Genomic DNA, 142,345 nt, shown 5'->3' with positions numbered 1-142,345 from the left:
GCAAATATATGCAAATTAAATATTTAATGATTTTTTTTGTCTGTTTTCAAAAAAAAAAATTATTAGAATTTTCTGGAAATTGTTTCATGGTTAAGTCTTAAAGATTTAATACCAGGTAAGAAAAAAACTAAATCGCGTTAAAGCAGTTTATCCTGTTATAAGAGAGCTAAATGGCACTCAAAAAAAATCCTGATTGAAATTTGCAACATCTGCAGATGTTGCAGGGATGTTTGTGGTAAAACTAACTCCACCACCATTGGGGTAGAAAAAAACATCTTGTTTTAGCAGCAGACTTTTTAAGCAGACTCAGATCTGACTGGTGGTTTTATTTGTGCAGTTTTTATGTCTCAGTGATGACTGAAGACAAGGTTAATTCAGACAATGCCTTCAAATATCTGCCAGAGTAAGTGCCAGGATGTAGTTTGAGATGGTGCGTGTCGAGATTTGTTTTTAGAATGTTAGTTTTTTGGTTTATAAAGACAAATATGCTAGGCTTCATGCTAGCAGCAGTTTGAGGCTGTGGTCAGGTACAGAGATGCATTTTGCACAGCTGATGGAAACTGAAGATGTATTTGGTCATAAAAACAAACAAATGAACTGGATATTAAGATTTTTGGCCCGGTGGTGACAGTAAATGAAAAACACTGTGTGGTAACCAGAAATGTCCATTTAGAGTAATAGTCTGACTTCCTGGTTGTGTTGACAAGTCTCAGTGATATCTTCAGTCACCCACTGTGCTCCATGAATATGATCTGAACTTTCATCTCTTTGATAGATGGTGAGATGGTTCAGTTTGGGTCAGAGTGGCAGCCTGGGCAAAGGACATTATCATCCTCAGTGTCACATTGTTTGATGCTCATAATGAAAGACAAACAAGAAGGGGACAGGCAGGATGTGCCTGAGGAATGTTTATGAAATATTATTGCAGTCCTTTTCACCCATCATCCTCTGCCTCTCTCTCCTTTTTCTCCATTTGCAGCATTATGCTGAACCTGCCACGGACCGACCTCTGTGGAGATGTTCACCAGTTCAGAAAAGTCCCTCTCCCTCTCCCTTACACCCAGCTCTCCAACCATCGGCGGTCGGCGTGGACAAACACACGTCCAGTCTTCCCTGTCCCTCCCTGAGCCCGAAGCCTGGAGGCGGTCTAGCCCCGCGGCCCGGCCCGGGCTGGCGCAGGGAGCTCGCTCTTGCTCCCTGCAGGTCCCTCACGAGGTCCCCGAGTGTCTGGGGCTGCCCCCTCGAGCGGCCAGCTTCGATGTGCCATGCGGACAGGAGGATGGCTCGTCCGATCAGGGCTCGGGGTCTCTGAGCCCTCACGGCATGCTGCGGCGGCGCGGGGGACTCGTGGAGCAGAAGGACATCATCATGGCCCACCAGGCTCATAAAATACAGAGCACGCCGCAAGCCCGCAGGAAGGAGTGGGAGTAAGTATAAAAGAGATTCAGAGTCAAAGGATTCCTTTTAAACTGTACGTGTAAAGATGATAAATCTCCATGGAGGAGGATGAAAGTGCCAACGTGAAAGAACCTCCATTCTGGATATGAAGTGTAACTTTTCAAACCGCACATCATTAGATCCCTCAAGGTTTACAGGATATGGATGAGGATACAGATTTGATTTCAATATTTTAGTAAACATGTCTTTTTAAAAATTTTATAGCAGCAGATACTTGTCAAGGCAAGACAAGCCCAGGCGTAATTAAGAGCCTTAAATCATGGCCTCATTTCATTCAAGGATCCAAAAAAGCCATGCGTGAGAGGAAGCATGCATAATTGCATGGCTGTTGAACTGGAAGTGGAATGTAGCTGACACTGATGGTAGTAATTACACCTGGTGCTTTTCCTGTTGAGATGCATCAAAGTCTGTGTGACAGCGAGACATACTGTAGCTTCAACCAGCGAACACACGGGCTAAAGAAAAAGAAAATCCAATTTTCCTTGTGACTATCAAAGAGTGTTTTAGCTGTTCCATAGTTTAGCTTCATTTTCAGCATTTCTAGTTCAGAGCTACAACAGGCAGCATGAAAGACACCAACAGAGGATTTAGCAGTTTAGGAGATGGTGAAGGCAAACACGGGGCTTCATCAGGTGGTCATAAATACGACTGCAAATGCATGATATCATCAAAATTGATGGTTTGTGTTGTTTTACAAGGCGATAGTCTTTATATTCAGCTAGCCCCTTTGCCGTGGAGTGACAAAAAATCTATTGGGCAAAGGGGAAAGTAGCAACCATCATGAAAATCCAAAAAATTTGATGTAAACAAGTGGTTGGTGGGGATGGCTGGACATTATGCAAGCCACACACCTTCAGATCTGCTCTTTTGTATATGTACTGTTTAAACAAAGAATACTGAGTCTTTGTATTTAGTCATAATAACTGATTAATCTGTAATAGTCAGACTTAAAGTTTGTATTCCTCCTGCTCACTAAAAGCTGCATAATTCAACCTCAAGGGAACATTTAGAGTTAACCCATGGTATTAGCTGTTAACAGGAAGGTGTTTTGTTTGTTGGCGATTTCCTATGAAGGACTGAAACAATTCAAAATTACATTCCCTGATCATGCAAAAGATCCTCCGCCTGAGACCGGGAGGAGATACAAACCCAGCCTCAGGAGGTCACGAGCTAGTGTACTCCCAGTGCCGGCCCCAAGCCCAGATAAATGGGAGGGATGCATCATGAAGGGCATCTGGTATGAAATCTGTGCCAAATCAAATATGTGGATCCATCCGCTGTGGCGAACCCTCTGGGAAATAAAGGAGCGAAAGAACCAGCACCAGATTAAATGCACCGAAAATTGATATCAAAAACAGCAGGCCAAGCCTGGACTGCCATATGCACACTTACTTTGTAGTACATTTGCACAAAAACTGTAAACACTCCTGGCTGATGGTATTTTCAGAAAGATTATTGCAGCAAATCAGTTTTCTATTGATCTTCTGGCTGGATGCAAACCATTTCTGTGTTGAGACTGGTGCAGATAAACCAGCAGGCAAAAAGCTGACCCCGTGACACACTTTAATGACAGCTCATGTTTGTAAAATGAAGCAAAAATTCATAAAGAGACGGACAGATAGACAGACAAGCTTGGGAAAATACACAGGGAACATGCAGAGAGAAAAATGAAAAACACAAATATGAACTTAAATGAGATTTTTTTGAATTAATGAGAGCTAAATGTATTTTTAGTGTTATTTGCAGAGCATTTAAAGGTAAATTATCTTTATTTGTTGAGCTATTTAGCTGTATTTTTAATTTCATTTTTATTTTCTGGCAGTTTTTGCTCTCCATGCTTTCACTAAAATGTGATATGTGGATTATTGAGGCTTAATAACAACGAGGAAGAAAATTTTCAAGACAAATCGTGAAAGACCTTGTAACCAGCAGCCTTCTTCTTCTTTGCCTTTGTTTGCACGTTGCTTCAGCAGTGAAATGATGTAATACCATCAGCAGGGCTTGTGTAGTCATGGCAAATATTCCACAGGAGATCTTGCAGGGTAAATACCAAAAACATAGTGTGGAAATTATTAGCCATTAGAGTATAAAGTGCAATGCTTCTTATTGTTACCACTTATCCTTGTTTTGTTGCTCAGATACAAAGTGCTCCTTTCAAAAGGTGCTCCATTGCTGCGCTACATACAGCACGCAGACGCCTTTGTTGTGCATTGTTCCACCAATGAATCACTCGATCAGTTTCCACCTCTTTCCTCAGCTGATTTGATTTTTTTCTCCTCCTGCTTGTGCAGCACGGCCGGCTGCGGTTTACTGTAATCAGATGCGGTACAGTGTTATTAATGGCAGGGCTCAGGGTACTTGCTTGTGAACTTCTGAACTCTGGAGCCACATCGCTCTGATTATCCGCTTCCAGCCACTTGAATGTGGAGTGCCATTCCATCAGCGTGACCTCTAACCTTACAGTGAGTCCCCTCCACCTCCTCCTCCTCCCTCCATCCTCTGATGTACCCTTACAACCCACTGCATGTCCACTTTACAGGTGTGCTGTCATGCTCTCTCTTTTGTTTCTTCTTCCATTTTTTTCTCTCACATGTACAGACACAAAAATAAATTAATGCTTTTGATCACAGGCATGAACATGTTCTATCTATGTTACCTGCAACTTTAGGATATTCCCATCCATCCATGCTCTTTAACCCTTATCCATTCAAGCCTATTTATCATTCATGCTCACATCTGCTCAATCAAACACAGGGAAAACATACAAACACCACACAGAACCCCTCCTCCCCCCAAGCGGGTTCAAACCCAGTTGTAAGGCATCAGCATTAACCCCTGCACCAAGAAGCAGGACCTAATATTAGGGATGGACTGCTGCTGTATGTGTATTGTGCATATTTGTCCATTAGGGGATGCTAGGGAATCAAAGTAGAGAAGCAGCAGGGAAGCAGCACATGATGCCTTCTGAGTTTATCAGTAGAGTTTGGACATTATGGAGCTTAACCTCGAAGTGCTGACAGCTTTTCTGAAGACAAAATTAACATTAATGACATACATTGAATGATTTGGCATTTCAGTGCAACTTCTGTCTTCTCGTGAAACTTTTATTTATTCATTTTTGTATAGATGACCAACACACCTCTTTTTTTCTTTTTCTTTTTTTTAGCTGTTTTAGGGGTTTATGTAAACATCTGTACCATTGTTCTGAACCCACAGGCGCGATTTAAATATGCTTCAGCATCACCAAATCTGTGGTGATACGAGAAGCAGTTATTGGTCGACTCAAACTGACATAACTCAGTACTAGAGGATGTCTGTTGCTAGGGAACAGAGAGAAAAATAAAATGCTATAACCACTCCAGTCAATGTTGGGTGAAAGCCTGTCTGCAATTATATAAAAGCTCTTCAGAGTTCTGGCACAAAGTACCTCCCATTAACGTTTTCACTCTCTGTGCATGTCACCTGCAGGCTCACTTCATCTGTCTTCCCCTCTATGTGGTTCCTGTCACGTGTGCTTCAAGCATCTTGTAAAACGAGGCCCGTTTCTGTTAAGTTCGGTTTAGGCCCAGGCAGGCCGATAAAACCTTTTCCTCCTCTGTGGCTGGCGGCTATTTTTGGAAGTAGGTTGCAAGCAAGAGCAGAAAAAAAAGTCAAAGAGTGTAAAGACAGACTACACCTGACTAGTCACCTGTAGAGTATTTTTCAGTCATCAACAGTAAAGCGATGGTACTGTACAGAAATCGGTCAGTTTCCTCTGTCAGGATGACCCCGTGTGTGTGTGTGTGTGTGTGTGTGTGTGTGTGTGTGTGTGTGTGTGTGTGTGTTGGGATAAACAGATTTCTGTAGGAAGAGGTTGCGCTATTGTGCAACATGGCTTTTGTTGGCAGAAATGAAAAGAACGGAGCAGGAATTCAAGAGAGCTATGTCGCTATGGAAACAACAGCAAAGAGAGAGAGAGAGAGAGAGAGAGAGAGAGCTGGAGACACACACACACACACACACACACACACACACAAACATGCGCTGTTTGCAGAGATGGACAAATATTTTTGTTGCTAAACATACAAATAGATAATTTTTTAATTTAGTTTTTGTAATGAGCGCTTTTAACATTAAAATAAGAAAGTGGAGCTGAATGCAGGAGACGTTAACACGTCATCAGGTACATGTTGATATTCATTGTCCGCTGATTTTTACACCCTGCACTCGGTAGGTCAGTTCAGCCTTTTGTTGCTGCCCTGCTTTGCACGACACGCCCGCCTGCTCCATGCAGATGAAGCAGAGGAGGAGGCAGGGCTCAGTGTTTGGAGCTCAGTTAGGAACTTATTTGCAGATCCCCCTTCTCTCCCCCAGATCTCGGCTTGTTTGCCAACCATTCGTCACTCTCTCTCGGCTTGCTTTCGGTGGCCGTCTGCGAAATTGCGATACCTGCACTGAGTCGAGTCTGTCAGTCAGCAGCCGATGTGCGATATTTCTTGTCAGGGTATCGGCGCTGTGGTTGATTTTAATTGTGACAAGCCTCGGGCATGAAATAAGCCTCGGCTGAATAATATTGCGTCTGTGGGGGCTGAAGTGGTCATCTTCGGGAAACAGTGGGGAGGGGGAGGAGAGCAGCAGATGGAGCGAGAGAGCCCGGTTGCCTAATGAGGTCTCACTTGTGGCACTGAGCGTGAAAGAGACCCTGCTTTCTTTTGCTTTCCCTCAAAAAAGGGAGCAGCCCTAAGATCTATTTCATGCTCTATTTTTACTCCTGACTTTTACTCCAGTATTAGCACAATGGCCTAGTTTTTAAATGTTTTAATAGTGCAAGTCTGTCTCCATTAAGGGGGGAAAATATGACAATGCTGTCTGATTGTCAAATGGTGAACGTGCTTGAATAGGAGAAGCTCGCACATATATATATATATATATATATATATATATATATATATATATATATATATATATATATATATATATATATATATATATATGTATATATATATATATATACATATACATATATATATATGATGTATGTATGTAAGAGCAACGTCTTTACTTGCTTGCTCGTTCCATGTACCCACACACCTGTTGTCTTTTCTGTGCATTGTCTAGTATTTGGTTTTATTTAGCTTTAACACCCCTCTCTTTTCCCACAGCACCCACAAACATCTTTACATAATGGATTCTGAACCACATACCCACACAGCCTGCTGAATATAGTCTTCTGCTTTTTTTTTTTTTTTTTTTTTTTTTTTTTTTTTTTTAAGGAAAATGTTTTTGTTCATCCTCAACAAACTCTAATTGCTATGGTAACAAAATATATGTCCCTCCTCTCCACCAGCCTTCATTCAGATGGAATTTGCAGTGAAATAGTACTGTGGGAGGGGGCTGCTGCTGCTTATGCGCTCTTGGCTGATAATTTTCCAGCAGGTGATAAGACTGACTGATCCGTCTAGTCAGGCGAGCCTTGCTGCTGCACGCAGGAGTTTCGGGTTTAGTAGCGTTAAACGGGCTTCCTTTCGCACGAAAGCTTCCTTTCGTCAAGTTCGGGAAGATGCGCAAAGTTTGGAAAGACTTTCCTCGGATGTCTCCGTCTGATGAGCTCAGAGTAGTTTGTGATCGTGTAGCTGCTCCCGGTTTGTCAGATCAAAACGAGCTTGGACGTTGATAGAAAATAAAAGGTCTTAACTCAGTGGATTTTTTTTTACCCCTCCTCCGCTGCATGAGTTTACAGTAGAGACGCGCGCGTTAAAAGTTGCTCAGAGCGGACTGTTGGCGCGGTTAAACAGATGGGATAGCGGAGGTTTTGTTTGTTTGTTTTTTTGCAGCTTGTGCAGCTGAATCTTTATTAAGTGCATGGAAGATTTTCCTGACCCATAAGCCAACTGAATGATATCCCCCCCTTTTTTACCCTCTTGTGGATATGGAGTGATAGGAATCTAACTTTCTGGGGAATCTTGGCGCTCGAAAAGCTGTCAGTGGATTGAAGGTGGATCTTTTTTTCCCCTTTCTTTTTCTTTTAGCTCCACTTCACATTTCCCCTCTCCTCTTTTTATCTTATTTGAAATCGCACTTTAGTAAAACACTCTAAGCCGATCGTCTCCTCCTCATCTCTCTGTAGAATGGCTCGTTTTGGAGACGAGTCGGTTCCCACTGCGGTGGACTCCGGGGATGGGGACTTGGAGCGAGGCGGTGGCGACGGGCAGGACCCGGCGGCGGCGGGACTGACTGCTTCCATGAAACAAGCCAAGGCGCAGCGGGCCCGGACCATGGCTCTGTACAACCCCGTCCCCCACCGGCAGAACTGCCTCACAGTCAACAGGTCGCTCTTCATTTTTGCAGAGGACAACATAATTAGGAAATACGCGAGGCGAATCATTGAATGGCCATATCCTTCCTTAAAGCATCAGAGTTCTGTTTAAAGCTGTCTGATGAGTTCTGTTGTGAGTTCAGCACCATGGACAGCGAGAGCCAGCATGTGAGCAAGCTTAGAAAAAAATCTAACTCCTCTTAAAGTCCACCTTCTAAATCTCAGTCCCGTCTCTGTGTTGTGCTTGCTGCCATTTACCCTACATCTCTGTTTAGCGTCTCCATAACCCACTTTATGATTTCCAGCTGCTCCTGAAAGCATCAAACACAATTCTGATTTCTAACCTGTTCATAATTCTGCTAACTAACTTAAATTCATCTGTGGGCTCCTTTTTTTTGTTGGCAGAAGCCAGAAAGTTAGCATGTGGTGATCATTAGAAGCAGCTCTGCTCACTGTGGGGGTGGCATGTAGGCACATCTCTGATGCCTTAGTGCTCATTGGAATATGAACCTGGCCATGAGTAGGTGTCAGTTCAAACCTACCAGGCAGCATTTCTGCGCTTCCTGCTGCAGAACTGGCCAACAGATTCTCTCTTCTGAACTAGTGCAAATCTAACAAAGCTTATCTGGGAAGTTATCCCATAGATACAGCAGCCATGCACAACCGTGCACAATCACTTTTGCAAATTAGTATTATTTAATTTTATTTATTTATTTTTGTATTTTATCTGTTCAAGTTTGGCTTGTTTTCCTGCTTCAGTGTTTTGATACCAAAATCAGTTTGGCAGCACCACTGAGTTGCCATATCTGCCCACTGCTCCTCCTGTCTTACACCCCCTCCAGTGCCGCGTGCCAGTCTCCCACTGTTACCTAACCACAGGCTCTGTGGGTGTGTGGGAGTGGGGCTAGTGGTCAAGACTAGCTGGCCACTGACAGCATGGTAATGTGACTGTCGGTATCACCGAGGCAGAGGTATGTGGGAGAGAGCTGGCCAGTAGTACTGCCGTGGATCGTGGGCTGTGAGAGCATCACTGTCATTAGTGTTGACAGAGTGAATAAAGTTTCGAGATTTGAGGTTCAAAATTTACAGGAACGAGCTACACTGATTGGCGGTGCACTGATAGAGTGTATGCTGCTGCAAATGTATACCAGAATATTAGAATTTGCACAACATTATCAATGACTGGGACATTTGTAGGTAAAAAATAATCACGTTAAATAAGCTGCACCATCCCAGCCTCCTGCATGTTATTTAGTCTTTATAACTACAGTAATCAATCGATTTAATTGATCTAAAAAAAGTGATTTAGTACATAAAAATCAGTGCCAGCTGTTTTTTTTTCAATATTACAATCTTTATCTCTCGGAGGGACAAATCACGACTGCTGACATGTTTCGCTTGCATTATATCCTGTAGATTATAAATACATCATTCTGCCTTGCAGACAGCCATTTGTTTCCATTTACTTGCATGCAACATTAAGATCCTCTAGCAGACTCCTGACACTCTCTTTAGTCCCGTTATCCATCACATTAATTATTGTCAAACGTCTTTAATGTAGCTTTGACAAAACAAGCTGTGAACTGCCTGCCTATAATTGATTGCAGTGTAAAGAGTTAGCTTCAAATATGTTTTTACTGCCTGCTTACTTCGTATTCAGTGAATCAAATCAATCACTGCATCATCATTTAAGTCATTTCATTAAATTTTTCATGTCCTTTGTGTTTGTAGACCAGCATGTTTGGGTTGACTGCTGTTGGCTGTGTAAACTCATTTGGGCTTTAGACAGTAGAAATTGCGGCAGAGGAAGAGCAATAGGCCGTTCAAATAACTGTTACTTTGAGTGCTACACTGATTTGGTTGTTGCTCAGTTTTACATATCATTATTATTATTATTATATGGTTGGTTTGATTTATTTTTTGTAATTAATATTTTATTAAATTTTTATTGGAAAAACACAACCAGTCCAGTGTAAATACAAACCACATGAGGCAGAAATTGCATCAGCACGACAGTAGAGCAGTGGGGAGATCTGAACCAAAGTAAAGAAGAGAGAAAGGGAGAAAAAAAAAAGGGTGGTGGTGGTGGGGGTTTATCTATGTGGGACTTAAGGATAGGATCCCAGTGTCCATCTAACTCTAAGTTTTAATTTGATCATTTTATTTTGAAAAGGTATGGATCCCACTTCAGGTGAAATCTTTCCACTTTATTTAGTAGCCTGTATGAGGGGTGATGGATTACCTAGAATGAATAATCTCGGCAAAAGGGAATATCTTGTCGTGTAACCGAGCTCAGTCCAAAAATATGGGGTTTTAGGACAACTCCAAATCATTTGTGCCCACCCCAATCTGACATCCCTGTATATAATCTATGTGCTAAGCGGTAAATTCGGTGTAGTAATTTGAATTGGGTTAGTCTTGTTCTAAGGTCCCTGGACATGGATTTGATTTGATACAACACATGCAGAAGAGCTGCTTCTTGGACAGAGTGATGTTCTGGCTATAAGCAGTGAGCGTGATTCGTGTAACTGGGCTAAAACTTGCATAATGACTGATACTTAACAGGTAACAGTTAACAGTTAGCAACAGAGTGGGCCCATTAAGTATTTCCCACTTTAGCTATTTTCATCCACTTTCAATGGCAACAATGCGGACTTGTCAATGTGAGTCAGTGTGGGTCCCAGAGGTCCTCATCTCAGCGCTCCCTTGTGAGTCAGTGACCCCATTTCACTCATGGCAGGAAAATTAATAATGAGGAGCTGCGACCTCATGGGAACTCTGAGAGACTGAAAGTCACAAGTGTTGGGGTGCATACAGTCACACGCAGCGTATGCCACTGCTCATGTCCATATTGTGCACCCCTTGGGTCCATGCATGTATACAGGTGCAGACAGATGTTTCACTCGCAAGAAAACTGGCAATGATCCGCTCAGGTTTTTAATTTAAGTTGTGTTAGTTTAAGTTATGTTAATATTCTGCGTTTAAACCACTAAGTTTAAAATCACTGATTTGTAGGAAAAAATAGTTTAATATTAATATTTTAGAGCCAACTACACACTGTTTTTACAGTTGGTACATCTGTGATTTTTCTTATTTCTTTTTAACTTATCAGTTCTATTGATAACAAATCAAGCTGACTGATAGTGGATTTTTGAAACAGTATCTATTACAAAGCATGTTTGCTGCAACATGTGCAGCAAAGTGTATCTCTCATAGGATGTATTATTATACGGTCTTTACCTTACAATAAAAAAAGCATGTGCCAACTTTAGTCTGACTCTAAAAAAAATCTCATGACAAATTTCATAACTCTTTTTTTGTCCAACTAAGACTTCAAAAATAAAGTATTTAATGTCACAAGAGACAAAAAAAAACCCAGCAAATCATCCAAATAGAGAACGTGTTTGCTTGTGCGTGTAAAGAATTTCTATTTTGCTGTTGATCTGCTAATTTCTTTTAAATAAGTTCAGTTTGAAAAAACCTTCAAACACGGGATTTAAGCCTTCAGTACCTTCCCTTATCATTTATTTGTACATTTATCCTCTAAGTATAAAGGTGAAATTCATAATGGATGAGAGTGACTTAAATGTAACATGATTTTCATATTAGATACATATCACCTCTTATCAGAGCTGACGTTAATGATCATTTAGAAACTGATTGCCTTCTGAAGTTCAACGTGATAACCTCACAGGGGTCTGCATTGGTCCAAAACTGCTTTGCAGTCAAATAAAACAGAAAATTCAAACTTTAGAAAAGCAGGAAGCACAGAATGAGTGACCTACTTTCTTGAAGAATGTCCTGAATGATTAAGCGATTATCAAACTTGATGTTGAGTCATTTTCTGTTGATTGCTTCTGGCTTCATTTGGAAAAGCTCACTCATTTAAACCTCACAATGAATTGAATTAGCCTAAAACTGAGCAGTCTGAGGAGCAACCTTTCTTTAGTTGCTACCAGATGATGTTTGAACATGCGTGTTTGTCATACAAAGACAATGTGTAATGCGTGCTGTGTCGTCCGCTGCGGCGTCGGCTGTTGTTGGCAGTGAAAGGAGCCACGGGAACTGCTGCCTGTAGTTTGTGCAGTAGACCACTCAGGCCAAGGTGACTTCACAGTGCTCTCATTCCCTCCCTAACCCGATCGCTTTCTCTTCATGAAAAGCACTTTTAAAAGCAGGTTGCCATGGTTACCGCAATCTCTCTAACAGATTGCTTCCAATACCAGAGAATATGAACCATGCCATTATTCATCTGTCATTTAATCATCCTCATGCATCCGTCTAGATTTTTTATTTATTTATTTATTTTACCTTCCACTAAACTGCTGAACCTTTAAAATATTCGCTACGATGTTTCCAATAATTGCTGCGTGTATGAAAAACTGTGATTGCCGTCAGTGTATTTAAGCTGTAAACTCCAGGAGAACTTAACTTGTCTTGTGTCATCAGCTTTATCTGTTTTTATGCGGCGTCTTTGTCCTTGCACTGTGAAGAAAAAAACTTTCCTTAACTTGGCGGCCTTTACACCATTTGAGTACATGATCCTGGCCACCATCACCGCTAACTGTGTTGTCCTGGCCTTGGAGCAGCACCTCCCCGGAGAGGATAAGACCCCCATGGCAAAGAGACTGGTGAGGACAAAATCTGCTGTCATGACACACACACACACACACACACACACACACACACACACACACACACACACACACACACACACACACACACACACACAAGGGTGTACAAAATGTAGACTGTATATAAAAGATGTACACAGCCATCATGCTCTCACCCACTAGCTTGTAAAATCCCATTTTATGCCTTAAGCTGAACATTTCTGGCTGTTGCCGTTTGGGTGTTTTGACACCATACATCATAAACACAGGCAGCTCTGAAAAACTTCAAAATTACAAGTTAGCCATGTTCTAAAGCTCTAAATTATGTTGGCCTTGTTTAGGACTGCCACATTGATTGTGTAGCCAGCTAGCTGTGATTATACTGTGTAGACTGGTGCTAAGGGCGCTGCAGTAATCTCCTGAATAACAAGGGTCACTATATTGCCAAACCCTCCACATGGGCTCTGGTATAGGAGTAGAAGAAGTTGAAATCTGAAACAAAAAAACTGCAATTTTTCTTCCATAAAGTCCCATCTTTTCAAGCTTTTCCAGCATGTTTCTGTATAATCTTGAAGTCCCAGAGCCCATGTAGTGATATGTTATTGAAATGGAAGTACCAACTAGCATGATTGTGTCACCAACATGGACATGGTGGCTGTACTACCTTTGCCAGGTAAGAAAAGTTAATAACTGGAGCACCAGTTTAGCTTACAAGTTAACCAGGTGACCACATTTTGCAAGGATGAATACAGTGATGGAGTTCACTATATCTAATAATATAGGTTAAAAAAAAGTGATGTAGTAAATTAAATGAGATGTAAGGCCAATCACTTATAGACTTCTTTTTAGCAACCAGAGTTACCGCCCCCTGCTGGTCAGTAGCAATAAATACCAGTATAAGGAACTTCCACACTGACTTTACTTTTCAGGTGTCCATCTTTGATATACAGCTGAGTGACTGTCACCATGAGAAGTTGTTTAAGTTTCAATAATGATGTAAAGATTTATAATATCAATGAAAAGAACATCCCTTTGAGTTAAGAGCACACAATTAGCTGCTTGCAGATTAACCATTTGCCAGTTGAGATTATTAGATTTTAACAAGGAGGCGATTAGGAGTTACAGGGTGGCTAAAGTGACATAACTGAGTGAATTAGAATATGTGAGACCTTTACATAAAATTCTTTAGACATAATTGGATCTCTGAGAAGTGGGTGATGTTTTACTGTGCAGTATGAGCCGTAGAGCTTTTCCACTTCATCCACACCTTCATCACTGAGATTATTACTTTAGGAGCAGGAGGCGGAGGAAGAAAACAGTTTTTGGAAATGGTAATTAAGGTTTAACCAAACACACTTCCCCCACTTCATTCCCCTCTCCCACATTCTTTTTAAGTCAAGGAAGTTTTATTTCAGTTGTTTCCATTCACTCTAAGACATGAGGTATAAAAAAGCATTGTTAAATATCTTACTTATTGCTCATTCTTCTGTCTGTTTAAGCAAGTGCAGTCTGTATATTTGTCTATCTGAAAGTGTAAAATGACTTTTCTGAAGACCCTGCTGACCTATATATGCATGTCATTCCTGCAGGAGAAGACTGAGCCATACTTTATTGGGATATTCTGTTTCGAGGCAGGGATCAAGCTGGTGGCACTTGGTTTTGTTTTCCATAAAGGCTCCTATCTAAGGAATGGCTGGAACGTCATGGACTTCATAGTCGTGCTCAGTGGGTGAGTAACATCAGTTGGTCTCCTTGACGACCTGAATTTTCAACAAAGTGAGAAGTCTTTGTCTCAAACATTGTCAAGTTATTACTTGCCAAACATACTGGCGAAATCTGTTTTTGGAGGAGGAAGAAATATCACTTCTGAACATCGCCATAAACTCTCTGACTGGGAGCCAATCAGATCTGAGCAAAGCAGTGAATTTGAGAAGCAGCCGAAGTTTCTGCCTGTGTTCCCATCTTCTTTTGAAAATGGTTAAAACAGAATTTAACAATCCCATAGGTTTATGTAGTTAATGTAACCAGATTTCAGTATTTTAGCTTTTCTTTCTGTCATCTTGCCTTAAAATACTACATTACGCACAAGACTCTTCTGCTGCAGCTGTTGAGTAGGGATGGGTATCGTTTAGGTTTTATCTGATACCAGTACCAAACCGGTACTTATGAAACGGTGCCCGTGCTTAAACGGTGCTCGAACCGGTGCTCAAACCGGTGCTTAAAGAATGAAGAACACACACTTTGGCCAAAAACCTCTCATGTTTAGCTGTTTTTTTTTTGTAAAAAGATAACAATGTTAGCCTTTTCTGCAGCTATAGGGGGATATATGGTATCACTCTTGGCTGGAAGCAGTGCTTAATCAATGGGGGGAAAAAACCCCCCACCAACTTTGTCCAAAAACCTCTCATGTTTAGCTGTTTCCCACTTTTTCTTTGGTCATTTTAGCCTTTTTGGCCAGGGTGAAGGGAGTATCTGCCATCAAACAAGAAGACAGCCGCATGTAACTATGACGGTGTTTGCTAGTTCACCTTACATGCATTAATGTAATAATGTGGTTAGCCTACTCAACGTAAATTACACACGAACAACATTAAGCTACTCGCCCAGAGAAGAACGCCTGCTGCTGCCATCATCATCCGTCATCATTTCTGCTACACTGGCAGGGCTAGGGGCCAGGACTCTACTCTTCATATACTGCGGGCACCACACCCGCAGTAGATGTGCTCGGTGTGAGGTCTCGCAGCAAGCTATCAAATACAGTGCATTTCTCGGCTTTTAAAAAAATGCTATGCGTCGCCAGGTGTTTCATTAGATTCGAGGTGTTACCTCCTTTGACAGTATCACAGTATCACCTTAAAGCACTTGTTGCAGGCTGCTGGGTTTGCATCTTTTGCTGTGAAGTACAGCCAGACTTCTGACCGCTTCGCCCTGGGCATTTTTAATCTGTAGCTCTGCTCTAAAAGAACGTACCTACCTGGGCCCGCCTACTACGCTTGCAAAGGTAAAATGATTGGCTGGAATCCAAAGTGTATGACATCTCAGGGAAAAAAAGCACCGAAATAAAGCACCGAAATGTGCGCTGCTTTTCGGTCTGGTTACTACCGTTTATGACAGAACCGGTGCCATGATACCGGTACCCATCCCTACTGTTGAGAAGAGACCAATCATGGGGTAGCAAATGAATTATTTGTGATGGTACAGCTGCGATTGGACCGTGAAATTGAAAACATTTAATCCATAATATGACATTAAACTCACATTCAGTTTATGAACTGTAACAATAAGACCACCTTAATATGGCTCGTCCCTAAAAAAAAAACTGCTTCCATCTGTTGAGGCATAGACACTGGACTCTTATGGGTGTTCCCTGGTGTCTGGCACTAGCACACTGGCAACAGATAATTTGGGTGCATCCCAAACAGGCGCGATCAGATTGAAATTCTAAGATTTTGAAGGTTGGTTCAAAGTCATGGGCTCCTCGTCATGTTCATAGAGTCAGAACAGGTTTCTTGAGTAGGTTTTCCATGCTGGGGAACACTGTCCTGCTTGGAGGTGCTGAGAGCTGTAAGAGCTGTCTTGGTGCAGTTTTGGTAATATGTGCAAGGTTGTGATGACGTCCCCAAAAAACCTTCACTTCATAGTTGAATGATCGGTGTTATTCACCTTGTTAGCGCTTTCAATCTTGCAGCTGATTGGTGTAAAGACTGCAGATGGAGTTGTTTGGGGTTTTTTTTCAGCACTGTCGTGTTTAGTTTGCACCTGTCCTGATTTAATTCCACTTGGGGTTAACGATAAGGTTGTTTTTTATGTACACAGGCTTCTATCTTTTACTTTCTACGAAAAAACAGAGATTTTTGGCTATTTCTTTGCTATTTCTTGTAAGATTAACTGGAAAGTTTTATGTGATCGAAGTTGAAGAAGTGTAAGTCAGTGTGAGTTAAGATCTGCCTGTTAAAAGGGAGTTTTTCCTTCCCACTGTCGCCAAGTGCCTGCTCGTAGGAGGTTGTCTGATTGTTGAGTTTTTCTCTGTATTATTGTTGGGTCTTACAATAGAAAGCACCTTGAGGTGACTGTTGTTGTGATTTGGTGCTATTTAAATAAAACTGAATTGACCTTAAGTGTAAGAGTAAGTCGCATAACATTATAAAATAGATAAAGTAACATGGCTTTAACATCTGGAAACAGGGGTGCCTGATATGACTACTTTAGACTTCTTGATTTGATCAGTCTATTGAAAATAAAACCACAAAGTTTACAGCACACTGGCTCAATCAATTAAAAGACCACATAAGAACATTTTATGGAGATCTTTTTTGGGGTGGACTTCCCTTTAGTCTTTGGATTCATACTCCATTTTCAAGCTTCCTGCAGTTTTTTTCTTATCCTGTTTGTCTGTCTGGATACTTACCAATCTTTTTTCAAGTCTGCCATGAAGGACTCATGTAAATAATAACATTAATGAAGTTGCCAGTAAGTGATTTCATTGATCTAGTTTGAGTGTTTCTCCAGCACCTAGTTACATATGGACATTTTTTCAGGACCTCTTGATATCAGGATTATAATCTTACTATAATAAACCAACTCCTCCTACTTGATCAGGAGGTGAGCAACAAAAATTGGCACACAGGTACATCCAGTGGGAAAAATTATGGTTCACTGGGGGTAGCATGTTGTTAGTCCGTTAGCAGTCTGTGGGCAGCTTCGGACTTGCCTGTCTAACCACAGTGAGCGTCTTTTTTCAGGGGGCAAAGTCAAAAATATGTGGTACAATCTGTCTGTGTGCTACTTTTCCTTGTGTTATTGTTGATACATCAGGCAGCTGCGGAGAAGTTACAACAAACAAGGAGCTAAATGGATACCAGGTGTTAAAAGAAATGAAAAGTGCAGCCACTGTATGTACTGTTTTTCCCTTCCTGCTCTGGACCACTTGTCAGCAGATCAGCTTTTGACTGTCGCATAGCATCTTCCATGTCAAACAATTTGCAGTTGGGATTTTGGAGAACTAGTAGTTGAACAATAAATACCTCCCCAAATGGACACTACCGCTGTACTGTAAACTAATCATTAATTAATTGGTTCTTTTGCTTACCTTTAAAATCTAACTTTGGGAGCTGCTCTTTCCACATCGCCAGCTGTTACTTTAGCCATTGTTGATTGAAGTAGCTTAATGCCACTGAATCATCTATGGTCGCCACTGCCTGTGTGGACACCTGTTAAGAATAAAAACCACAACATAAATGCCATTTCAATTTACAATTGCATATTGACAAATGTGTTACTTACACCAGCTAAAGCCCTTTTCCTTACTAGGCTAAGCTAGGAGTTAACTAAACAGAGACTAAAATATTCTTTTGTTATCGTTCACATTGTCTAACAGTCCTAACTCTACATACTGTACATGCTAACTACCTGTTCCAATAGCTTTAGAAGGTATTATATTACCTTGCCATTAGCAATAGCTAAGAGTAGCAAAAGCTCTGACTTGTAGCGGGAATTAGATTTAATGTCCAGGAGTCGATGCCTTAGTAAGTACTCTAATGCCATGTTTGCATTTAACATGTATTGTGTTTAGCTAATTGACAGTGATTTAAAATCAGAAGTTGTGGTTATGTGCCTGATGATGGTTAGTTTAGCTAGTTCACTAGCTAAATGCTTACCAATGCTAATATAGTATTTATAGTATCTAGCCACTGCATCCACTTCTTCCACCTTTAACTTTACATTTTAAAATTTTGCTTGGCGCTACCAGGTTGGGACATTTTCTAATTTTTTCTGTGTGTGTTTCTATGTGTGCGTTTGACTAGGTTTTAATCACAAATCACACCTTTTAGTGAAGTAAGGGAATAAATACATTAATGAACAATGTTCAGCAATTAATTTTGACAGAGTTCATTTTTACTTACAGGCGCTGGCTGCTGAAGCAGAAGATTGATTTCAGACACCTATTGTCGAGTTACGTTGGCGCTTTCATGTAGTTGTTTCTGTTTATGTCAACATTTATTAATACCTTAAGCTGAAAGGCTTTAAATCCCACCATGCTGCGAGCCTGGGTGACATACAGTAAGGAATGGTCGACCGCTGGGCTGGTCTTCGATTGTTGTTGATATATTTGTTTTTCCTAAGCACGTACATCTTTATACTCCATAGATCCGCAGGAAAACATAACACAAAGAAAAGTGTGTGTTTCCACTGCACAGTCAGGCTCTGCAGTCAGCAATAGGTGGGTGGATAAGTGGATTGGCAGTTGTGTCTAAAACCTGCTTTGGTTCGCCCCCAGGACCTCTGTGAATTAAATGTGAATGTAGCGCCGGAGATGTTATGCAAAAGCAGAGAAGGAGTGGATGGATGGAGAAGAAAGGAGACAGAAAACAAGCGGTAGAAAAAGGAAGATAAAAAGAAGACAGACTGTAGAAAAACACCAAGAGTCTTAATTTGTTCCCTATAAGACTGGCTTTAGTGAATTAATCATGCGGGAGTTGCCCATTGTTATTGCTGGTATACTGTTTATGGTTAAGTGTACATTATTTTACATTCAGGGAAGATTGCTGTTGGCATGCTGACATCTCATTTCAATCTGACACCCACATATTTTTTTTCCTCTGTATTTCTTATTTCTCTCTCTCTGCCTCTTACATAAAAGGGAGATCAGCATCACGTTTACAGACCAGTTAAGGCCGGCATAAATGCTCAACAGCTGTGTTGCTGACTGAGTTTCACAGAATTTGCAAGGTCAAAGCGTTCACTCGGTTTAAATAATTCATCCTGAGCGGTACTGATTGCTTTCACATTCTCTCATTAGGCATCTGCAAGAGTTTGCAACAAATTATTTGCTTTAACTTTTTCATTAAGAGACTGTCTGGCTAAAAGAAACAAAGCGCTATCTGACTCAGGAGCTAAATGTCAGTTCAAAAACATTTTTCTGTTAGTGGAGTATGGCAGAACCAGGGATTATCTGTTATAGGACATCACAGGCATTCAGGATAGTCTAGAACTTAAACCTTAAAGCACTGAGCTAAACATGCTTGGACGAAGTCTAAAAAGGATGTAATTTTGTAGCTGCCAAGCAGGCTTCAGAACCTTCAAACAGCTACAGAAACCATACCAGCAGCACAATTCACGTCTCTGTTGTCTCTTCACATGTCTCTTCAGTATTTACCAGTTATCGTTGCAGCAGAAAAGGGTGACCACAGCTGCATTTTATTTTATTTTGTAGATTATCACTTGAATCTCCAGTGGTGGAGTTTGTGTACTGTTCAGAGAGGTTATCACTACCACACCCAACTATAGTCACCCTGTTCTGTACCTAATATCACAGAATTATTGTTTAACCCTGGAGAACCCATGGGGTCAAATTTGACCCCATGGTTTCCCTAGAAAACCAATGGGGTCGGATCTGACCCCATGGGTTCTCCAGGGTTAAATCTGAAAAGATGTGCCTTAAACACAGAGATTTCTGAAAAACAATTGGTGATTCATCTTTAACCTGTTGTACTTTTCCTTATTTTCTGTCAAAGATATACTGTTAAAGCCGTGGATGTTCATATAAACATGGCCAAAGTTTGAAGTATTGTAGTTAAGAAATCCTTCAGGCTTCAGAGTGCTTTAAATGTCCTGTTCAGTAAGTTTTTTTCTAATCTTGGCTCTGTATGATGTCACTGAGAGGAGATATTTCTAATATGGTCATCTCATGTACACAATTTTGACTGTGAACCCCAACCTGCGGTTCAAACCTTCTGTTTGTGTGGGGCGACCACTCAGAAGAAAGTTGGTTTAAACAGACAGTTTTCTGACAGTGGATGAACGCAGAGACTACCCAACACCCAGTCAATCGCACAAAGCAACTTTAATAGAATCCAAGAATAAAAATATGGAGCTGATAGAGTCCCCTTTTACTGTAAAGTATGAAATATGTAAAAAGTGTTTCCAGAACCTACTTTTATTTTATACAGTGATAATTATATAACTATAATTAATCAATCTGGATGAAACCTACTATAGAAACTGCCTGGGGTACCAGGATTATCAGTATCTATAATGCTCATTGGAATTATTTCTATGACACTGAAATTGTTACAAATTATATATATTATGTGTAATAGATGATTTCAAAACAAAAAGTGACATTACATGTATGTAGGGAAGGTTTATGCCAGTTTTTGTAATTCACTGAGCTGTTGTTTCATACCAGGTCTGAGCACTGCATGAATTTGAGCATACAAAAGATATTGGTGGGGTTAAAGGATTTATTTCATAGTGTTCTTATACGCCAAAGTGTAGTTTGCAGGGATTAGTGATTCGCCTGTTGCTTTGTATCTGTCAGTTGGTCAGTATCAAACAGTCCTGGCTGTGATTGTGTAGGTAAACTTTTCTTGTGTCTTTCCCTTCTCATTATGTGTTAACCAGAAATATCCTCTGTATCTGCTGGTTAAATGGTGTCAGTTCAAAGTTGAGGACGAGCAACGAGCAAATTTTTATTGCTAGTCATCACTACAAGTCCCTGGTGTTGCATGGTCTCTGGTTTCCCCCTTAGAGAGGACTAACGTATACGTGGGAAAAACTTGTCTCTCCAGAGGGAGCTGTATAACATGTTGAAAGTTTGAAAAATAAAATAAAATCAGGGGGAGTGGAGTGACAAGAAGCGATGTTGCCAGACTTTTGACTGACGTTAGGCACGGCTGGCACAACACACCAGAATCTCCGGCTGAACTGCGGGCTCTCAGCAGCATTGTGGGTAAAGTGAGTCAGACTAAATTATAGAAGCACAATGCTGAGTCAGTGGAGTTCTCATTTACTTAAGTACTGTACAATTTTGAAGGTAGTTGTATTTCACTTTCATTTTATGCTATTTATTAGCACTCATTCTTTTACTCCACTAGACTGCAATTCACAGAACTTTGTTGTTTTGGGGTTTTTTTCTGCTTGTTGGTCTCCCATTAATGGGCTTATAACCGTGCAGCCATATTGTGTGATGCCGCCAACTGCTAGGTTGAAAAATGCCAGCTCAACCTCGACCAGCACGTGCAATAAAATAATCAGAAACCAGTCACAGGGGTTCTTGTGCAGAACGAGACGTTTCCTTGTGATGCGTTTAGCAAATTTAGCTGAGTTTTAAAGAGGATCTGCATTCCTCCCCCGACACTGTTAAAGAGCAACAACAACAGACTGAGGAGTGATGTCTGGTTAAGAGTTTCTGTATGATCTCACCTGTGCAATCACTGATTGGACATGTCGAGTTACTTTTTAGAATGAGGCATTTTGTGTAGTTTTTGAGAACTTCCTGATTGAAGTTAAGCTTTCAAATCATGTCACATATAGTGTGCTCAAAGTTGTCAGTGTACTTTGTGCAGCTAACAGATCTTCTGTGTTACCAAATCCAGTTGTGGCTGGAATTGGTAACGGACGACCTGGTTTCCTGCCACCTATCTGACACATTTTCTGATGGCACATATGCCGCCCCCCTCTCCTCGCTCGCACACACTCCGACGCTCTGGCTCTGGTGCCACAGCACAAGTAAGTCAGACTTAAAAGAAAACACACATGTGTCATAGAGGCCCACTGGGAATATAATCGAGGCCACTGGGCCAGCGCTGGCGGCATTCATTTCATTTCATATTAATGCATTGCTAGAAGCAAATCTGCTGGGACACTGAGCTCAATTAAAATCCCTAATCTGAGCAAAGAGTGTGTAGCAAAAAAAGGACAACAGCTAGAATAACTTACCCACAATCCAATTTAAATCACTGGGATTCCTAAAATGGTCAATTATATCCTGCAGCAAACAGATTGGCACAGGTGGACGCGATGCTTTGATTAGCAGTGAAATGACTCTCAGATGAGTTAGGCGTGTGTGTGTGCATGTGTGTGCTTATTACTCTATTTCTGAGGTCACAGGTACAAATTGTTGCCAGTGAACCTGTTGCCCTCCTGTTGGTAGATTAGTTCTGACAACTCCCTCGTCAGTCGTAATGATATTGATCCCAGCTGTGCCTGCACTCATACCTCTGCGAGTGTGACACTTTGCTAAAATTGTTGCTCTTTAGACAGGATGAATAATACAGCTGGGTGGGAGTTGGGAGTGATTCATTATGCCATCTGGCACAGAGACAGACACACGGGAGTGAGACAAGTCATACATACATTTAGCGTCTCTCCCCCATCAACCATTTTCTGCACAGTATCGCTGCTCAACTCTCATCAAGCACAGTGAGCGCAGTGATGCGTGGAGCTAAAAGATTTTATAAGAAGCTCAAAAACCCATTTGCTAGTATTTGATTTATTTATTATTTGATTTACAGGAAAGTACCACAAAGGTAAAATAATAATCTGGAGGTAATGGTTAAAATGGGTTAGGCTGGTGTGAGCTGTGTCTAGAAATTTACGCCAAAGGATGCTCATTGCAAAGTGACATTACGAGAAGTACTGGAATAAAATTCACATATCTAACATCAAATTAATGAGGTTTTGAAGAACATTTCATAATGATACAGCAGTACTGTCCTGGTAAAATAGAGATGTGTGACCATAATGTACTTCATCATATTTATGAAAACCAAACACAGCACATCAGCACCAACACCTCATAGCAACTGCGAGGCACGGTGGTGAAGCGATGATGATTTGGGGTTGTTTTGCAGTCACAGGGTCTGGGCACCTTCACTGAGTCGACCATGAACTCTTCTGTGTACAAAGTATTCTAAAGTCAGATGTGTCTGACGGCTAAAGCTTGACCAAATAAGATCACGCAACAGGACAATGATCCCAAGCACAGCAGCAAATCTACAACAGAGCAGCTGAAGGAGCCAGCCCAGACCTCAATCTGAGTGAAACGCAGTGGTGGGACTTTAACAGACTGCACATGAACAAATAGCCACAAACCTCAATGAACTGAAGCTAAATGCCTCCACAGCCATGTGGGAGACCTATAAAGTCACACTTCAAGCAAAATGTGGTTCTACAAACTACTGAATCATGGGGGGGTACTTTTCACACACTATGTTGTTCACATGTTGTTCTTCACCTCAGGTTCTATTTACATTATTATTATTATTATTATTATTATTCTTATTATTATTATTATTATTAGGGAAAGTTTTATTACATCATATTATCTAAAATCTTAGAGCTAAAAGAGAGTATACTGTTTTTACTATCTTAATGTTTAAAAAAGGCAATCGGTGCATTTTTGCAAAAGTTTCAAATTGTGGCTCATTCACTGAAGGGGCCTCCTGGTGCTACAATGACTAGATGGGGCATTTGTTGTTCTCTAGAGTTGTGTTTGAGAGGTTTTTTTCGAGCAGGTTCGGTTTATTCACGCACTGTTATAAGGGTGTTATCCACTCTCTAAAGCACAGATTTGATTAGGCAGAAACATGATTGTTAACATTTGGTGACGTTTAGTCAAATCTCACTCTGGGCTGGTAATGAGGAAAAGGAGACTTATTGTCTGTTATCCTTTTGACCAAATCTGATGGTAGCTTTTCAAGTACAGTATCGAACAGTAGCTGAGGGATTAAGGGCTAAACTTACAAGTAGTAGACGTACCAATGACAGTCTAGTCCTGGACATCTGGTGCCGATTTGCTTGCTTGGTAATGTTGGTTGTGTGTGTGTCTGTGTTAAAGGTTTGGTGAAGTCTACCTTTGAAATTTTGGGGTAAATTTCAAATTGGGCACCTACTGTCATTGGCTCCAAGAAATAATTCAGGAATTATGAGCGTCCAAGATCCCTGACGGCATCACGTGACTTGTGGCGCCACGGTGTAAAAGAGCTGCTGCAGTGGTCTCAGCCTCTAATTTCACTGATAATTGAATCAAATAAACAATAGCTTACGGTCCCAGGTGGGTTTTCATTGGGAAAACATATACTCAACCATTTATTCTATGACTAATTATGAGTACACTTTATGTAATCATCCCATTTCAGCAGAAGAGTATTAACGCTGCCATTAGACACATAGTTTATGTTTCCCCAGATTTAATTCAAAGCCATTAATTTGCTGATGCATTATGTTAATGTTGATTCAGCTGCACATTGCCATCTGCGGAGCTGTGCCGAACTGGTAAGCAACGTGATGCTGCTGATTACTGTAGTTTTTGGTGGTGTTCTTCGTGTAGGTGGAGGTGTGTGGGAGAGGCTGCATTCTGTGCATGTAATGAATTCAGCCTCTCCAGAGCCAATGTGGTACAATACTGTGCAACAGTGCTTCACTTAAAGAGCCTCTGAGGAAGAGATTAGCCTCTCGGTGTGAGCACAAACCCACTTTTTATACTGTCACAGAGTCAGGTCTTTAGAGTGCATGTGTGCAGCTATTCCACCTCTTTTATTATCTTATTACATCACTGATAGCTTTGCTACATTGATGATATTTTTCCATTTCATTAATTCAGATGGGAATTTTCTGCTGTGTAAACAGGGCAAATTATCGATGTTTGAAACAATTCAACCAAGGACACTTGAAAAAAATGGAAACTTTAAGAAATTATAATTATTTATTAAAAAGAAGAATACTAAGAGGTGATTTAAAGCCTGTTTTCATTGTAAAAGTTAGAGTTGGGGTTGATCTTTACTATGTCTCCTTTCTCTTTGTCAGGAACCGGACACGACCGGCTCCTGACAAAGTTGCAAAGATGTAGTTTTTTTTTAGTTTTTTTAAAGAATTTTGAGTTGATCCAAAGATAAAAAACCAATTATATGCACCCTCAAGACATTTCATTAGGTACATCCTTCGAGTACTGGGATGGACCTCCTTCAGTACAACTTCGTGGCACAGATTCATCAAGGTGGTGAAAACATTCCTTGGATATTCCTCAGTATTCACAGCTGCTGCAGATTTGTTGGCCGCACCTCTTGGCCTCTGTATTTCTTATCTTCTGCTGTCCAATGTTGGTGAGCTGGTATAAACTGCAGCCTCAGTTTTCTTTTCTTAGGTGGCAAGAGTGGCACTCAGTGTGGTCTTCTGCTGCATTCAGAGATGGTCTTCTGCTTACCTCGGTTGTGATAAGTGATTATTTGGGTCATTGTTATGTCGCTATCAGCTAAAAGCAGTCTGGCCATTCTCCTTTGATGTCTAGCAACAACAGCCTAGAGAACTGCTGCTCACTGCATTTTTCTTTGTCTCATCATTGTCTGTAAATCGCAGAGACGGCCATGTGGGAAAATCCCTGCAGATTATCAGTTTCTTAAACAGTCAGACCAGCTTGTCTGGTACCAACCATGCCAAGTTCAAAGTCTCTAAAATCACCTTTTCTCCATTCTGATGCTCAGTTCGAACTTCAGCAGGTTTTCTTGACCACATCTACATACCTACATTCATTCATTTTCTGCCATGTGATTGGCTGATTAGTTACTTGTGTTAACAAACGGTTGTAAAGGTGTATTTAAAGCCATGACACTGAAAGCTGCATACTAAACAGTGGTGGGTTGCATGAGTTGTGATTGTTTTGGGAAATTCTATTTCTAACAAATATTTTCTAAACCAAACATATGAAAATGATCCCCTTTGTATGTGCAGGGATGATTCATGAGCTACCACTAGCAGATTGAATATTTGCTTTAATTTCGAGAGAGCCTGAATCGCTGTGCTCGAAACGCAGCCTTGAAGGTTCTGCACCCCTGCCTGCCTTTGTTCACTCTGTTTGGTTTGAAGGCTATTTCCACAGACTCCCACTTCTGTTCTCCCGCTCCGTCTCAGTGTCTCTCGCTGTGTCATCTCTTTGTCTGACACACTCACTTGCTTAGTATGAACATGCTCGCTATAAAATCCAATTACCACTAATAACTACGCCCTGTAATAGCGATTGTTTAGTATCCTCGTTAGCGCCACACGTTAATGGAAAGGAAATAGATGCTTTTTGTATCTTTTAGTTGTTGTTTTTAGTATTTACTATTTAATTTAATTTAAAATTCCACCTCTGCTGCCTCTTCATTGTTTCTATAAGGCTCAATAACGCTTCAGACAATTCAAAAGCATTACACGATGTCAGGCTTCTATACAATTTAGTGTATGGAGTAGTCTGACACACCTGTAATTATGTGCTATGTAGCCTCTAATGATCACAAAAGTGCCAAGCCACAAATGCTATTTCGGCCCATTTCTTCTGTTTGCTGTTTAGATGACACACAGGAATTCGAACTGCAATTTCTGTTTATTTTCTCCCAGGTTAAACGTATTCAGAGTGTTTTGTCCATGATTGTCCACGTCCAGATTAGTTCAGCCATTTTAAATTGTCTTAGTGGATCTGTTAATGTCCTTGTGATGGCACGACCACAGTGATAGTGCCACAGTGCTGATGATAAGCAGGTATCATGTTTACCATCTTTGTTCGCGTACATAGAACCTCAGCTATCGTTGTATATATTGTATTATCTTGTTTATTTTGTATTTCTTGACTTTATATTCTGGTATACTCTTTTTAATCTTCTGCTATCTGTACCTGAGTTGTGGTAACGCACAAATTTCCCTACCGTGGGATCAATAAAGTCTTATCTTGTAAAAATGCTAAACAATCTGAAGGAAATGTAGTTTTTTATTGTTAGTTTTGTTGATATTTAGCTATAAATATATATTGTGAGCTTCTTTTTGTCAGTCAGTTGAAAACCTCATTATGCATTTAAAACAGAATGTGCTATAAAATTGCATTATAAATTATGGATTCAGGTATTTTAGATGGCTAGTGGGAGCGGTTTGCCTCCAGGGCTTTCTAAATATCATAGTTTCAATTTTTACTTGCAGTTTGGTTAAATTTAAGCTCCGAGTGCTTGGTTTCTGTTAACAAAACAGGGCTTTCCTCTTTAAACAGATAATATAGAGCCTGGCAGAAAACCTTGAGGTAAACTAGTTCTGTGGGCTTTTGTAGGCTGACTTACGTCAACACTTAATGTTTCAGTTGCATCAGCTTGGAGAATTATATTTCAGTGGCTTTCAAATTCATTAACGTTGCAGCAACTTGGTGACAAAACTGTCAAATTACTGCTGTTATAATAATATATAGTATATTCATATTTGTAGTTAATGTCCAGAGAGGCTGGCCAAAACTCTCCTTTGTTTCTTGTTGTTTTTAAAGGGGGAACTTTGATGTTATGTGTGTGCGTGTCGATCTCAACAGCATTTTTCCACCTTTAACAAAATAAGCTTGCTCCAGCCTCCAGATCATATCCATAATTTGAAGGAATTCTGGTTCCAGCTATTATAGGGTAAGGTGGGATACACTGTGGATACATCACAGATCTAAGACTCTGACAGTCATGTCAACATGCATGACGCTGAGAGGACATGCAAAGTCCACACAGCCAGTGGATTTGAACCCAGGACCTGCTTGCTCTGAGAGCACAGTCTAAAGCGCTGCACCACCCAGAATTCTGATTCCTTAATTGCATGAAAGCACATCAGCTCACTCTCCAAGAAACAGGCCAATAGTAAAAATTCTTTTTTTCCCACCAGTTTTGCTTTTTCTTTATACTTAGTGATCTATCTAGTCTATAACATAACAAAATGGTTTCTAAATTTCTTATTTTTTTCCCTCTTTATCATTCTGAGCTGCTGCATCCATGTGGAGATTTTACATTTTGGCTTTTATGCACCTGTTGCTTAACATCTGCTCAATAGTATTATATAATTTTGTAAATATATACTTTTGCTGTAAAATAAACCCATTGTTTCAAATATGAGCGCATTCAATTTAAAACAAATATAAAACTATGCAACCAGTTGGCGACTTCCTGCTCAAAGAGGAATCTTAGTTTTTATAACCCTTGGCCGTTAAAGGCTGATGGGGGTATTGTCGTCACCCCGCAGGGTGGGAGGGGAAAGTTTGTGGTCGCAAATAATATGAATATCTCAAGAATGATGGAGTTTAAATTGATGCCACAGGTGCATCTACAAAAATCCCCTTCCTGAGTGGTTTTGTTTATGTTTGGTGTTTTTTTTTGTTTTTTGTTTTTTGTTTTTTTTGCAGATTTGTGACTTTCATGTTTCAGATCGACAAACAATTTTAGTGTTAGACAATGATAACCCAAGTAAATACAACATGCAGTTTCTAAATGATGATTTCATAATGGAAACAAAGCTATCCAAAGTAACTTCTCCCTAAACCTAATAACTGGTTGTGCCACCCTTGGCAGCCAGAACCATCCAGTGTTTGTGATAAGTAATGAGTGTTTGACATTGCTGTGAAGAAATTTTGGCCCACTCTTTTTTGCAGAATTGTTTTACTTCATTATTGATAATTGGAGGGTTTGAGTATGAATGGCTTGTTTAAGCTCATGCCAAAGCATCTCAGTTGGATTTAGGTCTGGATGTTGACTCGGCTGCTCCAAAACCTTCATTTTGTTGTGGATGTCTTGGATCATTGTCCTGCTGCATAACCCAAGTGTGACTGAGCTTCATGACTGATGGCCGGACATCCTCCTTCAGGATTTTCTGGTAAAGCGCAGAATTCATGGTCCAACAAAGCAGCCCCAGAAAATCACACAGCGACCTTCATGTTTGACTGCTGGTGTGATGCCGTGCTAGTTTCACACCAGATGTAACGAGACTTAAAGCTTCCATAAAGTTCAGCTGTTGCTTCAGCAGTCCACAAAATATTTTCCCCAAAGTTGTTTTTGTTTTTTGGCAAGGCTTTGTGTTCTTCTTGGTCAGCAGTGGTTTTCTCCTTTGAAGTGACATTTTTGCCCAGTCTTTTTCTTATTGTTGAATCATGAACTGTGACCTTAACTGACAGTTACTTTGACGCTGTTGTTTGATTATGTTCAGGATTCTTTTGTGACCTCCTGAATGAGTTGTTGATTACTCTTGGAGTAATTTTGGTCACTGCTGGGAGGGCTAACCACTGTTCTAAGCTTTCTCCATTTGTGGTTAATGGCTCTCACTGTGGTTCATGAAGTCCCAAAGCCTCTGTAACCCTCATAGATAGGAATCAATGATTTTACTTCTCAGTTGTTTATTTAGACTGTGGCATGATTTTGAGATCTTTAAACCTACTTCATATTGTCAGACAGGTTCTTTTTGGTGATTTCTTGATTCAGCTGATTTGGCAGTAATCAGGCATCAGTGTAGCTAGTGAAACTGAACTCCAGGCAATGTGGTTAACCACAGTTGATTCATGATTACCTTTTCCGCACAGCTTTGTTTCCCCCAATAAATTAAGTCATCATTTAAAAATTGCCTTTTGTATTTGCAATATTTACAAAATGTTCTTTGATGATCTGAAACATCTGTGTCACAAATATGAAAAAAAAGAAAAAAACCCAAATAAAAAACAACTCAAATCATGAAGGTGGCAAATTCTTTTTCACTGCGCTGTAAATTCTTTGAATATGTTTTAGTTTACAGATGGATGGGAACAGCATCCATCGTTGTGCACAGCCTTCAGTGCGGACAGTTAGAAAGGTTTTGAACGTGGTGTTATAGACGGTGAGCTTTCAGCACTTATAAAGCGTTTTTTTCAGATTCATCCGCATTAGTGTGCACATGGCCTCACTCATTCACTCACTCACTTGGCCTCTCTCCCTCCCACTGCTTTCAGGAGAGATTCTGCGTGGGTTTACACTTGAGTTTCTGCCATGTGCTTTCTACCCCCTGCTTACACACACACACACACACACACACACACCCTCCCCCACACTTCTCAGCATTGTCCAAAGATTTTGTAAGTTTGTATATTTGTGTCTTCTGTGTGTGTGGAAACAAAGAGAGAAAGGTGGACAAATCAGGGAAAAATAATTAAGATGTTTTTCACAAGTCTGTTAAAATATTAGCGAGCAAATTAGCAGAAGATGCTGACCCGCTTGTCAGTAAGAGCATTAACGTTTTAATTGATGTGGAAATGAATTTTTATGCCGCTATTGTCGGTGCGGTTTTGTAGCTTCAGCTGTGCGATTACCACTATTATAATTAAAAATAACAAAAGAATCTGCTTTTGCCGTTCCGGTAAGAAACATGCAGATGTGATTTTTCTGGAGAGAGCTTGCCTGTCGCCTGCTCCCGATGCTGTTTTTCAGTGTTTGTGTGTAGGTGGAGGGACATCAATGTGTGCGTGGGCAGATGTGAGTAGAGATGCCTGCCAGGTGTATGTGGCTGTGCATTCTTTGTCTCTCGCCATGCAAGTGTGCTACACCGAATGGAAATACTGTACCACTCACAGGCCTTACAGTTGTGGGGATGACAGCAGATCATATTTAATATTTCCCTTTATTTTTTCCTTTAACATGAATGAGTCATTTCCAAAAGTGTCCTTCAGATGCATCCGTTTGTGCCTTTTTATCTATTTTTGCGCTTCATTTTTCAGACGTCACAGGAAAATAACATTAATCTCAAGAAAGGAAAGAAGTTTTGTACCAGATTTAGCTGCTAATGGATGTTTTTTATATGTCCCTGTTGTATAGTCTGTAATTTAACCCAAATGTCTCTCTTCTTTTTTTAGGCCACCAAAAATAATGATAGCTATTAATTCTTGAAAAAATGTCACAATGTCTTTCCAGTGTAGCGTCCCTACCATCAGAAATGTCTTTGAATCTCTATAATGTGTGCCTCCACCAGGATCCTGGCCACTGCCGGTGCCCACATGAACATCCCGGTCGACCTTCGGACCCTGAGGGCTGTTCGGGTGCTGAGACCTCTCAAACTCGTCTCCGGCATTCCCAGTGAGTCAACTACTGACCTCAAACTAAAAAGCAAGGTCAAACACACAAATGCAAAAGCTGCTGTTTCAGAATGTGTTAATTAGGAAGAGTTTCATAATCTGGATTTGTATGTACAAAAACTGTCAGGATGTCACGTGAGTATTAACATGTAGGCATTACATGGATTCTTTTAGTTTGCCTTGCTGTTGGACTTTTCCTCCAGGAAGTTGAACCCGTTGGTCAATTTACCTCATAGTACGCACTAGTTCCTGGTCCACTGTTTCCTATCTGCCACATGTAAGCACTTCACAAGACACAGAAGACACAGAGTAATTTTAATTGTATATACGCCGTAGAAATTCTTGTGTATTAAGAGTTTTTCCAGTAATGACATTACTCGATGCTGTCCTCAGCAAGGAGCCAAGTAATCCGGAGTCATGCACCTCGCTGAGCTTTGTTTCCAGGCTATAGAAAATCTGGCCTTGACAGGCCAATCACTGGTCTTTTCACACCAGATCAAGCGAGTACTATAAAGTAGTGATTAAGTCCACATAAAAATTAAGCTGCGATGTTGCATTGAAACTATGAAGGACCTTGAACTGAGAAAGCAGGGTTTGAATTCTGTGTGAAAGAAAATATTATTTCTGCCTGCTTCAAATTTAAACTGTGCTAAAATAAAAATGTGTATTATTAATAGTAATGCAAATACAGTACCTATTGCTATTTAAAATTGTTTTCAAATCTTTGAGTCTTCATGAGCAGAAAAGGCAAAAGTCCTTGACTGTTTGTACAAAAAAAATGTAGCTAACCATGTACTTGGGAACTGTGATTGTTACATTGTCTTTTGTGTTATTCTTAAAGACGGTATCTGTTTCTGTATAAAACCTCCAGGCCTCCAGATTGTGCTGAAGTCCATCATGAAGGCCATGATCCCCCTGCTCCAGATCGGTCTCCTCTTGTTCTTTGCCATCCTCATGTTCGCCATCATTGGTCTGGAGTTCTACAGCGGGAAGCTTCACCACACCTGCCTGCCATCAGATGACATTCTTGGTAAGATAAAAACATACAGTACTGTACAAAAGTCTTGAACCATTCCTCATGTTTTTATATTTTACTTCCAAGGAGCCCGACATTCTTGTAATTTCTTAAAGTGGAGCGACAGTTCTCCAGGCTTTCTGAAGCTCTTCCAAAATTTTTCTTTGGACATTTGCTGCTTTTTCATCCATTTGCAGTCCAGTCCTTGTGCATGACCATTTCCTGACCCGAGGAATATTTGTTGGTTTGTAAAGCCACTTGTGAAAATTGACCTGTGAATGATTAAGGCATAACAACAGATTGAAATGCATAAAACAGTATTTTCCCAAAGAGCTATTAGGTGAAAACTTGGCATATCTAGGCACTGTGTGTCCTTCAAAACTGGACAAGTGGAGGACAAATGAAGAAGTATCAGGTCTGAAAGAAAAAACAACTGTCTATAGACCTGACACAGGACCAGAGAGAATCGTCTACTGCTCACTGAAGCCTCATCAGAAATGGTCTTAGTGGAAGTGTGGCTGTCAAGAAGCCATTCTTAAGGAAGGAAAAAAGGGAGAAAAAGCAGAGGTATGCCAAATTACACCAGAACCCAACTGAAAATCAAAAAGAACAGGTCGTGTGGAGTGACAAAATTTGAAACCTTTGGTTCAAATCATCATCATCATGTACAAAGGAGTTCAACAGTGAGTATCTACAGCCATCTGTAAAACACAGTGGAGGCTCTGCCATGGTTTGGAGCTGCGTTTCAGCTAGTGGAGATCTTCATAATGAATGGAAATATGAACCCAGAAATGTATCATCAGATTTTGGAAAGTGTTTGATTGGCACAGCTTCATTTTTCACCACACACTGCAAATGCAGCAAAAACATACCTGGATAGAAAAACACAGAATGGAACACCATCAGTCATGGACTGGCCTCCCGAGAGCTCAGACCGCAACATTGTTGAAGCAGTGTGGGGATTATCTCCAAAGACAACAGGACTAAAGGCAGCCAGCAGTCACAGAAGAGCTTTGAATGTCCTTCAAGAGGTCTGGAGAACTATTCCTGAAGACAAGACTAAGAAATGCCTAAGCTTGCCTAAGAGAATTCACTGTGGGCTGAAGAATAAAGGTGATCATACCAAAGCTCCTTAGAATTGTACAAACTTTCTTTCTATATAGACTGTATTTCTACATATGTTTGCATGTGTCAGTAAAACCCCTGCACCTTTTTCCAGTTTTTCTTAAAAAAAAGAAAGAAAAGAAATGATGAGTGGGGCTCAAGACTTTTGCACAGTGCTGCACAGAACACTGACAGTTCAAAGTGAAATGGTAGAAACAGGAAAAAGCTCACAGTGTAAGCATTTTACACACACACACACACACACACAAACCCACAGATTAAAATGCTTTTTCACTGCGGTGGCGATGTCCTTGCAGTTGTTATAGCTTTGAGTGCTGACAACATGAAATCCAAAGACATCCACAAGTTTCAAGTTAGAAAAATGTTGTCGCCATTTTAAACATCGCTGTAAACACCATGATTTAGAATCATAAAATCATGATCAGTCATGTACATTATATTGATTACAGGTAAATGACGCCTTTGATTGTATTTTATTATCAATTTGAGGGCTCACGTGCCGCCATTGTATCGCCGGTGAATTTAGAGGCATATTTTCAGGGTTTGTTTTGGATGCCTTGTAACTTACTGTGACTGATTCGCCAGGTAAGCTCAATGTGTGATTTACTCATTGTTCTCTAACAGAGGGTGTGAACATCTTTGTTTGAGAAACTGAGGCCTTCATAGATTACAGTAGCAGCAGGCTCAGAGGTATTATTAGAGTTGTTGCTGGCTGATTTAGCTACTGCTTAATTAGTCAACAACTACTCTGTAATCACACCACCGCACCATAGCATTTACTGTCATCGCCCAACACGGCTCAGGGATGGATCGAGGTATAAAATTTTAATATTATAGCTGTCACAGCGTTCAGAGCAAGAGAAATAAATTGCTCCATTGTTCCCACAAAATTTAAAGCTTAAAGAGATGTTTTCAAACACACAAAAATACTAAAAAAAGTTTCTTAAATTTATTTAAACCTTCTCTCATAGCAAATTTATAATAACAATGCATAAAAATATGAATCATGAGGCATCACTAAATCCTGCTTGTGTCTCTTAAAGCGAGATTTAAACTAAGCAAAGAGATTTTTACTCCATCGGCAGATGAACAGAGTGTTAGTGAGGGTCAAGGACTAAGGTGAGATAGCAGAAAGCAAAAATGTGTTTCCAGTGGAGGATGGCAGTGTATAATGTACGGGTCAGTGATTGTTTCACCACAGATATTAAAAGGTCGTTCGCTCACATCTAGAGCTTAGTATAGCAAACACACTGGAAACACTAACCTGACTCTTCACTCTGTACAAAAAGTGTAAAAAAAAAAAGGATAAAAAATTGATTAAAACAAGCGAGCTATACAGTAACATGTTATCAGCTGTGTTGGTGTTGCTAGGTTGATTCTTGTAATGCTTTTCAAAGTGCCAGACTGGACTGTTTCCAGGGTTTATGCTGAAATAAGATAACCATCTGCCGGCTTCACCTTCCACTTGAGTGCAGCGAAAGAAATGAAGAAACACAAGAAAGAAAAACATTACTTCCCCAAATCTTCTTTAACTACTTTGATAACCTCTACACACTACTAACTTAGTACCTCAGACCCACCAGATCCAGATGTTACAGTGTTATATAGTTGAAGTTGGGGTATGATATAAAAATCGCAGACAGATTTTGTACGCCCTGCATCTGCCAATCATCTGTGAATATCCTCTCTCATAGCCAGGATGTGAGTCGTGAAAGCTTTCTTTTTTTTAGCACTGCTGATTTTGTTGCCGTGGAAATGTGGATCCAGTTTGGGTGCTGGCATTGGTCCGTACCTCCACATCTGTATTTTGTGGTAGAACTCAACTTTCACGTCTGTCCTCATTTGCCCTCCACTTGCACATTGTCTTCTGCACTTTAATGCAAACTTTCAGTTACCAGACTGGGCGGGGTGGGAGGGGGGGGGGGAGGACTCTGTAAGGACCACAATCAAGAAAGCGGCAGTAGATCGTGAATATCTGGGGTCATTATGTTTGTGCTTCAATAAATGGGCGCCGTGACATTTATGTTTCGTGCTTGTAGACAATGAGACTGTCGACTCGTCAGAGCTGGCATTTGCGTGCGGTGTGAGGAAGTGTCCAGAGAAGTACGACTGCAACGATACCTGGATCGGGCCCAATGACGGCATCACACAGTTCGACAACATCCTGTTTGCTGTTCTCACCGTCTTCCAGTGTATCACCATGGAGGGATGGACGGCTGTCCTCTATAACGTGAGCAGAAGCATTCAGCCTGAAAGTGAACCCTTAAACCCTTAATGCCTAGTGTTCCATATTTGATACACGAGTTTTTGAGACCTCTACATCGTCAGTGTGATCCCCCCTCACCCCCTTGAAGGCTTGAGCTCTGCAATGATGCTGAGTGTTTAATAACATAAAAATTATGGATTTCAGACCAACGATGCCTTGGGTATAACGTGGAACTGGATGTACTTCATTCCTCTCATCATTATTGGCTCGTTCTTTGTTTTGAATCTAGTTCTGGGAGTCCTGTCTGGGTAAGTGCGCCTCATTTTTGTGAACATTTCTGTCCGTATTATGAGTGAAGACAGCTGCTTTCATATGTTTTATTTTTTCAGAGAATTTGCAAAGGAGAGAGAGAGGGTGGAGAACCGGAGGGCCTTTATGAAACTGCGTCGCCAGCAGCAGGTGGAAAGAGAACTGAATGGCTACCGAGCCTGGATAGACAGGGCAGGTACTGGGCAGCAGAACAACTTTACATCTTTTATTACAGTGAGTGTGGAGAGGCTTCAGTGACTTAATCCTGGATGTTTTGATGAGAAATGCAGCGGCTGATGAACTGAAGAAAAATGCTGAATCAATTAATCGATCAATTTTTTTTCTTTTTTTCTGGTCGTGGGAGAATTTCTATAACCAATTGTTTCCACGTTGTTATAATACCACTAACAGTTCACTGTGGAATATTTAGTAGTCAGAAAATTTCACAGCTGGACTGGTGAGTGAATGCTTTTGGCAATGTAAGGTTAAAACAAAGTGTTAGCCAGGATTCACTGTTCAGAAAAATTCCAGCACGTACCTCCACCACAGTTTTGCTTCGCATAGCTGTTAAACAGAGAGAGCCAGGCTACTGTTTCTCCTTTATGTGCCGATACATTGAGCCTCTTCTTTTAATTGAAATGTAATCGCCCTGTGCAAAGCGACACAGTGATTTCATTACATTTTTGAAGAGAGACTGGTTTGCTGCAGACACCTTCAGACTTTTGGATCCGCAGCAGAGTAGCTGAGTTGAGTTGCAGCAAACACACAGTGCTGTAATGGCAATCTACACTGCTAGTCTCCCACGCAAGCAGAGGGTGAGAAAAAGGTGATACTGACTCACTGACTTAAATTTGTGTGTGTGCTTATATACGCGCGCTTCTGTGTGTTTGCATGCATGTGCGTGTGTGTGTGAGAGAGAGAGAGAGAAAGAGAGTCGCTGTGCATGTGCAGTCATGTGTGCACGGGTGTGGGAGAGTGTGGGAAGTGGGGGAGAAAAGAGAGCGAGATATTGCGAGATTGTGAGCGAGAAAAGGAGCTCTGTCTTTAAGAAGGTCACACCGGCCTCTCAGTGCAGTGTTTACATCAGTTTGGCCTCGGTTACAATGGGCGCTATGACTCTGAAATGTGGGTTTTAGCTGCGGCTTGATTAAAAACAAATATTTCTGCATGTAACCTTCAGTTTTATTGTATTACAGAGGAGGTGATGCTTGCAGAGGAGAATAAAAGTTCAGGGAGATCACCGTTAGATGGTAAGTTCACATACTTTGCTTTTAGAATTATCTACATATACAGAGTGCATCAAAAAGAATCATCAGATTCTGAAAGGTTATATTTTTTTAAGTAATGGACAAAGAAGCTTGCAGTAAATTTAAAAATACATGGCCAAATATAAATATTTACATTTAAAACTTACCAGTGCTCAATATGTCCCCCTCCTGAGGCACGACATATGTCCGAATGATAGTCACACTCGTCCCATACTATTGCGAGCAAATCTGAAGTCACTGCAGCCGCTGCTACCTACCGGCAACCCCATGAAACTCACGAATCCCCTCTAACAGTAGGTGTTTCGACAGGTATAGGTGAACGACTGTGGAATGAAAGCACTTTAACCCTGGAGAACCAATGGGGTCAGAGCCGACCCCATTGGTTTTCTAGGGAAACCATGGGGTCAAATTTGACCCTATGGGTTCTCCAGGGTTAAAATACACCGTGTATTTGTGGTGTTTGATACTGCAAATTTTGGTATTGCTCCGATACCAAGTAAATACAGGGCAAGTGTTGCCGATACCAATTCCGATGCTTTTAACTTAGAAACGGGAGAGCAGTGTGTTATTATTATTGAGATGAATCATCATCACTTTCATATTGTTAACACATTTAATGACCACTAAATCAGTGTGATCTTTATTTTTCACAATAATTAGTTAATATAATAAACCACTTTTCAGCTTTTTATGTATTTTGAAACATTTTGTTTATTTGTTTTGGAGACCTGTAATGGAAATGTGGCTGCCTCTAAAGCACTTTGGATCATCCTCTGTTGTTTAAATGTGCTATGGGCTATAAATAAAATAGACCTGACAGTCAGCACAAAAAGGTTCAAACATTTTTTTTTGGGGTATATTTTTCATTTCCAAAACAAAATAGTTTATTTAACACAATTCAGTGGGCTGTTTACTGAAGTTAGAGGATGGAAACAAAGTATCAGTATCGATCCAATACCAAAACCAGCGTCGGTATTGATACTATCGATATTTGTGTCGCTCTCACACTTCTACCATGGATATCTCATACATATATCTCCTAACCTATAATGACTACTCAATGACTCAATATTTTATTGATAACCTGGAGGTAACCATTGCAACTATGCTTATATTAATGTTATATGAATTTAATGGGTTAAAAAATACAGTTTATTGTCTTGGCAACTGTCCATGGATGTTAGCGATGGAAATGCCTGATTTTAATGAGTTGTATTACAGGCACAGCTGTTACTGTTATGTTATTTATGTGGACCTTTAGTGTGACACCAGAAGTCACCATTTCACCCGTTGTTTTCATTTTCATTTCTGATGTAAAGTTAGCAAAGTTGAGGTTTTGGTAAAGTTGAACTTGTGTGAAACATCTTTAGTGCTGAAGAGATCGAGTAAGAAGACGGGTGCGCGGCGAGGAGCACCGGGGGATGAGAAGTATACAGACATGTCTACCGCCAGTGAGTGAAGCTCACTTACTCATTGTCTTTACAGTAGGCTTCTTCCTACTTTCTTTACAGGATATCACCTGTGTCTGAGCTCTTGAGTTACTTATATACTGTACCTTTCACATGCATATGACTAACTCGAAAATTCCCCCGCCTCCCTCTGTAAAAACTCTCTCCTTTCTTATTCTCCCTCTTTCTCCTTCAGGCATGTCACGATCGAGGATGAATTTCCGCAGCGGCCGCCGCGGCCCCGCTGCCTACTTGCGACGTAAGGAGCGCATGTTGCGCATCTCGATCCGCCGCATGGTGAAGACAGACACTTTCTACTTGATGGTGCTCAGTCTGGTGGCTCTCAACACCATCTGTGTGGCCATTGTCCACCACAATCAACCCGACTGGCTCACCGTCTTCCTCTGTGGGTTTCTTTTGTGAATGTCTGTGCTGTTTGCTTTTTTTTTTTTTTTTTAATCAAAAAAGCGAAATCAGGTCAGAAAATACCTTCTTTCTGGCTGCACCCTGCTTCATTCTGCTTTCTGACTTTTGCTTTTCCCCCTCTCTTTAATCTCCAGACTATGCAGAGTTTGTTTTCCTGGGGCTGTTTCTGGCTGAGATGTTTTTGAAAATGTATGGTCTGGGTTTCCGGCTGTACTTCCACTCATCTTTCAACTGCTTCGACTGCGGGGTGAGGTCCTTCATCTCCTTTTCTCACTCTGTGCTACATTTCTTGTGCTAAATGAAGACTAGGCTACTTGACGTCAGCGATACAATTTCTTATTACTTGAATAGATTATATAAACCAAAGTGAACCATCTTTACCAAGAACAAAGGGAGGACTGGACTTTATACACACAGTGGGCTGATTAGGGATATAATAATCAACACAGGTAAAAATGATGAAGGGAACAAAACTGACAGGAAGTAAAACTGAGCAAGAAAACCAACTTTCAAAGTAAATTAGAACATAAGCGAGAGAACTGATGGCAAAACAAAAAGAGGATTTCTACATTGCTGCACAGGTGAAGCATACAGAGCTTGATTTTTTCCTTGTATGATCCTGACATGTTTTGCAGGTTATTGTTGGCAGCATCTTTGAGGTGGTGTGGGGTTTCTTCAGGCCTGGCATGTCATTCGGCATCAGTGTGCTCAGGGCGCTGAGACTTCTGAGGATTTTTAAGATCACAAAGTAAGTGGGGCAGCAGGACAGTTCACAGAGAAAGTAAGTCATGACAGCCTGGGTTGCACGACGGTTGTTGAATTTTTACACGTTCCAGCTGACAAAAAAAACAACTAAACAAAAAAAACCCAGAGGGTGTATTATTTTTTTATTTTATTTTTTTCCAGATACTGGGCCTCTCTCAGGAATTTGGTGGTGTCCCTCATGAGCTCCATGAAGTCCATTATCAGCCTGCTTTTCCTTCTCTTCCTCTTCACTGTGGTGTTTGCTCTGCTGGGGATGCAGCTGTTTGGAGGGAGGTGCGTACTGACATCCTTAATTGTCAGTGAACTCGGCCAAATCGTTTTTCCTTTTGATTTCAATAATAATGGCACAGTTTTGAAAAACAGTATCTGCTTCCTACGATCTAAACAGCAGTTTCCTCAATGGTGTCCTAAAATAAGAGGAGAGGAAGCGATATGTCCAGATGAAAATAGCTCTGCATCCTCCTCCTCCTCTCCTTCCTCCTCCTCCCATTTTTCCTTGGTCATATCTGACCCTGCTTTCTATCTGCCTCCCCTCTAGGTTCATCTTTGAAGATTACACTCCCACCAACTTTGACACGTTTCCAGCTGCCATCATGACAGTGTTTCAGGTTTGGCTCCCACAGATCCCCTCATTTCTGCCTGCTCTCCATGACACATTGCACCCTGGGATATTTCTCACCCCAGGCGCAGATTAAACAACTCTGCTCGCTCGCTCGCCACCCCCTGCCTCCGCCATCATCCCACACATCCATGCACACATATGCGCACATGAATATCAGACAAGGGAAATGTGGAAAAAGTCCACATCGTATCTGCTACACATCCGCTGCACTGTAAAAGAGTGTTTTGATCAGCAGACACTGTAATTATTGCCTTGCTGCCATTTTAATACTATACTTTGAACTGGTTGGTAGACAGTGACTTTGTCTCCTGTGCAGTGAATCTGATGTGAGCAATGTGCAAAATATTCTGTGAATTTGCCCACAGATTTTGACCGGCGAGGACTGGAACGAGGTGATGTATAATGGGATCCGCTCACAGGGAGGCGTTCAGTACGGCATGTGGTCATCGATCTACTTCATAGTGCTCACATTGTTTGGAAATTGTATCCTTGTTGACCTCAAAAGTGGTCAGAGAGCGCTGATAAAAAGCGTGATGCCTATAAGTGGTGGAAGTATTTTAGATAAAAATAGCGACATACCGAGTGTTAAAATGCTTAATATCAACAGAAGTACGCCGAGTTAAACTAGTATAAAAATGTTGTATCAAAAGTAAAATCTTTAGCAGAATATCCTCTGTCATCAGTAGCATTGAAGCAAGATGAGCAAAGTGTAAATATATGTCTCACCAGCCACTGGCCAACAGCTCGTTAACACAAATACCTAATCAGTCAATCATATGGTCAACATGACCTGCTGAAGTTCAAACAGCACCAGCATGGGGAAGAAGTGTCATGTAAGTGACTTTGAACGTAGCGTAAGAGCGAATATGTCAGTTTAAGGTGTCATTGTGTGTGGTCTTTATTGGTAAATGCAATTAAAATAGATTTGTAGGTGAGTAAAAGGTGAAAGGAAAGTATACAAGTGGCTGATTAATGACCAGAAACATACCTACACCAGATCACAGCAAGTACAGTAGGGGTCAAAGGTGAGTCAGCGGCTGGGTGGAGAAGGATCAAAACAGAAATTTATATTTGACACCAGAGAGTGTCTTTGGATGGAAACAAGTGAGTGATATTTAGTGCTTTGGTGACATGACGGCATTTGATTTCGCGCTTTGCTTCGGTAGTCCTGCAGATCAAGCTAACTGACATTCATGCGGTCGCCTAAAATCTTTTGAATGTGATTTTTATTTGTACTTTTTGGCGTTTTTGTCCTTGACCGACATTACGACAGACACGCTGCTGAATGTCTTCTTGGCCATTGCCGTGGATAATCTGGCCAACGCACAGGAATTGACAAAGGTTTGCACTGTTTTTAAAGTTTGTGTTGTATGTGACACACGTTCTGCTGTTAACTGCTCTTCGATTGCGGGTGTGGTCTTCTTCTTTAGGATGAAGAGGAGGAAGAAGAGTTCTTCAACCAGAGATACGCCAGAGGAAGAGACGGCCTGATAGCTGAGTAAGTTACTGGTCGACATCTAACAAAAAATCCACGTTTAAGATGAGATAACCACAGTCTTCACAGCTCTTAAGTAACTGGATTTGAAATTGGACTGAAACTCTCTCACAGTTCCTCATTCTCAGTCGTTTTTTAGTGTTTTTCCAAGTCATTTTCCAAGAAGTGAAATGAAGCTAATACTTAAGATATGAATGCTGTGGGGAAACTGATGGTTCATCATCTATTAGAGGGGAGATGTGTTAAAGTCAGATTAAAATAAGTCAAGATCATTTATTTCCACCATGAGAAGAAGTTGTAGGTGTAAGTGTCAAATGTTTAAAACAGTATGTTCCTTATTTCTTCAGCTGCGCGGTGAATGCAAGGTAGAAAGGCATGTTTAACGTACTGATGCCAAAATTATGAATGTAAATTGAATGTGCCTGATTTAAAAGCATGAGTCATTTCCGACTCTCTGAGCTGCATAACTGAAACTCCTGTGACTGCCTTGGCTTGTGATTGGTTATGGTCAGCCTCTTTTGTTAATCAGAGGGGTAATTCTTCACTGATTTCCTTGCTCCTCTCTGCGACCTGGCGGCTTTCCCACAGGTCTAATTATCCCATAAGTTTGGGAGGAGAAGGGCGGGAGGTGTACTTCAAAGGTTGTCGGGAACAGTGGGAAGTCTGAATGTGTGACTCTACTGGGAGGAGGCACACTTTGGAGTGGGTCTGATTTTGACCAAGTTTGCCTGATTAGTGTGACTCCGGCTCATCAGAATTTCCACTGTGACAATGACATTTTTTTTGGAGGGCATAAAGATGTTACGTAACATCTGGGTGTCCTGCAGAGGCACGTTAAACCTCTCACTGAGAACACTGACCTGGCTAGATTATGGCTGTACCTGTCTTTCCTGTGTTTTACACCTCAGACCTTTTTCACAGCAGATTTTCACTGTATTAGCAGGAAATGCACAGCTGCATTCAGGAAATCTTATGACGGCTGATTTCTTCTTGAGGAGAGTATTGTGGAGGCTGGCGCTCTGAATTAGCATACTGGGACATTTAATGGGCCACCACTAACATTTGAGCTATGACAAGTCAAAATGGCTGCTGTGAAAAGGGTCCATTAACTACAAATGTTACTAAGTCAGATTTTCCTGACCATATATAATTAGAGATTGATAAATGTGTTTTACCTTCTTCCCAAGTAGGCTTTTATTTATGGTGCAATAAGAAAATCAACTTGCAGAGGCTCAAAGCTTCTTTTTTACAGAATAGTTTTATTCAACTGTTAATGTCTTCTTGTAGTCGTTAAAATACTATTATACAGTAATGTTGAATAAAATGACTCTGTTGGTGCTTTTAGGCTTTGGTTTTAAAGTACAAATGTAGCAAACTTCCAAGAGTAGACAGTACTGTGCAAATGTCGTGAGCCACATCTCGTTTCTCTATATTTTGCTTCCAAGGAACCAGACTTTCATGTAAGTTTTTAAAGTGGTTTTGAGCAATAGTTCTCTAAGCTTTCTAAATGTCTTCCAAAGTGTTTCTTTGGAAAATGGCTGCTTTTTCACCAGTTTTCAATCTAGCCCTTGTACCTGACCATTTTTAGAGGATTAAGTTTTGTTTGTTTTTGTTTTTTTGGTTTTTTATTTGGTTTTATTTTTGAGTTACTTACTCTGCATGATTAAAGCATAAAATGCACCTAACTCAAGGGACGAACCAGCGTAGTGTTTATACATAACAGACATAAAACAGTTTAAAATTGTATCTTAAACTATCATTTGTTCCAATTTCTTTGGTTGATCCTACAAAAAACAGACAACAGAGTTTGACAGACATAAAATAGCATTTTTCCACCAGCAAGGTGATTTCCAGAGAACTAGTAGCTGAAAACTTGCCATGTCTCAACATGGTTTGCAGTGTGTCCTTAAAAAAAACTGAAGAAACTGGACAAGTGAAGAAGAAGAAGTGGAAGGCCTAAAAAAATTATTCCAATACAGCATTCCAGTGAAAGGGAAGCAGGGAGAAAAGGCTGTGGTATTCCCAATAAGAAGTGCATGGAAAATAGTGGCAACAGGTTTTATGAAGCAATTATATAATACAAATTCAAATCAATATGTATGGCGAGATCAGGAGACTGAGCATCTACAGCAGGGGTCTCCAACTCCAGTCCTCGAGAGCTACTGTCCTGCAGCTTTTAGATGTATCCTTGTTCCAACACACCTGAATCAAATGAATGGCTTGTTACCAAGCATTGGCAAACTTGATGGCATGCTGAACAGGTAATTCAACCTTTTGATTCTGCTGTTTTGAAGTAGGCATGCATCTGAAAGCTGCAGGACAGTAGCTCTCGAGGACTGGAGTTAGAGACCCCTGGTCTACAGCCATCTGTAAAACATGGTGGAGGCTCTGTGATGGTTTTTGGGCTACATTTCAGCCAGTGGTATCAGAGGCTTTGCCAAAATTTATTTTCATTTTCATCCAGCACCATACATTATCTGGAAAGCATCTAAATGGCAACACCTTACTGCTGAAATTGAAAAATTTGAATTGAAATGTATGCGTAGAGGAGGTCAGAACAGAGGTAAAACACAGTTGAGGCTCTGTCATGGTTTGGGGTGCATTTTAACCAATGCTGTTGGCTCGAGAACTATTCCTGAAGACTACTTAGAGAAATGAGAAGAAAACCTGCCTAAGAGAATTCAGGCTCTGTTGAAGAATAAAAATGGTCATAACAAATACTGACTTTCACCTTATTCGAATTGTATAAACCAAATATAAACAAATAAAGGGTCACTCAGTATTTTTTTAAAAATGTAACAAAAAAAAAAACGTATTAAAAATTATTCTTTAGAGATATGGCGGAGTGATGGAAAGACACTCCCTCTGAACTTCTAATATGAGCTTGTCTATTTTAGCTACTTCCAAAGACACAAAGTCAAATCAGAAGCCGTTCAGCCAGGTTCCCCTAAAAAATAAAGAATTTGTTATTAGTGAATTAGAGAACAGACGCTGTGAAAGGATATCAAAACAGTAGCAACTCTAGCATGCCATGCACATATAGTAAAATACTAGTGTCCACAAACAGCTGAGGCTGTACTTCTTTTTGCTGCTGTTCAGCAAAACACAAGGGAGCACCGAAGGGTGTGGCTGATGCTCCCATTTGTTTTCATTTGAAATGACGGTGCTATATTGCGACACCACCAAAGTCTCTGCAAGCTGATTTGTTACCATATGGATCAGGAATAGCTGCTGCCTGCACACCTGATCTACTCTGATCACCAGAAAAACATGACAAAAATCCCCAAAGCGATGCGATGTCAGGACACGCCTGCATAAACTCTCTCTTACTGGTCTCGGACTCTAGCTGTGACACTGAATGTATCATTTGTCTGTTACATATTTGAATGTTAGTCTCGTAAGTGCTGCAACAATCGAGGTGCTGATTTAATGTGTATTACAGTGTTCTTCTGGCTCCATCATGTTGTCTTGTTATATGCTTGTTACGTGGCACTGACCAAAATGTTGTGTTCGATCATATCAATCGATCATCAGCCATCAAGATCTTTGAATTTTGAATATATTTAATGTAAAAGGCCCAAAAGTATACAGCGGTCTTGAATGCAAAGTGTGCATTATGATAAATTAAATGCTAACTTCAGTGCTCTTTTGGATTAAATTGCAATTACAGTTTGTTTCCTCTGGATGCGTTTTGTTCGGTGCCACAGCAAATGTTCTGTGTATGTTGTTAAACACTAATGTCTTGTTTTCAAATAATCACTCATTGATTACATGGACAACAAAAGAATCTGAATACCAGTAAGTATAACTGTATGCATCTCTGTCACACAGAATTTCTCTCTTGAGTTTTCGTACTCAATTTCCCGTAGATGTTACACAATGTTTGCACCTTGATCCTGCACCCTTCGTTTTTGTTCTCGTGGGTTTTTGTTTTTCTCTTTTACTTTCGATCTGTTTTTACTTCTCAGGCATTGTTTGAGTTTTTTGGATGCCTTTGTATTTTTTGCACATTTTTTTTTTCATGGGAATTTTTTTTGTGTGTGTTACTAATCAACTAACATTATAAATTCACAGAAAAGGTCTGTCCTTTTCTTGCAACTTTTATTTTACTTGTTTGTTTTTTTAATATATTATTGGTATGCTAAATGAATACTAGTGTTCATGTCTTTTTTGGTCACTAATTCCTTAAGATGAATTGCAGAATATTTATTTCGAGTACATTGTGGTCCTCAGTGGCAGAAGAAGACCCTACCTGTATCGGAAACGTGCGATCCACAGGGGGCGGCCTACCTTTCCAGATGAACCGGATGGTGCACTGGCTGCTGCAGACGAGCAGCCCCTAAATGGCTCCAACGCCTTTGCCAACCGCCGCGAGAGGAGGAGAAAAGTTAACATGTCAGTGTGGGAGCAGAGAGCCAACCAGTTGCGCAAACGGCGCCAAATGGCGAGCAGAGAGGAGCTGTTTAGCAGCCCTACAGAAGACACCATCGAAACTCCTACCATTCCCCACCACCCTTCCAACCTTTCCCCAGAGGCCAGCCCAGCTCACCTACCTGAGTCACCCATGTCGGTGGGGATGCCTCTTCCCGAACCTCCAATGTCCATCTCTATTCCCATGCCGGAGCCTCCAGCAGCTGAACCTCTGGTAAACCTCAGCGAGGAGAAGACAGGAGGACCAAACCACCGGGCGGCAGGTGGTGGCAGACACAGGATGGCCCGAAAGTTCAGGTCCAGTCAGGCGCCAGAAGATGGAGCCCGTCATAGACGCCACCGCCATCGCGAGGCTCGTATTGAGGCGAAGAGTCTGGACTGTACGCAAACGCCACACGAGGTGCTACATATCAGAAGGTCGCTCAGCCAGGAGAGAAAAGTACTGGATGAAAGAGAAGAAAGGGAAGAAAGGGAGGACAAAGAGAGAGGAGAGGAAGAAGGAAGCTCAGTCCACGATGATGGGACATGCATCGTCAACCCCTATGCAGAAGTTGGAGAAGATTGTATAAGGTAAGCCTGCTCTCATGTATTTCTCGACTGGTGGAAAGAAGCTAAAATGTTTTAGATTTTAGGTCATTTGCATCATTTTATTTATAGATAATATTTTTACCTTTTATGCTATGCTATGCTTAGAAATAAACACCAAAGGATTACGAGGTAGGACACTCGTTCAACAGATGCAACAAGGAAATGTGTATATAGATACCGCAAAGCTGTGGCATAGTTTCTTCATGTCATGAAAAAAATTGTATTGTTACTTCAATTCAAATATATTCTGGAGCAGTTAAGCAAAAAGCAAAATTAATTTGTTCTATAGTAATTAATTTAAATGGTCAAACATTCTTGGAGAGCAGCAACATGGCATTAATGCAGAGCAGACCAGGCGTCAGTGACAACAATAAAGGAAAAGCTGGGGTGGATGTGGGTTGCAAAGAGGATTGCATCAGTGGTGTTGGGAAGGTTACTTTTAAAATGTATTCCACTACAGATTGCAGAATTCATGCCCCAAAATGTATTTTGTAACCTATTCCGTTACGTTACTCAATGAGAGTAACGTATTCTGAATACTTTGGATTGCTTAATATATTATCATGCTTTTTACAACTACATGAATGTACTATTGCTGTGTGATTTATTACTTTTACTGAAGGTTACTCGCCATACCAATACCAACTAGATTTTTAAATCTTAATATAAAATGAGTAACAGTAGGTGGACATTAGGTAAGGCTGCGCTTTTTGCAGCGATCTCATATAGAAAACTATTCCGCGGCTCCAAACCGTAGTAAAGGGACCTCTGGCTAATACGTCAGGTTCCGTGTCATATTTACATGTTTCCATCTCCCGTTTCTGCTGGGTGACAACTCGTACTTTTCCACTCTCCTTTTCGACTGTAACGGAATACAGTTACTCATATTTTGTATTTTAAATACGTAACGGCAGTACATGTATTCCGTTACTCCCCAACACTGTGGATCAGTTAACTGATGTGGGCTGCTCTTGAGGTGATCTGTTACCACCTAATTTATTAGATTATCATTGTGCTCAGCTGTACTTTGTGATCTGTATGAATTAATGCCATGCTCGGTTTTGGTGGGGTTTTTTGTTGTTGTTGTTGTTGTTGTTGTTGTTTTTTACAGAGCTGCTGAATGCAGTGCAGATATTCCTGATCCTCCTCAGTGTGAACAGATAGTGGACAGCACCTGGTCAGAGCAGGTTGAGGGTGGCCACTCAGATCAGTATGAGCCACTGTGCCAAAACATCCCAGTGGAGACTGCTTTAGAGGCAACAGAGTTCACTGTGAGTGCTATAGAGTCAGAAAACCGTAAGGCATCCATCAAACGGGACAAGTCTAACCTGGAAGACAGCGTGACCATCGAAATGTCTGCACAGCCACTTCTGGAGCTCACACCCATGACAGGTAGCACTGTGACCACTTCTCATTGCAGTCCTACTGCTTTGCACAATGCATCACAAAGTGGGATTTAGTGTCAGTATCACTGTACCACACTGTGTAGGTGTTTTTGACATCTGATAAAAGTGGCCACTAGTCTTTTTTCCCCCTGAATCCACTGTGTTGGTGACTCACATTGTTCTTCCTTTGTCAGCTGTTCATGGACAGCTAAAACATTTTTTCTTTGCTCTCATGTGTCTGTCTGTGGTTTAGTGAACAATAAAGAGTTGGAGGCATACCAGTCTGACCAGAATGAAAATGAGGAGGAGACAGAGGAGGAAGAACCTCCAATTCCTCCAAAACCTGTACCTCCAGACAGCATGTTCATCTTCAAGGCCTCCAACCCGTAAGATGTAGCCCAATCCTCCAAATCATTGATTATCTGATGGAATACAGTACTGTGCAGAAGTCTTAAGTCACCCATCATGTTTTAAAAAGATTTCAGTAGGAAAATGAGAAATAAGTGCAATTATTTAGTGAAACATGAAACATACAGGGTGTATAATGTGAAAACAGAGCTTGTACAATACAAGTAGTCTTTGTAGTTTATAGTTAAGAGTCAATAATTGTCATTGATAAAAATGAAGCTTCTACCAATCAGATACTTTTCAGATAGTATTTCATGATGGATCAAAATCTGATGGCACCTTCTGCATTCATGATCCCTTCTCAAACACCACTGAGTGAAAGGCAACCCCAGATCCTCCACCATGTTTTACAGGTTGCCGTAGAAACTCACTGATGTACCTCTCTCCTGACCTCCTTCATGCAAATTGATGATGTTGTGAACCAAGACTTTAAAATTTGGATTCATCACTCCATGACACCTGTTGCGACTAATTTTCATCACAGTTCTTGTGTAATTCAACATACAACCGCCTTCTCTCTCCGTTTACCTTCCTTAATATTGGGTTATTAACAGCTGCCCTTCCACACAGAGATTTCTGATGAGGCATTTTAAGAAATTACAAGAAAGTTCGGCTCCTTGGAAACAAAAGAAATAAGTGGTGACTCCAGACTTTTGCACAGCATTTTAAGTACTTGCTTTCTTCTTGTTTGTAGTAGCAGTAGTTGTTTTTGTGCATGCCACTCACGCAGTTATATGCATCTTCTTTGTTGTAATGTAGCATCAGGAGGATTTGTCATTATGTGGTCACTCTCCGCTATTTTGAGATGACCATCCTGCTTGTGATCGTGGCGAGCAGCATTGCACTGGCTGCCGAGGACCCTGTGTGCACTAATTCAGACAGGAACAAGGTGAGCTCAGACAACATCTGTCTTAAAGACTTTGTTTTTTTATGAAAATGAGATTTACGCAATCAAAATGATCATCAAATCAGCCTCAGATGTCTTCCAAATGGCCTGAAATGGTGTCATGAAACTGCATTTCAGTGCAAGTCTTTTAGGTTTGATCTCTAGTTGACATAACACTGTGTCAGCAACAATGTGCTGTGACACATTTGCTATCGCTCACATACAAGGTGGCAAGCAGCCTGATAGCTGCGCAGTTTGTTTTTCACGACTTTTCACTCTTCTAAGTAGCATGGAACGTGTCAAGAGTGACCGAATAAGGACATATGAGTAAAATCCACACTGTGCTTGGGTATAAGTCGAGTCAGTCAAGTCAACAAATGCTGACAAGTGCTCAACAACATCAGGTTAAAACACGTAATTTAAGGGATTAAATGAAAAGTAGGCACAAATCGCCATCAAAGAGTCATTTTAGATTTTGCACAGTAGCTGCTCTCACTCACCAGTGCCTCTATGGTGGTTAACACCTTCACCTGACATACGGAAAAGCACCAGTTTAAGCCTCAAGGGGTCAAAAGCTTGTGTACTGCTAATGCTCATTCTAAGTCTGTAAAAATGGGAGGATTGCATCAGGATGGGCATCTGGCTTAAAATTTGTTCCATATCAAATATGCGGATCCATCTGCTGGGGGGACCCCTTGGGAAGTGAAGGAGCAGCTGAAAGTACCCGGCTACTTATGCTCACTGGACACTTCATTAGTTACAACTTGCTGCTACTGGGTTGGGTTCAGAACTTCCTTAATTTCCAGTGGCACAGATTCAACAAGGTGCTGGAAACATTGCTCTGAGATTTTGGTCCATATTGACATGATAGCGTCAAACAGTTGCTGGAGACTTGTTAGCTGTACTGCCATTTCATTGCATTGCAAAGGTGCTCTGTTGGATTGAGAACTGGTGACTGTGGAGGCTGTCTGAGTATAGTGGTGTAATTTTCATGTTCAAGAAACCAATTTGAGACAATTTGAGCTTTGTGAGATCAGAAGATGGGTACATTGTGGTGTGAAAGGATTGGCATGGTCGGCAGCAATGGTAGACTGCAGTGCAGGAAAATTTCAAAATTTCACACCTTTACACGATCACCGCCAGCTCAGGATGGCAGGATGGCTGGCCTGCAAGGCAGGATGGATCCATGCTTTGATGTCTGTGCCAATTCTGACCCTACCAGTTAAATGTCACAGCAGAAATCAAGACTCATCAGACCAGACAATGCTTTTCCAGCCTGCACTTTTAATACAAGACAGGATGGATCCATGCTTTCAATTTGCTAATGTCAAATTCTGACCAGGCAACATTTTTCTAATCTTTTATTGTTCAATTTTAGTAAGCTTGTACGAATTGTAGGGGCACCCGGTGTGGTCTTCCGACCATCTACTTCATTTGCTGACGAATTGTGCATTCAGAGATGCTCTTGTGCATACCTTGGTTGTAACAAATGTAACAAACTTCCTACCTGCCTGAGCGTGTGGCAGGTCTTTTGTGCGTTTCTGCAGGAACTGGAGAGGAGGTGTGGCTTATTTTTAACTAACAACACTGGCAGCACCTGGGCCCTGAGAGCTCAGTTCCTGGGCGGTTCTCCTCCCTGAGACACCTTTTTGGATTTTGGTTACTCCTTGGTTTGTTCTCTTGCATTAAACAACCTTGCACATGCCATCTCTTCACTCATGCACTCATTTACACCACTGACAGTACTGACCACACAGTTTGTGGTTAGTGTAACTTATTTTCTTGTTAAAAATCAGCCATTTTTTAATTGTGTGCATCTCCCTTGTAGTCATTGCTGTGTGCCCTGGTTTGTGACACTGAGCTACTGATCCCTTACTAACAGCTTAAGTTATTCTCCACTGACCTCTGGCATCATTTTTGTCCAGAAAACAAACACTCCCTGGATATTTTCTCTGTTTCTGGCCATTCCCTGTATACCCTAGAGATGATCGTGTGGGAAATCCCATTAAATCAGCAGTCTTTGAACCCAACACAGGTGGTAAAAACTCCAATGCTGTCAGTGGAGCCATCAGAGTGTGTGTTGTGTGGATCTTATTACTCTTCAAGGTCAACAGAAGAACTTAAAGGGGCATTCCACTAGTTATGCACATAAAAATAAGTTTACTTATAGCACTGCCGAGTTTGTAAAAACAGCTTAATAACAATGTTATTAAGATTATTTCTGGAGCAAGTTCTGACCGTTCCATAAACGTGAATTTTGGGGAATGTAGGATCCAGCAGAAGGATTTTGACCCCATGAGTCACTCAGCTGAATGGAATTGTTAAACGACATTACTGGAGCGTCTCCTTGAGGAATATCTGGGCTGGTTAGAGCAACAAACAACACGTGTTTTGTGTGTCAAAGGATGCAAAGTGACCCAGAGCCACACAGAGTAATTAGAATTTCTGTCTATAATTTTCTCAGTTGAGTAATTGAGTTGGTTACCTGGAGCTACACTTTGACACCGCTCACAAATGTACTGATTCATTCTAAGAAGATGTGTCCTGAAGCATTAAGGTGGATGAATCATGCCAACTTGATGCTAGCAAGTTCATTGCCACTGGCAGGATGGGAAAAATGTAAATTTTATTTACTCTTGAGGCGCTTTACGCGTGGTTGTAAGAGTGTGTACCGTCACTGATACTAAATGCACCTCGGAAAAATCTCAAACTCTGGACTGAACTTTTAAAAGTCAATTTTTTCCCTAATTTTGAAATTATCCAGGTCCTCCGATATTTTGATTACGTCTTCACTGGAGTGTTCACCTTTGAAATGATCATCAAGGTGGGTGGCTGAAACATTTTCTCTTCTTTCATCACAATTTCAAAGACTTCACCTTTGCCAGTTTGTAACCCATCCGTGTGGATGTGTGTGTTCGTCCCCCAGATGATAGACCAGGGTCTCATTCTGCACGATGGCTCTTATTTCCGAGACATGTGGAACATGCTGGACTTCATTGTAGTGGTGGGAGCTCTGATTGCTTTTGCTCTAACGTGAGTCACCATACAGTGCTGCCTGTCGATGACTAATGAGTGATTCACTGCAGCAAACAGTTTCTGAGAATACAGTATTGTATTAAACGACTTTCCCTCAAAGACTCGCACGCTGCAAGTATGGAGGCATGCGAAGACCTGTGCAGCGCGGAGCTCAGATTTAACTGTTTTCTCTGTGTAATTTAGGTGGTGTGGTTAAACATGGGTAGTGTGTGTCGCAGCGTTTTGTTTCTTTACTTTTGAGTGCGAAGATTACTAACTAAACTTTTTGTGCTTTTTGTTGTAATGTAGAGAATTGTATGTTATTTTCTCTGTTGTTGATATAGCTGTGATCCATTGAGCTTTGCTCACAGTGTATCTCTTTTTTTGCCTCGTTTTTTTTTTTTTTCTCTGTTGTTCCTGTGGATATTATGACTGTTGGGGCTCCCAGCAATGTGATGGGGTAAAAATTTCAGTCACACTAAATGTAAATGTGTCCCATAAGCCACTCATATTTCTCATGTTTTCATGTCTTCTGATTTGTTGTTTTCTACATTTAAAAAAATATATATTTTTATTGTCTGCCTTTTGTCTGTTCGCTTTTGATTTTGTCACATTTTGACCTTTGACTCATACAACGGCAGAGCCTGGCAGGTATCAGGGGGGAAAAAATGCTGATAATGAGGCATTTTGTCTATCAAGTCATCGGTTTTGCATGAAAATGAACATAAAACAAAAGATCTCCGAAACACTAAACGTTTGTTTAGTGTTCCAGTATATGCACACACAGCTCATGACAAGGCTAATACAAAGATAATAACATTAATTCTCAGTGTGATGTAACTTTGATAGAATAAATATATTTATTTGAAGCCATAAGTGTCACGATGAGCTGTGTGGCTGGCAGTGGCTGAACCCAAGTGCAGGACTCCGAGACAAAACATTAACTTAAGACGGCAGCTTTATTTGCTGGCAAGACAAACTTGGCAATACAAAAAACAAAAACTCAAACTAGGATTGTTTAACTAGACTGGGGATGCATGGCGTGGCACAACCTAACCTAACCTGATGATAGAAGATGAGCGATACACACACAACAAACGTGGAGGACGCAACAACTGGCAGGGAAAAACACGGGGCTTAAATACATACTGAGGTGATTAGGGAATGTGAAACAGGAGGAAAGCACAGCTGGGAGTAATCTGACATGACAAGACAAAGGGAAACTCAACACATTGACATAGTACACAGACTTTCAAAGTAAAACAGGAAACACAACAGACACAGACTTGACTAGACTACAGCTGACAGAGAACAAAGGGAACACACTGGCAGAAATGACTGTACACTAAACAGAGGTAACAGAACCACAACCTAAGAACTAGAATACAAGAAATGCTAAGGATATAAGGAGCTAGGAATACTAGAGACAGAAACCAAAACCAAGAGAATCAAAACACATCATGAAATCAAGGATAACTAATACAAACAGAAAATCACTGAGTCCACAGACTCAGGACCGTGACAATAAGCGTGCACAAACTACTAGTGTAATTGAATGAATCTGCAAAAATATTTGATTTAAGGGTTGAAATAATACAAATTATCAAATATTTTACAGCTGAAATCTGTCAAGCTCCAAACATGCACCCTCAAGTTAAATGTTTCCCCATTCATTTGTGTTTACATTCAGTTTTTACTGTTTTTTTGTTGCTGTTGTTGTTGTTTTTGTACTTGTCTGTGTGCATCAGTCTGACTGTACAGCTATGTTTCTTAGTGCTACATTTCCAATGTCAACAGAAACAACAAAGGACGAGACATCAAGACGATAAAGTCCCTCCGAGTTTTGAGAGTTCTGCGGCCCCTTAAAACCATCAAGAGACTTCCTAAACTCAAGGTGTGATGCAGACATCTGCGAACAGTCTGCTGTTCTGTTTTCTGGTGTTGTTGCACCAGTCCTTGACAGATTTTATTTGTCTTTCTCCTGCGCAGGCTGTTTTTGACTGTGTGGTCACATCTCTGAAGAACGTTTTCAACATCCTCATTGTGTACCAGCTCTTCATGTTCATCTTTGCTGTCATAGCAGTGCAGCTTTTTAAGGGGAGGTTCTTCTATTGCACTGACAGCTCCATGAATACAGAGAAGGAATGCCAGTGAGTGAACTCCGCTTCACCCTCGTCTGTTCCTACATTAGTGTTTTTAAAAATATATATACTTTATATATCTGAAACTCCTCCTACACATTGTCACTCAAAATGCACTGGTACTGCCACGCAAGATAATTTTTAATATAAAATGTGAATATGAGGAGTCAAACTCTATAAGAGGTTTAAAGCAGTAAGTTCCTGGAATATGCTTATTCAAGTTAGATTACAAGACTAATACCATCCTTACAGCCATGTGAGGAAGAAAGTTTATACAGAACTCCATGCAGTCCTGTGAAAACACTAAGTGTACCATTATTGCTTACGCAGGATTTAAGAGGGTAAGATGCTCAGATCTCAGATTCTACAGTCAAATGTGAGTCCATCTGTCCAACAGCTAAGGCTTGGGTCATGCAAGAGAACTCAGCAGCAAAGAAAAGAATCAAGGTCTTGCAATCAAAGTCCAGACCTCAATCAGACTAAAATGCTGTAGAGGGACCTTAAGAGAGCTCTGCATAAATGAATACCCGCAAACCTCATCGGACCAAAGCAAAATTCTTCCCCAATAATGTGAAAGTCTGATAAATTCATACAGAAAACAATTACTTCAAGTTATTTCTGCTAAAGGTGTTTTTTCCAGTTTTTTTCCATTTCCAGTTTCCAGTTACAACCTAAACGCACTGCTTTTCTGAAGAAATTATTTAAAATTTCATTCTCATTTCTGAGCTGTCTTAACCAGGTTGAAGATGTTATGATAAGACTGATTCTGTGTGATATCTTACACCACTTACACTTTGTTTTTTTGGTTTTTTTAATCTGTGCAGTATTGTGGTGCAAAATCAATATAAATTCTTCTATGGGAGAGTATTACTTGGTTTTAAACTCTTTAAACAACTTTAAGGAAACCTACCCAACAAAATCACAACAGGAAGAAAATAAAACATATAAAATATTTTAAAACGGGGAAAAAACACGACTTTTCTGACAGTAGCGTCAATCAGAGAAAATACAAAAAACTTCAAGCCATGACAAAACAAATCCTCCAAATTGAAAGCAATGAAGCAGAAAATTACAAAAAAGGGCCCAAATGTGCGGCTTTGCAGGTTCTTATATAACCTCAGATAGTCTGTCATTGTCTGCAGATGCCAGTGAATAGCATGAGAGTAACAGTTACTTGTAACAAAAGCTTTAATACTTCTCTTTTTGTTAAAACCGCTGGTCTAATCAGTGAATTAAGTGAAATGATGACCTCTGGGCTATTCTATTCCCCACAGAGGCTACTACATTGACTACAGCAGAGACAAAAAGGAGGTGAAGAGGAGAGAGTGGAAGAGACACGAGTTTCACTATGACAACGTCTGCTGGGCTCTGCTCACTCTGTTCACTGTTTCAACTGGAGAGGGGTGGCCTCAGTATGTCTCCTTGCGTGTTTATAGGCTTTAAGCTCAGTTTTTCTCAGCACAAAATTACTTTCTATAACTTATATGTGCTGTAAATGACATGAATCAACCACAGGAAATATGATTTTTTTTAAATGTAGGGTCCTCCAGCACTCTACAGATGTTACAGAGGAGAACATGGGGCCGAGTCGGGGGAACCGGATGGAGATGTCAGTTTTCTATGTGGTCTATTTTGTGGTCTTCCCGTTCTTCTTCGTCAACATCTTTGTGGCTCTTATCATCATCACTTTCCAAGAGCAGGGTGATAAGATGATTCAGGAGTGCAGTCTGGAGAAGAATGAGGTACGGAGCTGTGACAGCATTTCACACAAATTCAAGTAATTAGGCATCATCTTTTCACACATAATGCTCATTTTCTCTCCATCAGAGGGCTTGCATTGACTTTGCCATCAGCGCCAAGCCGATGACCCGCTACATGCCCCAGAACAGACAGACCTTCCAGTACAGATTGTGGCACTTTGTGGCGTCGCCCTCGTTTGAGTACACAGTGCTCGTCATGATCGCCCTCAACACTGTTGTTCTCATGATGAAGGTAAGTGGTTCATTCAGTAAATGTGGAACAGTATCACAAATCATTTTAGATTGATTTCCCAAAGGCCCAGAGAGACACTCGTTTAATTTCATGCCAGATTTTTAAAAAAAATCAACTTGCAGAGACTTGAAGCTCAACTGTAAACTCTAAGTAGCCTCAATGAGAAGTGACTTTAAACCTGTGCCACCAAATCAGTCCTTACCCAGGAGACATGGACTCCAAAAGACCTCTGGAGGTGTCCTGTGTGTAGATCACATTTATTTTTTTCTGGCAGATGCTCAAGCAGACTGAAATCCACAAGCCAAGTCAGCACTCTTTGTCACTTTCCGCAAAAAACGTGTGACTGGTCAGATGAGGCCAACTTCTTCCTTTGCTTCATACTCCAGCTTTCACATTCATGCACCCATTGTAGCGCTTTTACAGTGAAGGATCAGCACATGCACTTTCTATTATAGCCCAGCTGGCTAAGGTTTTCAGCATTTTTTTGCTGTAGCTGCTCTAATATGACCTCCACTGCCTCACAGGTTTACCAGTAGTCCTTCATTTTTACCTCACTAGATACAAACTGCTGCATAGCGGAAACAGACGAGATCTGGTATTTTGACGGGACGCTGATACTCTTGTCTTGCCGTCACAGTTTTGGCCGTGTTGCTCAGATATCGCAGCCTTCCTATTTTTCCTCTGTCAAGAACTGACTATTCTGCAGCTCTTGTAACAAAAAATGCAACTTATCTGTTTTGTTTTTTTTTGTTCTTTTTTTGTGTTGTGGCTGATTGGTTGTACACAGTGTGTAAGTTTGAAGATTTATACCTAAAAGCAGGGACTGTTTATTTTGCTACAGCTGAAATTTGATGGCTGACTATGAGGGAAAACCTTAGAAGGTTTGCAGTAGACATAAGAGAAGATTTACTTTTTATGGTATTCAGTAAATTTACTTCATTTAATTTTAATTAATTAATAAACAATCGCTTTACAATTGCTTTGGTCAAAGCAGATTACCACAGTCACAGTAGTTTACATGGAAAATGCTGAGTTGTCTGCAAATACTTGCAAAGTACTCAAAGAGCGGCTGTGAAACTGCAGAAAGCACAATGCAAACATTCGATTTCAAAGTAAAAGTTGCACCTTTTGAAATGTATTGGTTGCAGCAGTAAGCCACAACTTTCACTCTGAAGTTTCACTAAAGCTCAGTAGTTGACGAGTGTTTGCAGACAAGTCGATGTCTTCCATACAAACTATAAACTACCAAATAAATCTCAGGGAAGTTTTAGGTGCATCAGCCACTCCCTCACCACATTTTTTCCTGGCAGCCAGAGGTTGCTAGGGGGTTGCCGGCCGGTCTCTGTTTAACAGAAAATGATTGCCGTAGTCCCCCAAGCTTCATTTATCTAGTTATAGCCAAATCAAGATATTTAACGAGTTTCTGAGATTGATTTTAATCATCTTAAGAGTTAGACAATGTCTGAGTTTTCCTGAAGTTCAAAATCCTGTAATTACAAAGTTTTGTCTTATTTTTGTTTTGGCTTTTGTTGTGTTTTAATTGAACTTCAGTAGAAACCTTCAATTTCCATTGATCTGTCTTATTTTTTTACTGTTAGGTGCCTTTGTTTAGTTTGTCTCTTCGTTGCACTCTTCAATCGATGGAAAGGTTGAATTACACAATAAAAGAAAAGGAAAACTTTTTTAAAACAATACAATTCAGTACTTTTCATGCTCACGTTCATGTGTTGTGTATATGTGAGCTGTGTTGTGAAGCTTGCCTTGTCACAAGAGAAAGTTTTGGAGCCACCGAATCATAAACGCAAAGATAATGTAACTGTCAATACGTGTGTGTAAACACATTTTCTATTCATATGGATTGTCCGTCCGTTTTAATTCTTTGTATACCGTGCTGAAATTAAAGTTAGAGAGGCAGCTGCAAATCCATCATTATGACCTTTAAAATTATGCTCGTCATGCTCACCAAAATGTCACCAATAATTTACTAATTATGGTAATAACTGATTGACTGAATGTCAGATTGACCTTTTGGCCTGTTTTCTTTGTTCTTGCAGTACCACTCAGCCCCGGCAGCTTACGATACAGTCCTGAAACACCTAAACACGGCCTTTACTGTCCTCTTCTCCATGGAGTGCATACTGAAGATCATGGCGTTTGGTTTTGTGGTGAGCAGAACAAAAGACTTTAGATCACATTTAGTTGAATTTCTCCATGTGCGATGGAATTAATCAAAGCGTTTCCTTTTTCCTGCAGAACTACTTTCGAGATACTTGGAATATTTTTGATTTTATTACTGTCCTTGGCAGCATCACAGAGATAATTGTGGATTTACAGGTAAGCCCCTGCCAAGACACCATTCGTTTTCACACTGTTGTGACCCTAAAATAAAAAGACAAGAGCATACTTTCTTTCCAAGCTTCCTGGTGTGTTACCCTTCCTCCAGACACAACTTAAGTCATGTTGTGATGAAATTCGCCATCTGTGTTTTACATCCTGTCTCTCCCTTCTGTCGCCACTCTCTGTCTCTCTCTCCTTCTCTCTCTCTGTCACCCTCTCTCCAACCACGTCTGTCCCAGTCGGTGAACACCATCAACATGAGTTTCCTGAAGCTTTTCCGAACTGCCAGGTTGATCAAGCTGTTGAGGCAGGGTTACACCATCCGTATTCTGCTGTGGACCTTCGTACAATCCTTTAAGGTTTTCCCACTACCTTTTTTTTATTATTATTATTTTAAAGATGTATCTAATATGCTGTAAGATATTATAACAAATTACAAGAAGTTTTGATAAACTGTATTTCCTGTTTCTTCTCCACCAGGCTCTCCCTTATGTCTGTCTTCTTATTGCCATGCTTTTCTTCATATACGCCATAATTGGAATGCAGGTAATATTTTCAATAATTAAACTACATCACAAATATCATAACAAACTCGTGGCTCTCACTTAAGGTCTATTTATTTACTATTTATTCCTCCAGCCCTTCGACAACTTACATGAGTTACATCAGTGGTTGACAAACTTTTTAGAGGTGAAACAACATGATACCCAACAGTTTTTATCGATAAAAAGAAGGATTCTCCTTAATTTAGCATCATTTCTGTACATATTTTTTCCTGGTATATCCATGCCCCATCAGTGGGGCCACAGCTTGAAAACATCATGGTCAGTATAGAATAATCAAAAGCACGCACATCATATTCAGGATATTTATTTAGTACTTACTCGTGTCTGCACTGTTATTTGTATGAGCTAGTTTGATCTTAACTGTTTCTGTACATCCATTAGTTACTTTATGCTTAGTTCTGCCTGAGGTTTCTTCCTGTTAAAAGGGAGTTTTTCCTTCCCATTGTTGCCAGTTGCTTGCTCAAATGGTGTAGTTTGATTGTTGGGTTTCCTCTCTATTATGGTAAGGGCTCTACCTAATAATATAAAGCATCTTGAGCCAAATATTATTGTGATTTGGTGCTATATAAATACAATTGAATTGAATTGAATTCAAGTATTTGCTCACGGTTTTGTTTGGCCTGTTCATGCTGTTGGGCCACATTAAGAAAAATAAAAAGATGTTTTTTATGTGCCAAAATTTGTAATTTATGCCAATCTTTAGCAGTAGTTAGTACCTTAGGATATACATGAAGTGTTATAAAACTAAAGGATAGGATGCTTTAGTAAAGTGTGTTGCATAAAGTCTAGAAACTGGTCATTATAGTCCATTGCTAGATGGTTGTCAGGCAGTGTAAGTTTGATTGTTGGTGCTATATAAATACAATTAAGGGCATAGTAATATACATGTAGATCAGAATTAGATGCTATTGTCATGACATGAAAATGACAAGATACTTTCATAAGGTGATATAGGCGCGTAAATCCTTAAAAAATAGGTAATTGGAGATCATTTATCCCAATTTCAGGAGTGGGACCACACCTCATACACGCTCCTTCCGATTCTCTGTCTATATATGTCTATATCCCCAAACCACAGCCTCAATTCATGCTCACGCCGTCTGCCATTATCTACTTCAAATGCTGTCAAGTCTGTAACAGGATATGGTCCCAACTAGTGATTTTTTGCCTGTTGCTACAGTACGTGGTTGTTAGGGATCATGATGACATCATACTTTCTCATATAGATAAAAACAATCGGGAGTCTAAGATGTACTTGTGTGCCAAGTTTGGTTTCTCAACTCCAGATGGTCTAAGAGGGGTTCGTGGACAAACAAACAAACAAACGCACAGACAGAGATTTTGTGTATTATAGTGTGATTTACTGATTTAGCCCTATTGTTAAAGTTTGTTTCTTGGTCCCACCTCTTAGGATTGTTTTAGTGTGTTATGTGGATATTTTTAATGTTTGGACTCTAGAAGATTAGCAGCTGCTATGGGAGAAGCTACCAGCTGTCCAGGAAAAACTATGAATTAACTGAAGCCAGCTGTTTTCTGCAGGTGTTTGGAAACATCAAGCTGAATGACGAGAGTCACATCAACCAGCACAACAATTTTAAGACATTTTTCAGCGCACTCATGCTCCTGTTCAGGTGAGCTCAAAACTACATTTAGGCAGTGCTGCTGTTCTGAGTTAAGCTCCTTTGTTGGTGTTTGGTGTTAATCATCTATGAATGTGTTATCGGTCAGATGTCAGCTGGATATTTGTTTGTGTTAACACCACCAGGAGTGCTACAGGGGAGTCCTGGCAGGAGATCATGCTGTCCTGTCTGTCAGGGCAGGAGTGTGAACCAGACCCCTCCATCGCCCCCCTCACCATGTCTCCGGACCACGAGGGCGGCTGTGGGACCGACTTTGCTTACTGCTACTTTGTGTCCTTCATCTTCTTCAGCTCATTCTTGGTCAGGACCAACAAAAATTTGCCTTTTCAGGTGTGTTGCAGTCTGCTGTGCCTTTCCTCTTAGGTTCTTGCCCTTGTGTTTTTTAAGATGCTGAACCTGTTTGTGGCTGTGATTATGGATAACTTTGAGTACCTGACACGAGATTCCTCAATCCTGGGTCCCCATCACCTGGATGAGTTTGTCCGAATCTGGGGGGAATATGATCGACTGGCGTGGTGAGACTCGCTCTTTTATCAGTTTGTGATTTGAAGCAGACCTGATCAACATTTAGGTACTGTATTTATCCAGCAGAGGGCAGCCAAAGAGCATAAATGTGAATGCTTTGATCTTTGAGTGTAAGGAACACAAGCTGCTTTTCATCAAGTCCACAGTGGCATTTAGTTTCATCATTCTAACTACTTTCAGAAGAAAAGTCTGCTCTGTTTGCATCTTCTGTCTGCACATCCCCTCACTTCTCGTTCTTGCTTTCCCTCCGAAGCGGCCGCATCCACTACACGGCGATGTATGAGATGTTAACGCACATGTCACCACCCCTGGGCCTGGGTAAAAAATGTCCTGCTAAGATCGCCTATAAGGTATGAAAACATTTTATTTAACACAGAAAGGCCAGATAAAATGAAAAGTGAGAGTTTGGTTATATAAAATAAATATAACACACAACAGGAAGGGCATGGCAGCTATTAATTTTGTTCAGTTATTCAATTTAAAAAATGTAGAGAAAGCAAATGATTGGTCTTTGTGAAGTTAAAGAAGTCAGTGGTTATGTGCATATGTGTGGCTGCTGTTTAAGAGCGTTTTTATGTGATTTAAAAGGTCGGTGGAGGTATTGGTTTACGGTCTAACATAGAAACTTTCCCTCCTTCTTTGTCTTTGTCTCTGGCAGAGGTTGGTGTTGATGAACATGCCCGTGGATGAGGACATGACCGTCCACTTCACCTCAACTCTGATGTCACTCATCCGCACAGCTCTGGATATCAAAATAGCTCGGGGTTAGGGTTATGATTGCTTTAGTTATCATTTATCTGCTTTTCTTCTGTTTTGCTGAGCAGTTAATGTCTTCAGATTTCACATTTTGTTCCATCAACAGTGCATCATTAAAAAAATGGTTAAAGGTGAGTGTTTGTCTCAGGTGGTGAGGACCGTATCGCTCTGGATACTGAGCTGCAAAAGGAGATCAGTATTATTTGGCCTTATCTGCCCCAGAAGACATTGGACCTACTGGTACCTATCAACAAAGGTCTGGCTCTAACTAAGAAGGTGATTCTCACTGTAATGCTGAGAGATGAGCAGTGACAACTAATGGAGTGCTCCTGCTCTCACAGATACTGACATGACGGTCGGGAAGATCTACGCTTCGATGATGATAATGGATTACTTCAAACAGAACAAAGCCAAGAAGCTCAGGCAGCAGCTGGAGGCTCAGGTCTGCTCAGCACGTCACTATGAACTCTGTGACACCTTCTTTTTTGTAACTTTAGTTTTTTATAAATTTACTTTTTTTGCACCCAGTTTGTTCAGGAGGAAGAGTAAGCTATCTCACCTGACCTTTAAAGGGGACCTATTATATATCCAGTTCCTGATTGCTTTAAGTTTAGGTTTCTTTTATTATTTACCATTCCTTAAAAAAAATTCTTGGCCAAATTAATGATATCTCCTATCACCGATGTCCTACAGAGCCAAAAATGAAGTGTTCAGAGCAGCTCTGTGTCCGAGCTTTTCCCTCATAAGGAGTACTCGCTCTTTGGCCATGTTAAAGACAGGATGTTTCTAATTTCAGACATACTGTGCAAATACAAGACCTTAGTCCTACATATATGTTTAATATGCACAATAAAAGACACATCCTGGTCTAAAATTAGTCCAAGAGACCTCACAGTGTTAATGGAGGCCAAGTTAATGACATCTAGAGTAAGCATCTGATTAGACACCATATTTCTAAGATTTTTAGCGCCATAAAATAACTTCAGCCTTAGGTGATTAAGAGTGATTTAAGAGAGAGGGAAGCATGTATTTTGTAAACAGAAATGGTCCCAGCATGGAACCCTGTGGAACTCCATAATTAACCTGAGAGTGTGAGGAAGACTCACAATTTACATGAACAAATTGGAGTCTATTAAATATGATTCAGACCACTGCAGCGCAGTACCTTTAATATCTATAGCATGCTCTAATCTCTATAATAAAATATTATGGCCAACAGTATTAAACAGTATAACAGGATAAGCCACTGTCAGAGAACATAAGAAGATCATTTGCAACCTTCACTTAAGTGATGTCTGTACTGTGATAAAGTCTGAAAGCTGACTGAAACTCTTCAAATAAAACATTGCTCTGCAGATGATCATTTAGCTGTTTAACAATTGATCTTTGAAGAGTTTTTCAGACAAAAGAAAGGTTGGAGGTTGGCCTATAATTAGCTAAATTAACACAAAATTGTCACGAAGATGTCTTTAGTCTTTTCTGTATTTGTCTAATTTCAGAAGAGTAGCTTGATGTTCAAGCGTCTGGATGCTTCTGCTCTCCCCGAGGACATTCTGTCTAACCAGCCACTGCCAATGATGCCGCACAGTGCTGGTTCAGCCCTGTGAGTCTGCAAATGCTTGCAAAAGTCTGTACTTATGTGTGATTCTGAATGCCTTTGCTTACTGTTTTTCTCCATCTTGACACAGGACCAGGGGAGGCTTTGTGGCTTTGAGCCCCATTTCACCTCAGGAGCTGTTTTTGCAGCCCATGAGCTCTGACATTGATACCAGTCAACAGAATCTGGTAAGACAAAGGACCAATATAATTGTAAAACATAAAACATTATCCCCATGGCAGGCTTTTTGGCAATGCTTTGACCTTTTAATTTATGTAGTTTTTGACTCAGAGTAATTTGCACTTGAAAGCAGAGCTTTTCTGCTGCTTTGATCTTATGAATAAATGTTACCGTAGCATCAGTGTGCTGCTTAGCTTTAATATGCCAGAGCAAATAAACAAAAGCAAATACTTTATTGCATGTATTATATTTTTTACTTTTAACTCCAGATGTGTCATCGAAAAATTCAGCGACTCCAGCCATAAAAATCAAAAAATCATACCTGATTTAAATGTGATCTCCCTCTTCACGTCATGTCTTTGTGCACCTCTGGATCACTTCCAGGACAACTGCTTTTTAAAAATCTCTCCCTCAAACTCCTTTTTCAAACTCTAAACTTGCTTAGCAAGGAAACATCATCTTCTGTGTCAAATTGGCTGTCTTTTATTCGAGGATCAACAGAGCATAAGAGCTGGGAAACCAGCTGCGAACCAGCAACCAAACAGCAGCTTTCAGTGGAAGAAATCACAATTCCATCAGAACCATGTTTGTTGAACATTCATGGAGGTTTGCACCATGAATTCATCCCCCAGTGAATGAATTCACTGTCTCAGACTGGCAGCGCTGCTCACTGGCATCACCTTGAAGGTGGGATCAGCAAAATTTGAATAAAGGTGTGTTTTTGTTTTGTTTATTTTAATTTTTATGAGCAGTTTCGCAGAGTGGCTCTGATGGCACGGCATACTGTTCTCCAACACGAGATAACTTGAAAATGCAGCTTTTCTTTTGTGCACTTCCTATTTTGTAACCTCTTCAGGATCCTGACCATCAGCTTGGCAATCACTGTCCTCACAGCAAAGAGTTTTACATAAAAATGTAATAAAGCAAAGTGTTTGTTTAGGTGTAACGCCACAAAAATTGTATAAACATGTGATGACTGATGCCGTTTTCTCAGTGCCTTGCAGGGCACCGCATCGCTGCTCTCTGTGCTCCTGTGTTTTATTCCTGTGGAAGTTGGAGTCAGAGCAAAGGGAGATTGTCAAACTGTAGATGTCTGCTGTGTCTCTACTGTCTGGTTTTAATGGTCTCTACTGCTTGTCAGTTGAATGATATAAAGTTGATCTGGAATACTTAGTTTGCAGAGGAATGCGTTTGGCCCTTAGACAGGCGTTGTCTGACTCTGTTTGTATAGCCATTAACACCTAAACATGCATGACTGAATGCACTTCCAAGCTGAAAAAGTCCATCTTTCGATGTAAGCTGATATCTTTGTTGTCTGTTTTTCTTTTTCTTCACTCCTTGCTCCTCTTTTACGACCGCACTCTGTTTCTGCTCCTCCTTGAAGTCAGTTTTCCTGTTGCAAGTTCTCCGTCTGTTTTTGGCTGGAATGGCTTTTGACTGGATGGCGATGGAGATGGCTCTGATAGATAGTACTTTTGTCAGTGATGAAATGGCTTGTCTGCCCCTCCTCTCACCTAAACAAGATGTCCATACGCAGCGGGAGTCCTGGCAGGGATGAGCCTGATTGGTGCTCTGTATTTCCTTGCGCTTCCTCTCTTGTTTCTGTACACACCTAGGTGGGCGAGTGCAGTAGGGGGATTGAAGCCCCACTGGAGCTTCCACTAGGGAGGGGCCTGTGTGTGCGGGCCTCTTCCATGCCTCGTCTGGCTGTAGAGTCGCAGGTACACACATCTCCCATGACACGGCTTCTGGGCTGGATCTCGAGGACGTCAGGGGCTGCATGGGCTCTTATGCCAAAGTCTGTCGTTCCTTAAGTGCACGTGATGCTGAGAAGTTCAGATCAGTAGAGTTTTGTTTTGACATTTGTTACTTTGGGAGGCTGAATAAGGTCCAATGAGTTGCTAGAACGGGCTGTGATCTTCGAATGCTGTTGCCTCATCTTGTTATGACCATTACTTTCAACCCCAGAGTAAAGGAAAGACTAAACCTCTCAAATCTTTTAGGCTGCACTGCACTTTTGCACTGGCTAAAGCATGAAATATCATTTTTATTGTTTGGATCAAATAATGTGGTGGTAACAGAAGTATGCTTACTTATTTCCTTGTGTTTGTGTCCTGTTTTTGCATGTTTGTTGTGTGTGTTTTTAACTTCAAGCAGGCAGAGGTTTCTAGTGGCTCCATGAAGCGATCAGTCTCCACTGTTGCAGATCAATGTGTGAATGGACTTTGGCAAGAGGAGAAAAGCCCCGAGCGAGTCTATCGACCTCGTCACAAGAGCTATAAGGCTGCTGGTTAGTCCTGCTCGCCTGCTGTTAGGCAACTGTGTTCATAGATAATGAAAAACTGAGTTGAATGTAGTCCTATGACATTTATGTCTTTATTTTCCTTTTCTTCTTTTTCTTTTTTGCTCCCTTGTATTTTTGCATTTCCTGTTGCACTCTTTCCTGAATGTCCCTTTAGTTTCTCGCTCTGAGCGTGGCGACAGGGAGCGCGGTCGCTCTAAGGAACGCTGCCACCTCCTGTCTCCAGACACGTCTCGTTGTAATTCAGAGGAAAGAAGCTTGCAGCCCTCACGATCCTCGAGCGTAGAACGAGCAGATCCCCAAGATAAACAGGTAGGTCAGACAATCAACATGAATGCACAGATCAATTGGGCCCATTATACCTATTTAACTAATCATTAACACAAATATCCAATTAGCCCATCACATGGCAGCCACACAATCCATTTAGGCATGTAGACATGGTCAAGATAATCTGCAGAGGTTTAAACCGAGCATCAGAATGAGGACTTTGAAGGTAGTATGGTTGTTGGTGCCAGGTAAGCCGACCAGAGTATTTCAGTAACTGCTGATCTACTATAATTTTCCATTTACAGACCTGAGAAAGATAAAATGTCCAGTGAGTGGCAGTTCACTGGAAGAAAATGCCTTGTTGATGTCAGATGTCAGACGAGAATATCTAGACTGCTTTGAGCTGATAGGAAAGCCACAATAACCCAAATAACCACTTGTTACAACCAATGTATGCAGAAAGGCATCTCTGAACCTTGAAGCACAACACAGCAGCAAAAACTGCACCAGGCACCCCTCCTATGAACTAACAACAGGAAACCAAGGCTACAATTCTCACAGGCTCACCAAAATTGAAGAAGATTGGAAAAATGTTGCCTGGTTTATTGAGTCTCAGTTTCTGCTGTGACATTTGGATGGTTGGGTAAGAATCAACATGAATGCACAGATCAATTGGGCCCATTAGTACCATCTGAGCATCATTTAAACATCACATCCTACCTGAGTATTTCTGATGACCATGTCCATCCCTTTATGGCCAGAGTCTATTCATTCATATACAATTTAACTTAACAATTCAGAGACCCGTGCAGTGGGGTTCACTATCATGTGCAGTGGAAACCCAAATATTGATAAGAAGAGAAGAACACATCAGAAAAATCACCTGCTGTTTTCAGAAGGCTGTTAATGGTTGTGTTTCCATCACTCATGTAAATCAAGAGAGCAGGTCACACATTCAAAATGGGCAGAAAAAAGTAAAACATAATAAGTTCTCTTTAAAATGTTGTTATTGCCGATTGTTGATTAATTTATTCTTTACTTTTGCTTTCAGGGCAACAGCTCAGACAGTCCGATGCCATCCACATCTGAGTCCAGCACTCCCAGTGGCCGACGACCTCTATCGCAAACTCCAACCCGCTCTCGCCCTCACATCTCCTACTCCCCCCTCGTGTGTCGCACACAAGCCTCCATCGGTGAAGATGAGGATGAACCGGGCAGCCCTGAGACCATGAGGCGGAGCAAGCCCACACGGAAGACCCAAGAGGGAGTCACAGGGGAGAGGCAAAGCGAGGCCACCCGGCGCACATCCCCACCTCGACGCTACCCTTCTGAGCCCTTCCTGGCTTTGCAAGAGGACGACCACAGCCCAGACCCCTCTGGTCCCATGGAAACGTTGACCTTCGAGGCGGCCGTGGCCTGCAGCCTGGGACGCTCAAACACCATCAGCACGGCCCGTCCACGCTCGCGGACTGGCTGGCAGGTCCCCAACGGACACTTTCGAAAGCGTCTGGCACAGACAACCTCGGTCGCTAGTTGTGACCCTCTAAGCGACACAGAGGAGGACGACAGGTGCTAGGGACAGGAGGCGCAACATGAACGGAGGAGACAGAATCCCAGAGAGGTGTCACAAGACGCTGTATGACGGCATCCAGAGCGAAGGTTAATGCGACTCTTTCTGCATCAGTGCTTCAAGGCCGCGAGCCCGCTGGATGTTTGGTAAAAAAAAAATCCAAAATGACGAAGAACAATACTTCCTGAAACTGTAGTTGCCAATTCACACAGAACACTGACAATAAATAAGGTCTATTTCCTGACTTGTACTTGATGATAGAGAGCAATGTTCCCTCTAATTTTTCATGTGTCTGAGCGAACACACAAACTCCCTGAGCGATCCCTTGGACCACTGTGAGCGACATCAGAGCGACATCCAATCCATCCAAGTTACATGGTGTATTAAAATAATCAAATTACAGCATTTACATTTATGTTAGACTACTTTTAAACTGCTTTAGCCCATTTACAATGAAAATGTAAAAAAAATCTAGCCATTGGCCTGTGTAGTATGTTAACACTATTGGAAGTAAAAATAACTTGAACTCCAATTTCAAAAACACAACTTTCTTTTTTTTATTTTTTTTAATAAAGCTCTGACTTGTATTATGAGTCTGTGGTCTGGGAGAGAGTCCTGTAACTCTGTCTGCAAAATACAGTATATAATGACCAATGCTGGGCAATTAATTAAATAGTTACTCCTCAAAAAAGTAACTCAGTTTGGCAAACAACAAAGTTTTTGCAGCTATTTTTTAAATGCAGCCAAGGCATTTTTAAATAAACATTTCAAACTATTTACAGAACAATCAGCTGTTCTGCATCAAGTCTGATGCCACACAAATTATTTGTGCCACTCCAAAAATTATTTCTGTCCACTATGAGATAAAGGAGAACAACAGCCTGGTACCTTCAGGCCTGACAACAGGAGATGTATCACTCCTGTAACACCTGTAACATTCAGTAGTCGCCTCATTGTCCTGACACACACAACAAAACTATTGACTACACTACACACTAACTACACAAGATTTGCGCTAAACGTCTCAAATCTCTCACATCTCAAAGCACCGCCGTCACTCCTAAAACTTCCTCCCGTTTCTTAACAACTAGATGCCACGTTGCCATACCATTTTTTTTGATTGGTCGACATGGTACTTTTTAGGACGAATAGGAAAGAGAGGGGGGAGGGTGGGGGGGTTGTTTTTGCTCACAGGTGGAGAGTGCTTTGGAGCCTCTTTTGTTATAAAACGCTGTTTTTACCGTTTCTTCCCGCAGTAAATATAAACAACGATAGTATTCAGGAAGAAAACCAAACATTGCAGATATTTTTATCATAACTCTGGTTTTACGTGGCCTATCAACACAATTTAAAAACTGGTATAAAGTCCACACTTTTCCCGTCAATTGCTCCGTCTGTCCTGCTCACATCTCCAATGGTTGTACACGTTGTCATTAACGTGGCTTCACTCCACATCAGCCACGCCGCTTTGCTAGCTAAAACTCCGGTGTCGGCACATAAGGACGCTGTCATAGCCTGTCAACCACGTTGATTAGCTGCGTATATACGAATGTGAATCGCATTATTGGCTGGACTATGGGATAAGGTGGCATCGTTCTAATCCCGGGAGCACCCAGTCACTTACTGACTAACACTGCTAAGCAGAATTGTTAAAGTATTAATTTTAATTTCAATTCAGGTTAGATTTTTTTTGTGCGCAACGCAGATTTTCTGTGCGCACAGACCGTGCCAGCAGTGCGCAATTGCGCACGTGCGCAGCTTAGAGGGAACATTGATAGAGAGTAATAATATGTCACAAAAAAACAAAATGGATGGGTCAAATTATGTCATTTGTGTCAATAGGTATTTTCATTTTCTGGAGATGTTGCTCAATGATTCAGTGTTGCTCTAAACAGTATTTATCTGTGGGGTGTGTGAATATGTAACTACATTTTCTTATAAATCTATTGTTTTGTAAATACATTGTGATCATTACACCATCGCCATATATAAATTAGACCAGATCGACACAGGAAGCCATCATGAGGAGGCGATCTGATACTTACCAGACAATGTGGATACTAATAAGTAACACTCAATGATGCTGGATTTTTTTTACAGTATGAATGAATGTGAGGAGGGAAAACTGCCTGATTTTCCCCCATCATTTTTTTCTTTTTGCTATTGAACATAATAAGTTGTGAGAAATGAATACAGTTATAGAATAACATAGAATATGATGCTTATTTGTTATTTCACCATGCAGTGTTGTAAAGCCATGCCACCACCGAACCTCAGACATTTGCAGACTTTTAATTATCCTTTGGAGATGGTATTAAACTTTTATTTTTACCAGTCCAAAAAAATCCTTTAAATGAGAATTTTTCCCAACCATAATATTTAACATTTGATTTTGGCAACAGGATGTTTAATTGTTTGCCATGAATACAAAATATTTTCATCTAGTTTCGGTTTTGTTCTGTTTTTTTTTTAAACTGTGAATATTATACGAACCATATACGAACACTGCAGACACACCACGATGCATTTTGCTTCAAATCTCCACATTGCTCTATTACTTACAAATAATGTACAGAGAAATTATGCTGTTTGTATTATGTAGAGAGAGAGAGAGAGACAAAAAATAAAAACAGTGTCAGCTGATGAGCTTTAAAGGTAAAGGAATCCTTGGAAAATATTCATTTTAAGGTTTGTGTATTTGTTTTATTTGCCTGATGAAGGCCAATTCTGTGAAACTCACTTAACCAAAAACTTGGAGTTCCTGGAATGCAAATACTTTGTGGGTTTTTATGTGTAAAATAGTTGTATATACAAATAAAGGTGTTCACAAGTTGCCATTGTCACTGTTTATCTTTTTATTTCTCATTTAGGAGGCCAAGTGAGACATCAGAAAGCTTTGTGACGTCTTGAGCACTGCAATTAAAAACTTCTGCAGAAACCAGTCCGAGTGCAACTGGAAACTGTCAGTCTCAATTCAAGTACATATTTTGCAAGGAAAACGGCAAAGAGGCACAGAAGTTTATTGAAATGTGCAAACATACATGGAAACATGGAAATGATTTGTCAAGTATATCCACTATCCCGCACATGCCTAGCCTTGTTTCTCTAACTTTGTGTCAACCCGAGCTGTCCCTCTGACGTACTCATTTCTAATTTTGTCCATCCTGCTCACTCTCAGTGAAAATCTGAGCATTTTCAGCTCAGCCTGCTGTCTTCTTCCAAACCTACACAATAGCAGTTCTCACTACCATCTTGTACACCTTGGCTTTTACTCTTGCTGCTGTTCATCTGTTAGAAATCACCCTTGACACTTGTCTCCACCTGCTCCACACTGCCTCCACTCTCTTCTCCACCTCTTGCGCACTGTCCGTTGCTTTGGATGGCTGACCCAGGTATTTAAACTCTTCCACCTACACTACCTCTACTCCTTGAGAGTTTGAAAAGAAGGCAACTGGACTTTTGTAAGTTTTTGAAGACATTTCGCCTCTCATCCAAGAGGCTTCTTCAGATGGTGGAGAGTTCCAGGCTGTAAACCCCCAGTGTGGGCTGCCGCATTGGAGATGGTCCCAAGAGTCACTAACAAACTATTTATCCTTTGAATTGCCACCTAAGCTAAGGAGTGAAAAAAGGAGTCACTGGGGCCAACAGATAAAACCCATGTAAGACACTGGCCCACCTCAACAGGATGAGACTCAGGTGTACACCTGCTTTTAAAGGAGAAAGGACACTCTTTAGAGGATGTCACTGTTCACATTTTTGGACAGAGAGAAGTAAAGGAGGCCAACTATGTCCAGTGTGAATGACCATCATTGCCATAGATGGTGGCTGATCAACTGTCAGCCACCTACAATGTAGTCCTAAGATCCCTTCCAGCGCCCATTGACACTTTGCCTCAGATGACCTCAATAGCTCACATGATGGCTGGGTGGTGCAATTTCTCACAGAGGCTTTATCAGCTGGCCCTGGCATTTATAAAAATGGCCCGTGACTAAGGGTGTAAATACCCTGTAATTGAGTGGAATTTCAATGTATATTATTTGAAATTACAAAAAAAAAATCATATTAATATACAAATGCTTGAAGGTAGGAACACTAGAGTAAGGTGGTAACAAGTCAGGCTTTTACAGGAAACAAATAATAAAACTAAGTACAGTAGTGCATATGTAAATTTAAGAACTGCATAATTTCCTGGCAAATTAGCAGAAAAACAAACACTATTTCCCCATTTTGGACCATAAGTACTTAACTCAAAGGTATGCTGTACTTTTCTGTATTACAGGCAAACTTGCCCAACTTCTGAGTATTTTACAGGAATGGAGAGACATATTATCCTGTAAGAAATGTAAAGTACAGAGTAAGTAAAAAATGTAAACTGAAATATAGAAAATCCATCATTCACATTGAACATAATGAATATTAAATGATGATGTAAAAAAAAATGCAAAAAGATAACATTAATCCTTTTCATATTAAGGCCCACGCCCTGAGAAGTACAGCGTACCTACAATGTAAGACTGAGAAATATTGTTTCTCTACAAGATTAACAAACTATTTAAAATTAGTTATGCTGTACTTAAGTTATTACTTACAGAATAATTTGTGTCTCCTTTCCTGTAAAATACCTGGAAGTTGGGGAAATTTAAACCACTCCATAATATGGCCTGAACCTCAAAACATACAACATATTTATAATGAAAGATGGAGAAATATTGTCTTTCTGCTAAATTGCTAGGAAATTACACAGTACTTAAAATGATTTATGCACAATTTAAATTATAATTATTTCTGAGTATCCTGTAACACCAACCCAACTTGTTAACCCCTTATTATAGTGTATCTACCATTAAATATTTGTAGGTAAATATAATTACAAAAAGGGTCATTTCAAATCAAATACACTGGAATTCCATTTGATTACAGGGGAATAACATTCTTAGTCGCAGGCCGTATTATAAAGTGTTACCGGGGTTTATTGCCTCGGACTCTCCACCAGTTGTTCTTGGCCAATATCCAAAGACAAACTTTGAAAGACCTTTGAAAAGCCCGGTGAGCTATTGTTCAAGACTACTTTAAAAATAAGAAGGAGGTCTGGGATCTTGGAAGCAAAATATAAAGAAATAACGGGTAACTCAAGACTTTTGCACAGTACTGTTTGTGCTAGTAAAAGCTAGCCTCACCCCCAAAATTGATTTTCTCTTTGGTGCATTGATTATTTTTCTCTCTCTGTCATTCTGAAATGTAATAATGGGGTCTCCTGTGTATATATTATAAAGTCAGTGTTTGCAAAGAGAGAGTCTGGTGAAAGAGAGGCTGTAAAGAGGTCAGAGAGTGAAAGAAGGGTTTGAATAGGTGCACTCAGTTTATTAGAAGCACCAGTCCAAACACTGCGGAAAATATTACTGCTAAAGTTATATCCTTACAAAAACTTACTTCAGAGAAAGTTAAGAAATATTATCAGGAAAAGTTTCTCTGTAGTTGTTCCACAAATCTGTTACTTAGTCCCAAATGACTAAATGTCATGTGAGACATTTAATCATGTGCCCACGTGAGATATAATAATTTAAAATGCAACTAACAAATGAAAAAAACAAACACACAAAACCCCCTTCTGGATAACAAACAACTTGTTAACACCTTACATGTGGAAAAAGGTGCACCCTGATGTATCAGTAATGTTCCCAACCCCTCCCCTAACTAATTGACATATTACCTAATTTCAGCTTCAGATGAGGTTTAAATAGCCAGAGACGAGAGGGCTGTAAGACAGCTAAAAAGTCATGACATTGTGCTCTAAAATCTACATTATGTATTTTAAAAAAAAGTATAATGAAAAAAATGTATAATGCACATTGTATACATTCCAAACTATTCCAGACTATTTTTATAACATGTGACCAAAACTGGAAATTAGATTTTTTTTTGCAATGAATTACAGTGTTAGCTGTGTGGAAAGTGAAATCATTAGCTTCTAAGCAGGACTTTAAATATAATTATCTGCTCAAAAAAGGTTATTTATATACTTGTAATACTCTATAAGTATTCCTTCATATTAATGTAGTCTTTTTTGTAGCGATTAAATATTTAGAAATACTTTTTAATAGTTATTTATTTTTTTGGCTCTATTTTTCTTTGGCTTTATGTCCAATCAGCATGCAGAACTACAACCTACGTCATATGAAACGGACTGATAACATATCCTTTGGCTGAAGAAAGAGCTAGCAAGGAAGCAAACTGTTAAATAATACTCACGAAGTTAAAAGGCGGAAATGTCTGTACATTCAGACACCCAGACAGCTGAGTGACTCGGCCAAAGTTACAGCTGAAGTAGATATTTTGCAGAGACTGCGAGTCTTACAAAGGAATGAGCGATACTTATAGAGGAAGTCGCCCAATTAGCTAGCGAAATAGTAGCTAGCTCAGCTGCTAGCTGTCGTTAGCGAGGGGAGTTCTTTGTTTTGTTTTTCAGGTGGAGGTCCAACTAAACATGAAGAGAGACTATTAGTATTTAACTTTTACTTAGGAGTTTTATACAGATAAGCATGTAAAGAGTGTCCACAGCGTTAGTTAGCTGAACAGTAACTAAACAGTTTGTGGTGTAGAAAGTAAACAGCCAAGGGGGGCAACTTTAGCAGCAAATATCTTGTTTGTTGGCGTGGGTCAGGAAAGGACACGACGACATGGGTAACTGTCTCAAGTCTCCTACAGCAGACGACATTTCTTTGCTCCACGAATCCCAGTCAGACAGGGCTAGTTTCGGTGACGGGACAGACCCGGACCTGGAGCCGCCTCCGCCCTACCAGGTGAGCAGCTGCTGAGTCTCAACTTTCAGGTGTTTTAATCCAAAAGGGCCGGGGGGGGAGGGGAGCGGAACATGCCCGACACATGAGTAACATCATAGTTTGTGAGGTTAATGTCAGTTAAGAACATACATGCTAACATGCAGTAGGTGGTGATAACAAAGGATAACTCAGTTTCATATCTGTAGCCCTTCGAGAAGTAATCATACATTTAGTATGTGTTAACAGAAGGCATTTATCAAAAGTTGTCAAACCAGACAGCTGCTGCATTTTTCACCTTATCCCAGCACAGAGCCTAATCTAGTCTGACCACTTTCTTCAGGCACACAGTTAACTTATAGGGGGAAGCACATGTTTTGGTTTAATATTGTTGTTTTCTGTTTGTGCTACCAGGAGCAGGCTCACATGCCCATGTACCATCCTACACCCAGCCAGGCTCGTCTGGTCACCCAGCTGACAGAAGAGGAGCAGATCCGCATAGCTCAGCGCATTGGCCTCATCCAGCACCTCCCTAAGGGCGTTTATGATGGAGGGCAAGACGGCTCAGAGAAGAAGATCAGAGAGTGAGCATTTTACATTTCTGAAATATGATGAGCTTACAACAAGCAGGGGTGCGGGCCACAGGGTTGCGTTTTTTTAACCTAAGAACTGAATAGACATTTTGGCACTCAGGCTGGTTGCTTCTCAGGAGTACATTGTAACAAAGTTGTTTAGGAGTTTGGCTGTTTCACAGTGTGTCACACTATTGTAATTATTAATGCAGGAGTGTGTCCTTATAATAGAAAATTATTCTGTCAGAAATGTATATATATTATAGGTTAGATATAATAAAACATAAATAATAAACTTAAAAATCTGAGGGTATAAAGTAAACTCTGTTTAGGTCAGATGTGATGTTGCAGCTGTTTTCAAACAAAAGCAAAATCTGGCTCATTAGCTTGAAAACAAACTGCATTTGTACTTATTCTTTCAACTTTTGTGGCACAAATTAGTCTGTCATCTGGGTAAAACATCTGTTAGCCTTAAGTAACATGTTTCCTTTAACTCAGCTGGTTCCCTGTTGTGTCCAACATAGTAACAGTGACCAGAAATGAAGCAAAACCACATTGTTGTGTGCATTACTTTTTGCTTCATGTGATTGGAAATGTGTTTAAGGAAGCTGCACAGTTAGAAGTTTTGATGTTGTGTCAAGCGTTCAAAGTGCAGATGTTTTGAAACACTGCTGTGAATTGTGTTTCAAAACACCCAGGGCACATGACTACGGCTAGTTGAAGTTTCAGTGTGTTTAACCCCAGTTTTGACAGGTGGCTTACCTGCTGCTTCTAGGTTTGATTGACATTGTGTAGAACAAACCTGATGACACCACATACACCCAGAAAACCTATAACTTTTTATAGGATTGGAAAAACAAAGGAATCTACAGACAGTTGTGGGATCTTTTTGACAGTTAGGTTGGTGAAACCCACAGAGTACACACAACACAACTGCTGATGCCACTGTAGAGGTCAAAAGATAACTGTTGTTACAAAAAGACATGATTCACTAGTATTTTGGCAGGAAGTTGTGTTGTATAGCCACACATTTATATCATGGCAAAAAAAAATACCAACACTATGTATACTCATAACAAAAGTGCCACGTGAATGGATTTTTTTTGGAGAGGTAACATATAAAAACAGAAGTTGATTCAGCCTGAAAGCAACCAAAAAACCAAATTTTTGAATAAAAATATTTTCATGGGGCAAATATAGATGTTGTTACTTGATCCTTTTCTCTTATTCATCTTCGTCAGCAAAATGAGCAACATTCACTCCAATGTAGACAAAACATCTTCGACAAAGATTATTGGCCTATACTTAACCTACCCATCACAAGAGAAAAAAGTTAGGCTATTCAAAAAAACATAAATGGCTCAGAAAACCTTTAAAATTGAGCACACTTTAATTGAAGTTAAACATTGGCCAAACAAATATTTTGTTTATTTTTTACAAGATGTAAGAAACTGTTAAACAGGTACCTTGTTAGTTAAATCACCTTTTAAATGTAATTTTGTGCCATTTATAAAATTGCAACACACACACACTGTGTCAGCACTAGCAGCAGGAGTATCGGTTTCTTCCACATTAGTGTCCACACCATGGTGCCGAATGAGGTTACACGTCGCTTTTTACTGTTTAGCCATTCAAAACCAAAACCGATAGTTATTTATTAAGCAAATACTCTAAATTTTATATCCATTTGAACCGACACACAGTACTTCTGGCAAGTCAGAAGTCTATCAAGCATAACATGAAGAATACAAGTAAGTATGAATAAATAAGTAAATGGGTAAATGTGGTTCGCCATTTTAATCAAATAATAATAATAATAATAATGTGCTTTGTTGTTTTTTTCTGCATTTCTGTAAAATGGTATATTTGAAAATTCTTGGATAATAACAGTTTTTATATCTTAACATTACAAATATTATTCTGGCTAAAGAGTTTGGTTATATTTATAGATTAACCATTACAGAAACATGAAAATAATTTTTGGTAATTACCAATACTGTTAATTTTGGGCAGCTGTGACATAAACCTTACACCAGGTATTGTTCTAATAAATAAGCATTAGGGCTGGGCCATATCATACCTTTCACGGTAATACCGGTATAATGTTTGGCAACGATAAGAAAATGAAATATCGCGATAGAATATGGGTAAAACGCGCATGCGCAGTGCCTTTGTTTTCATACGCACATGGCGGAAAAAGCATGGCGGTGACGGAGAATGAGAAGGGCAAAAGCGGATCGTTGAATGAAACGGATGAATCAGAATTGGTTTGTAAAATGCTGCAACTTCAGTGGTGTGGAACTGGTTTGGCTTTCGTCCGTCAGATACACAACAAAGCACTATTTTTGCTAGAGCATTCTAGCGGGCCGTCGTTATTACCGTGTTTTTTGGAAAATACGGCACACTTAAAATCAATCCTTTGATTTTTCTGAAAATCGACAGTGCCCCTTATAATCCCGTGTGCCTTTTGTATGAATTCTGGTTGTGTTTACTGACCTCGAAACGATTTTACGTGGTACACGGCGCTCGAAAATCTGTCAAATGTTTTAGTACGACTTTGCTAAGCTACGAACCCGCACCGCTTGATGGATTGTCGGAGCATTATGGTTATCGTAGGCAGGAGCCTCACGGAGTGATACGTACTGTGCTTCAACATAATATTACCGTATTGTGTGTGTATAACCTCTTTTTAAGTTTTGTGGATATTATACATGGTTATGCTGAGGATATGTCGGCCGATTTCCACTGGAAATGCCTTTTGGTTAAACTGTCAGCAAGGAATTTACATTTGCACTGTTAAATTTTTATATAACTTTAATGCACATAAAAAACAGCTGCTTGTTTAAGTGAAAATACATTGATGCTTTATTTTGTTTTTTTTGCACTAGTAAAGGTGTGGAGTAAAGTATTTTGTCTAGTGTCAATTATATAGTCAGTTATATCGTTATCGCAAATTTTCAAATGTATATCGTGATAAATATTTTTGGTCATATCGCCCTGCTCTAATAAGCATTATGTTTTTTTTCATAACTGCTGTTGTACATAAGCAATCATACTGTGTTTAAGTGACTGGGCAAGGGTAGAAACATTTTAAATGTCTAGTGTCTCCATGGTGTACTGGTTAACATGTTGTTCTTACTCATGAAAGAGCCCCAGTTTGAAACCAGAGGGAGACACAAACAGAGTGTCAAAAGCTAGTGCACTGCCTGTGCTGTTCCCAAGCATGGGTAAATGGGAGGGTTACATCAGGAAGGGCATCCGCTGTAAAATCTGTGCCAAATCAAACATGTGGATCCATCCACTGTGGTGACCCCTTGGGGACAATAAGAGAGCAGTTGAACGTAGCTTTAAAAGGACTGAAAATGAGACTGAAATGAATTTAAAAACCAAACTGAAACGAACAAATCCAATCTGGAAACGTACCGTTAGTTGAAAACAAAGAGTCAAAGCGAAATAAAATAAAAACTAATTAGAAAATACGAAACTATAATAACTGACAATTGATTTCGGATACCTGTGGGAAGTCTTTTTTAGAACCTGTAATATAATGTTCGTGAGGGTCCGACACTGTTGCTGACAGTTATTCTTGTGTGTGGTGCATTGTGTGTTAAATGCCATGTGGTTGTGTCACGGCAGTGTACATGCAGTGCCAGCCAACAGAAACAAATAAAATGCTGGGACTTCTTTCCCTCCTGGGTCTCTTCTCTTTGTTGTGGTCAGGTTTTTTAGGGGGGGATAAACATTTTTGTCCCTCTAGTTTTCCCACTTCTTTGTGCATTCCCTCACATCCATCCCAATGGTTTCAGTAATCTCCCTCCAGGAGAGCATGCTTATGTTGGTGATTATTATTCCTTATACTAATGCTATGAATATTATTCTTTCACTGATACATTTAAAAACAGTGGTGAAAAAGTAGCTGGATACGCAGAGGATTATTTGACTGTATTGAACAGGCCAGTCACAATAGTTGCGGGCTGCGTCGACTGATGTGTAGTTCAATTTCTAGGGTGCACATCAGGTTAATGCCTTAGATTTACCACTGAAGCATAAATCCCCAATTCAACGCAAAGTCTAAATCAACCTTTAGTTGTGCGTACATTTTTACGGGTTAATGATTAACTACTGACTATAAATTGGATCTGTAAAATCATAAGCTGTGTAATTGTTTTAGTTAGACTGATCAAGCAAAGTAGATTAGAATGAGCGCTGGGTCTGTCTCGTCACAACTTCCAGTGACTTAGAGCTGAAAATCAGAGGGTATAAATGGAGAATATTTTGACATTTTATTATTAAACAGTCAATGATGAATTGATAACATGTGTAACTGCGCTACATTAAAGCATGAATAATTTCAGGTTTAGGAGAACACTTCATGTAGAAAGTCTGAGAAGACTTCTGCTGTCGTGTGTTTACGCTGACTGTTTTATCTGTTTTCAGATGCGTGATCTGTATGCTGGACTTTGTTTATGGGGACCCCATCCGGTTCTTGCCATGTATGCACATCTACCACATGGACTGTATAGATGATTGGCTTATGAGATCCTTCACCTGCCCCTCCTGCATGGAGCCTGTGGATGCTGCCCTGCTCTCCACCTACGAGACCAACTGAATTTTCCATCCCTTCTTCCACCGAATCGATATATCAAACACGACCCCCTCCAGCTCCCAAAACCCAGCAGCTGCCCTCTTATAGAGCGAGAGGAGCTGAAAGTAAAAAAAAAATGAAAGTGTTGGCTTTTGTCTTGCACTTTAAAAGTTTCCCACTCACCTAACGTTGGCCTTTCATACCCCTGGTCTGATTCCAGATTGAGCTGCTCTTAAACATCTGTTACACAAGTCGGTAAAAGACAGGTGTCCCAGCGACCCTGCATGGTTGTGTTTCTGTGTTTTTGTCATGCCGAGGCACTCTCCAGCTTTGCCGCTAACAGCGAGCATGTGGCATTTGTGTCTAAAAGAGCTGTTTGGTGACTGCGTTTCCACTCGAGCGGGTCTTAGTGGCGTTCTCCCCATCGGCCAGCACCTTTATTCATCACTGATCACGACTTAAATGAATAATTTGGTAAACAAATTATTGATGAAAATGCTTGGATGATTTGCCAGATATGTTTTGGCAACAGTAAACAAGACCTTTCAAACATATTGATCTGTTAAACACATTAAAGTAGCCCTGCCCTTTGGATATGTGGGAATACACTGCTGACATTTACACTGTTGGTGTAGAGAAGAAGCCAAACAGGATTATAAAAAGAAAACACTTTACAGAAGTCACCCAAAGTGTAAAAGTATACAGCGGTGTACTTTATTTATATCAAAACTACTTCATATGTGTCTTTAGCTGTTCCTCTAAAAATATATTTTGAATTCAAGGGAAAACAAAGTAGAGTTTTGTAATGTTTGACCAGACGATGTGTTGTAGCTGACGGCCAGTGTAAAGGGCTCATTTCTGCATGGGCAGGCGGATCAGTCAGTGGAAATTAGAAGCGCTTGCACACACTCTTCATCTGATCCAGAGATTTGCACTTTACTCCTAGGACATTATGTAAAACAGTATATTAATATATGTACATTATAACCTTGCACTATCAATACTTCATTCCTTTTATCTCCTGAGATGCAAAAGTTATATAGCTGATAAAGATGTTTTTAAAGCCGTCAGTAGTCACTTATCACATTGAAGTAATCCTAAACACGCATTTCATGAAATCTGTGATTCATGTCCACTTTTTCGTGCAATTTTTTTTCTTTGTGTGTGTGTAATTGAAGGGACAGAGGCTTGCTCAGCTTTAAAGGAATGGTTTGACATTAAAGCTTCTTCAAATTCTTGTTGAGAAGAATTTTTAATTTCTCATAGATCCATTAATGATTTTTTTATTGGATTAATTTCCAGCTCCAAATGATTATTTGGGGTTTTTCTTTATAGAGTAACTTTGCAGGATTCTGATTGGCTGGCCCTTTAGAACAAAAGTTATTTACAGCACGTGTTTGTTGCTTGTGTGGTCGCAGCTGCAGCCGTGCACATGACTGTATTAAAAAATCTGCTCTTGCTGTCTTCATATAGATCCAACAGTAGAAAAAAATGCTTGAAACCGAGCTTCTAGAGCAGACTGAGTCTGACTCGGGGGGGTAACACCTACATATTCTTCATTATATGAAGCTTTTCTCCATAGTTAATATGAACACCACCGATTTAAAAAGTGTATCTGTGACAAAAAGTAAGAGATAAACAACAATGTATCTGTTTTAAATACAGAGGGAGAACGTTCTAACCTGGATCTCACCGAAGTCCAAATATGCGTCCCCCTGTAGGAACCCACACCAGCATGTTCACCATCATCATTTGTTTCCATCTGAAGATGAACAAACAAGATTTAAGTTGTTTCATGATTTAATTTTATTGTGGTTTTTGTGCTCTGTAGACAGAGCCGGGTGAGCTGTTCCCACGCTTTATGCTAAGCTAATTGCATTCCCTAATCCAGCTTCATCCCTAACAGAGATAACCTTTGTCTCTAAGCAAATAATGTTAAACTGTTCCTTTAATAAAGAAGCATTGTGTGGCATAGCTGGTTAATTCTGAATCTACATGAATACAGTTTTAAATTCTACGCAAATATTGATCATGTTTTTTTTGTTTTGTTGCGCATTATTGTCTTTATTTCTGTAGTAGACGTTACATTTATTGCTTTGCTTTTTACTTGTGCTGTTTTGGTGGTGGTGTAGGTGTCTCTTTCACGTTTTCTGTTATGTGTGTAAAACCCATCTTGTATTGAAGTATCCAGCTGTTTGTTACTGTTGTTCCAGTCTGGTCGTGCAAACCTCTGTCCTGGCTGAATTTTCAGAGTGTGAGAGTTTTTCCTCTCATGGTGTGACAGTTAAACCTGAGATCATCTTTTTCACTGAGCTTTCCTTTGCTGTGTTTTCATGAATAATTCTTTATAATCTTCTTTTGTTTTGTTATTTTGGATGGCTAAGGACCCTTTGTGTAAATAAAATAATAATAATAATTAAAAAATTGAAAAATGATATGCGGTTTTGGTTTATTAACATAGAAGCATCCATTGACTTACCCCGAAACTGCTCACATCAGCCAGTGAAGTGGGCTAAATAATGGGGCAGATTTGTGGCCCTGTGATTACCAAAGTAAGAGATTACAGAAAACACAAAAGCAAAAACACTCCTTTTGAGCTTTTTCATTAATGCAATCCTCATATCTGGCAGTGGAGTGGAGAACGTGACTACATAATGAGCGCTGTGTGATTTGACTGATGTGGCAACTCAGGCAAAGCCACTTTATTTCCTCCGCTTGCATCAGCTGCCGAGGAAAACATGAGCCCAGTTGGTGCCCGTTTCAAGCGTTTCTATATGTGACGCTCAAATATCTGAGATTGGAATTACAATTGCAAAAACCACAAATTTAAATCCTTGTTTTAAGTACGATGAAATGTGGCGTATAAAGGCTGCGCGTCCATTTCTTAAGCACCTTTTGAGACGAATACATTGCAACATGCGCTTTGTTTCCTCAGATATAAGAACCGACGCAGTTAATCAGCTTTGCAGTGCTGCAAGATCTGCGTGCCTTTACTGTTTTTAGATTAAAACTCAGACAACTTTGACAAACACGAGGACAGACGTGGAAAGGTCCCCTATTTGTTTGCGACCATAATGAGATTTTTGCGTGGCAACATATTAAAATTGTACTAATGTCTCAAGAGTTTAGGCTGAAGGATTAGTTGAACTGCTCGTATATGCATCGCTTACTGAGAGAATGCTTGATTTACTCCTCCCTCATAAATAAAAAACAAAGTCTTTTTGTCTCAGTAGGCAGTCGTGGAGCTGGCAGGAATGCAGTGTTGCTCAAAAATTTGAAAGAAGCAACGCAATACAACAGAGAACTTTGTCACTCTGTGAGTAGCAAATGAACATGGTGTAACAGATCAACACAAAATAACAAGTGCATTGATAGTTACGCATTTATTTTTGCATCCATGACCCATTTATATGAAAAATCATGTGAACAGATCCTTTTTTTCTTTACCAGTACTGACAGTTCAAGCTTAGACATTTTAGTTGAGATTTATTATCATGGCTCACAAGGCATCCAGCAGCCTACGCTGTCTGCAAAGGAGGACATGCAATCACTTTCTCAAAAACAGCTCGACACAATGATCAGTTTGTGCCATTGTTCTAATAATGAGTGGCAGCTGGTCACAGAGAAATATGCAGGGTCACAAATCATTAGGGTTTGTACATCCCATGAAAGGTGACGGGAATGGTGCACTCCACCTCTGCCCTGGCAACCTCAGAAAGATCCTTGGCGTTGAGGATGAGGAGGTACGCTGGTCTCTGGGCACCGGGAGCTGCGACAATGGTAAGCAGCACACCTGTGGGGACAGCAAACACCAGCCTTGCTTAAAAATTACTTCTTACAATACAAGTAATTGTTAAAACACACTGCATGGAACATTATACTTTAACTGCTGTGACTTACCGTCATCCTCATCGACAGCATCAGGAGTCTGTACAAACAACGGCTCTGAGGGGTAGGAGTCGGGCTCCTGCCATACCCAGGTCTCCTTGGTCTTCACGTTCAACTTGCAGATCTACACAGAAATCAAAAGAAAAAATCAACCAAAAAAAATATTTTTCTACACTCACAGTCTGAAATCTGCTGCTCTAGTCTCTTACCCTGTCTGGTATGAAGTGGTTGAGACCCAGGGCGTAGGCGTATGTGTAATTCTTGCCGCCATACCTCTTGTAGTTAATCTGAGGAAACTCAAAAGCTACAAAACCAAAGAATAAAAAAAGATCACTCAGTAGCCATTCATCCCATTTTGTCCACTTATCCTATTTAGGGTTGCGATTGAGGGTGGAGCTGTCATAGAGCAAGTGGAAGGCTACACCCTGAACAGATATGCTAACCTTCACACCTACAGTCAGTCACCAGTTAACCCTGTGTATGCTTTTTGGATGTTTGTACTCATAGTCCACACAGAAAGGCCCCACACTAGAATCAAACCCAGGACCTTCTTGCTGTGAGGCAACAGTGCAAGCCAATGCACAACTCAATCATTCAGTAAAGTCTAAAAATGTCTTCTTGAAAAATAGCTGCATTGTCACCTTGGTGAGGACTGGAGAACAGCACCTCAGGCTCAAGCCAGGTCGACCCATCAGCGTGCATGGTGGCTGTAGCCGTGGTGTACGGCAGGCTCACCAGATTCTTCCCCTGCTCCTCCTACATCAAATCCGGATCATGGTCAGAACAACCAAACCTTGCATTTGTTTGTGGAAGATTTTATCAGTCTGATGAAAGAGAAAGGTGCTCACCTTGTGGACATCCAGGGGAATGACGTATCTGCGCACCTCCGGCTGGGGGGCGAGCATGGCTGCCTTCTTCACCTCGTCCCAGTTAGCCCTCAGGTTGGCCAACCAGAGGTAGTTGTAAACAAACTCAAAGCTGCAACACAAAAATGTTCATGAGTATTAATCTTGCTGGATCAAACAAATGTGGTCGGTCGAATGCCTCAGTTACCCTTTCCAAGCACAAAGGTCAACAACAATGAACCCCTGGTCCTCGAAGGCATTGATATGATGAAACATGCCAATAGGTGCTCCTTTAAACTTGAGATCGATGTACTCTCCTGGGTCTTTCTTGGCAACGTGGAACAGGGTCTACAAGAGAACATCAGAGCTTCAGATGAGATTATAGAAGGAGAGCAGCCAAAAACATAAGTGTGGGGTTTTTGTGGATTTAAAGATATTCATTCGGCTCCTTACTCCTTGGCTCTCATTGGATTCGAAGCAGTCCATGTAGTTGCAGCCACGGATACTCCAGGCGCTCAGGAACTTCAGCAGGTTGATTTTCACAGGAGTCTCCACAAAGACAAAGTAGTTGTCTGTCATGCCGAAACTGAAGTAGATAAAAACACAAAACAATAAAAACCCATCAACTAAATTCAGTTCAATTCAGTTCAGTTTTATTTACATAGCTCCAAATGACAACAACAGTTGCCGTAAGGTATTTTATATTGTAAGGTAGAGACCCTTCAATAATACAGAGAAAACAATCAGTAGACCCCCTGTGAGCAATCACTTGGGCGACAGTGGGAAGGAAAAACATTTTTTAAGAGGAAGAAATCTCAGACAGAGCCAGGCTCAGGGAAGTGCACCCATCTCAGAGTGTGAGGCAGGACAAAAAAAAACACTGAGTCACGCACACAGACTCACAGACATGTGGACACACCTGTGCACGTAGGAAGGCTTGAATCTCTGATAGCTGGGGAACTGCACCACCACCTTGGACTTGTCGATCGGATCAGATTTATCTACAAAAGAAAAAGTTGTGGTGTTTTAAAGGGATCACTCACTGTTTCGAAGTCTCCGGTTGGTCCAACACTTCATGAAATCTATATGATGTTTACACTGACAGAAAATACGACCTTTTTCATAAGTAATTTATATTTTTGCACTTTAACCTTACTTTCTATGTCTGGGGTACTCACACTGTTGTATTTTAATCCCTGGGTATATATTTTTTTAATAAAAGGTAGAAATAGCCATTGTAGAGTAGATTAAGCATCATAAGCACATTTACTTATTCATCTTATTTGGAAAATAACCATCTTTTTAAATTCCATCTTATTTTTTGTACAAAATGAACTGAGTTTAATGAAAAACCAAGTGTTTGTGTTATTGTTGCATGCAGGGTTGATCTAAACCTTTCTGCGTGGGTGGGATCCTGACAATATTGTAGGCCAGTGATGCTCCTTTCCCCATGCAGTTTCCAATGTTATACACAGTACCATCCCTCTCAATATGAGGGTGGGCAGTCACTCCATTAATATTGACATAGTTGCACATATCGACCTGCACAGAAAATAAAGGCGAAAGCTGTAAAGGTGAAAAGATTGCTCGCTCTCGTCTCAGATTCAATGTACTTTATTGATGTACCTTCTTCAGAGTCTCCAGCGTATCTGTGTTGACTTTAGTGATGTAGTTGGTTTCTGTTACAGCATAATAATCCTCACCAATAGGGTAGACATTCACCAAGCAGTTGTCTGTGACCTCAACACCTTGGAAGTAAGTGAAAAACCTGCAGCCGAAGAAAAAACAGGAAAAGACTGCAGTCTATACAGGATTGTACCAAAAAAAGTGAACTTGGAGGGAAAATACTGCAAATATTTGCAAACTTTGAGACATTTCTAATTTGCTGTCAAATGTGTAACCAACCTGGAGAAGATATTCTTGCAGGGATCAGGATATGCGAATGTACCAAACTCAGTAATGACCACACGCTTCTCTGTAATGGCTCGCACATAAGCATCTGTCCTGATAAACCTAAATGGAGGAAAGAGAGCAAATGCAAGATACACTTTATGTGTCATTGACTACCCTCAGACTTCCCATACATGCAGCAAGTGGAGGGGAATGTGCTAAACGAAACAATCACGCGTTTGCAGGAGTGTTTCATGCAAATGTGTTTGGTATCTATGAGTCAAAATCTCATGTCAGGACTCAACATGAGCAAACTGGCTCGACTGTGTTAGGTAATCCATGACACCATCCAGTCATATGGCAACATATGATGTTTCGCACGAAATCACACAGCACCGGCTACTCAGCTGCAACTCAAATGCGATATGTGACACTGATAAATGACCGCCTTACTTCCGGAAGTAGGTGACCTGGCCATTCTTGAAGTCAAATTTGTGCATGAGGGCCTGGCCATCGAAGAGGTGATAGAAGGGTTCATCTCCGACCTCAAAAAGCCCGGGTCCCAGACGGAGAAGGCTTCCCTTCAGAAACGAAGGAATCCGGCCTGCAGAATGAACGTGGATCACAGAAAGTTTTCAGTGTGCTGAGTTATAAACTAGAAAGTATAAATTTCCAGAAAAGTGCAGTCGATATGCAAATGTCAAAAGAGTTATTTTCGTGTCTAGTCTATTTCTGTCTGAAAGATGTAAACAAACCTGTGACTGTTGCGGGAATAGTCTCAGACATCTCTTCACATGTCTCAAAAAGCTTCCTGTAGCCACCAGCTGGGTGTTCAAATCTGTTAGCAAAAAAAAAAAAGAAGAGCAAAGACATCAAGAAACACTGCAGCCAAAGAAATTATTGCTGATGGGTTTTCAGCAGGTTAAAATGATATATCTTTCAGCTTTAAGTAATTTTAGGATTTCTGATGACTCATTTTTGCACCCATGCATGGTTAGAAACCCAACCTGCTCCTGACTACCTAATCCTGGGAAAAACACCACAGGATTAGGTTAAAGATTTGTCTACCAAAAATCTAAATATTTAATTGCATTAATTTCCAAAAAGTACTGAAACAAACATCACAGTTTTCACCTAACAAACCTGTTTAGTTAATTCACAAAAAAATACTACCCTGCTTGTCATTCAATGTAATAAGAAATATGAGATACAATTGAATTCATTAGAAACTGACCGGCTGACCATGGTTCCTTCTTGCTGTTGAATATAAAAAAAAAGCAAACTGTAACAAAAACCTGTGGTCACTGGTTTAGTAACTGGAAGCCTCTGATCTCCCACTGGATTTGAGGTATTTATTCATCTGGGCCTCCTCGGAGTCAATCTACGCAATCAGCGCTGTAAAGCTTTGTCCCAGCCAATCATGTCACATGGGGAACAAGTATCCCATTGTGCCAATATCCTCTTTTGGGTGACCCAATGGCTACCCCTCTCAACCTGGATTTATTGCAGAGAATATGCACTGCAAAAAGTGATGCTTGGCAAGAGAGTTGCGTTTGTGTGTTGGATTTCTTTTTCTTTTTCTTTTTTAACTGTTCTGATTTATGTGTTAAGATAAAATTATGCTGAGTCACAGACAGTTTATTTTAGCACTCATGCAACATGTAGGTCAACTACCCATTATGAAGAAATATCAAGAGTAGAAACTTTGATCCACATAACACTGGTTTTGCACATTGTGTGAAATAAAGATAAACACTTTTCTCATCTAAACTGCAGCTTTTTTCCCAAGTGCAGTCCATATTAGTGCCAAAACGTTTATTGACTACACTTTTACTATTTTAATTATATATATATTTTTGTAATTTCAAGTATACATAGGGTAAGTAGAAGCTAGGTGCTGCTAATCAAATGAACTCTAAGTGATCATCAGTAATCTGTGAGCATCTCTGTAAAAGGTTTTGGCAGTTTGCAAGTGTGGAGCATTGAGATGTGTTAACACAATGCCACAATCTTCCCAGGAGTGGACCCAAAGGTCAGACTGTGTGCCTCAGTTAGCATGTTAAATGTTAAAGTTCATGGCAGTGTAAGACCGTTTGGAAGCAGTAAAAAGAACATGGTAGCACAGCTTAGTTCAGTGTCATCTGAACAAACCATAAAACTCCTGGAATGCTGTCCAGTATATCATCTCAAACACCTCATACGAACTGTGTAGCACAGCGGTGGAGGGGTGCTGATTTTGGCTGTTTTGCAGTCACAGGACTCGGGCAGCTTTCGTCACTGAGTTGACCATGGACTTCTCTGTATATCAAAGCGTTCTACAGTCAAATGTGAGGCCATCTGTTCAAAAGCTAAAGCTTGTCCAAAACTGGGTCATGCAACAGTATAATAATCTGAAGCCCAGCAGCAAATCTACAACAGAATGGCTGAAAAAAGATGTTGTAGTGGTCCAGTCAAAGTCCAGACCTTGACCTGAGTGAAATTTTTGTGGCAGGACCTTTAGAGAGCTGCCCACAAACCTCAATGAACTGAAGCAACGTTGTAAAGAAGAGTGGGGTAAACAAACAGGTAATTTTGACCCAGAAATGAAATAAATGAGATAAACTCACTGCTATCTGCACTTTAACACTATTTTTTTTATTTTTGGACATTAGTACTTAATAAAAATGAGAAATGTTTTTCAGTTAAACCTCACTGCTATCATTAGGTGGGATTGTACAATGACTGTTATACAAAATGCTACTTGGATGAAATGTGGCCAGTTGTTCTTTCCTCTGAGCACAAAATGCCTTAACTTGCTTGTCTCAGCGCCGCGATAATCCAGGTGAAAAGGATTAGCCTGAAGACAAACACTGTATTGTTCCTCCTGGGGGAAAAAACACCGTTAGGAGAGAGTTGTGTCACCGCTGTGTGACGTAGCGGCCTCAGCCAACACATGAACTGAATGAATGGGAAACGCAAAACATTGTTGTGATAATCTCTCGGGAAAGAAACAAAGCATCTCTGAGTTCTACGGTGATAATCGCAGCTTTAAGGGGTAGGCATAAGTAACACATCAAATATAATCAGCACCCAAAACAGTGAGTATAAGAAACAAACAGCTGATTAGACCACAAACAAGTAAATGCAAACGCTGCCCATATTTAAGTGAAAAGATACTACACACAACGGTTCTTCTTAAAGAACACCTTTTGACCTCCGTCGGTCTGCAGAGTGCTTTACGATGTTCGCACAGAGCATCAAAATCGACTAATATCGAGCACACTGAAGCAAAGATTAGAGATTTTTGAGGATCGATGCCTTAGAGCATGCAGTCACAGTAAAGTGGCTTAATCTCTGCGATAACAAGCAGCAAAGTGTCTTTGATGATATAGCCAATACAAATGAGACAGTACTCGTCTTTGAACTGAAAAACAGGTGGTAGACTGTTCATTATAATTTCAGCCTAATGAGACTCTGGGCTTGAAAAGAGATCTTTCAGCGTATGATGTTGCTGTACCTTATTTTATCCAGGCAACAGAGTGGATCGATGCTGAGAAGCTGGTCGGTTTTAAAAAGAGTTTTAAAAACAGAGCCTTTTTTATGATGTGATTGCGTTTCATTGTGAAAATATAAAAAGATACACTGGATGAGCTTTGGAAAGAGTCGATGCAGCTGATAACTATGATTTGTTACTGCAAATGTGTTGATGCTGATACAGCTGCAGTGTCTGCAATAATTTAACTTACCAAATCAAAAGTGTGCTCATTCAGCTGTTAACACCGGAAGTCTTTAAACGAGATCTCACAGCTAAAAAAAACGCAATATGGCCTCAGGGAGGATCTGCGACAGTAATTTGGCTTCATTTTTTTTCTTTTTTGTATTTTGAATTTAATGATTTTGTAAGAAAAGAAAGAGTAAGATAATATTTCAAAATCAAAACAAGATCAGTGAGATTTTAGAATAAGTCACGAGACTGCAAGTATGATTTAGATCTGGAGTTTTTCATTTTTGAGGAAGTTGTAAGCTTTGGAACAAAATAGTTTCAGCTTCATTGAAAAAACACTGTCACTGCAAAATTCACTTAGGCTTTTCCCTCCTCTGCTCTCAGCTACATCCCCCCGGTGGCGTTTGTTCAGATGTCAAGTCTGCAGGTCATTATCACCAATCAGATCCATCTCCAGACAACTTCACTAATTTCTTCCACTTGCTGAGGCCATTTAAACCATGCAGTCTACTGAAAGTCAGTAAACATAGTCTAAAATATCTGCTTTAGATTAAACTCATGAGTGAAACAAGTCGTCACACCACTCCCACTTTTATATTTTCTTCCATCTAGATAGTAATGACTGCAAGGTGAGGATCACCATCTTTAATTTCTCGAGTTCATGTAACAAAAGCCAGGAGCTGCGACTGACAGAGATGAAACATGTCCACAATCTCATGGATTACTGACTACCTGACAGGTAGGCTGCAGTATGTGAGACTGCCTGTTTTATTGATGGGCAGTACAGGAGCTCCACAGGGGGCAGTGCTGTCTCCAGCTCATGCCACCTACAGAAATACTCTGACTGATTGTGGAGTGGATGGATCTATTAGTGATGAGCAGGAAGAGGAGTACAGAGCACAAGTTGATGATTTTGTTGAGAGTTCTGGGAGGAATTATCTGCTTCTAAATGCGAATAAGAACAGAGTGATGGTGTTTGACTTCAGAACAAAGAGACATGTCCCATGACAAACACGGGTCAAGATGTTGATGTGGTGGAGGAGTACCTGACGACGAGAGGCTGAATTTGAAGACTGACACAGAGGCTGTGAAAAAAAAGGGGATGAGCAGCCTCTTTTTCCTATGAAACTGAAATCCTTCAATGTGTGCTCGAGGTTTTCTATCACTCAGTTGTAGTGAGCACATTGTACTTTGCTGTGTTCTGCAGGGGGAAGCAGCATCTGAGCTGGAGACACCAGCAGACTGGATAACCTGAAGAGGAAGACTGGCTCTGTGATTTCTTGCAAACTGGACCCTTTGAAACTGTGGTGGAGAGGAGGTCACTGAAAAAACTGTAATCCATCATTGTAATCCTGACCACCCTCTGTACCACTTACTGGACAGGTAGTGGAGCAGCTTCTCTAACAGACTGATTCAGCTCTGCTGCCTTAAGGACAGACACGGGAAATCTGTCATACATCATGTTATCATTGCCTCTATTCAACATAGCAGCCTGGCAGATAATCATTTGCAAAGATAATAATGGTATTGTATTAGAGAGCCTCATGGAATGGGTGGCTGAGCAGCTGCAAGCCTTGCATTAGTTTACATTGCAATGCAAAGTGTTGGATGCAGTGGTGTAAAGCACGCTGCCACTGGATTCTAGATCAGTGGAGACATGTTCTCTGTCGTGACGAATCACGCTTCTCCATCTAGCAATCTGATGGCCGAGTATGGGTTTGGAGGCAGCAAGGAGAACTGTACTTGTCTAAATGCACTGTGCAAAAAGTAAAATAAGGTGGAGGGGGCATTAGGGTCTAGGGTTGTTTTTCGGGAGATTTGGTCAATCTTCATCATACAATGAAGTATTACATGCTCCCAACTTTGTGGGAACGGTTTGGGGATGGCCCCTTCCTCTTCCAACATGAGTGTGCACCAGTGCACAAAGCTAGATCCATAAAGACATGGATGAGGAAGTTTGGTGTGGAAGAACTTGACTGGCCTGCACCTGGACTCAACCAGAACAGAACACCTTTGGGATGAATTATGCGTGTGAAGGCAGATGAAGGAATACTTTTGGCAAGATAAATTGATAGATATTATTATTCAACTTTATTCCACATTGAATAGCAATCATATTCCCAGTTAAACGCAATAAATGCTTTTAGAAATGTCATAAAGGGATGGCTTTTTCTAAATAGCTTTAGTTGACCAGACTGGATTAATTCATGTTGGTTGGTTGAAAAGCTATGCTTAAGTAGTTTCCCCAAAACTTCTCATCAATACTGAATGAGGCGCTTTGGCCACGTCTTGTATGTAAAAATGAAAATAAAGGGCGCCCTCTGCTGGTAATTAATTGCAGGTCAAAAGTATTTCTACATAGTACAAACCTTGTAGTACGCTTATTTAAAGGACGATCGATTTATTACATGAAGGTAAACTAGCCTCCAGACTTGATGATGTGCTGTTTTAATAATTTACTTTAAAACCGCCAGTTTCGCTACACGCATGCGCACTTCAATCGATAATTACCCAAGATGGCGGCGCAACGGTACAGTTTGCTGTAGTCGCTAGTTAGCACATACCCAGAAGAAAATTACCAAAAAAAACCCAAATTGGTTGTATAACCAGCGGATAGACGGTAGTGTGGTTTAAGACTAGCAGTTGGCGGTTGTGTTACAAAGGTTTTAAGTCGGGAAAATGAGCTACACAACGAAGGTGGTGCAGGTGACGAACGTGTCGCCGAGCACAACGTCGGAGCAGATGAGGACACTGTTCGGTTTTCTGGGAACCATCGAAGAGCTGAAGTTATTTCCGCCAGAGTAAGTTAAATAACTGTCTGACGGCTTATTAGCGGCTTTGATAATGTAGTCACAGGCTGTTTGGTCGTGTTTCCTAGTAGACTCCGTAGGCTGGTTAGCATGCACGCGTAGGTCCATGCTAACCAGTGACCTGACCCGCAGTCTTTTATAATGTCTTTGTCTGGCCTCATGAACCACGCGTTAATCCTATTTATTTCTTTGATAGTCTGCTTATTTCCTAAACACGGATAAAAACGTGTAGTGTTTATTTGGGTCTTAATGTTACCGTAATGTCTTGTTTTTCAAAGTATGTAAAGTCTCTTTTTCTCAATGAGAGGAAATGCAGCAAAAGTCATTAATAATTAATATAAACACGCCCAAGTTAAGCTTGTGAGGAAGGGAAAAATTAGTTGTATTAACTTCAACGGTCTCTCCGATGTTTTCTTAGGGTTAGGGTAACTCTAGCCCTCCTTTCCCCAGTCGTTTTTATTATAGTTGTGAGTCTTTCCAACAGTCCACAGTAAATTTTCTTCTAAAGTATACAGTCAGGGCCTGGGTACTTGTATTTATTTCTGTTTAAAGTGTATGTTATAAATCTGCTTTAAACTCTGTCTGCATATATTTGTTGTGTGTTCAAATCCACACTTAAGTAACTAACACAGCATGTGGGTGCCACTGGACCACATCAGGTTGTCAGAACTTCTTTTTCCAGCTGCTCCCCTTAGGGATCCACAGCAGACCATCTGCCTCCATCTCACCCTATCCCTAGCATCCTCCTCTGTCACACCAATCCTATGCATGTCCTCCTTCACTACATCCATGAACCCCCTCTCTGGTTTCCCAATTTTCTTCCTGCCTGTTAACTCCATATTCAACATCCTTTGTCTAATATATCCACTATCCCTCCTCTGGATGTGTCCAAATCATCTAATCCTTTTGATGTACTAATTTCTGAGTTTGTCCATCCTGCTCACTCCAAGTCAAAGTCTTAACATCTTAGCGTCAGCCTCCTGTCTATTTGTCAGTGCCACTGTATCTAAACCATACATCATAGCAGGTCTCGCTACAGTTTTATCTACTCTCTTTCATACTCGCCACCATCCTTCTGTCACAAATCACCCTGACATTTGTCTCGATCCACTCCACCCTGCTGCAATCTTTTCTCCACCTCACTTGTGAACTGTTGATTTGGACAGTTGATACCAGGCATTTAAACTCCTCTACCTTTGCTATTGCTGCTCCTTGCATCTTCAGTGTTACATCAGGATGTCAAAAGAGGCTGAAGAAAGCAATGTTTAGATTTTTTTTTAAAATGTTTTTTATTGCAGTTTTGCCCAAATTCACGTCATTCTTCTTTACTACTTCTATAGTGATTCGCCCATGCCGGTGACATCCCGGGTGTGCTTTGTGAAGTTCCAGGAGCCAGAGTCTGTTGGTGTGTCTCAGCATCTGACTAACACGGTGTTTGTGGACAGAGCGCTGATAGTGGTCCCGTTTGCTGAAGGTTTGTATAAAAGCTCATTGTTGAATGAATTGTGATGGTGCAAGACTGTAAAAAGGTTGTTTTTTTTCCTGTCTCCTGTGAATTCACCCTGGCATGCTTATATGAGCTTTGTAAGATAATTTTGAATGAAAGTGGTATTGCCATTCTCCTCCCATGGCTCGTGTGTTTAAAGCAGACTTCTGCTGTCAGATTTGTGGTGAACTGTTTTAGCGCATTGCACATCTGTTTTAGCACAACAACCCTTAAACAGATCTTTGTTACCTGGAGTTAAGTTGTTCGGGATATCGTGAGGTGTTTGTCTCTGACTAAAACAGTAATGTGCTTTGCGCTCAGAAAGTTCAGCGTACCAAACTCTGCTTTACACACCAGGACACGGACATCTGTGGGCACCACAGGCACGTCAAAGTTCAGAAGTGATGTACTTAAAACGCTTAACCAAATGCATTTTTATTCTCACCATATATTGGACTACCCCCTGTTAAACTTCTCTCTGTTATTTGTGTGTGTATGTGTGTGTGTGTATGTGTGTGTGTGTAATTTTTGTAGTGAAGAAGGCAAAAGCAGCCCCCTCGTTGATGGCTGAAAGTGGTCCTCTGCCTGCCAACAGGGAATTGTAGACATTTGCAAAGGCCAGCAAGCATACAAGCCCCACCACTCTCTCTCTCTTCTCATTTTGTCTCCTTTTTTTTCTTTCTCTGCCTTATCTTTTTCTTTCCTTCTGTCTAAATTGTCTTTCCCAGGTGGTTTTGAGAATAAAGTTCAGATTTCTAGGGCATAACCTGAAACTGTGCAAATTCTGCACTATTTAACGACACTTTTGAGGGCTGCTTGGTCATGTGTTTTATGGTTAAGAAACGGTTCCTTTGCAGATAAGGCTGCCTGTATTCATCACTTTTTAATGTCAACAAATCCCATGAAAACACAGAGGCCATTCAAGTCCAGACTAGTAAATGCTTGTTTGTTCATTAGAGTAATTGCAGCTGATGCAGTTTATTTAGAGTCGGTGCCACAGGCACCATCATGCTCTTTTAAAAGCTCACTAGCATACGCAAACAGATTTTAAACAACAGCTGAAAGTAGTCCCCAGCAGATGGACAGTTGTTTGAATAACACCACAGTACTTTATGTTTACTGTATGTTTTTAAAGAAACCACTTCGGCTTCTATAGAAGTCAGACAATATATTTTTGAAAGTTTTACACCTGATCAGCTGGAAATCTGTGTGGGAAATCTATGCTATCACATGATGTTATGATAACATAATGAAATACAGCCGCAAGTACGGCAGTTGGTCTGTTCAGCACCGCCGATTCCTCCTGTGCATTTCAGAATTTGGAGGGAAAATATGTTTGCATGTGATTAATAATGACCTAAACAAAGAACAGGGACCCAGGAGGGGGAAAAGATCCCAGAATTTTACTTTTTTATATCAGCTGGGACTGCATGTAAAACACGGGGACATGATTACACAGTAATTTACACATAATGCTACAGCACTAGCATAAATGCTGGTAACGCAACCGCTTGTGTAGGTTGTGTTGTAGCCCCACAGAAGTCTAAATCAGGCATGAGATGGTATTCACTAGATTTGTGAACAGTAACAAGAATATTTCCAGCCTCATCCTTTTTTTAAATGGCTTTAAAAAAAACATCAACTTGGGAGTGACCAGTTATTTGGCTCTGGTGGAATTATTGTATATGTCAGGGGTCTGGGTTGTTTTTTTTTTGTTGTTGTTTTTTTTAGTTAATACAAAAACACACTAATGCCAAAGTAGCTTACTCTGCACAGAGTAGATTTAAAACATTTTTTTAACCTCACGATGTAATTTCAGACTTGACAAGGGGAAAACTAGTCAGTGATATAATAAATACATGGAACTAAAACTCTCTGGTATAAATCCTCTGAGATAGGCGACCGACATGACGTAGTGTTGGTCCAGTATCCTCTTTAACAGTGGTTTTCTTTTGTTGTTGTGTTTTACAGTTCTTTTTCCTGGCTCAGCCAGTCCTGTATACCAGGCCCTGCTGAAAATACCATCCAACCGTTTTGTCTCCTGCAGCATTTTCTCTCTCCAGTGTGCTCTTGTGTTTAAGTGTTGTGTGTCTGTATTTAGGTGATGTCTCTTTGTGAATGGATTAAGTGTGAGATGATGATGAGGTATTTGAAAGATAAAATTGGAGGTATTTTGCATTTTAAAATAAACAGCCCACCATCCTCTGTCCAGGTTTGGTTAATTGATGCAGTGACAGGTAAGGATACTGAGATAATGATGCAGGCAGCATCTAGCCTGAATTTTGTTATTGCCATTTAGCATATAAACTACTTAATTCTCTGAAATGTGTTTGTGGTGAGTAGACGCTGATGGTTTGCATAGTGTTCTTGCCGAATCCCTAAAATTCTCTCTGTTGTGTGTGTATCTCAATTTTTCTCTGTGTGCTTTTAGTAGCGAAGCCGCCAACGTGAATCGCTTGTTTCAGTAAACGTCAAAAATGAAAATTGAGGGCACACCGAACTGGAGAAGCAGCTGTGCTTGCTAACGTTTGGTTCATGACTTAAAAAACACATTCAGGTGATCTATTCTTGGCAGTGTTCATTGGAGTAGTGTGATTTATTCCAGCAATAGTTAAGTCACTGCAATGATTATGTTGAATTAAGGGAACTCTTCTCTGATGTATGAGGTAAACATGTGAAGAAATGTGAACACTTTTCTCTTTTTTTTTTTTTTTTTCTCCAAAATGTCTTCTGTGTGTGTGTGAGTGTGAGAAACCTTTCTTCTCTCCTAATGCCTTTTTCTTTATTCCTGTAGGATCTATTCCAGATGAGGCTAAAGCTTTGTCGCTGCTGGCGCCAGCAAATGCTGTTGCAGGAATTCTGCCAGGAGGAGGCCTTCTTCCGATGCCTAATCCCATCCCCAATCCACCTGTAAGACCTCACCGTTTAACTGTGTTGGATGTTACATGGTGACATAACCAAAAGTCTTAAAATTTTTGCTCTGACATGACAAAATGTAACTTTAAGCCTTTTCTGAAAAAGTAATTATGCATTTAAAGACATACAGAAGCAGAGTGTAAGATAACATAAAAATAGGACTCACAGATAAATTGGCTTTTGTTTATTTTTGTTTTAAAGTTGGATCATTTCAAAATCCATCTGGTAGCTTTTCACCTCACCAGGGGGAGTTTGTATAGTTCTTTAAATCTGTTTTTTCTCCCTGTGTTGCATTTCTTTTTTTCTTTTTTTTTGGTAAGCTGTAGGATTGTGGTAATGCAAAATTGTATTGTGCTCATTCACATCCTTAGCATAAATGGTTTGAAGCAGTCAGTCATGTTGCCGAGTTACAGGTCTCTTGCCAAGTTGTGACCAAGCAGTATCCTCTCTACGGTTTTCCTTCATCCACTCACATATCCATCAGTTACTCCTTCGGCTCTGCCATGTTTCTGTCATTTGAAGTCAAAAGCGTATATCAGCATCGGTTAATGTACGGCGTGTCTGCTTACATCACATCTTTACATGCCTCACTGGCCATTTTCTAATGAGAGAAATTAGTCTCCTGCACATAAGCAGTGATTTTTGGCCCAGTGTATCAGATAGAACCAATATAATTACATAAACACTTGTTAGGTGTTCGTATCTGGATATTCTTGGCCTGACATAAATTTGTTTATTCCAGCTTGCGAACCCCTTTGGTGCACCCAATATCGACGCAATGGCAGCGTTTGGATTCCCAGGAGCTGGTATGAATCCCCAGGTGAGAGGTTTTCTGAAATGGCAGTGAACGAAGTTGATGTTGAATGTTTTGAACTGACAGTCTTTATCCTCCCGTTTCCACACAGGCTGCTGATCAGCTGTTGAAATTGATGACGGATCCAAAGTAAGTCTCTCTAAAGATTCTTCTTTGAATGCTGTGCATTAGGGGGTTTTTTTTGTGTTTGTTTGTTATTTTTCCCAGGCACTGTAGAACAACTGAGGCACAGGAAAGAAGCAGTTGTTTGGTGTTTTGTAGTAATGAGTCAACTAATTAATATTTATTTGTTTAGACTGAATCCCCTGGCGGCTGGAATAAACCTGAATGCTGGGCTGAAGGCTGACGCAGCTAATAAAGAAATCGAAGAGGCAATGAAGAGAGTCAGAGAGGCCCAGTCGCTCATTTCTGCTGCTATCGAACCCGGACGTGAGTGCATTAAGTTCAGAAGATCTTGTTGCTAGGATGTTGGCTTTGCGGTATAAAACAGTGTCTGGATTGTCTGCACTGCTGTCATTACAAACACTTATAATTAGGTCAGCTTACTTCCCCAGATGATTTCCTTGGCAGGTTTTCATGTTTGCAAATAGTTTGTTTTTGCTTTTGTTTTCAATGTTAAGAAAAAAAATGTTTAACCCTTTAAAACCGGTCGGAGCAGGCACGCTCCGTTTTGCGTTACTGTTTTTAAATCCCTGTAGAACCAGAACCATGTAAGCTAGCACAATAATTTTTTTTGCACATGAAACCGGAGGAGTTGTACTTACATCTTATGCCATTAGCTTGTCCTAAGTCACAGTTTCCTTCCACATATAGCTTTGCAAAAAACAGCATAAAAAGCACTTGCAGCAACAAAAACATAATATTCCAGTAACACGCTTTGCCAATTCGATCAGCTGTTCATAACACTTCCTACGTTGGAATAGACGTCAGCGCGAACTATCGTATGTCCGCCATTACCTGGCCGAAACCGGAAGTGACGTTATTTTTTTAATTTTTTTTACCTTTTCCTCTTTTTTGTTTTTTACCTTCGGGGCCTTATAAGCCTATACTGGTGTTTTTAAAAGTCATGTTTGACTTCATGCTTTTCTGAATAGTTTCCGGGATGCTTAGAACTCAAATTGCACTGCTGGAAATAGTTTATTTTGATGCACATGCTGTTTTCTTTGCAAATTTGCATTATAATATTTATTTTCGTTTTTCCAGCAGTATATAAAAATTGGTGTATCTCAAAAATAAAACTATGAAGACGCTCAAAATAAATTTCCTGTTGTTAGAAACTATTTTGTGCAACTTTTTTGTATTTACAGTTTTGAGGGATAAACCTCTTAAATTTCTCTAACTAGAAATATATGTTTTAAAAAAAAAAAAGATTTTCAGTTTTTTGTAGTTTATTGCACTTTTTTGCAATTTATGTAGTTATTATAGACTTAATGCATACATATTAAAATTTGGGCTATAACGGTTGTATTGATGTATAACAACTTGAAATGCTCTCAAAAACAGCACTACAGCATGTAAAAATATAAAGATAACTCTGGCGGACTTGGTTCTATGGTAGGTCTTAAAGGGTTAAACTCAGAGTACTGGAACTTGACCTGTATTTCGTTTTCCTGATGTGCAGATAAGGAGACAAAGAAGAAGCGCTCTCGGTCCAGGTCCAGATCCAGAAGGAGGAGGTCCCGATCGCGTTCAAGACACAGGTGATTTACTAAAGCTTATCATCTGCAGAGCTGAGATGGGGAAACTTTGTATTGTTTGTTTTCACATGAACAGCAAAGTTAAATGTTGTGAATGAATGGTTTCAGGCGAACCAGAAGCAGGTCGAGGCGCAGATCCAGATCGAGAAGCAGAAGACGCTCCAAAAGCCCACGCAAGAGACACACCCACTCTAGAGACAGAGGGAGGAGATCTCGCAGCAGATCCAGGTGTGTTAACTGTGTGAAAACCTGACCTCGAACCTGTACTCTGAGGTCTGCAGCTGGGAAACTTGAGATCTAAAGCTATATGTATGTTTTCTTTTTATCTACAGAGAGCGAAAGAAAGATGATGCAGGGAGAAGGAAATCCAAAACACCACCCAAAAGCTATAGCACAGCGAGGAGGTCACGCAGTGTGAGCCGGTGAGTACAACCAAGGTCTTCATCTGACAAGTGCTTGAATTCTATTCTGGTAAAGACCTTTTAATATTAAAGAGAATTTAATGACTGTTCTATGGTCAAATTTAGCCAAGTACAAAATCAACAGGAACAGAGAATAGTTAAATGTACGTTTTTAAGTATAGTACTTCCCTAATCACGATAAAGCTGCTAATGCTTTGACAGGAAATAAGATTGAATACATATTAGTTACTAATGAAATGCTAGATTTTTGGTTTTCAGTAAAATGTATTTATTTCAGCTGCTTCTAATATCCTGCGTATGTGCAAAACTTTAATTATTTTGTTCTGTTTGCAGGAGACGCAGGAAAAGTCGCAGCGCCAGCCGTTCTCCTAAGAAGTCTCCTAAAAGGAAAAATTCCCCGTCTCCATCTCCTCGAAGGTTGTCTGATGTGTTTAATACCTCCTGGCTGCACTGAATGTGTATTTTACGTTTCTCATGAATGATTTTTTTTAAAGTAGAAGTAAACATATATCCATTACTAATCTTATTCTGGACTTGTCACTTTCCATCCTGTTCAGACACAAAAAAGAGAAGAAGAGGGAGAAGGAAAGGGACCGGGAGCGTAGGAGCGATAAAGAGCGCAGCCGTGAAGAACGGGAGCGCTCCAGCAGCAAGAAAAAGAAGAGTAAAGACAAAGAAAGGGAACGTGACCGGAAATTAGACGCAGAGAAAGATGTTAAGGTTGGTGTGTTGTGGTTTTAGACCCTGTGAGCATCACTCTTCTAATGTTAGCCAGTCAGAGGGAGTTTGTACTTTTTTACGAAGTGTCTCATGCATCGGCTTCCTTTCCCAGATCACCAGAGACTACGATGAGGAAGAGCAAGGCTACGACAGCGAGAAGGAGCGAGGCGACAGGAAGGACTCGGACGATTCCGCTTTGTCTCCTCGATCAGTAGAAGGTAATGGCACAGCACGTTCCGCGAAGCAGGCCAAAGTTAACGGTGCTGATGATCGCCACGAAGAGGACATGGACGTCAGCGACTGACTCGTCCGTCCCGTCCTTTCCCACATTCTCCCTCCATGTTGGTTGTGAAAAAGCTACATCTTTCCCCCTTCCTACTGGGCTGAATCTGAAAATGTGAATTGTTTGAAATGTATCAGTTTCTGTCACAGGAGGGAAGCGTGCCCTTTTGCAAATGTTTGATGCTAAAAATCGTCTGCCCTGACATTTTTCTCAGTTTGTCACATTTACTGTAAGTGGTCTTTCTGCTCTTTGCTGCTACAGATGTAATAGATTACAACTGGAAGTAGGCTTGCTTTGCTTTTCTTTAGCTTGTGTTACCAGATTTTTTTTTTTTATTATTTGTCTTTACATATGAACCTTTTTCATTTCTGTTGTGTGGGGTGGTGTGACGCACGGGTCTCTTGTCTTCACCAAAAATGCAAAGATACTGCGTTTAGCTTCTTGTTATCTGAGAGTACTGATTGTTTTATCAAGGATTTCTTTTATATATTAAAGCTTATTTAAAAAGCTAAGACTGTGGAAATTTGTAACTTTCACCTCAGGTTGGGGGGCTAATAATACAGATATGAAAATCCTCACATCTGGTTTAAAAACACTTAAATCACAGACATGTTTACTGGTTCAGCTATTTGATCACAGAGACAATTTTGCCTTCAAATTGGTCAAACTAGTCAAAGGCAGATGTGCCTAAATTGGTAATGCTAACCTTTGGCATCACGTAGGTCCAGTGCAGCAATACTACATAAAGTCTTTATTGGCATAAAACTACTTTAATGCTGATGGAGGATTTCTAAACATAAATTTTCCAGTTCAGTTAGATCATTTTACATGTGGGCCACATATAACCCACTTTGATGTGAAGTGGGCCGGACCATTTAAATAAACTTGTGTAATTATAAATTTAGAACATGGTTTTCATGAATTCACAGAAAATGCTTGTGTACTTTGGTGTCGTGTGGCTGGATCAACAGGAAAAGACGGGTAAAAGTTGAAAATCTAAGCACGCCTTCACATTTTCTTAAGCTCGGCCAGATTGGAGTCTTTGCTGGGCTAATTCTGGTCTCTGGGAATTTATGTCTAAAACCCTAACTTGGACTGGCATAGGTTTCTAGACATTTTTAGGATGTTGAATATATTAAAAAAATCTATTTCATATTAAAGTGAAAAGAAGCCCAGGCTCTGAGAAATTAAATATTTTTCAGATAAAATGACCAGTTTTATTTTCTAATGTCTGCACTAAACACTGAAGCCAAACGGACAGTGCTCTTCTAGCTTATTGAAACGTACGCATCTTCACACACTGACGATAAATCAGAGGAAATTTTTATAATCTTTAGTATCTTGGGATAAAACCAGCTCTCCCTTCTTAGCTTCACCTCTTTTAATAAACAGACTACAATATTGTCTTGAAGCGTTGCCAGATTTGACCTAAAATACCCACTGAAGCGATAAGAAACCCCAGGATATCAAAATATTTGTCCACCCCTCTCTCGAAGCCTCATAAAATTTTTATTACAAACACGCAGTCAGTTGAAAGATGATGCTGGTGCTTTATTTAAAGGGAAGTGAAGTAGGTATGGTTGCAGTACATATTAGCTGAAGCCAGACAGCTCAATGGATCAGATAATTTCTTATCTGGACAGTTGAGAGATCCAGCAATGATCAACTTCACAGCTTAGTTCCCTCTACTTGCATTTATATGTATACATATAGATATATATATAAAAAGATAATCATATGCAGACAACAATCAAGGAGACAATAAGCACTAAAAGGTTTTCTAAGAGTCAGTGTTCTAATTTCCAGTTTCTCCTTAAGTACCAGCCAGCCTGCAGGTAGTAGAACAGAGAATGTACCTTTAAAGATGCATGTGATCCAGGAGGCCAACACAGCCAGAGCATGCCTTAAATATACTTCTTATCAGTGCAGTGTTAAACTAAGAACAGTTTACCTGATATCTCACCTGGGTTCTCCCATTCACAAACGTACATACAACAACCCCTGGTACAGTACAGTTACTCACTCACACACTGAGCACATACGATCACGACAGACGTGGAGAGACAGCCGAGAGGTAACATGAGCTAACCTGAAGATGCAGGAGACTGCGTCCCTGCGCAGGGGAAAAGGCTCGGATATCGTACTGTAACAATGGAGGTCTTCTTTAATGCTAAACCTTATCCCAGCTGGTTAAAAACATTCTTAAGTACCAGAAATGTATTGCTACACAGTGTTACTCATTTGAGTTCATCTCTCTCTCTATATATATTATACATAATATATAAATGAATATTAAGCACAGTTTGAGAATATAGCTATATTTGCTATTCTTTTTGTTGTGAAGTACAGACGTGAATTATTTACAGACGAGGGCGTCAGTGCACTTTCAAGAATGAGAAGTCAGTTCTCGGTCCTTGAAGATGAGGGGAAATACTAAAGTAGTGACGATGAAGTCTGACAGCTTTCAGAGTAGAGAACAGCAGCACGGAGCAGTGGGTTTAACTGCTCTGTTGAACAGCGAGTACAATGAAAGCTATCATCGATTTCACAAAAACGGCTCCCGAAGCATCTACACATGAGGTGGCGCTCTGTAACACCTGCTTGCATTGATTTGCTTTGGATCCATCAGCCAACAGAACAACTGATCACTAAGACCAGCCCCCACCCGCCCCTTCCTTTTCACAGCTAATAAATACAGAATAAAACAACACAATATTCCTCTTTTTTTGTCTGCACTCCCAAACTTGCTGGCCATATCCCCGTTTACAGATCAGAGGTCTGGGAAACGACTGGGATCTTCTTTGTAATCGGCGGGGATGAAGAAAATGGACTCTTCGAATTCGTCGTAACGGAATTCCTGAAAGGTGACGGTCGCTGTGATCGTGGGGAAGACGGGGATGTCTGTGAGGCAGGAAACACACACACGCAAAAGAAGGTTATTGGTGATCCTGCTCCTGAAACTCATCTACTAAAAGGAATGCAATGACAGGTCGATTCACATACCGAGTTTGACAGGAAAACCAGGCGGAAGTTTCATCTGGACAAACTCTCTGAGTTTGTTGAAGTGCTTGAACGGAGCTATGACCTCCAACACATTCAGTAATCTGGAAGCAGAAGAGAGTAAATCAGAACCTCACAAATTCTTACAAAAATGAATAAAAAATTACAACAGATTCAATGCAATGCGAGATTTTGACTGAATTGCAAATCTTGGTACAGGTTCAGCCACTTTCTCCACTCGACCTTCAGCGCACGCACGCACGCACACACACACACACACACACACACACACACACACACACCATTCTAAGTGGTGATCCTCTGAATTTATTATTCATAAAAGACAGATTCACATTTGATCTTAAACGATCAGTCAGATGTCATATGAAAGGCAGATTTTGCCTGGTTTGCTGTAATAACGTCGCCTGCTGATACAACATTTTTTTTTCACGTCATTTCAAAGTTGCAGTCTTTGCGTCGCCCTCCTAAGCGGCATTCTAAGGAGAGAACATTTCCAGCTTAAAAAAAAAAAAAAAATTCACTTGCATTGTGTAAATGAAACTATTGCAGCATCACATTAGTTTTAAATGACCCTTTGATTACATCTGAACACAGCTGTGAGCCGAAACCACATCACTTAAATAAATTTAAAAACAAGAAAGTGATAGCCAGTATGAACAAGAAAGGTAATCCTGTAAAATTAACACAAAAATTTAAAGATCTTATATATTTATGGACTTTATACTTCAGGTTAACAATTTCCATATAATTATATAGTTTGATATAACACATAAATAACAAGAGGACAGCCGATATTGGCCATCTGCCGATATGTCGGGATCGGCATTTAAAAAGTAAAGGGAAGGCGGGAGAAATAACCTTTAACCATGCTATGAGTGTTGATGTTTCATAGTTTTTCCACTAGAGGGCTCTCTGCAACTTCCCTGTTGGCAAGATAAAAAAATACATGACTTGTCGCAATAATCTTCTTATCTTGTCATTTATCTTAGTTAGGACTAATAAAAAAAAAATTAATTAAAAATAATGGAACGGTTTGTGTTTAATGTCTGAAAGAAATAGAAAAAAAATATCGTCCTATATATCGGATTTTTAAATTACAAACTATCGGCCTTAAAAATTCTACACCGGTCTGGCTTTACTTTCTGTGGAGTACTTTTTCGTGCTGAAGTCTAAGGAATGTTAGACTTCCAGACTCAGGAAGTTATTCGTGCATACTAACTCATTTTTAGGACAAACGCACGATAATACAACATAATTTAACATGTAGTAAAGACTCCCATTTTATTTACCCCTTCATTCATTCATGCACATATCAACTTTACCTCACTTCCTGTTCTCATGTTCTTACCACAGACTGGATCCCGTGTTAACTGAAATCACCTGGCGCACTTAAGCACTGCACTTCCTCCCGCTCACTTCCACGTGTGGCGGTAGCTACAAGTTAGCCGTCCAGGTCTTTTCCCTTTCATGACTAAAACTGCCTTTCATGTAAAAGTTAAACCTAAAACACTGGAGCGACACTGATGGCTGTGCATTGTGATGATAATAAATCAGTTTCTGTGAACCCCCAACCGATTCACAAGAAAATAGTCCAGTGTTTTATTTCATCAATCACACAAATCACACACAAATCACACACACACACACGCACACACACACACGCACACACACACACACAGTTTAGAGTGAAGGCTAAGGGGGCTGGGGAACTACCAGCGCCAAGGCTGGAAATGATGCAAGAAGTGCAAAAGGTTAATCGTACAAATTATATTATTTATTATCAACAACTAGAGCACTGTCTATTTTGGGTGATTATGACATTAAAACCGAACACGATCAAAGTAGTAAACACAGCATATTTAAACATTACAAAGCAAAAAATGCAAAGGGGAAAAATTACATTAAAAAACCATTAGCTCTGATAAAGAGAGGGTTTTATTGCTGCCTCCATTAAGGTTCATTCAGTAGACGAGATAAAGCAATTTACTGCCTTTACTAAGTTCCCGTAATATTTAACAGCATTGCCTGTAACCCATTACAGGCAAAACCCGAGCCACATCCCGCCTGAATCCCACATGAGTGCAACATGAAATGATCTTTTAAAGTGCTGGATCTTTTTTATTAGTTCTTTCCTACACAAAGTCGCCAAAAGACTACTTGTGACCGCAAATAAAACCAGAACAGAACGGGGGGAGCTGGGAACGTGCAGCAATAACACTGAAACCAGTGCTTGTTAGACATGAAACATTTAATTGATTGATGATGGAATTAAAAGCCAACTTTCTGATGCACAAACATGCAATGCACTGAAAGGATGGTTTAGTTCATTACATCTCAAAGATAATAAAGTATCTTTGGGATTAAGATGATTCCAAAGAGTTCCTGAAGAATTTCCTGACACATACAAAACAGTTTATCAAGACAAGGATTCACACCTTGGCTCATCTGAACACTTACATGATTAGTAGAGGGACAACAATCCTCGGGACAAACCCAAACACTGTTAAATACCTGGGAGTCTCCCATCAGTCGCTTTAGAGCTAATTAAGCCTCTTGAATGAGACGTGAAAGTTTCACAGACTAAAAAGAAGAAGCTACACTGACTTAATCAAGTCAGATAAAATATTTTTTGGGGAAAAATCTTTTCCAAAATTTATTATCAACTCTTGGAAAAAAACAAGGTTTAAAAGATTTTTTTAAAAAAAGATTTGAAACTGAAAAACTCTTATCAGCCAGGCCCATCATTTGGCCCGACTCTGAGAACAAGACTCAACACACGAAAGCCTTGCAGCTCCAAGGTTACAGGTGCATACAGTAAGGCATGAAAAGAAGCGAATAAAAAATTTTAACTTCAAACAAACCGTGCCGGGTTCCCATGGTGGCCAAGCTGAGTCAAAGAACATTTTTGGGGAGGGTGGTGAAGGTGGGGGAGTGTTTGAATTTTGTAATCTTCTCATCAGTGGCTCTCTCCCACAACCAGTTGAAGCCCTTTTGTCTACCTGGCCCAATTATCTGATGTGATTCATTTCATCTCTGCACTACCCTTTTCTAGTATCCCAAGTGGATCCACCCAGGCTCAATCTGCACAGAAAGCTTCGCAAATAGATCTAAGGAGGAAGGGATGTACTTACGACTCAATGCCTAGAGGGAAATCCTGGCTCATGGCTACAGTAGCTTTGAAGTTCTTCTTGCTTTCCTTACAAACAAGCTCTCTGCCAAGATGAGGTGGCCTGAAGGTGGGAAGAGGCACAGATGAACACAAAAAGATGTTATTTCACACTCAGCAGTTATACATATTTTCTTCTACCTGCCCTGAATAAATTCCTAATTACGGCGAGGACTGATGAAATCGTAGAAAACACAAGGTGCTTACTTTCCGTGCTCCGCGGTTATGTACTCCTCCCAAGAAATTGTATTGGGCGCTGGAGCTGTGAGGGACTGCCTTCTCACGGGCTGGGGGGGAGAAAAACATCCGTCAGTGTTAGCACCATTCACCGCTGGCGGATGAAGCCACGGCCCTGAATTCTATCCTTCTCACCTCAAAACTCTGCTCACTGATGCTGCCTCCTTTACTTAAGCTCTCCATGATGGCTTTGTTCCTAAGGATGTCTTCTTCACTTAGGTGCTCCCGCCGTTTCCTTGACTCCAGCACCAGACCGTTCACTGCATAGAAGTCAGCCAGGAAGTTTCCAACTCTCTCCTGTACAGGAAACAAACAGATGGTGCCATACTTCCAATGCAACAGCAGTAAAAACAAAACTTCAAACTTGGGATGTGCTGCACAGGCTGTACCGAGGATCAAAGTGAGGCTTGTGATGCCTTCAAGGGGTCATGAGGTAAAACCTAAGGGCTAAGTATGTTTATTTCCCTCTAATCTTTCAATGTGCTTGTATGTCTTCGGGATACCACAAAAGAAAGAGACTCAAATGAAGAAGCAAAGAAAAAAAACAAACGCTTTTTAAAGCAGTAACTGTCAAACTGGGGATCATAGAGCCACTGACACCTGTTCGATGCTCAAGGAGCTGAACTTATGATACGTATGTAGAGAAAATGAGCAAATGAGCTCATGTGACAATCAGCTAGGGATCATTACTCTACACTAGCCTTAATTTACAATAATTAGGCACATCCGGAACTACACAGGTCAATGAAGACTGATTTTTCAACATACATGTGGTGTTTAGGATATCTGATAGAATATTAACATGAAAATGGCTATTTTACTTTAATTTTTTAAAGTTGTTTTTACTTTTGTGTTACACAAAACATTGGGCTAAAATTCCAAGCACCACGGCTCTGCTGTTGTGCCTGAGGGCAGCCATCTGTCTGGGTTGCAGCAGACGGCTGCCCCTCCCTGATCCTGGTTCAGCTGGATGTTGCTTCCTATTAAAAGGGAGTTCTTCCTTCCCACTGTTGTAATGTGGTTGGTCAGTTTTCTCCAGAATACTGTAGGATTTTTAAACTTACACTATAAAACGCCTCGAGGCAACTGTTTTTGTAAAATGGGAAAGGTCCCGGTACTTAAAAACCCCAAAGTTCCTTTAATATGTTTTTCCCCCTTGCTTTTACTTTAACCATACTGTGAAATAAGCCTTACTGTTTTATCCTCTCTGAAGAGCCAGCCGATCTGACTACGGGAGAAAGTGATGGACTTGGTAGAAAGGGTTGCAGAGTAGACGTCGCTGCTCATCAGAATATCCACCTCCTCTTCTGTCTCCATCTCTGACTCCTTGGGGCAAAAACATTGAGTCAACTTCTTGCTGTTCATTTCTTTCACATCTTTCTGATGACATGATGTGAAACAGAGGTCTTGTTATGCCCCCCCAGTTACCTCGTGGTGTATTCTTTGGTACACTTTTGCTTCATTGTCCAGAACCACAAAGGACTGGGACGGTGCGGCGTCGCCGTTGAAAATGAAGCTAAGATCGCCGCGCTGACATTTCATATCGGTGAAGTCTATGAGAGTGGTGTCAAGTCTAAATCAAGAGAGAGGAGGAAGCGTGTGTGAAGATAGTTACGTCCTACTTTTCAGAGCTAAAATAAGTTCTCGACCTCAATAGGAAACATGCTACATTAAACACACAGTGGTGTAGATGGGGGCAGACTTTAGCTAGTATTTATATCTTACCTGATATTGATGCCCTGCTTGTAGATTTTACAGGCATCAGACGGCAGCATCCGGGACAATAAAGGCACTACAACAGATGAGACGTGCATTTATTCAATAGTGACTTCCTGCTGTGTTCGCACTTAATGGAGGTTTTTGGGTGAGGTTACAGCTCCGGAAATTTTCAAGGGATTTAAAAATCAAAAGCAGTCTTATAAACTATTACATGCTGTAACTGTGTGTGAGAATATGTTGCAGAAAATATCTGAAACTTTCACATTTGTGTGAAAGTTAAAACTCACCCCAGCTCTGAAAGTCCCAGTGCAGCTCCAGATAAAAGTCACCGAGCTGCACCAAAGCATTCAAACACGTCAAAAGGTCAACGCACAACACAACAGAAAGTTCAGATTATACGTGCATCATCACTTGATATTGCATGCTCACGGGTAGCCAGCAGACATTTAACCAAATCAATACAGAGAAGGTTTTTCAAACTTTATGGGACTAAAGGTTTAACGATGTCAGCTGAAAACCTGAGTTTGTCATCACAGTGTTTAAATGAGTCTCACCTCTCTGAGAGCTTTGAGTAATTTTGGCCTCTTGTCCTCCACACTCTCCCTCGACTGCTGCTTTAGTTTCCGCAGTATTGCCGTGACTGGGGGAAGACAACAGGGATGGATCATAATGGATGATAATCAACATGTGAATTATAAAAATGTGGTATGACTTTCAAACTCATTTTTTACATTGTGTGCCACATACAGGCCTCTGTGATCTTAAGTAGGCCAGGCAGGCGTAAAGATGTTTAACTACACATTAAATCCCTGAAATATCTTAATATAAGAAAAAGAAGTGGCAATTTTAACAGCATGTCTCAGTTTTTCTAAACAATTTCATTGTTCAGCTATTACTTAATTCCTCTGGTTTAGCATGAATGGTCATAAGGCTATCTTTATCAAGAGCAAAGACTGTAAAACTTATAGAAATAAAGTTAAAGGTCCCCAAAATGTATGCCCTCCTTCACATTTTCAGCCTGCCAGTGGGCCAGATTGGAGTCTTTGCCAGGCCGATTCTGGCCACCTGGACTTATGTTTGACAACCCCGATCTAAAGCCACAACTGTGCATTTTAACAGGAGCTGCTGAGTGAATGTTATTAATACATTTTTAAACCTCTAAAGCATGAATATTGGCACAAGCCACAAATATTTTATGGTGGTCACCCTCTCTTCCAGCATTTTCGGATGACCTTTCGCGCTGAGGGAGATATGAGTGCCAGCATATGCATATTTCACAACCAGTCCACAGGACTGAACTCTGTCACCCAAATCCCGACACACTGATTGCCACAACGCGTCAGTTAAAATTGTCTGATTTTCATAGATTATTACATAACACAAAAACACTGAATCCCACCCAGCTTTATATAATTTATATAACTGTGCAGACACCACAGCCGTGATTGGATCAGCTGATGTAACCCGTTGGCTCGTGAAGTGCACGACTTCCTCTCACAAACTGACCAGCGTCCTCTCAATGATACCAGAATGAACCAGAGGGCAACAAAAAAAAAAAAGAAAAAAAATTATACCTCAGCATATCTCACACGTATCCTTGGTTATTTCAGCCAGGGGAAATATTAGGCAGAAAATAGACGTGACCGAGGAGAGAAGTGCTGACGAGGCACACGCTGCTGCACTCGGGCAGCTCATAATCGCACGTCCAGATAGCGAGCTGCTGACACGATGTGCACATGTGTAAAAGTGAAAGGTGATGACTGATGACAAGACTGCAGTGCTTTGTGACAAGCTATAACACACACAAATAGACACTTGATATTTGGCAAACCCCATTATTATTCCTTGCTCTCTGTCTCTCTTTAACACCAGCTGTGCACCGGCTGTAATTTAGCCAAAGATTTAAATCTAAATATCCTTTGTCACTGGATTATGAATTTCTATGCATGGTTTAAATGCACCCGGCCCCCTCTCTGCCCCACTGCCACCCCTTCACCCTTGTGAGTGATGTGACCTTCTCAAAAGCAAAGCTCCCGGTCCCAGTCCCAAGACAGCCTGCCACAGCAAGCACAGAGAGCCGAGACGCATACTAACAAGGATGAGGGTCATTATTCAAACTACCAGGCCTCAAACGCTTTGTCGCAGGCTGTGTAAGAAAATGATGCTCATAGCTCACTCGTATCATCTATAGAGCCAAAAGCAAGAACTAAAAATGTGCAGCTCAGCACAGCTACAGAAACTAAAATAAATTATTTACTATTCAGCCCTTTTAGCAGACAATTTATATGTTACTTTAGCTTGAACAAATCACACTAACTTAACCCAAAACCCACAAGGACAGAGGAGCGAATATATCCCCAAAGCATTAGCTGGGACCTTTTACATGTCATTTGACTCATTTCACTAGATGTCGAACCTAAAAGCGGTAGCATCATTAAGCAGGGCAGTGGCAAGCTTTAAGCTTGGGGCTAACACTAAGCCATTGCTAAGGCAGCGTTCCAGCCCATCTGGATGGTGAGTGCTCAGAGAAAATCCCCACCATAGCTTTTTAGATGGGATGGCCAGACAGCAGTTGCTGTGGTTAAACACTTACATGACTAACAAATCATCCTTTGATCACTAACACTTATCTCATTACCTTACAACAATACTGGAGGAGACAATTTGCTAGAAATTCTATATCTTTAGCATTATTACACAAGTTTTATTTGTCAAAAAAAAAAGAAACACTGATCTAACCCTCATTTAATGCAGACATGTTCTCTGAAACTTAAGATTTCATCTATAATCAGAGTAACTGATTTGATTCCTGATGCCAGTACATCATGTGGGGAAAGAAAATCCAACCAAAATGCTAAATTACTACAGAGAAATCAGAGAAGACCCTTACACTGTACAGTGATATTTCTGCAAGGTACTGACTACAGACACCAAATTTTAAGATCATTTTTGGCATTAAAAAAAAACAAAAACGGAATAATTATTGCTGAAAACACTGCAACTATCAAGCTGATGTTCAGTAACACCACTACAATATGAACATTCATACAGAACACCTTCCCAATTACCGATATGACTGAATAACCCACAAATACTGTCTAAATTACACATTGTATATCTATATAACCCTCAGATAGGCAGAACTCAGCCTAACTGTCAAAACAGGGAGTGTGTATGATTGCAGGTGTGACACTGAGATTGCAACAAACAGATCCAAATATGAAAAGCTCAAGTCAGTCTACAGCTATTCAGAGTAGTTTTTAAAGGCTTACTCATTTGCCTGTCGCCGTAGCTGATGGCTTCTGCTAGAGGACTCCATCCCTGTGCATTTTTTATCTTTACAGGTGCATTATGGGCCAACAGGAGGAGAGCGCACTCTGAAAAGGGGGAAAAAGAGAAGAAAACGACCAAACAATGAGTGACAAATGTGATTAGTTCTACAGTACTGTTACTGCTGCACTATCACTACATGCATTGTTATTAGAAACAATTTTAATATTTGCAAAAGGCCACTATACAGTGTTCTGCACATGCTCAAATTACGCTCATTTACAGGACCATGATTTGAAGGGTGGGTAGAGCGGGTTTACCCACAGTAATGTTTCTCATGCTGTATACTGCTGCAGCACTCTATGGACTTCCTGACTAAAGTGCTTCTTTTGAGCTCCTGTCTCTTTAAGGATCCTCTCCTAAAAAAACCAGTTTGCTTTAATTGGTGAGCTAGCCTGACAACATGTTTAGAGCTGTGGGTGCTGAAATCACACCACAACCATTGCCTTTAACTTATGTGAATGTAATCTCATCCATTACAATGTCAGGGTTTTAACAGCAGAGAGCAGCAGGTTTAAAAATGGCTCGAAAGCGACATGTGGTTGATATTAGTCATAACGGGCTGTGTTTGTGTCACTGTTTGACAACTGAAATAACAAAGTGTACATCAGAGCAGCTTCAATTTAGAGTAATTTCTATAAAGACACAGTACATGGGCGCAGAGAGAGCAGGAGAGAAGCAAACAGATGGTAATGCTGGCCACATTAGAGACAGACACATGCTTACGCTAAACATTTCCTGCATGTCGGCGGAGTTGCCATAAAAACTAAAAGTAGTACACTTGGTCTTCAGTTACTCAAATGACAGGAGTGCATGAAGACTCTTGACTTTACTCATTCCTGCAGTTATACTTGGCAGATTTGGCTCTAGCAAGGAAATAATGGCAGACTGTGAAACAGCTGTCTGCATCTGGATTAAGTTGAGGCAGCTGTTCTGTCTTCATTTGATGGCATGCCAAACTAGGCATCAGACAGGCATTATGCCACTTTGTTAAACAGTGAAGTAGGTACGGGGCAGCTGTGGCTCAGGTGGTAGAGTGAGTTGTCCACTAATTGCATGGTCGCCAGGGCAAGAAACAAATTCTTTTCTAATAGTTCAGTTTAATCTGTACCAAATTAAGGTTTCAGGACTAGAGGACTTTGCGTGGTACACAGACTGCAAAGACCTTTGAGTCAAATTTGTGATATAATTGACACATAAATGAAATTGTGTCTCTGTGCCCATAAATTGGCTTCTTTGTATGCAATTACTGATATATGTGGATTTCTCTGAGCCTAACTAATGTGTCATACCAAGATTATGTTATCGCTGCTCTGCAGAGGTCAGATAAGACACGGTTATGCGCACAAAGGGTATGTGGGCTATTCCAACACAGGAATAGGGAACTGCTGCGTTCAAAGGGGGCTTTTAATGAGGATTCAAAATACTCTTTTAATAAAGCCATGTTAGGCCACGGAGAGCACGGCAGATTTAGTCAAATTTCCTGGGCTTAAGCAGATACTGGAAGATTACTTTTTCAGAGTGCTCTTGGTAATTTTGTTTAATCCAGTGCAAGGTAATAATAATAATAACAATTTTAAAATGAGGTTATTTCATTTTACTACTCTATGGTTCAGCATTACCTTTGTGGCCCAACATGACAGCCAAGTGAAGAGGTGTGTTTCCTGGAATTAAAAAAATAAACACATCAAGTAAATATCAGCTTCTAGCACAAACACTGGTTATGTAAATGGAAACATGACAGCAGAAAGCTTACCATGCACATCCTTCTGGGAGATGCTGTGGGTCCTGATGAGAGAGGAGAGCCGACGCACATCTCCCTTAAACACGGATTCATGCACAGGGAACTCCAAGTCGTCACTGGTCAGGATTATTGGGTTCTTGTTGTTGTCGCTGACAACTGATGAGTTACCGTTGATGTTGTTGGCATTGAGCTGCTGCTGTTGTTGTGCCGAGGTTTTGATTGACTTCTGGAAAGCCTTGTTGGACTTGAAATGCTTACTGGTGCCGTTAGAGATAGTCCCGTTGGAGGTCTCATCGTACGTGTCCATTATCTCGTCATTTTTGTTCGGTTTCTTGTGGTCCTTTCTCATGGTGCGTATCTTCTCACCTGTCATGATGTCTATCGTGCGGTAACTGACGAACTACACACGAGGCTAACGTTTGGTGAAGATGCGATATGAAGCCGGTTGGTAGTGGGCATTAGCAAAAAAATCCACAAATATGAAATCTACTCAGTCCTATTAGAAATTTTGAGCTAACGGCGACGCTTTTTCGCAACGCTTCTGTTATTAAAATAGCGGTACGCGGTTCCTAGGACACGTTAGCTAGCTGCAAGAAAATGAATATGGTTTGATTTATCTATGGGTGCGGCGATGAAAACAAAAAATAAAAAATAATGACAAACATTAAAAAAACCACACACACAAACAATGAATCGGGAGAATAAGAAAGAAAAGCAAACGACTACATCGTTGTCTCTTCTAGCGCGTCTCTCGGATGCAGGTTTTAAAACGGTATCGACGCTTTGCGGCTGAATTCAGGAGAATGGGGCGACACAACAATCCTGAGCCTCAGCTAACATCTCTGCTAACCCCGTTAGCAGGCAACTGACAGATCTCGCGAGATTATTCTATTGCGTCATCTTTATGAGACGAGCGTACTTCTCCAGAAGCAACTAGCTGGCTAGCTAACGAGCTTGTTTTTGTTTACAAGAATGGCGACCTCTAAGAAAGGGAAGAAAGTTGTTAATCAAGAGGAACTTCGACGGCTAATGAGGGAGAAACAAAAGCAAGCCAGTGACAAGAAACGCGTCGAGTCTCCGTTTGCTAAATACAACAGTCTCGGCCACCTCAGTTGTACCCTGTGCAATGTGCAGGTGAAGTCCGAACTACTGTGGCCGGCGCATGTTCTTGGGAAACAGCACAAAGAAAAGGTTGCTGAGCTGAAGGGAGCAAAAACTCAACCGGTGACACCGCAGAGTCAGCCACTGAAGCGGAAAGCACCCGACGACGAGGACGTTAACGGAAAAAAGGCGAAACCCGCAGCGGCTCCTGGTCAGCCCTCGTTAGGACTGCCAGGAAATTTCTTTGAGAAACCCAGCGACAGGGGAGCTGCTTCTTCACAGAACACTGCAGGACTGAGCCTGCTGGCTGGAGTCTATGATGAGGACGATGGTGATGATAATGAAGCTACTGGGGAGACTGGTGAACAGGTGGCCACACATCCGCCTGCTCAGAAGGATGAAGCTGCAGGACTACCAGCTGACTTCTTTGACAGCTCCATCCCACCCACGCCTGCAATCTCCCATTCAGGCTCCATCCTCAAAGCCGACGTTCAGGAGAAGATCCCAGAGAAGAAAGACAACACAGCCGAGGCGCTCCCGGAGGGTTTCTTCGACGATCCGGTTAGAGATGCCAAAGTGCGCAACGTGGACGCTCCTAAGGATCAAATGGACAAGGAGTGGGAAGAGTTTCAAAAGGAGATCCGACAGGTGAACACAAAGTCCGAGGCCATCGTGGCAGAAGAAGACGAGGAGGGGCGACTTGAACGTCAGATTGATGAAATTGATGAACAAATTGAGTGTTACAAGAGGGTGGAACTACTGAGGGACAGACGGGATGTGGTGAAGAGCAAGTCTCTGCCCAGAAAGCAGGAACAAGTGGACGCTGGCGACAGCACTGAAGAAGAGGAGGAGAATGAAGAGGAGTTGCTGGGGCTTTTGTCACAGGACTGGAGAGCCAAAGGAGCTCTGGCCTGACTTTCTCTTGAAATCTGTGACTGACCTCAGTTTTATTCAGAATATTGTTATAGCCTTCCTCAAGGTGGATGCTAATGTGTTCCAGTTTCCAAAAACTGTGAAGTTTGTGAAAATGTCTATCAAATCTTTCTCCCTTTGTATATTTCAGACTGGATTGGATATAATTCTAGTAAAAGACCTGAGTGTCACAGACACATGAGAATTGTCACTTTGTCTTATGACACAAGGGAAACCAACAATCAAACCTTTAACTTTGTGTTTATTCATTGGTGCTCAAACAAAGACATTCATAAAATCTCTCATTTACATACAGTAGCAGCATGGACCCAAAATCTACGCAATGGTGGCCAAAGCCAGCTAACCAATGTCCTGCAAAAACAATTAGTCGCCTACGTTAAGTTATAAATAATGCGTTCATGTTACATAAAAAGGAACATGCAAAGCACAACAGAATTAAAAAATGCAACATGTTGGATTATGTCTGTAAAGCAATTTTTTTTTTATCATCCCAACCCCCTTTACAAGGTAACTGGATTAGAATACATTTTTTACAGCATACAACAAAGTCTGAATATGACAAATTTATGATGTAAGTACAACATTATTAGGCCATTTAAATGGCATAAAATGAGTCAAGTCCAGAGTGACGATCAGTGCTTCTTATACTACCTGTTACATATTGTGAGCTATGTCTTCTGCCTTTCCACTGCAATTCTACACAGGTAACATCTAAATCATTTTGTTATTGCTACATATGCCTCATGAGTTACTGCTTTAAAAATCTTTTAAGTGACTTTAAGTGTTCGTAGCCCTTCAAATCTGCAAAACATCAGGAAAATGCATAAAACAGAACCACAGTCACTAGATATACATGTACAGATGGATAATATACATGATCCAAACCATCTGAATAAGGTAAATGAGGAGGGGGAACAATCAAACTTGTATCCAGCTTAGAAAAGAGCATACAAAAGTATGTTTTTGGAGAAGTTAGGAAATCGTCTAAAACCAAAACAAAAGCCTCACAAAGCTGTTTATAGTAGTCATTTGTAAACATTCATAAAATTCTATCTCATGTTCTATAAATAAAGTTTACGTGAGTTGTACCAGGTGCCGGCAGGAGGAAAGTCTGCTATACACTGACAGTTACAGCCTCAGTAAAAGCTAAATACACAATAAACTTTACATCAAGATGAGACAGGTGGTCCAAGGAACGAACAAACCAACCAACAAATAAAGACAAGTACATGAACACTGCAAGTCTTAAGATTCAGGGTAAAGCCTGAGAGTCAAAATAATTCACACTTATTTTTTATGGATTAATAATATAAACCGAGCCATTTGTTAACATAGGAGCTGGATGTTCTATATACAGATACTCATTTGGATTGCTGTTAAAATTTAAGATGCTTTGGGGCTGACACTGGGTTGAAATGGACTCGAGGATGGGGAGCGAGTACGGGGAATGTCAGTGTCACTTTTTCCACAATCAGTATGATAAATATTCAGTTCAGGAAAGTGCAGCAATTACAGAAAAGAGGCGGAAACCCCAAACCCCACAGACCCTGCTGGGTATTCAATACTGTTCACTGCTCTCGGTGATGATGATGTGCTCACAAACCTAAAGCAGCTCTCAGCTCCTTCAGCGAATACTTCTGATCCCCGTCAGTGTCAAAGCACTTGACGATACGATGGCTGGGTGTTGATGTTCCAAATATTTCCCTCAGGTCCTCGTAGGTCAGACTCCATGAATTTTGTTCAGCATCTGTCTGCTGGAACATGCGTTCCAAGTCTGTAACAAAAAATATTTTAATTACAAACACAAAATTTGTACACTTTGGAAATATTTAATTTTCTGCTAAAAGCAAAGCAACAAGTTCTGAAGCCTCCTCACTTCTGTCCAATTAGTTTGTTTTAAAACATCGCATAGCTTATTAAGATTTAAAGAAAAAAAACTCATAAAGAACATCAGGATTCAGCATTTATAATTTTAGAGTTAGAGCCGAAATACAAGGCATATACAACCACCAACAAAAAGTTGCCCAGTCTTCAGCAGATACATGTACTGCACATATAGTGACTGGATGGAAATGCAAACTGCATTTTCCTAATTGTAAACAAATATGGTATATAACTGCCATGGTGTGGCTCAGTTTACCACACAAAACTGAACCTGTTTAATCCAGAGGTTGTGGCGTCACTGCTTAGAAAGTGACCGCTCACATTAGGGTCCTTCTTCCGTCCTGCAATCAATACCTGCACTCATGAAATTCAATTATTTGCTCTTAATTATGTTTCATTTTATGCCAGGACTTTTGACAGAAATCTAATTTCATAGGTTTAGAGCATGTCCACACATTTACAGTTTTCTAAGAAAAATGCATTTCCGCACCACTCTAGCATTAGGAACCCTACAACTGAGTGTTTTAGAAATGCCTGATATTAGGTTTGCTAGTATGTGTGGAGATGCTAAAACATTGTTCTGGACACACATCGTTTTCATATAAGTGTGGATTTAGCCTCACTGTACTACAAGGATATGAAAGGACTGCTATGGTTTTGTTCTTGCAGCGCCTCGAAAGCTCATTAACGCAATGTATCCCTTTTGCTGAATCAATGCAAAAAAAGTATCAAAATAAGATTAGGGGATTATGCGCCGGGCTATTTGTTGACTGAAAAGTAGTCTTATCATCTTGGAAAGGTTGCCAGGCAACAAGCAGAGACTCCTTTCATTACAGCCAAGAATCAATCGTCTCATTTAACTTCACAATAAAGCCAGCGTGTGTAATTCCCAGCATTTAGATTCTTTCTTATGAATGCTGAGATATGTATTTTATAGTGTTAGAGCGCACCTGTCAGAGAACCGATGCCAGGCAGTGACACCGTCTTTGGACATTTTGTCCAAATATGTCTCTTCGAGCGGTTTGCAGTTAAAAAGGGAGGATGCCTGCTCGCCTGTGGCTCTGTCAGCGGGGTGGAGATCTCTGTCAGAAAATACATAAATAAAGAAGAAATAAGGATTAAAATGCAACATGGGGCAAATATGACCTATGTGATAAGCTCCCTTTTGTCTACACTTTACCCTGCACATCCCCCAGTGTTGCTTTGGTTGTTGTAGCTTCAGTTGCTGGACTTTCACTGCTGACTGCCGCTTCAGGTGCTGGGTCATTGTTGTTCAACTGTACAGCAGAAAGCAGAAGATAAAATAAAAAGTGCTTACAGTGTTCCTGTAAATCCTGGTATCAACACAACGCCACAAAATCATCAAATGGAAGGGGAAAAAAGGCTTATCATATTACTGACGCTTTGTTTTGAGCCGTTCTCTAATGAGGCCACTCTCTGATGAAGATCTGCCACTGTAGAGAGGAGGATGTGGATCTGCTCATCAGTCCATGTGTGGTGCTGCTCCTCTGTCTTGTTAACCTCACTCATGGCTTTTCTCAGGTCTGTTATGTCCTATAATGATTAAAAAGAATATGTAAACCATCTCATAGTTAAGGGAAAAGAGATTTTATACCAAGGTGTTAACGGGTTCAGGTTGACAGTGTACCTTATATGACTGCTGCAGTCATGGTATCAGGTAGATAGAAGTGTACAATTACTTTCTGTGTGTCTTTTATCTTCCTGTTGTGCTAATGAAAAATATTGTGGAGAAAACATTCTGCAGTCGTCTCGGATATTTGACCTAGTTTCACTCTGCAAACTAAAGCATCTAAGCTCCCAAAATAGATTGGCACTTGTTTCATGTATTATGGATGGAAACACAAGGCATGAATCCAAGAAATGACAGGACCTTCTTAACCCAACAACTCCATCAATGTAAGCCTGACAAGAACTGCAAAAGCATGCATGCATTCGTGGTTTAACAAGTTAATCTCGCTGTGGCGAAGTTCACCTCAGCTTCTGGTTTGAATCTGTGTAACAGTTAAGCAGATCAACTGACATTTCATCGACTGAAACGCCTTGGTCATGTCTGAGTAGATATGTCTCAATTCTGAGTGAGACTGAAAGTACATTAGACAGCAGGACACCAAGTTATTTAACGTATTCATTCCAGTGCGCGCATTACTTGTTTTATGCGCACACCTGTCTCCATACGTCCATACATAAATAATAAATAAGATCCGCAGCTTTCAGCAGCATTTGAAGGGAGCAGAGATGTAAATAAAAACAGACAAGCTGTCAAACAACATAAGTGAAATCCAACTTTGACATTGACTCATAAAAGAATTTTTCAGCTTTGCTCATGTGAAATACTAAAGCTTGAAGCCCTATCCTATTTCTGAAGGAATACAGCTACTGATTATTCTGTGATGGTTGTCAGCTGCCAACACTGCATTAACCCTTCAATATTTGTGAAAAACAGCTTTGAAGGCTATACTCATGGACCCTTCTTCCTCTCACACAATTTACCAACAGTCGTAACTACCGAGACACACTGAGATATATAACCACTGGCTACTTTTTTAGGCATATCTTGATAGTGCCAGCTAGGATCCCCTTTTTCCTTCAGAACAACCTCAGTTCTTAGTAAATAACGAGTGCTTATTTGAGATACTGTTGCCTTCCTATCAGCTCGAAGCGGTCTGGCCATTCTTTTCTGACCTCTGGCATTTTCACCCAGAGAACTGCTGCTCACTGGATATTTTCTCTTTTTCACACCATTCTCTGTAAACCCCAGAGATCGTTATGAGGAAAACTCCTAGTAGAACGACAATATGTGAAATACTGAGACTAGCCCATCTGGCACCAACAACCATGCCACGTTCAAAGTCACTTAAATCACTTTTATCCCCCATTCTAATACTCATTTTGAACTTTTGCTCATCTTGACCATAACGACATGCCCAAACGCATAAAGTTGCTGCCACGTGTTTGGCTGATGTTCCTAAACATGCAGTTGAACAGGCATAACTAATAGAGTGGTCACTGAGTGTATGTGGATGATTGAAAAACACAAACAAGAGGGTTGTGTACATTCTAGAAGGAAAGTAAAAAATTAAAAATAAAAATAATCAGTTAAATTTAAGTGACTAAAAATTTTTTTTGCATGTGTAATACACAGAGCAAAATATTAAAGGGATTTTTTTCTTTTCTCTCGTTTGCTTAAATCTGCATAATTAACAATTAAAACAAAACATAAAACATAATTGCTTATACCTATATACACTTTCTGAAACAAGTAGCTTTAGCCATTTTCACTTCAGTTTAAAGACATTTTTTTCCTCAGAAACATTAAAGATATCTGTGCTCCCTGACATGACATTAAGACAAAAGAAGAAAAACTGAGTGCTTAAAGCAGTCTCAGATTTTTGCTTTCAGAAATTATTTGCGCATTTAATGTAATTATTACCTGAAATCTTTCCCAGGTTTATTATCAACATACATGAATGTAACTGCATGCAAACAATGGCCAAATAAGGGAAAAGTACAATTAGTCAACTTCAAACATACACACGCAAGAAGTACAAAAGCAATCTGAAAGTGTGAATATGTGGAGGAAGTGCTTGCAAGATCTGATATGCTCTTTAGTCACAACATGTACTCGTACCAACTGTCAGTTGTTCACCCAAAACTATTACAAATGTCACTGATAAATTTACCACTGTCTCCTTCAAGTCGTCATCTTTCTTCTGAGTTTCAAGAGCAGCCTGCATAGTCTTCACATCGTGTTGTACACTTGTAAGCGTGCTCCCAATTGTAGCAACACTCTGGAAAAGAAAAATATTTGTAAAGTCACTTCTAACAAAATTTTAAAAAGCGGAAAAAAAGTACAAGGCATCTTTTTTCTGTTTTTATTACCCTTTTCTTCTCACCTTTTGAAGCTCTTCTACTGTTGTTGGAAGGCTAATTAAATCAGCAGCGGATTTCAAGTTGGCCTTTAAATGGTTTACAGCAGAGTCCAGCAAACTGATCTGTACAAATAAAAGACACAAACCATCCATGCTTCACTTTATTAGGGACACCTAACAAAAAATGCAATCTAATAGAACATCCCTCAAATTTACCATCACTAATGTTATAATATTCTGTTAGTTTTACATATTTAAGACAAATGTATGTGGTGCATCTTGCTTATAGCATTGGTGGTAGACTTAATAACAGCGTCACAGCTTTGAATTTGAATGTTTCAGTAAAAATTTAACATGTTTGTTACTGAATTACTAAAAAGATGACGTCTTAGTCTGGTGATTTTAACAAACTGGCATCTTTATGTATTCAATCATTTTATCTCAGCAAACCTAAAATTAAGACTAAAGAGACTAAAGAAATGTAAAAATCTTCTTCTCTGTTCCTACCTATCATTTCAGAAAATTAAAAAAAAAATCCAATCCAATTTGTAGGGACATAAATTATGCATTTTTTTTACAAGTTAACACCACAAATAAAAAAATATACTTTAACTACTACTGTTGGCACCTCTTCTATTTCATGTATTATATCTGCGATTTTGAAAACTTTTCTAAAGCAATTTTCAGCTACATGTAGAGCTGGGCGATAGAACGATAACGATATGTATTGCGAAATTACTTTTTCTCGATAGAAAAATTTAACTATTGCGATAGGCCTCATCTCTCTTGTCCTCTTAAAAAAAAAAAAAAAAGAACAGCCAATCCAAATTAAGTAGCGCAGAGCCTAACCAATCACAGCCGCAGCGTCACGTCACGTGACTTGTTACGTACAGCACAAGTGCCAAGGCGCACATGTGTATTTGTTTTTGCAGCCAGGCTGCCCAGGTAATGAAGGAAATGAGTTTGCCGACTAGAGAAAAATCAACCGAGAGCGTGAGCGAAGGTTACCAAAGAAAAAAACAGATGATGGTTCCAATGCCGGAGAGATTGTCGAACGGAAGGGCCATAGAAGTTCCGTAGTGTGAAGGTATTTCGGCTATTTCAAGTCTGACAAAAAACAGAGTAGCGCGCACTGTAAATTGTGCCGAAAGCAAGTCTGGAAATACAATAAACCGGTGCATGCTCAATCTCTGACTGAAAGCGCTAATTCGTCATTCGGCTTTTGTCAGACTAAAGTAACTGTTAAAACTGTTTGAAAAGCTAAGCTATACAACAAGGAGAGATTGACAATTTCCTTTTAGTTCTCAGTTTATTTGATATTGACAAAAGTTAGTCAATTTTGTCTGTTCTTCTGTAAAACAAACTAAGATTTATTTTTAGAATTAAAATTTTGTTTCTAAGTGGAATTGACAATTTAGTAGTCTGTTTTGTTTGTTCTATTTTGAAACTTAAACGCTTTAGCAGCTGCGTTTTGTGTAGTTTGCAATATTTGCCTTTATTTATCTGAAACTGAAGTTTCATGTTCCTTAAGTACATCTACCCTGTTAAACTTATTATGGGAAATAAATATTTAAATTAAAACAAGCTGCTAATTATTTCACATTTTACTTGTGAGCAACGGCACATTTAAATCTTACAAATATAGTTATTTGGCTTATATCGTGATATATATCGTTATCGCCAGAAATGAAAAAAACATATCGTGATATGAAAAAATCTTATATCGCCCAGCTCTAGCTACATGGTATGAAAAGTGCATCATCCTGAGTTAAATCTCACTCTAGGTTTAACTACCACTCAGTAGCTTATCATTAACAGCTCAGTTTTGTACGTATGACTGAGTAAATGTCGAGGTGGTTTCAAAACCTCCAGACAGACATTACGACTGACCTTTCGGTTCATTTCTGTCAGATTGGACCAGAGTTTGTTCAGGCCTCTGCCCCCGTTCTCAATATCATCAAGCTGTCTCTCCTTGTTTTTCAGGTCCTCGCTTAATTTTGGTATTTCACTTGACGAAACCTTCTGGCTGGATTCCACTGTAACAAAAAACAACATAAGTGTTAAAAATAAAGGAATACGTGACTGTTTAACTAGTATATAAAAGGCTCGTGTACAAAGTACAAGACCTTTTTTTTCTTTTCTTTTCAGTGATAACAAAAAGATAATAAGGTTTGTTTAAGAGTCTTACTGCTGTGCAGCTTTTCTTTCAGGGAGTCCAAATCTTCTTTCAGAGCAATCTGCATCCATATGAGCCCAGCACAGGCCATGACACAGGCAGCTAATATGATGAACAGAAACAAGGGATAGCACACATTGCAGCACTGTGTGTAGCTTCTTCTGTAAAGAGAAGAAACACAGTAACGTGAGCCCGCTTTACAGCCGCACACATTCTTCCATTTTTAATGAAGGAGATATTTTCAGAAGGCTGTGTGCTATGTTATGGGAATTATGAGGATTACTTCTAAGCAATCATGCTTCAGAAATCTGGATGGGTAGATTCTATACAGTCAATGATTTTCCTGATGCTCCGAGCACAGAAGCAGGAGAGTGAATTGATCTGACAATAAAGAGGTTTTCTTTTAATCTCTGCACTATAAAGGCAGTGTGCTCGATGGGAGCTGACTGTTGAAATGATGCTGAAAAACACATTTATTATTTTTACATTTTCCCATGTATCCCCGAAGTTTATAAAATAGTGACAAGCCAGTCCCAAAGCATGACACATTAAAAACACAAGCACACGTTATTAAAAGTGAATTCAGAGGTAGAGTAGCACAGATAGGACTTTCAGATTTTCTTTAGAAACTCAAAGTGAATTTAAGGCATCTTATTAATGAGGTCAAATACATAGGAAAAAAACATGCTAATTATACACACGTAACAAAAACTCGTTAAACTGCTCACTTACTTCCCAAAGTTGACTCCGCCGTTCATGCCGTTGAACTCGTCATCGTCGGAACTCGAGTCCGACTCCGAGTCCGGAGGCTCGGTTCGGAGAAGTCGGTGACCGGAGCCCTTTTTGGTCTTCTTCCTCTTGCTGTCCCCGAGACCAATCAAAGCATTGAGCTCCTTCCTCTTCTTCATCTTCTTTTGAGGGGTCAGCGAACCCGCCGAGCCCGATTTAAACCCCACTAAATCCAATGTTTTGTCCAGTTTGGTAGATGTTAAGTTTACGGAGCGGAGCTAAGCTAACTTAATGTCCTTTTGCTAGCTTAAATTTCAACCAGGCAATGGTGCAAACAGATAAAAACACATCGGTTTTTGGATTCTTTACCATACAAATAATACACGAACAAAGTGTTCGGTGTGACGTTACCCTCCGACAAATAAAGGAGCTTCTCTAAAATAACTTGTTCAACGCGCTACCGGTTAGCTTCCTCGGCTAGCATCTGACAGCTTGCTAACGTTTGCTAATGCTGGTCGCCGCCGTGCTCTTACAACATCTCATTGAGTTTTAAAATTTGCTGCTCCGACCTGTGTCATTTCCGAAACACAGCATTCAAGTGTTTAAATAAATCAATACAACCTGTCGGTCATATCGTAAACATATTTCCAACAACAATTTGTCCTGCTGCCTGTGTTGTTTGGGTAGGGCGTCCAAGTAATCTCACAGCTCATTGGTCCAAAAAGGTGCCACTTCCTGCGCTCCGTTTTGACAGGGAGCGAACCATGAGAGCAAAACACCAGCCGTCCCCGACAGACAGACAGCAGTCGCACGGTCGTGTCAAAAAGTGACAGATAATATTTAAACTGTTGTAAATGACTTATAATCTGTCACTGTGAGCCAGAGTTTTGCAAAACAATGAAGACCGATAACAATGGAACACAGAGTAGGTGCAATAACGCTGAGTCATATATATATATACAAAAAATGTGATGGAGCTTTAAAGAAAACAGACGACAGTATATGAATATTTAATCATTTGATTACAGTCTATTATATACTTTAAAAGCACCTGTTGTCTGGTAATGTTCCTACCTTTCATGCTTTGCTGAGGAAGGTTACATGCAAATGTGTCAGCCAATTGATTCAGAAAATCTGGTCATAATAGTTTTAACTGTCCCTTCTTTAAGTGATAAGTGATGTTTTTCATACTTATCAAAACACTGGAAAAATTTAAGGTGTGATCACTGATGATTGTATTTTTGTGTTGTCTTTTATTACTTTTTTGTTTTTTGGTTTCAAATGGACTATAATGACTAAAATAAATAAAGTTCACTTCAGTTCAGTATGTAAATTACAGTACAATAATTAAGAACAGTGTTGTGCACATGGCACACATAATTTAAATATCAGATAAATATAACACAAAACAAACACACACATATGTAGAACACTAGATTCTGGACATCATTTATTTACAGACTGAAATGTATGTATACCTGTAAACATGTTGAGTTTAACAGTAGAATGTTACACATTATATAAATACAGTATGTTGTATATATTATATTTTGCGTAAATTGCCTAAATAGTATCATGTATGTAAGTTATATGTGAGTGTCTACTGTTAATTCACAATATCTATTATTACACAAGCCTCCTTTTTTTTCTCCTTGGACATTATTTTGTGTATTTGTGATAAAATTGTGACAAAGTTTATAATAGCATAACAATAGGGGTTTATATGTTAACTTCTTGGTTCTTTCATTTTTCCATGTTTTTAGATGAGGCACTGTTTTAAAATATAGGCTTTAATAATGTTGCTAAAATACAAATCATGATGACATTTTATAATTAACATGGAAAACATTCTAATTGCAAATTAAAGATATGCTGTTTAACAACAGGAGGAGTTGTTGTGGTTAAAAAATAACTTAGTAAACACTTGCATCCACTTACACCTACATTATAGATTGTTTCAGTTATGATATTCTTTTATAAGATCCTATTTATACACTTTAAAAATAGGGACTTAAAGTAGTGATCATTTTCATCCATAAGTAAAGGAGTTTATGCTTTTTTAAAAAAAATCTTTTTACTTTTATTCCCTCAGCAGTATTTATTTATTCATGTATTTATTCTCTTTTATTTAAAAAAAAATGGTAACATTAATGATTCTGGGCAAAAATTAAAAATTAAAACTACTACCAGGTAAAATGAATAACACAGATTATTTTTCACTCACTGTGCACTGCTTTGCTGGGAAACATTAGGTTCTGGCTTTCATGTGGATGGTATATTGACACCCACTTAAACACTAGTGAAGATCAATCACACCCCCTGAGGGGAATGGACTCCCCAAGCAGGACAACATACCCTGTCAGCCAAACCACAGAAAATACTAAGGAATGGCTGAAGGGTAACAATAATAATTCACTAATATTCTAAATAAATATTTATAGGAAAACTCTTTAATTGAGTCAGAGCATCTGGGCAACATTATTCTCACTGCAGGATTAAATTCCCTGAAAACTTGGCTTCAAATCTTACAATTCTCCAAAGAATTAAATATTTATGAACAAATAAGCAACAATCAAAGTTAAGGCAAAGAAGAAGAAAAAAAACCCTCAAGTCTGCTCTGTGTTGGTGATATTTTATCAATGTCATCATATTTTGATGGAAAATGTTGCCAAGTCGTGATTTGTTAATAAAAGAAAATTCCACGCTACCTTTTTTCCTCACAGGTTACCTGCTGTGTCAAACAAATGAGAAGACTAAAGAGGAAATACGTTAATTACAGTTTCCCTCGGTCGCTTTGGTTCCATTCTCACAACACAAAAGTCATTCTCACTACTCATTGCTCAAATCAGTGACGCATTTCCTCACCTACATTTGACATTCTCATTGTTTTTACACACACTGCTATTGTTTCTAGACAGACTTCACTTCTAAAAGCATTCGTTACTGCGTTCACACACTTCTACCTTGAATCTGACAGCTCATCAAAACAGTTTGTACTTTTGTCACAAGTCTAGATTGCTCGCTTTCCCGAATACTGTCCAGCATTGCATTAATGTTTACAATCAAATTACTTTAAACTTTTTTCAGATATGTGTAAAAGAATAAATGCAGTAACACACTGTCAGAGGTTTTCTTGCAACAAATAGAAATGCTCCTCTGCATAGTTTGCAGGCAACGAGTTGAGTTACTGTTGCCTTCTTATCAGCTCGAAGCAGTCTGGCCATTCTTCTCTGACATCAACATTGTACTTTCACACAGAGAACTGCTCCTCACTAGATATTTTCGTATTTCAGAAACCCTGGAGATGGTTGTGCAGGAAAATCCCAGTATATCAACAATGTCTGAAATACTCACACCAACCTGTCCGACATTCCTTATTCCGATGCTCAGTTTAAACCTCAGCAGGCTGTCTTCACCATGTCTACATCTCTAAATGCCTTGAGTTATGCTGGATTACTGTAATGAGCAGTGGAACAGGCGTACCTAATAAAGTGGTTGCTGAATGTATTTTGGTGACTTTACTGGACTGTACAGTAGTTGATGTGTTCTCAGACTGTATATTCTTTGGCTGTTTTCTGTTTCCGAGTACTATTTTGCTTTTTTCCATTTCATCAGTTTTATAAAGTTTTTTTTTTTTTTTAAATCCTTCACATTTCATTTCCAGAACTCTTTCCAAAGTAAGTAAGGTTTTGAGAAAAAACCTCAACATTTCAAATACTCAGTCTTTAAATGGTAGTGAAAGGTTTTTATTCATTCATCACAGAGTTGAAGCGATTGATGGACTCTTCATGCTTTGACAAATGCCAAAATGTTTGATTGTTGGAGTGTCTTTTGCACAGGTGAGCTCTGTTATGAAAAATGCATTAACTGTTTTGAGAACTGCACGAAGAGTGGTGAGTCTGACTTCTCTCTTATGAGAATTGAGCCAAATCAGCCTTGACACAGGCTCTAAACTCCCAGTCACAGCCTGCAAACAAAGGGATTTACTGCCACTATGTCAAAGACCACAAGACACCCGCTGTAGGTCACATGACCATGTCCCGACAGCTCCAAGCTGTTTCTGCACTAGTGCTGTGCGACACTGCACATTTTAGTATCGATCCTCTACCAAGTAAATACCAATACTGATACTTTCAACTTATTAAGGCAGCTTACGGAAGGTGATGTGTCAGATCTAATGAGATGTTAGATGATTATTATATGTATTATTTCATTATTACAATTAATAAATTCTGAACACATTTTAATGACCACTAAATCTCTGTGATTCTTTCCACAATAATGAGTAAACACAACAAAACACACCATTCAGCTCCTCATATATTTCGAAGCTGTGTTTTTGGGATGTAAATGTGTCTGTCTCTAAAGAACTTTGGCCCAAATTCTGCTGTTTAAATGTGCAATAGGCTATAAATAAAATAGACATTGCAGTCAACACAAAAAAGGTTCAGGCATTTTTCATACTGGATGTTTGAGGTTTATTTTTTTCATTTCTAAAAGCAATAATTTATTCAACACAATTCAGTGGGCTACAGACTGAACCTAGAGGATAGAAACAAAGTATTGGTCCTATCATGCTAGTATTAATCCATTACCGATACCAGCATTGGTATCGATATTACCGATATTTGCCTTTATTTGCCTTATCGTGTTGTGGATCAAAATCAGAAAACATGTATATTAAGATCAGGGCCTCTGCGAGTCGCAACAGTCTGTGATTCATAAATTAAATGAGTTTGCCATACTGTGACATAGAATGAAGAAAAGCTGCAAATCCTCACATCTGAGAAGTCTGATACAGCCTCGATAAATCACTCCACGACTGATCCACATTAATGTTTACAATTATTCTACAATCTGCAGCAGGTTAGCTCCTTGCCAGAGTTTTTCATGTTTGCATAATATTTTTCATGAATTCAACTCAAACTATAAAACACAGTTTAAGTTTTTGTTTCAATTTGTCACTTCCAGCATGGGGTCTTCCAGAAATCCAGCTGACCTGGAGTGCTATTGGGCTGCCCCAGCAAGACACGTGAGTAGACGCTGGGCCGCTGCAGACTGGCCTTTAGCTTTTTCTTTTCTTTTTTTTGCACTGAAAACAGACTCCCACTGGTCTGCTTTTGGCTTTGAAATATGTTCTTTTATGTGTCTGGCCCCCATACTAACACAGTACAATACTAATAATAATGATGCTGAAAGAAAACCCCTACACTGGATGAATTTTCTCACACACAAAGGGACTGAGATGCTCCTTAGCACCCCAGTATGAGTTGATTATTGAGTGCAAAAGATGAGGCCTACTGCTGATGCTTTATTATCCCCGAGAAAAGAATTTCTCAAGGCAATGCTTGTCAGTGCACAATAATAGCACGATGCCACCCACGGAAATACAAAGCTTATATTATCATAGCTTAGCCAGACTATGTGGCTGCCCTGTTATTTAAGTGCATTAAAATGGAAGGCAGTTACTGTATTGTTTTGAATGCATTTGCTGTGAGCCCAGCAGTGTTGTATAGGTAGCAAAGCAAAATTCAATCAGTGGCTCGTCTCCACTAAGAACACCTGGTGAGAGGACAAGCATCATGCTGCGGGCCTGTGCAGAACACTGTCAGTGTGAGGCTGCAAATCAAAGCATCAGAGGTGTTTCATCTCTCCACTGCAATCTCCAGTTTTTTATCGGAGGTTACGACTGAAGGGATGACACTTCAACTTATGGCTCCTCACATCTACAGCCATGAGGTAGGGAGCATCATGCATTAGAAGCCCACATCTCTGATTATTACAAAACACTTGTTTTCGCACTTTGTTCACAGCAGGGTTACTCATATTCTCACCAGGCGTGATTCCTGCAACGTTCGGGCATGGAGCTGCCTTGGGTGCTGACAGGGAATGTAAATAGTGGTGGCATGATAGAAAATACTGAATAGAATTGACTGCTAATTGAAGGCTTTCATCTGACTTGGCAGACTGTGTGAATACAGATTATCATCATTTGGAAGCACGGCTGCTGTTAGAATACCAATTTTTTCCCACCAGGCGATTTTAACGTTTATTTAGAATCTTTTAGCCATTATGTTGGATGACTCAACTCCTATACATGAAATTTTAATTCATGCTTTTCTGGCTGACACATGAAATGGGATCTACATGGTATTTATAACTGTGACAAATGCTCGAACTTATGAACCTGATTCCTGACAGCTCCAGTATGATGCCTTATCAGGGCCCGGGCATATAATTTACAGTAAAGTACATGCATGAGCTTTTCCTTTATTTGCCTAGTTTGCACTGCTCATTTCCAAACTATTTTTATGTTGCTGAAAGGCATTTGAACCATTTTTAATTCACCTTTTTTTTTTACTACATAAACACATTTTTATGCCAAAATCATAAGAGTTTGGATTGGTTTCTGTTTACCAACTCTGCCTCTTGCATGAATCACTGCTCTCACCTCTGATATGTTTAGTAATTGAACATTTTATGGTATTGCAGTCATTGACCACCATCTTTCCTGGCAGGAGAAACTTAACTAGGAATGCACTGATTGTGAAAGTCTTAATACACCACTACTAATGTTTAAAATCATAATCTGACTGATACCGATACCATTTTTTTTCTGATTTCCTCTTTTGTGCCAGTAAAACAAACAAACTTTATTGTGACATCGAACCTTTCAGTCAGCACAAAATTAATGTGACACAACAGCTAAAATATCGGCCACTTATTTGTCTGATATCAGTCAGCAAAGCTGATATCAGTCAATGCAAATATTTGGCCGAAGTATCTGTCAGCCAATTAGAGCTTTGCAGAATGCACGCATACTCACAGCAGCTAGCCCCAGACACGAAAATAGCACAAGAAATATGACAACAGGCAGCAGATTGTGCCGATGCAGTTATACAAGCTGTTGTCAGTGAACCAGCTGGTAAACAGTTGCCAGATGAACCTATATGGAACAGAATCTGGAAGAAACTGCAGACAATAATGTCCTGTTTTCTCTAATAGGACGTATCTCAAACTGTTATTTACTCAACTTGTGTCTTTTTGCTGACATGATGTTTTCTTGATAGAGACAGTGCTTAGTTCTTAAAGTGATGTTACATAAATGTAAAAGTAGTGTGGCCTTTTTCGTGAGGTACAAACAGTTCGTGTAGATAAATATATAAAAAGCAAATATTTACTGCAAGGATGTTTTTCTCTTTCGTTTGTGTATGATTGTATATGCAGGGTAATTATAGTAACTATGTGCAAATGATGGGTACGAATATTACAAATGCCTGTATGTGTGTTATACAACTTAGAGATATGGGAGTAAAAAGAGGAAAAATATGTAAAAATGCAAAATATAGGTAAAGCATGATATGCATAATGTTTGGTAATGAATCCAGTGTGCAAATTTTTTACAGCTTGAGCAAGTTATGTGTGCTATTGTACCACTTGATTTGTCTATAGGCCCTTGTCAGTGTCCTGCAGGTACACGGGTCTTAAAGGGAATGCAGATTGCAGTTAATCCACCTTCTCAGTCTAATGTTTGACATGATGTCATGTTTATTCAACCATCAAAACTAGTTAGCCAGAATATTAAACCTCTTTAGAGCTTAATTTTAGATCACAAACGACTTAAATTTAATAACATTAGATCTGTGGATGTGGACATTCAATTCAATTTAATTCAATTTTATTTATATAGCGCCAAATCACAACAACAGTCTCCTCAAGGTGCTTTATATTGTACAGTAGATCGTACAATAATAGATTCAGAGAAAACCCAACAATCATATGATATGACATTTGGTCAGTACTTGTTCTTCTGGTTCTTGTGGTTCCTGCTGCTCTGTGGAGGAAACCCCCCACCGCTCCGTGGGAGTTCTGTTGCCATGGGGGGTCTTCTTTGTGTGCAACAATGTTTAGGTGGGCGGTCCGTGTCAAAGTAACATACACATGAATGCCAGCACCCAAAAGGTGGTGTCAAATATTTCCATGAATAAATCAGTTTTATTATGGAGCAGTTTGGGTCAGTTTTGAATTGCTAAACTCTAAATAATAATAATTAAAAAAACTTCAGCATGTTTTCCCCTTTTCAACTTTGATTGCTGTGTATTTAGTCATGAATATTTAATGTTGTAGAGAAAAGTCAGATTTGAAGCCAAGTTTTTCAGCATCTTTAACGCTGCAGCGAGAATAAAGCGTTGCCCAGATGCACTGACTCAATTAGTGTTTTTCCCGTGTTATAAATATTTATTTGGAAAATTAGTGAAACGTTTACAGTCCTGAGACTTTACCTCGTTTTTGGTTTGTAATGTCCATAAAAATATCAGCAGCATACTGAGAACTTGACGTGCCTGCTGCAGCAGAGGAAGCTCAGAAGAAGATGACACCAGCTTTGTGACATGAGAGCAGAGAAAGGAGAAAAAAAAGGCGTCAGAGATAAGATGGATCGCTTTGCAGCATTTGTGTGACCCCCCCTCCCAATCCCACATGTCTTCTGTCACTCAGCTCCTTGCTTGTCAGGGTTTTTAGATAGTGTACAAAATGGAATCAGCAGGGGGCAATGTTCTCACATCAAAAAATACCAGACACGTAGCATAAAGGCAACACTTGAGTCAAGGACAGATGAGCCTGGAATCACAGGCTTGGCTCAGTCTGATGGTAACAATGCTAATATTTTTTTCATATCCAGCAGAGTGGTCTTCAGTGATCATGTTTATGCTGTGATATTGATTGCAATATCTTGTACAGAGGTAATACAATCACAAAGAGCTTGTAAACCTTAATATTACACACACATTAGGTTCATAGGCACAGAGTCAGCTTTGTTTAGGAAGCAAAACACATTTGAGACGGTGCAATTAATGCATATGTAGCATTTGCCTTTGTGGTATGCTTGGAAACCGTTACAGGATGAAAGCAAAGACAGACTGGGGGGTGAGAGCTTGATGGCTATTTGCCTCTTTCATCGTAACTCCCATGTGTGCAGAAGAGTCAGCTAAAATGCCTCGCATGTTAAAGGAAACATAACAGACAGGACTACTGTGTTTTAGTGATTCATTCTCTGTCCTCAGCTTCATATCGCACAGTGGCGACACATAACTGTATATGCTGCTACTGCAGTAGATATCATCTGATATGGATTAAAGGGAATAGATTAATATATTAAGCAAATGAAAGGGGTGAGAGAGGAGGGGAAAAGCACACAGTGAGATCGCTCTTTGATTGAATTTTGTGGAAAGTTGAAGCCTAACGCACAGTAAACTCCAGAGCTGCGCCACTTTTATTGTTCGGCGCGTCTCGTATATCACTCATGACTCATAAACATGTTTATAAATCAACATGGGAGCCTGTGTGACCCAACATATGCTATTAATAAAGTAATAATAGAGAGTATAGAAATATCAGACATTTTAAATTCAATGAGATTTAGGGATTGGTTTCACAGAAAGACAGCCAAAGTTCTCTTTTTCAATGTATTAGACCAGGATTAGTTTAATCCATGTCTGTGAAATAGGCCCTTCATTTTCCTGGTAATGTCGTCAGCGCACAAGGTGTCTTCTGTGGTTTTTCTATCATCCACCGAGGTGAAGAAAAAAAATGTAGACAATTCAAATCCATATGATCACTTTTTTCCCCTCCGATCTTTTTCTTTTTCTTAAAGTGGTCTCGAGGAAGTTTTGCTGGTTTGCAGCCCAGATGAGCAAAAGGACGGAGCGAGAATAAAAGACAACAGACGGAGAATAAAAGAGACAAACACGAGGAAGAACAGAGAGAAGCAGCTGACATGCAAAGAAATCAGAGAACAGAAAATAGGTGTGAAAGAGGCCACGTGGAGTCTTTGAAGGGGGAAAAAAATCATTGAAGTTTTGCAGATTTGATTAAAACTGTTTACGTGAGTGGTTAAAGCATGACAGAGGGGGAATTGATTTTATTGATGGCAGCTTTTCTGGCGCTAGGAGAAGAGGAGAACGATGCTAATTTTCCACAATTGTTTTCATAAGGTGAAACATGGTTCTGCACCTGTTTTTTTCCCCCTCTGAGAACACGCTGGGGGTAAATAGTGGTAAATAGAAATGCTTCTGTGGCCTAGATTCCCCTCACACCCTGGCTATTTTATTAAGTACATCCAGCTTGCAGCAGACCAGACTCCCTTTGCTGCAGCTGATGGGCTTTGTGCTCTGAAATGCACCCAGCTGTTGTTATCAGGAATGGAAATGTGAGATTTTTAGAAACTGAGGTTTGTGTTTGCTGTAGTTTTTATTAATATCTCAAGGCGTGTTAGAGCTCTCTTTTTTATTTTGTTAGGTGCTCCACAAAATCTACTGTTAATGGCTTAAAACCCTCTTAAGAATGCCTTTTAGACAAATACAGAGAGCATCTTTTTCCGCCTCAAAGACAGGGAGTGAAATGTGACATCCTGGCCCACACACTGTAATTTGTAAGTTGCATTGGTACTTTTAAAAATGCTACTTTTGAGTTTTTGGGGGTATTTTGTTGAGAGGCTTTAACATTTGCAGAAAATGGGACAGTTTTAGTGGAGCCACGAGGGAGTAACAACATAGCAATTTTGGAAATGCTCTGACTAAAGGTGGTGCATTCAGATTTTTTTAATTAAGTAAAATATGCTGCCCAGATCACTCTTAGCATCAAAACAGCCAAAGTGCAGAAGATGTACTGCAACAAGTAACTTTTCTTTCTTTTTCTTTTTTGAAATGTGTGTACCTCCTGTGTGCTTTAAGTGCTCTAGGTGATCATTTTCACCTCTAAAATCTAATTTTCCCACTCTCATAATTCTGCTAACTCTAACAGGAAAAGTGTGAGAATTTAATGATTGATTATAATCATTAATGATTGTGCTCCTAATTCTTGCCACATGCAACGTGGCTTGTTGTTGCCCGTTTTCATTCACAAAGACCTTTTACACATGTGGGGTTTGAACTAACAGAAACATCTGCCCAGTGTTAATGCAGCCTGCACCTGATTGGAGAAACTGGGAGTGTAACGGCTGCGCACGGCTAATGGTCTAATCACATCCATACACATGGGCATGAAACAATTTAAGTCTTGTTACAGTATTTACTTATAATTTACTGTAAAATGAAGCCTGGAAATCTGCCTGGAAAAGTATAAAAAAAAAGAAAGAAGCATGTAAACAGTTGGTGTAAATGCAGTCATTTGGTACATTTTATGATGTTTATGAAATATTTAAGATAGCTTAATAACATTGGAATGGAAGTTGAGAACCAGAGCGTGCCAGTCCGCATTAGTTCCAGCGTAAATAATCATGAAATTGTCAAAATTGGTTTTGTTTTGTTTTGTGCATGTCTCAAAGACAAAACTGTAGATGGGTTTAGGTAAGAGAAAAGAATAAACAAAAGAAAGAAACACATGCAGGCATTTTAAGCATGTATCCAACATCGTGCCGTTCCTCTATCTGAATGGCACACTGTGCTGTTATTTGCTTGCTGGTACTCCACCAGTTCACTTGCTCGATTCCTGCTAGCTCCTCTATCCTGAGCATTAATGAGCTGGGTTTTGTTTTTCTCGCTCTCTCTTTTTTCCTCTTTTTTTTTGCCAGGCTGGAGGTTTGTGGGTTATCCAATACGTGAAAAAGAGCAAAAGTGGTTTCTTTTATGAGATACTGGAAAGATCATGCTCAGCAAGGACAATCACAGCAGCACCCTCAGCGACGCTTAAGTCTGAAAAGCTTAGTCTGTCTGCTTTGTCCTGCGAAAACCACAGCCATGTGCTTCTGATCCACCGTCTGCAGATGCACTCTAATGGATTGCGTAATTTGTCTCTAATATTCTCACCCGTTTTCTAACTAGTGCGGTTGATGAGGATGTGCCCCAGTTATGGAAGTATTTTTATTTCTTAAGTTTAGTTGTTATATACCAGCATCATTTCTTCTCTGCACATTTCTCTCTAAATGAAATGTGCTTCATGCTTATGTTGAGGTGCAGGCAATGCTATTTAGGCTCTTTGTGCTTGGCTGCATTCATCTACTGTCAAGCTGAAGTTGATCTGTAATTCTCTTTGTACCAGATCCTCTCCCAGCATCTACAATCCAGACGCACAAGGGAGGACCTTGACGAGGCGCATGAGAGGAAAAACAGCACATTTGGGTATGACTAAAACCTTCAAAGCTCTCTCTCCGACAGCCAGATCTTTTTTTGTGATTCATCCTATATAGTACAGACGTGCAGCACATGGAAAAAGATATTTTATATTTTCTGCAGCATGTGTTATTTGTGTTGCTGTGGACCTTGAGGTTCACGGAGCCCCCGCAAAAATGAAGTGTGAGCTTGCAGCAGCTGCCTGACGACTTGTAGTGTGGAAATACTACCTCCTCTGATGAGGTCGAGAGGAAAGGCAAATTTTTTAAAGAAGAAAGGAAATAAGAGGATTATGGCTGGTAATGTGTGTGAAACCTCCCACCAGGACAAGTGTGCATTGTGCAGAATACCTGTGGCTCATGTAAGGACTGTTTACAATAGATCTATAGACATTCACGAGACAAAGGAGGAGCCGTTGGATTGGTTGGTGCGTGTTGTGCGAGGCAGCTCTGATTTGATCTAAAATCCACTCGAGGTCTAATGTATCCTTAGACGTTTCACTCAAGCCCATACTTTTAATGACAAAATGCAACCCGGTGTCACAGAGGCTGAATAAAAAGAAACAAAAAAACTGAAGGCACTGCAACTCCGGAAAGCCTTTTGCTGTTACCACATAATTTGTTGTTATTCAGTCCAAATATTTCAACAAAGCGTGGGCAGAAACACGTTGGCTGCAGATGCAGAAAGATGCCAACATCCTCCTGAAAATATTTAAAAGAGAAATTAACAATTTTAATAAAGTGTGAAAAATGATCGAACAAGTGCCGTTATCAAAATGAGACTTTGTGAAAGTCACTGCACTGTGTCGCTCACCATGTGCAAAGGATTTACTGGTAACCCTGTGTTTTTCTTTCCAGCTGAAAAAAAAAGAAAAATATTATACTCAAGGTTATCCGTGTCCAAATTTTGCAATCGAACTAATTAGCCAACTCAGTGGAACACGTGTTTATTTACTTAAAGAGAGCAGCAGGAGCAGCCGGTTGCAATGGAAAAATGCCAGAAAACAAAACTAGTCCCACATTTGACCTATTATCAAATCCAGGTAATAAAAGGTTTGATTGATGAGGAAGTTGGCGGGGTGGCGAAAATGGCTCTCTTGCCATACTTATGTTTGGTAAATCACCTCCGGCAGAGTGAGCGATTTGGCATTTTGTGCCATCTTCAAACATTAATATGACATAAATAAATAAAATGAGAAAGACAGAGAGAGAGGTGATATATATATATATATGTCTGAGGGGATTCTTTAGTTCTGGCACAAGGGTTTCAGCATTTTGTACCGGCTCCCTCTCCAAGCCTCTATCAGCTCCCTAAGTCATATCAGATGTTTGGGCTTTATTGGGACTTGAAATAGTTATTAGTCTGAGCACCCACCCTGCTGAATTTATCTCCTGCTAAATACAGAGCCACACAATAATGAGCTCTGCTTAGTGTGATATCGATTCCTGCTATTCACTACTTTTCTCCCTTTAATCAAAAACTATGCCTTTTTGAAATATGACAGCAAGTGACATGGTAGTTAATATAAGAGGTAATATATCTCTTGAAAAGACGAATATCCTTGAAATCTCACTTGAGATGAAAAAAAAAACATTTACAAAGCTAGCCTTAAAGAAACTGCTTCTGCTTCTTCTGCATTAAAGGAAAACCTCAGTTTCACTATGATCAGTTTTCTATTCAGGTTTCCATTCAGAAACACGTGTGATTCTGAATTGGAACCTTATTGCTGTCTGCAGACAGTTTGCTCACTCTGCACTAGAAACCTCCAGCAGGAGGGTTTTACAGGGAAGGCGGAGCATTTATGCCGTCCACTGCATGTTTCCTAAATTACACTATGCGGGTCATTTCCATAGGGGGAGAAAGTAGGCCTGCAGCATATCTAATTTGTCTGTAATACCAGCAGAAATGGAGAACCTCCTGCCAAGCGGCATCCCATCGCCTGCTTTTGTCTGACATCCGGTTGCAGGGATTGGAAACTTTGACAATGCAGCCCATGAAATGTAAAAATGTAAAAGCCAAACAAAACAAAAAAAACAACAAACAAAAGCTTCAGCTTTAAATTAATTAATTGATGATTTAATTACCTTTCTATTACAGATCCTGTTCCAACTTTTATGCTTCTTCTTTTTTCAATTTAATAAGGATGTTTTTGCACACACAGCCACAGACTTTGGATTTACCAGAGTAACTAAACAGTGAAATATTAAACAGCGGTCAGCTTTTCTTTTTTTTTTTTTGTATAACTGAATTCATTTCTCTAATGCTTCACCTCCTGTTTCCCTGCACTTGGCACAATGCCTATGAATCAAACGCAAGAGTCCTTGGACTCCATGGAAATCCCATTCATGGTGAGCAACAGTACAGAGAAAGCGAGCACAAAGAGAAAGCTTTTCTTCTCGGTGAGGAGAAATAATAAAAAAAGAAACCGAACCAGTCATTCCTCTGCATGTATGAAACGTACAGTCATGGTGATTTAATTTAACACTGCTTCAGGAGTCAAAAAGCTAAATAAGTAGCAGGAACAGTGTTAACCGTTAATTTGAGCGTTTTCAGAGCGTCGCTGTGTTTGTTTGCCATGTCTGCAAGGCGGGAAGAAAAAAAGCTTCTCAGTTTGCTCTGTTAGCAAGCTAGCTAAGCGGCGCTAACAGTTCAGGTGTTGGTCAGAAGGTTTGGCTATGCTTGACTATTTCAACCTGATTACAGGGTGAAGGATGGCCTCTAGTCCTAAATTTAGGAAAGCTTTCACGTCTGAGATGAGAGATTTTAGGCTTTTTTTTTTCTTTTTTTTCGTGTAGGCTACAGTCAGACTGCTTCCTGTCGCTCAGGGTCACAAGCTGCTCCTGTGCTTTTGTGGAGTTAGGCGCAGAGCGTAGATCACACCTAATGCAGAACGACAGGGAAGCCAAAGGAATGTCAGACTTTTCTTCTCAATGTCGAACTGGTGCGTTTTGTAATTTTCTGCCTATGTTATGAATTTAATTGTCTCTTCTTTAATAATCAGTGATATTTCTGCTATCGCCTCCTTTAGCCACACATGAAGATTAACCTTTGCTTGATGAGGCAGAGAAAAAAAAAAGATAAGAAGACAGTATTTTTTCCCCTTCTGTGCCTGCTTCCTTTGTGCCCTAGTTAACATTTATATTATAAATAAAACCCTCCAAAAATAGAGAAAATAACCTTTTGTTCTCACACAGTTTGAGACTTGAAGCCCTCTGACAGACTTTTTTTTTCTACTTTAGCTTTTACTGTTTCCATACAGCTATATTTTTAGTTTCAGTAGTAGTCTATTAGTAAAGTAGTAGAGAATGATTTTTGCCATTTGCAGGTCTGTTAATTAGAGCAGTGGTGCTACATATATGTACACTCAATATTATACGTCTAACATTATATGTTAGAAAATTTTCATAATAAAACTGTGTACATCTTATATACACAGTTCTTTTTTGGTAATCATGTTATGCCCTACAGCATTGTACATTACCAGGCACATAATTGTACACTACCGTAACAGAAAACTAAATAAAAATTTAAAAAAAATAATCAATATTATATATTAATTAAAACCATTAATATGGATAAATGTACACAGCACTAAATGGACCAGTCTTAAATTGAACAAGGCTAGCGTCTGTGAAGGTTTGGAATAAATTCAGCGGCTTTGGACTAATTAGCCACAGCAAAAATTTTAACCCTTTGAAGTCTGGCAAAGGATCTTTAGATAAATAAACATCCTCATCACCATGTGGTGCTGGGAAAAATGATTAAATCTAACACAGAAAAGAATGAACACATTTGTAAAACTCAGTTTCCTCATTTGATTCACCTAATAGTGAATAATATCTCGCTCTACCTCAGACAATAAAAAATAGGGCGGGATCATTTTAAATCACCTGTGATAGATCACAGGACCATGACCGGTGGCAATAACATCCAATCACAACCACATCTTTCACAGCAAATAGCTGATAAATAATCTACGAGTAGTACATATTGCCTTGGCAGAGGTCAGAATAATCAGAGCTAGAAAGACAAACAGGAAACAAGAACAAAAAAATGAAGAATGATTTCTCTAACATGTTTCATGGAGTTAGTTAGATAAATATAACACCTCTTACCTGATTAACCACAACATGTCACATACAGTCTCTGCTATAAAAAAAAATTAAATCAGTTTCAGTGTCTTTCTCTGGCTCTTCAATGCTACTTTCAATTAAATGTTACCTTCATTTCATAAAGTAAATATTAGCTGTGTCAACGTCAAAAGTGCTCATAGGAATATTTACGTATTTTCTCGTTATTTAATTTTAATTTGTACAATCTTTAATTTGGGCTTTCGGTTTGCTAACACAGTAGAAAATCTTTTATTTTCTTACAAGTTCATGAAAAAAAAGGCTGAGGTAATCTTTTACAAGCCGGGTAGTTAAAAATAACAACTTGGAGTTTTTAACGGTAATAAGAGCAACACAATAATTGTGACCGAAATATCTTTTGACACTCACACTTAAGGTGATCCTGAGTCCGTGCCATAATCCCTGCTCTGCTTATGTTCTTAAACGTCTTACTGCTGTAGAGTTCGCACCGCACCGTGCCACTGCTGTGTGACATGCCATGTTGATAACACCGCAACGCA

The 142,345-nt window shown here is 40.1% G+C and overlaps 7 protein-coding genes across 10 annotated transcripts; 4 read left to right on the top strand and 3 right to left on the bottom strand.

Moving 5' to 3' along the window:
• Nucleotides 1–1,017: 1,017 nt before the first annotated feature.
• LOC134616266 (voltage-dependent R-type calcium channel subunit alpha-1E-like) lies at nucleotides 1,018–68,810 on the top strand. The gene is made up of 48 exons (XM_063461001.1): nucleotides 1,018–1,427; nucleotides 7,565–7,831; nucleotides 12,279–12,384; nucleotides 13,956–14,095; nucleotides 30,901–31,004; nucleotides 31,875–32,033; nucleotides 35,183–35,373; nucleotides 35,554–35,657; nucleotides 35,739–35,854; nucleotides 36,855–36,908; nucleotides 38,297–38,377; nucleotides 38,571–38,780; nucleotides 38,935–39,047; nucleotides 39,436–39,548; nucleotides 39,707–39,838; nucleotides 40,104–40,173; nucleotides 40,553–40,670; nucleotides 41,461–41,528; nucleotides 41,618–41,685; nucleotides 45,916–46,683; nucleotides 47,813–48,093; nucleotides 48,340–48,472; nucleotides 49,254–49,383; nucleotides 52,145–52,204; nucleotides 52,307–52,413; nucleotides 52,844–52,855; nucleotides 54,193–54,289; nucleotides 54,385–54,545; nucleotides 55,811–55,948; nucleotides 56,077–56,278; nucleotides 56,364–56,528; nucleotides 58,583–58,693; nucleotides 58,782–58,862; nucleotides 59,105–59,224; nucleotides 59,346–59,411; nucleotides 60,971–61,062; nucleotides 61,197–61,371; nucleotides 61,459–61,586; nucleotides 61,850–61,946; nucleotides 62,255–62,360; nucleotides 62,501–62,608; nucleotides 62,694–62,794; nucleotides 63,852–63,955; nucleotides 64,041–64,137; nucleotides 65,746–65,850; nucleotides 66,284–66,419; nucleotides 66,589–66,743; nucleotides 67,753–68,810. Exons 1-48 carry the CDS (start codon nucleotides 1,018–1,020, stop codon nucleotides 68,275–68,277), a joined length of 7,185 nt encoding a protein of 2,394 aa, XP_063317071.1. The 3' UTR covers nucleotides 68,278–68,810.
• Nucleotides 68,811–74,457: 5,647 nt separating this feature from the next.
• On the top strand, nucleotides 74,458–82,639 carry LOC134617353 (RING finger protein 11-like). The gene is made up of 3 exons (XM_063462566.1): nucleotides 74,458–75,071; nucleotides 75,462–75,631; nucleotides 80,057–82,639. The coding sequence occupies exons 1-3, from the start codon at nucleotides 74,949–74,951 to the stop codon at nucleotides 80,226–80,228; spliced, it is 465 nt and encodes a 154-aa protein (XP_063318636.1). The 5' UTR covers nucleotides 74,458–74,948; the 3' UTR covers nucleotides 80,229–82,639.
• Nucleotides 82,640–83,572: 933 nt separating this feature from the next.
• On the bottom strand, nucleotides 83,573–88,187 carry rpe65a (retinoid isomerohydrolase RPE65 a). Its single transcript, XM_063462674.1, has 14 exons — nucleotides 88,062–88,187; nucleotides 87,583–87,665; nucleotides 87,281–87,431; nucleotides 86,843–86,950; nucleotides 86,564–86,705; nucleotides 86,332–86,479; nucleotides 85,857–85,938; nucleotides 85,391–85,523; nucleotides 85,146–85,285; nucleotides 84,941–85,070; nucleotides 84,734–84,848; nucleotides 84,302–84,396; nucleotides 84,105–84,216; nucleotides 83,573–83,997 (listed from the first exon to the last, which is right to left on the bottom strand). Exons 1-14 carry the CDS (start codon nucleotides 88,070–88,072, stop codon nucleotides 83,852–83,854), a joined length of 1,596 nt encoding a protein of 531 aa, XP_063318744.1. The 5' UTR covers nucleotides 88,073–88,187; the 3' UTR covers nucleotides 83,573–83,851.
• Nucleotides 88,188–93,046: 4,859 nt separating this feature from the next.
• Nucleotides 93,047–102,190, top strand: LOC134616512 (serine/arginine-rich splicing factor 11-like). Of its 4 annotated transcripts, XM_063461355.1 has the most exons (12): nucleotides 93,047–93,331; nucleotides 94,681–94,814; nucleotides 97,621–97,736; nucleotides 98,485–98,562; nucleotides 98,648–98,685; nucleotides 98,852–98,985; nucleotides 100,178–100,256; nucleotides 100,362–100,481; nucleotides 100,586–100,675; nucleotides 101,009–101,092; nucleotides 101,233–101,395; nucleotides 101,508–102,190. In XM_063461355.1, exons 1-12 carry the CDS (start codon nucleotides 93,210–93,212, stop codon nucleotides 101,697–101,699), a joined length of 1,350 nt encoding a protein of 449 aa, XP_063317425.1. In that variant the 5' UTR covers nucleotides 93,047–93,209; the 3' UTR covers nucleotides 101,700–102,190. The 4 variants fall into 4 exon arrangements, with proteins under 4 accessions (XP_063317425.1, XP_063317426.1, XP_063317428.1 ...); XM_063461356.1 differs by lacking the exon at nucleotides 93,047–93,331 and having other exon boundaries at nucleotides 94,701–97,383; XM_063461358.1 differs by lacking the exon at nucleotides 93,047–93,331 and having other exon boundaries at nucleotides 94,711–94,814; nucleotides 97,258–97,736.
• Nucleotides 102,191–103,208: 1,018 nt separating this feature from the next.
• Nucleotides 103,209–115,704, bottom strand: LOC134617632 (ankyrin repeat domain-containing protein 13C-like). Its single transcript, XM_063462953.1, has 13 exons — nucleotides 114,908–115,704; nucleotides 114,774–114,815; nucleotides 113,094–113,198; nucleotides 110,376–110,461; nucleotides 110,109–110,154; nucleotides 109,828–109,894; nucleotides 109,531–109,675; nucleotides 109,297–109,428; nucleotides 108,238–108,399; nucleotides 108,073–108,152; nucleotides 107,831–107,929; nucleotides 104,682–104,782; nucleotides 103,209–104,579 (listed from the first exon to the last, which is right to left on the bottom strand). The coding sequence occupies exons 1-13, from the start codon at nucleotides 115,266–115,268 to the stop codon at nucleotides 104,449–104,451; spliced, it is 1,557 nt and encodes a 518-aa protein (XP_063319023.1). The 5' UTR covers nucleotides 115,269–115,704; the 3' UTR covers nucleotides 103,209–104,448.
• Nucleotides 115,705–115,862: 158 nt separating this feature from the next.
• znf830 (zinc finger protein 830) lies at nucleotides 115,863–117,057 on the top strand. Its single transcript, XM_063462955.1, has one exon. It carries the CDS (start codon nucleotides 115,868–115,870, stop codon nucleotides 116,909–116,911), a length of 1,044 nt encoding a protein of 347 aa, XP_063319025.1. The 5' UTR covers nucleotides 115,863–115,867; the 3' UTR covers nucleotides 116,912–117,057.
• A 96-nt stretch (nucleotides 117,058–117,153) lies between these two features.
• Nucleotides 117,154–126,308, bottom strand: efcab14 (EF-hand calcium binding domain 14). The gene is made up of 9 exons (XM_063462954.1): nucleotides 125,612–126,308; nucleotides 124,892–125,040; nucleotides 124,594–124,739; nucleotides 122,728–122,826; nucleotides 122,515–122,622; nucleotides 120,215–120,367; nucleotides 119,994–120,090; nucleotides 119,764–119,895; nucleotides 117,154–118,703 (listed from the first exon to the last, which is right to left on the bottom strand). The coding sequence occupies exons 1-9, from the start codon at nucleotides 125,785–125,787 to the stop codon at nucleotides 118,525–118,527; spliced, it is 1,239 nt and encodes a 412-aa protein (XP_063319024.1). The 5' UTR covers nucleotides 125,788–126,308; the 3' UTR covers nucleotides 117,154–118,524.
• Nucleotides 126,309–142,345: the final 16,037 nt, after the last annotated feature.

The sequence above is a fragment of the Pelmatolapia mariae genome, linkage group LG18, assembly GCF_036321145.2.
Source record: "Pelmatolapia mariae isolate MD_Pm_ZW linkage group LG18, Pm_UMD_F_2, whole genome shotgun sequence".
Taxonomy (NCBI): domain Eukaryota; kingdom Metazoa; phylum Chordata; class Actinopteri; order Cichliformes; family Cichlidae; genus Pelmatolapia; species Pelmatolapia mariae.
This window is presented reverse-complemented; position numbering and strand designations above follow the sequence as displayed.

Excerpts from the sequence above, each read along its gene's own strand:
- znf830 (XM_063462955.1), top strand. The coding sequence starts at position 115,868 with ATGGCGACCTCTAAGAAAGGGAAGAAAGTTGTTAATCAAGAGGAACTT.
- LOC134616266 (XM_063461001.1), top strand. The coding sequence starts at position 1,018 with ATGTTCACCAGTTCAGAAAAGTCCCTCTCCCTCTCCCTTACACCCAGC. Across the intron at positions 1,428-7,564 it reads GCCCGCAGGAAGGAGTGGGA|AATGGCTCGTTTTGGAGACG; the intron begins GTAAGTATAAAA and ends ATCTCTCTGTAG. Across the intron at positions 14,096-30,900 it reads TTCATAGTCGTGCTCAGTGG|GATCCTGGCCACTGCCGGTG; the intron begins GTGAGTAACATC and ends TGCCTCCACCAG.
- efcab14 (XM_063462954.1), bottom strand. The coding sequence starts at position 125,787 with ATGAAGAAGAGGAAGGAGCTCAATGCTTTGATTGGTCTCGGGGACAGC. Across the intron at positions 124,740-124,891 it reads GAAAGAAAAGCTGCACAGCA|TGGAATCCAGCCAGAAGGTT; the intron begins GTAAGACTCTTA and ends TTTTTGTTACAG. Across the intron at positions 120,091-120,214 it reads AGAACGGCTCAAAACAAAGC|TTGAACAACAATGACCCAGC; the intron begins GTCAGTAATATG and ends TCTGCTGTACAG.
- LOC134617353 (XM_063462566.1), top strand. The coding sequence starts at position 74,949 with ATGGGTAACTGTCTCAAGTCTCCTACAGCAGACGACATTTCTTTGCTC. Across the intron at positions 75,072-75,461 it reads AGCCGCCTCCGCCCTACCAG|GAGCAGGCTCACATGCCCAT; the intron begins GTGAGCAGCTGC and ends TTGTGCTACCAG. Across the intron at positions 75,632-80,056 it reads TCAGAGAAGAAGATCAGAGA|ATGCGTGATCTGTATGCTGG; the intron begins GTGAGCATTTTA and ends ATCTGTTTTCAG.
- LOC134617632 (XM_063462953.1), bottom strand. The coding sequence starts at position 115,268 with ATGACAGGTGAGAAGATACGCACCATGAGAAAGGACCACAAGAAACCG. Across the intron at positions 110,462-113,093 it reads CTACGGCGACAGGCAAATGA|TCACGGCAATACTGCGGAAA; the intron begins GTAAGCCTTTAA and ends GTCTTCCCCCAG. Across the intron at positions 104,783-107,830 it reads TTCCCTCTAGGCATTGAGTC|ATTACTGAATGTGTTGGAGG; the intron begins GTAAGTACATCC and ends TTCTGCTTCCAG.
- rpe65a (XM_063462674.1), bottom strand. Across the intron at positions 87,432-87,582 it reads TATTCCCGCAACAGTCACAG|GCCGGATTCCTTCGTTTCTG; the intron begins GTTTGTTTACAT and ends TTCATTCTGCAG. Across the intron at positions 85,286-85,390 it reads AATCCAATGAGAGCCAAGGA|ACCCTGTTCCACGTTGCCAA; the intron begins GTAAGGAGCCGA and ends GTTCTCTTGTAG.
- LOC134616512 (XM_063461355.1), top strand. The coding sequence starts at position 93,210 with ATGAGCTACACAACGAAGGTGGTGCAGGTGACGAACGTGTCGCCGAGC. Across the intron at positions 93,332-94,680 it reads CTGAAGTTATTTCCGCCAGA|TGATTCGCCCATGCCGGTGA; the intron begins GTAAGTTAAATA and ends CTACTTCTATAG. Across the intron at positions 101,093-101,232 it reads CCGTCTCCATCTCCTCGAAG|ACACAAAAAAGAGAAGAAGA; the intron begins GTTGTCTGATGT and ends CATCCTGTTCAG.